The sequence below is a fragment of the Anabrus simplex genome, chromosome 1, assembly GCF_040414725.1.
Source record: "Anabrus simplex isolate iqAnaSimp1 chromosome 1, ASM4041472v1, whole genome shotgun sequence".
Classification (NCBI taxonomy): domain Eukaryota; kingdom Metazoa; phylum Arthropoda; class Insecta; order Orthoptera; family Tettigoniidae; genus Anabrus; species Anabrus simplex.
Genome location: NC_090265.1, coordinates 558777158 through 558921336, shown reverse-complemented (window position 1 = coordinate 558921336; position 144179 = coordinate 558777158). Strand labels below are relative to the sequence as shown.

The window sequence follows — 144179 nt, the reverse complement described above, 5'->3', positions numbered from 1 at the left end:
AGCGGTGGACCCGGGGATTAGGTTCTCTTTCCTAAACCCCGGGTTCACCCTCAGAGGTTTCTCTCGTCGAAGGAGAGTTTTGAATAAAAATAAAATAATAATTTTATTTCATTGGAAATAATGAAATATGTCTTATAATAAACATGGATTCTCTGATTCTAATCTATTGTAATTTAATTATACATGGCATTTCACTAAACTTTGGGGTAAGAAGAGGAAGATACGGTGCGTAGGAGTATAACTGATGGTAAGAGAAGTAGAGGGAGACCAATGCGATGATAGGTAGACTCAGTTTTTAATGATGCGAGGTATTGAGCAAAACGTGCCCTCACAGATAGTTGAAAATAAAGGATTGTGGAGGTGCTCACTTGATTCATATCGTCATGCAGAGTAAACGCTGAAAAGCATAACAGTCTGTAATGACGAAATATATATGTTCATGTTGGTAGGCCTGCATTGAGCACATGCTATACGTAGAATAAAGGGCACAAGAAGTTCTGATTTCGAAACATGATCTTTTTCTTTTCTTAGAAATTACGGTGCGGTACTCATTTCAAACCTTCGATTTAGTGTATTTTAATCATCCTGTACACTCACTAGACATGTTTCTTATAATTGTAATTTACCTTACAATTTAAGTTTGGACAAAACGAGAGCTAGATAAAAAGTCGTTGTTGTTGTTGCACATTGTAAAGCATGCATCTACTTCAAATGGTGCCCAAAGTAAAATAAACGCCATTGCGCTGTTATGGGCACTCATGCACATTGGTGTTGACTACTGAATGCATGATTCGAAGCAGTGTACCGCACATGCATACAGCTTTTAACCGAGAGATGATGGGCTCGAACCCTACCAACAGTAGTGAGAAAATCCATTTAACATGCATATTAGTAAACCCACATTTGAAATAGGTGAAAATATTTCATCTCAGGCAGACCTCATTGGCACAGTTAGTCATCCTTTTGTTCCCAAAATAGCAGGTTCGAGCCCGGCTGATGTTAGGGGTAGGTCTGTTGGAGACTGTTTAAATACAACAATTTGGTATCGTTGGCTCTCAGTACAAACTCTTTGGGAGGGACGTTGAACAAGTAACGGTAATGTGTATTTGAGCTGAACATAGTAGGTGACAGATCAGATTTTCGGGACTCAAATACAACGCGCCGTTGCCACGAGTTTAAACACTTCTTGCCCGAAACGCGTGGTCTGTGGGGTTGTGGGGATTAACAGTCGACTACTGCGATTCTGGAGTCATGGACTTGATCGTAGAGTCGTAGGTGGACGGAACAATATAAAGCATACTGTGTGCTCGTGTTTCGTACAGGACGCGAAATCGCAGGCGGGGGAGCCCCCAACCGACGATTTTATCCCACTAGAATTGCCTGGGGGAGGGTAGCAACGTTGTGGTGCAAAGTCCTCACATGCAGCCTATTTTTCATGTTTCATTCTGGCAAGTCCATCTGAAACCCTGGAATAACTTTCCATTGTTTATCATTCTTGGTATAACAACAGAATTCAAAGAAAACGATTTAAAATGTACTTTTTTCCTGGGGGAGGGGCTAATTTACCTAAAGGGGAATTAAATACCCTGTCCCCGCCAGGACTAATAGTTAACCACTATGATCCTTTTACCCCCACAATTTCTTTCTGATTTCGCACTCTGCGTGGGTGTATGTACTGTATATATGTATACCATATAGTGTGTGCTTGTGTCCGACTCATTGACTGAATGGTCAGCATTAAGGCCTTCGGTTCAGAGGGTCCTGGGTTCGATTAATCGCGTGTGATTAATTCTTCTGGCTCGGGGACTGCGTATTTGTGTTTGTCCCAACATTTTCATCTTCATAATTATTCAGACAACACCCTACACTACCAACCACCACAGAAACACGCAATAATGATTACACCCTCCATATTGGGTTGACGTCAGGAAGGGCATCCAGCCGTAAAACAGGCCACACTCACATGTAGGACACAGTTCGCACCCGCGACGCCACACATGTGGGAAAAGCGGTGGTAGTAGTAGTAATAGTAGTAGTAGTAGAAGAAGAAGAAGATACTGTGTGCTTGTGTTGGTTGCATTCGGGACGGACCTAGAGCTCGGAGTGTCAGTGCTCAACATGTGCTTTGTAACACGCGTTCTCTGCTTACTCAAATTCTTCTTTCTACCTAGCTACTAAAGTGATGTCCAAATATTCATTTCCACATGCCGTGGAAAAATCGAGTATTACTTAAATACTTACCATCATCTTCACTTCGTGGCATACATTTGAGTGTGTCGCTTGACAAACGAACTAGTCAAGGGACTCTTTTTCCTGGAGATAAGGTCTAGCCTCTGTGATGTAGTGGTTAGTGTGATTAGCTGCCACCCCGGAGGCCCGGATTCGATTCCCGGCTCTGCCACGAAATTTGAAAAGTGGTTCGAGGGATGGAACGGGGTCCACTCAGCCTCGGAAGGTCAACTGAGTAGAGGTGCGTTCGATTCCCACCTCAGCCATCCTTGAAGTGGTTTCCCACTTCTTCTCCAGGCAAATGCCGGGATCGTACCTAACTTAAGGCCACGGCCGCTTCCTTCCCTCTTCCTTGTCTATCCCTTCCAATCTTCCCTTCCCCCTGCAAGGCCCCTGACTGCATAGCAGGCGAGGCCGCCTGGGCGAGGTACTGGTCATCTTCCCAGTTGTATAACCATCTGAATATCCAGGACACTGCCCTTGAGGCGGTGGAGGTAGGATCCCTCGCTGAGTCCCCAAAACTTTCGCATCCTTTCTCTGGCAGTCTGTCTTCTTCTTCCGTGCACCCACGGTTAAGTTTTGGTTCGTCATGGAATCCCTGAAATTTGTCGATCACTGACCTAAACTTTGTTCGGTTTGAGATATCATCTGAATTTAGTCCCACCTCTTTGAGATCCTTTCTCACCTCCCTGAACCATTTGTTTGACTTTAGGTCTGCTGTCTAGTATTGTGAAAATCCTTCTCGTTAGTCTCTTCTCATCCATTCTAAATAAATGCCCATAGAATTTAAGTCTTCGCTTTCTCATGGACTCATTTAGCCTTTCATTGTCACGGTAAAGTTCTTCCCTCCACAATATTTGGACCCATTATTTTGCGAAGGATCTTTCTTTCGAATTTCTCAGCTTCTCTCAGTCCCGCTTTCCCTGTCATTTGGAGGCATTCACTAGCATACAGACATTCCGTTTTAATCACTGTATTATAGTGCCATAGTTTAGCTCATCTGGAGATGGTTTTCTTCTTGTATATAGGATATGTCCTACGAAAAGCCGCAGCCATCTTCTCCCGTCTGGTGTTGTTTGCTTCTCTTTCATTAGTTTTCAATTGCACTATTTCACCCAAGTAGCCTACTTAAAGCTATCAACTCTTTCTTTTTTACCGTGTTATGTCTTCAGGTACCGAGGGGCTATGATAATATAATAATAACCCTTATTTCTTAATCCGTTTACCCTCCAGGGTTGATCTTTCCCACATTCCCACATATTCGGCGAGGGATCCCGCCTCTACCGCCTCAAAGGCAGTGTCCCGGAGCGTGCGACTTGCGCTCTTGCGGGGATACAACTGGGGAGGCGGGCTCACCTGCTATGTTGAACAGGGGCCTTGTAAAGTGATGGGGAGATTGGAAGGGATAGACAAGGAAGAGGAAGGATCAGCCGTGGCCTAGTTAGGTACAACCGGGCGAGTTGGTTGTGCGGTTAGAGGCGCGTGGCTGTGAGCTTATATCCGGGAGATAGTGGGTTCGAATCCCACTGTCGGCAGCCCTGAAGATGGTTTTCAGTGGTTTCCCATTTTCACCCCAGGCAAATGCTGGGACTGTACCTTAATTAAGGCCACGGCCGCTTCCTTCCAGCTCCTAGGCTTTTCCTATCCCATCGTCGGTGCGACGTAAAGCCACTTGCAAAAAGTTAGGTACCATCCCGGCATTTGCCTGGAGGAGAAGTGGGAAACCACGAAAAACCACTTCGAGGATGGCTGAGGTGGGAATCGAAGCCCCTGTTCTCAGTTGACCTCCCGAGGCTGAGTGGACCCGGTTTCAGCCCTCGTACCACTTTTCAAATTTCGTGGCAGGGCTGGGGATCGAACCCAGGCCTCCAGAAGGGGGGTGGCAGCTAAACACACTAACCACTACACCACAGAGGCGGGCAATAATAATAATAATAATAATAATAATAATAATAATAATAATAATAATAATAATAATAATATGCCTAGCGAGTTGGCCGTGCGGTTAGGGTCACGTAGCTATGAGTTCGAATATCACCATCGGCAGTCGTGAAGATAGTTAAGCTGTTTTTCAATTCCACACCGGGCAAATGCAGGGCTGTACCTTGTTTATTTGCATTTCCAGTAACGAATGTGTAATTCTTAGGATAATTGTTAATTTCTTGCTTACTTTAGGATTTGAATTTTATAAGAAATAAAAATATTTTGCATTTATTTGTTTGAAACTATTCCGTAACTAATATTCGTTTCATGTTTTCCAACGAGCTAGAATAACATAGAGAGGCGGAAGCGCTGCCTGGGTGAACCTAATAGAACGAACGTCCGCCATGTTTCCTGTTGTCACACAAGCAAGGGGGCATGGCCTTTAAATGACGAAAAGTGTAGAATATGCGCATTTTAGAATCGCTGGGGGAGAATTAAAGACCGTTGTCGAAAGTTTGAAGCATGAAAGCGAATACCGCCACTTCATCATATTGCGGCACGAGGCCAACATCACGATCAGTTGATTGTAGGGTAGTTCGAAATCATCGCACAGTGACATACGAATAGGCCTCGAAATCGGAACAAGAGCGTTACCCTGCTTGGCTGTTGTGGTTAAGCGTAAATTAGAATAAAAACGATGGACATAAATATTTATGACAGGAAACCTTAAAATCATAGGGACCTACAATAGGTTACAACCTCATTCTGTTCATATTTTTAAAATTATTGCATCCTCATGAGTACTGTGTTCCTTTCTCAATCTGTTTACCCTCCCGGGTTGGTTTTTCCCACGGACTCAGTGACGGATCCTACCTCTACCACCTCAAGGACAGTGTTCTGGAGCGTGAGACATTGGGTCGGGGGATACAACTGTGAGGGAGGGCTGCACCTGCTATGCTGAACAGGGGCCTTGTGGGGCGGGGGGAGAAGGAAGCGGCCGTAGCCTTAAGTTAGGTACCATCCCGGCATTTGCCTGGAGGAGACGTGAGAAACCACGGAAAATCACTTCGAGGATGGCTGAGGTGGGAGTCGAACCCACTTCTACTCAGTTGACCTCCCCAGGCTGATAGAATCCCGTTACAGCCCTCGTGCCTCTTTTCAAATTTCGTGGCGGAGTTGGGAATCGAACCCGGGCTTCCAGGGGTGGCAGCTGCTCACGCTAACCAGTGCACCACAGAGGCGGCCCATGAATACTTTACCACAATAATCGTTCAGTGTAATTATTTATTATAATGTAGGGGAGATATCATGTTTCTCCCATTACCATATCATACTGGGATTACTAGCTGAAAGGTAAGCTTGAAAGTTGTCCATTGTGAAGTGTGGCATAGTTTTAAAAACCAAGGCAACATACATCTACAATAAAGTCTTGTAAAATGCTGTATTTATCATACTTGGTGTACGTTTGAACGAAGTGTTTTTTTGTGGTTACGTTTTCTTGGTGGTGGGCGCTCCGTTTCCTTTATTTGTAAATGTGAATGAAAATTAAATAGGGCTGGAAATGTACAGAGCATAAGCAACTGAATTGAGTGCGATACCATTTATCTCTTTTCACCCTCACAACGCATTGTTCGGTTAATTCCTTGTTCTTTAAACGAAATCTGAAGTAAAATTCGACAAATAATTACCGTGGCTATCCATACTTTCGCTAAGTAAACAATAAAATGGATTTAATTACAAACAGAAATTACAAAAAGGAACCTCGGCTATAATTCAGTAATACTTACTTAAAGTACGATATATCCTTGGTTTTATTACTCCGATTAGTACAACCATACGCTGAGCTTACGGCTGGCATTCTTGAAAGCGAGAATCTTTGTTTTCACTTCTTAAAACTTAGGGAGTTAAATTGGCATGCACGATCTCCCTGTCACCTCAACATATGCTCTCTTACATGATCCTTGACTCTCGCGCCAATTCGCTTTGTTTTGACAACCGTTAACATGGCTGCCCCTTATCAACTTGCTTCAAGCAGGGAGCGCTGATGTCAGGTATACAGCCCCTCTATGTTATTCTAGCTCGTTGATGTTTTCATAATATGCTCACTTTAGAATTGACATATTCTGCCCTCTTGTAGCGCTACTAGGAAGTTATTCCGGTTGCATACGTGAAGTTGAAGTGTCAGCAGTTCCCCTCTCTGACTGCCCAGCCTCTTTGGCCGAGCGGTTTAGGTGTTGGTTATACAAATGAGAGGAGAGAACTTCCAAGGTTCGAATCCCCTAGATTTCCGTGTTTGATATAGCGGTCACATATCTTTCATGGAAATCGCCGTTGTATAACCTTCTTTCATTGGCCTGTATGGATGACTGTATGAATGAGTGTGTGAAAAAATCTCTGGGCGGTGGACCCGGGGATTAGGTTCTCTTTCCTAAACCCCGGGTTCACCCTCAGAGGTTTCTCTCCTCGAAGAGAGTTTTGAACAAAAATATAATAATAATTTTATTTCATTGGAAATAATGAAATATATCTTTTAATTAACTTGACTCTTTGATTAAAATATAAATTACAATTATTCTTTCTTTCTTAATCCCTCCAGGGTTGGTTTTCCCCTCGGTCTCAGCGAGGGATCCCACCTCTTCCGCCTCAAGGGCAGTGTCCTGGAGCGTGAGACAACTGGGATACAACAGGGGAGGATGACCAGTACCTTGCCCAGGCGGCCTTACATGCTATGGTGGACAGGGGCCTTGTAAGGGGATGGGAAGATTGGAAGGGATAGACAAGTAAGAGTAAGGAAGCGGTCGTGACCTTACGTTAGGCACCTCCCGAGGCTGAGTGGACCCGGTTCCAGCCCTCGTACCACGTTGTATAACCTTCTTTCATTGGCCTGTATGGACGACTGTATGAATGAGTGTGTGAAAAAATCTCTGGGCGGTGGACCCGGGGATTAGGTTCTCTTTCCTAAACCCCGGGTTCACCCTCAGAGGTTTCTCTCGTCGAAGGAGAGTTTTGAACAAAAATATAATAATAATTTTATTTCATAATGAAATAACATGGATTATCTGATTTTAATTTATTGTAAAATGAGGAGGTACGGTGCGTAGGAGAATAATGGAGGGTAAGTGAAGTAGAGGGAGACCAATGAGACGATAGGTAGACTCAGTTTTTAATGATACGAGGTGTTGAGCAAAACGTGCCCTCACGTGGAGGCGCTCAGTTGATTCATATCGTCATGCAGAGTGAACGTTGAAAAGCATAACAGTCGAAATATATGTATATGTTCATGTTGGTAGGCCTGTATTTAGCACATGCTATACGAAGAATACATGGCACAAGAAGTCTTGAGTTCGAAACATGATCTTCTTTTTCTTTTCTTTGAGGCGTACGGTACTTATTTCAAACCTTCGAATTAGTGTATTTTAATCATCCTGTACAGTGTACACTCACTAGACATGTTTCTTATAATTTAAATTTTCCTTTCAATTTAAGTTTGGACAAAACGAGAGCTAGATAAAAAGTCGTTGTTGTTGTTGCACATTGTAAAGCATGCATCTATTTCAAATATTGCCCAAAGTAAAATAAACGCAATTGCGCTGTTATGGGCACGCATGCACATGCAGACAGCTTTTAACCGAGAGATGATGGGCTCGAACCCCACCATCAGTAGTGGAACAGCCATTTAACATGCATATTAGTAAACCCACATTTGAAACAGGCGGAAATCTTTCATCTCAGGCAGACCTCATTGGCGCAGTTAGTCATCCTTCTGTTCCCAAAATAGCAGGTTCGAGCCCGGCTGACGTTAGGGGTAGGCCTATTTGAGACTGTTTAAATACAACAATTCGGAATCGTTGGCTCCCTGTAGGCCTACGACCTCTTGGGAGGCAAAAATCTGGGAGGGACATTGAACAAATAACGGTAATGTGTATTTAAGCTGAACATAGTAAGTGACAGATCAGGTTTGCTGGACTCTCATAAAACGCGCCGTTGCCACGAGTTTAAACACTTCTTGCCCGAAACGCGTAGAATGTGGGGATTAACAGTTGATTACTGCAATTCTGGAGTCATGGACATGATCGTAGAGTCGTAGACACGGACGGAACAATATAAAGCATACTGTGTGCTCGTGTTTGGTTCAGGATGCGAAACCCCAGGGGCAGGGGGAGGGGGAATGTCCTCCCCCCCAACCGAGGATTTTATCACATTAAAATTGCCCGGGGGAGGGAGAAATTATTTGATTATAAAATAATGAGGAAAGTGTACAATACACATATTATTGAAGGTAATGTTTTTTTTACTGTGCATATTTTCATAAGAACATCAGCAATAATACACAAAATAACAAATAATAGGATGACTGTCAACAATAAAGCAACGTAGTGCTGGAAACTCCTTACATTCAGCCTATTTTTCATTTTTCACTCTGGCAAGTCCATTTGAAATTCGGTATAACAAAGAATTCAAAGAAAAATATTTAAAATGTACTTTTTATGTGGAGGAGGGGCTTACTTACAGGGGAATTAAATGGTGTCGTATGAGTTGCGCCGAGTAAAACTTGCGCCGTGGTCATTAATCATTCTAGGAACTAGAGGTCTTGTTTGGGAATTCCACAGGGAAGTTTCCTGTTTCAGAATGTGACAGTGTCCACTTCCTACTTACCCCTTATCAGGGTTTAGATAGCGTTTATGCTGGACAAAGCTGGCGTTCAAAATATTATTTCTGATTTCTTCATATTTATATCAGCATCACCGTTTGAAACAATTTCATTTGTCATTTATTAATCTTTTATACCCAGGGGAATGCGACAGGCCTCGCCAGGGCACAATTTCCTTTCTTTGGCAGTAGCTGTGGTTCATTGTTGAGCCCTATCACTTCATAAGGGCTGCATGTCGGAGAAACGTAGGGTGAGACAGCTTTTTCTGTTTTCACTGGTTATTCTTTATTCAACAAATTCGCTACATTTCATTTGCCATCCATTAATCTTTGTTCGCAAAACCACGTCAGATCTCGCATTCGGCAGTATTTTCTTCCTTTAGCGGTATTTCATTCTTCATTCATTCTATTCCTGACCCTGTCAGTTAGCTACAAATTGGCTGTGGATATTCTTCATAAGACTGAAAGATTGATTCCATATTTCCACACTTGGTTTGTAAATTAAGTCAAACTAGGTAGTCATACACATTTCACCCACTGATATACACTGACTGACAGAGCAAATGCAACACCAAGAAGGAGTGGTTCGAAAGGGATGAAAGTTGGGGAAAAAACAGAGACGACACGGACGAATAATTGATGTTTATTTCAAACCGATATGCAGGTTACACAGTGCGCACGGCATCGACTCAGTAGGATGTAGGACCACTGCGAGCGGCAATGCACGCAGAAACACGTCGAGGTACAGAGTCAATAAGAGTGCGGATGGTGTCCTGAGGGATGGTTCTCCATTCTCTGTCAACCATTTGCCACAGTTGGTCGTCCGTACGAGGCTGGGGCAGAGTTTGCAAACGGCGTCCAATGAGATCCCACACGTGTTCGATTGGTGAGAGATCCGGAGAGTACGCTGGCCACGGAAGCATCTGTACACCTCGTAGAGCCTGTTGGGAGATGCGGGCAGTGTGTGGGCGGGCATTATCCTGCTGAAACAGAGCACTGGGCAGCCCCTGAAGGTACGGGAGTGCCACCGGTCGCAGCACATGCTGCACGTAGCGGTGGGCATTTAACGTGCCTTGAATACGCACTAGAGGTGACGTGGAATCATACGCAATAGCGCCCCAAACCATGATGCCGCGTTGTCTAGCGGTAGGGCGCTCCACAGTTACTGCCGGATTTGACCTTTCTCCACGCCGACGCCACACTCGTCTGCGGTGACTATCACTGACAGAACAGAAGCGTGACTCATCGGAGAACACGACGTTCCGCCATTCCCTCATCCAAGTCGCTCTAGCCCGGCACCATGCCAGGCGTGCACGTCTATGCTGTGGAGTCAATGGTAGTCTTCTGAGCGGACGCCGGGAGTGCAGGCCTCCTTCAACCAATCGACGGGAAATTGTTCTGGTCGATATTGGAACAGCCAGGGTGTCTTGCACATGCTGAAGAATGGCGGTTGACGTGGCGTGCGGGGCTGCCACCGCTTGGCGGCGGATGCGCCGATCCTCGCGTGCTGACGTCACTCGGGCTGCGCCTGGACCCCTCGCACGTGCCACATGTCCCTGCGCCAACCATCTTCGCCACAGGCGCTGCACCGTGGACACATCCCTATGGGTATCGGCTGCGATTTGACGAAGCGACCAACCTGCCCTTCTCAGCCCGATCACCATACCCCTCGTAAAGTCGTCTGTCTGCTGGAAATGCCTCCGTTGACGGCGGCCTGGCATTCTTAGCTATACACGTGTCCTGTGGCACACGACAACACGTTCTACAATGACTGTCGGCTGAGAAATCACGGTACGAAGTGGGCCATTCGCCAACGCCGTGTCCCATTTATCGTTCGCTACGTGCGCAGCACAGCGGCGCATTTCACATCATGAGCATACCTCAGTGACGTCAGTCTACCCTGCAATTGGCATAAAGTTCTGACCACTCCTTCTTGGTGTTGCATTTGCTCTGTCAGTCAGTGTAAATACGATGCAGGTTTTCTAAATGTGCAAGAAACCTACAATGATAGAGTGAATACCGAGCTCCATAGCTGCAGTCGCTTAAGTGCGGCCAGTATCCAGTATTCGGGAGATAGTAGGTCTGAAACCCACTGTCGGCAGCCCTAAAAATGGTTTTCCGTGGTTTCCCATTTTCACACCAGGCAAATGCTGGGGCTGTACCTTAATTAAGGCCACGGCCGCTTCCTTCCCACATATCAATCAATCAATCAATCAATCAATCAATCAATCAATCAATCAATCAATCAATCAATCAATCAATCAATCAATCAATCAATCAATCAATCAATCAATACTGATCTGCATTTAGGGCAGTCGCCCAGGTGGCAGATTCCCTGTCTGTTGCTTTCCTAGCCTTTTCCTAAATGATTTCAAAGAAATTGGAAATTTATTGAACATCTCCCTTGGTAAGTTATTCCAATCCCTAACTCCCCTTCCTATAAATGAATATTTGCCCCAGTTTGTCCTCTTGAATTCCAACTTTATCTTCATGTTGTGATCTTTCCTACTTTTATTAACGCCATTCAAACTTATTCGTCTACTAATGTCATTCCACGCATCTCTCCGCTGACAGCTCGGAACATACCACTTAGTCGAGCAGCTCTTCTTCTTTCTCTCAATTCTTCCCAACCCAAACATTGCAACATTTTTGTAACGCTACTCTTTTGTCGGAAATCACCCAGAACAAATCGAGCTGCTTTTCTTTGGATTTTTTCCAGTTCTTGAATCAGGTAATCCTGGTGAGCGTCCCATACACTGGAACCATACTCTAGTTGGGGTCTTACCAGAGACGTATATGCATTCTCCTTTACATCCTTACTACAACCCCTAAACACCCTCATAACCATGTGCAGAGATCTGTACACTTTATTTACAATCCCATTTATGTGATTACCCCAATGAAGATCTTTCCTTATATTAACACCTAGATACTTACAATGATCCCCAAAAGGAACTTTCACTGAGAGGACTTTTCCTATTTGTGAAACTCACAACCTGACTTTTAACCCCATTTATCAACATACCATTGCCTGCTGTCCATCTCGCAACATTTTCGAGGTCACGTTGCAGTTGCTCACAATCTTGTAACTTATTTATCACTCTATAGAGAATAACATCATCCGCAAAAAGCCTTACCTCCGATTCCACTCCTTTACTCATATCATTTATATATATAAGAAAACATAAAGGTCCGATAATAGGGGAATTCTGCTCTTAATTATTACAGGGTCAGATAAAGTTTCACCAACCCTAATTCTCTGAGATCTATTTTCTAGAAATATAGCAACCCATTCAGTCACTCTTTTGTCTAGTCCAATTGCACTCCTTTTTGCCAGTAGTCTACCATGATCCACACTATCAAATGCTTTAGACAGGTCAATCGCGATACAGTCCATTTGACCTCCAGAATCCAAGATGTCTGCTATATCTTGCTGGAATCCTACAAGTTGAGCTTCAGTGGAATAACCTTTCCTAAAACCGAATTGCCTTCTATCGAACCAGTTGTTAATTTCACAAACATGTCTAATATAATCAGCAAGAATGCTTTCCCAAAGCTTACATACAATGCATGTCAAACATACTGGCCTGTAATTTTCAGCTTTATGTCTATCACCCTTTCCTTTATACACAGGGGCTACTATAGCAACTCTCCATTCATCTGGTATAGCTCCTCCGACCAAACAGTAATCAAATAAGTACTTCAGATATGGTACTATATCCCAACCCATTGTCTTTAGTAAATCCCCAGAAATCTGATCAATTCCAGCCGCTTTTCTAGTTTTCAACTTTTGTATCTTATTGTAAATGTCATTGTTATCATACGTAAATTTTATTACTTCTTTGGCCTTAGTCTCCTCCTCTATCTCGACATTATCCTTGTAACCAACAATCTTTACATACTGCTGACTGAATACTTCTGCCTTTTGAAGATCCTCACTTACACACTCCCCTTGTTCATTAATTATTCCTGGAATGTCCTTCTTGGAACCTGTTTCTGCCTTAAAATACCTATACATACCCTTCCATTTTTCACTAAAATACGTATGACTGCCAATTATGCTTGCCATCATGTTATCTTTAGATTCAATTTTCTAGTAAGTTCCTTCAATTTCTCCTTACTTCCACAGCCATTTCTAACTCTATTTCTTTCCAGTCTGCACCTCCTTCTTAGTCTCTTTATTTCTCTATTATAACAAGGTCTTTACCATTCCTTACCACCCTTAATGGTACAAACCTGTTTTCGCATTCCTCAACAATTTCTTTAAACCCATCCCAGAATCTGTTTACATTTTTATTTACAGTTTTCCAGGGTCATAATTACTTTTTAGAAACTGCCTCATGCCTGCTTTATCAGCCATATGGTACTGCCTAACAGTCCTACTTTTAAGACCTTCCTTTCTATCACATTTATTTTTAACTACCACAAAAACAGCTTCATGATCACTAATACCATCTGTTACTTCAGTTTCCCTATAGAGCTCATCTGGTTTTATCAGCACGACATCCAGGATATTTTTCCCTCTGGTTGGTTCCATCACTTTCTGAATCAGCTGTCCTTCCCATATTAACTTATTTGCCATTTGTTGGTCATGCTTCCTGTCGTTCGCATTTCCTTCCCAATTGACATCTGGCAAATTCAGATCTCCCGCTACAATCACATTTCTTTCCATGTCGTTTCCCACATAGCTGACTATCCTATCAAATAATTCCGAATCCGCGTCAGTGCTACCCTTTCCCGATCTCTACACTCCAAATATATCAAGTTGCCTATTATCTTTAGAAATGAGCCTTACACCTAGAATTTCATGTGTCTCATCTTTAACTTTTTCGTAGCTTACAAATTCTTCTTTCACCAGAATGAACACTCCCCCTCCCACCCTTCCTATCCTATCTCTACGATACACACTCCAGTGGCGTGAGAAAGTTTCTGCATCCATTATATCATTTCTCAGCCATGATTCAACTCCTATTACAATATCTGGTAAATATATATCTATTAAATTACTTAATTCTATTCCTTTCCTTACAATACTTCTACAGTTCAACACTAACAATTTTATGTCATCCCTACTTGATTTCCAGTTCCCTGTTCCCTTATCACCGCTCCCTAGGCCATCCCGTTTCCCTGAATGTACCTCCCTATTACCCTTCCAAACAAATTTCCTAACTTATACGTACCACTGCGGTTTAAATGAAGGCCATCTGAGCGCAGATCCCTATCTCCTACCCACCCATTAGGATCTAGAAATTTCACTCCCAGTGAGTAATATTTTTTATATATTAATTTCAAAATCTCAGTACTACAGATATTCACAGACATTCCTTGAACTTGAAAATAACCCCCTGCGGTGCAGTGCAGGTACTAGATGCTTAAGACAGCTGTCAAACCACTTCTACTCCCGGCGGGGAATCTCCACGGTGCAGATTTTACTCGGCGGAACTCATACAGAACCAATTAAATACCCCGTCCCCGCCGAGACAAGTAGCTACGCCCTATGAGCCTTCTCCCCCCACAATTTCTTTCTGATTTTGCAGCCTGCATGGCTGTATATATATATACAATGTAGTGTGTGCTTGTGTCCGACTCATTGGTTGAATGATCAGCATTGAGGCCTTCGGTTCAGATGGTCCCGGGTTCGATTAATCGCGTTTGATTAATTCTTCTGGCTCTGGGATTGGGTATTTGTGTTTGTCCCAACACTTTTGTCTTCATATTCAGACAACACACTACACTACCAACCACCACAGAAACACGCAATAGTAGCGATGGGCTTTCCGAATGAAAACTATCTAATTATTCGATAGTCGCAAACTACCGTTTGATTCGATTGTTTTCAACGACATTCGGTGTTTCTGTCTCTATCAGGGCCTCTCAGAGTGCATGCACTGTGCACGGTGCAAAAGACGACTTCACTTGGTTGACCAGAGTGCAGACCCTCCTACTCCTCGATTTGGAGCAATAGCGCTGTCTCTCTCTTTCCCCACGCCTGTCTTGCTCGCTCCGCATGTCTCCCTCTTCCTCACTTGCTCCGTAGTGCTCCAGATCTGAGCTGAGCTTAGCCGAGTAGCTCAGAGACGAAGCGTTAGTCCGACCCGAGCCGAATGGGACCGATGCACTGTGCAAAGGAACTCTGCACCTCAATATGCATGCATGAGATTTTGGGCGTTTGAGAGGCCCTGGTCTATATGATACTGAATTCTTCTGCTGTAGTTGCTTCCACCTCACTCAACGATAGCACGTAAGTCGAATGTTGCGGAAACAATAGGAACCAATGCAGTCGTATTACGGTCTAGGCGAGCAACTATCGCGTGCGTGTTTTAAACATTATCCAATAACGGTCCGTAACTATTATTCCCTCCATTACACGGGCAATCATCGACATTCCTGGTATTTACTCTGAATAGTTTTATACAATTGTCTCTTCATACTCCTTAAAAACTAAAGAGCAAACTGTCGGTACGTTTCTGATAAGTGAATTTTTTAAACAATACTGCAATGTCAATAATTAATCATGTAAATTCTCTTCCCATCCCAACCAATGAAATTAACCAATTCTTGGAGGTTTACTCTCAGTTGAGCATTGAACAGTATTGTGAATGCAAGTTGTGCCGATATTTAAATTAAACTGTGTGTGGTGTCTTAGGTATATCGGGTAGATCATATACTCTAATATGAACAGGAAACATAGATCAGCAGTTTGGCAACATTTTAGCAAAACCTCAGAATTGTCTACAAAATGCTTAATTTGCAGAAATGAATTTAAGTGCTCGAACGTGCATCAAATTTAAGGGATCGCTTTAAACGAAAGCATTTCATTGCTTTTCAGCAATCTGATAATGTTGATAGTATTGATGTATTAAATACAGGTAATCCTCCTGAACTTCTCAGTGAAAAAATATCTCAGTGTGACCAACAACCATCAACTACTATTTCACTTCCATCTGTGATCATCCTTGAACATCTTGAAGGAATCCTAACTTCGAAACAAGGTTCACTTCAGCTTACACTCCAAAAGAGCTTCAAATTTGGTGAATTAACCCCTGAAAAAATGAAAGGACTCAATTCACTGGTGGCTGAAATGGTGATTGAAGATTTACAACCTCTCTATTGTTGAAAACAAAGGATTTGTTAAACTAATTCATGCACTTGAACCACGTTACACATTGCCCAGCAGATATCACCTGGCCGGAACAGTATTACCAGAACTATACGAAACATGCAAGGCAGCTATCCAAAGAAATCTGCACTTAATTAACATCATATGTATTGATCACAACAGATATCTGGACCTCTTTAAACACAACATCTTTTGTAACTGTCACTGCCCACTATTTCAACAGTGAACATATTTTACTGGCAAGAACCTTTGAAACAATTGAACTTGAGACAAATCATACAGCTGTATACCTTGCAAGAAGAGTTCTGGAAGAACAAGTTTTAGCTGTTGTTACCGACAGTGGAGCAAACATAAAAGCTGCAGTGAGCAATCTTGGTATTCCTCGCCTGGTTGTACAGAATGCAGTGACGAACACACACAATTTTTGACAACATTTTCAAAGTATGCAGAGCACTGGTAACCCATTTCAAATCGAGTGTTACTGCATCAGACAAACTACAAGGGATTCAAGCACAAATGGGAGTCGCACAGTATAAACTGAAGAAAGATGTTGTAACATATATTACATGCTGGAGAGGTTGCTTCAAGTGAAAGAATCTCTTTGAGCTGCTTTAACATCTCTACCTAATAGTACATTAGCAGTGGTCAACCACTGAAGACTGTGTGGCTGTATTAAAGCCAGTGGAACATCTGAGAAAGGAATTTTCTGCAGAAAAATACCCAACAATTTCAAAGGTAATTCCATTAGTCATAGAAATCCAAGTAACTTTGATGAACAAAGAGCCACAAAGTACATTGAGAACCATATTGCAGAACAACCTTCTACAATAAATCAATAGAAGATCAGGACAAGTTGAGAAGATGGACATCCCAGCATCTGCAACCTTACTGGATCATAAATTTAAGGAGGCAGGATTTGGAAATGAAGCAAATACCGAGCTGTCTCAAAAACATCTGATTAGTGAGCTGTCAACACTTTGTGAGAGACAGATTACATTAGAAGAACAAATTGTCTGTCCTGCCACTATCAGCACTAATGACAATATTGGTTCTTCCTAGAGATAAGCTAGCACGCTAAAAATGCAGAATGAATCAAACTAACAATGCAACCATCATGCTGCGACAGTACATTGACCAGCCATTTGTGGACATGAAAAGCAGTCTAGCAGAATTCTGGAAGAAACACAAATCTCCAGGCAAATGCTGGGATGGTACCTAATTCAAGGCCACGGCCGCTTCCTTCCCTCTTCCTTATTTATCCCTTCCAATCTCCCCATCTCCCCGAAAGGCCCCTGTTCATCGTAGTAGGTGAGGCCGCCTGGGCGAGGTACTGGTCATCCTCCCTAGTTGTATCCCCCAACCCAGAGTCTAAATCTCCAGGACACTGCCCTTGAGGCGGTAGAGGTGGGATCCCTCGCTAATTTCCGAGGGAAAAACCAACCCTGGAGGGTAAACAGATTACGAACGAACGAACGAACGAACGAATAATAATAATAATAATAATAATAATAATAATAATAATACCGAGTGAATTGGCCGTGGCGGTTAGGGTCGCGTAGCTATGATTTCGAATATCACAGTCGGCAGCACTGAAGATGCTTAAGATGTTTGTTACTGTAGGAGTTAAATTTCATAAGAAATAAAAATACAGTGAATGCAAAGTTTTCTATGTATTCTGTACATTTTATGCATTCTTTATGTTTGAAACTGTGTCGTAACTGATATTCATTTATGCTCACTTTAGAATTGACGTATTCTGCCCTCTTGCAGCGCTACTAGGAAGTTACAGCGGTTGCATACGTGAAGTCGAAGTGTCAGCATTTCCCCTTCTCTGACTGCCTAGCCGCTTTGGCCGAGCGGCTTAGGTGTTGGTTATACAAACGAGAGGAGAGAACTTCCAAGGTTCGAATCCCCTAGATTTCCGTGTTTGATATAGCGGCCACGTATCTTTCATGGAAATCGCCGTTGTATAACCTTCTTTCATTGGCCTGTATGGATGACTGTATGGATGAGTGTGTGAAAAAATCTCTGGGCGGTGGACCCGGGGAATAGGTTCTCTTTCCTAAACCCCGGGTTCACCCTCAGAGGTTTCTCTCCTCGATGAGAGTTTTGAACAAAAATATAATAATAATAATTTTATTTCATTGGAAATAACGAAATATATCTTTTAATTAACATGACTCTCTGATTGTAATTTATATATATATATTTTTTTTTTTGCTAGGGGCTTTACGTCGCGCCGACACAGATAGGTCTTATGGCGACGATGGGACAGGAAAGGGCTAGGAATGTGAAGGAAGCGGCCGTGGCCTTAATTAAGGTACAGCCCCAGCATTTGCCTGGTGTGAAAATGGGAAACCACGGAAAACCATTTTCAGGGCTGCCGATAGTGGGATTCGAACCTACTATCTCCCGGATGCAAGCTCACAACCGCGCGCCTCTACGCGCACGGCCAACTCGCCCGGTGAATTGTCCTGGAGCGTGAGACAACTGGAATGTAACTGGGGAGGATAACCAGTACCTTGCCCAGGCGGCCTTACCTGCTATGGTGGACAGGGGCCTTGTAAGGGGATGGGAAGATTGGAAGGGATAGACAAGTAAGAGTAAGGAAGCGGTCGTGGCCTTAAGTTAGGTACCATCCTGGCATTGGCCTAGAGGAGAAGTGGGAAAACACTTCCAGGATCGCTGAGGTGGGAATCGAACCCACCTCTACTCAGTTGACCTCCCGAGGCTGAGTGGACCCCGTTCCATCCCTCATACCACTTTCCAAATTTAGTGGCAGAGCCGGGAATCGAACCCGGACCTCCGGGGGGTGGCAGCTAATCACACTAACCACTACACCACAGAGGCGGACCTGATAATAATAATAATAATAATAATAATAATAATAATAATAATAATAATAATGTCCGCCTCTGTGGTGTAGTGGTTAGTGTGATTAGCTGCCACCCCCGGAGGCCAGGGTTTTCGATGCCCGGCTCTGCCACGAAATTTGGAAAGTGGTACGAGGACTGGAACAGGGTCCACTCAGCCTCGGGAGGTCAACTGACAGTAGAGGCGCGTTCGATTCCCACCTCACCGAGCTCGATAGCTGCAGTCGCTTAAGTGCGGCCAGTATCCAGTATTCGGGAGACAGTAGGTTCGAACCCTACTGTCGGCAACCCTGAAGATGGTTTTCCGTGGTTTCCCATTTTCACACCAGGCAAATGCTGGGGCTGTACCTTAATTAAGGCCGCGGCCGCTTCCTTCACACTCCTAGCCCTTTGCTGTCCTATCGTCGCCGTAAGACCTATCTGTGTCAGTGCGACGTAAAGCAACTAGCAAAAAAGAAAAAAATCCCACCTCAGCCATCCTGGAAGTGGTTTTCCGTGGTTTCCCCTTCTCCTCCAGGCAATTGCCGGGATGGTCCCTAATTCAAGGCCACGGCCGCTTCCTTCCCTCTTCCTTATTTATCCCTTCCAATCTCCCCACCCCCCGAAAGGCCCCTGGGCGAGGTACTGGTCATCCTCCCCAGTTGTATCCCCCGACCCAGAGTCTCCAGGACACTGCCCTTGAGGCGGTAGAGGTGGGATCCCTCGCTAATTCCGAGGGAAAACCTACCCTGGAGGGTAAACAGATTACGAACGAACGAATAATAATAATAATAATAATAATAATAATAATAATAATAATAATAATAATAATAATAATAATAATAATAATAATAATAATAATGCCGAGTGAATTGGCCGTGGCGGTAGGGTCGCGTAGCTATGATTTCGAATATCACCGTCGGCAGCACTGAAGATGCTTCAGATGTTTGTTACTTTAGGAGTTAAATTTCATAAGAAATAAAAATACAGTGGATGCAAAGTTTTCTATGTATTCTGTACATTTTATGCATTCTTTATGTTTGAAACTGTGTCGTAACTGATATTCATTTATGCTCACTTTAGAATTGACATATTCTGCCCTCTTGTAGCGCTACTAGGAAGTTACAGCGGTTGCATACGTGAAGTCGAAGTGTCAGCATTTCCCCTTCTCTGACTGCCTAGCCGCTTTGGCCGAGCGGCTTAGGTGTTGGTTATACATACGAGAGGAGAGAACTTCCAAGGTTCGAATCCCCTAGATTTCCGTGTTTGATATAGCGGCCACATATCTTTCATGGAAATCGCCGTTGTATAACCTTCTTTCATTGGCCTGTATGGATGACTGTATGGATGAGTGTGTGAAAAAATCTCTGGGCGGTGGACCCGGGGAATAGGTTCTCTTTCCTAAACCCCGGGTTCACCCTCAGAGGTTTCTCTCCTCGAAGAGAGTTTTGAACAAAAATATAATAATTTTATTTCATTGGAAATAACGAAATATATCTTTTAATGAACATGACTCTCTGATTGTAATTTATATTTTAATAATTCTTTCTTTCTTAATCTGGTTACCCTCCAGGGTTGGTTTTTCCCTCGGTCTCAGCGAGGGATCCCACCTCTTCCGCCTCAAGGGCAGTGTCCTGGAGCGTGAGACAACTGGGATACAACTGGGGAGGATGACCAGTACCTTGCCCAGGCGGCCTTACCTGCTATGGTGGACAGGGACCTTGTAAGGTGATTGGAAGATTGGAAGGGATAGACAAGTAAGAGTAAGGAAGCGGTCGTGACCTTACGTTAGGCACCTCCCGAGGCTGAGGTGACCCGGTTCCAGCCCTCGTACCACGTTTCAAATTTCGTGTCAAAGCCGGGGATCGAATCCGGGCCTCCGGGGATGTCAGGTAATCACACTAAGATGCTTAAGATGTTTGTTTGCCATAAGACCTATCTGTGTCGGTGCGACGTAAAGCCCCTAGCAAAAAAAAAAAAAAAGTTTGTTACTTTAGGAGTTAAATTTCATAAGAAATAAAAATACAGTGAATGCAAAGGTCCACAGAGGTGGACTCTTTTAATCATACACGGCAATGTAGGGTGGTGTTGGTGACTATAGTTTTAAGAGGAAGTACAACTAGGCAACCATCCTCTATATAACACTAATCAGAGAGAAAAATGGAAGGGATGCGACACTTCGAAAAATGAAGGCATCGGCCCTCGGTAACCTAATAGCGTCGGAGTCGGAAAAGAACAAGAGTTGACCAAGAGAGGTCAGGTAGGATAGAAAAAGTGAGGAGCCTGGCACAAGTAAGTGGAAGCAATAGCAGGACTCAGCTAAGGGCCTCGTGGTCGCCAACCCACGCTCCAATGTTCAGAGACCCTGGAGCAGAAGTGCAGAAGAATGGAAAACCATTCTCAGGACAGCCGATGGTGGAGACCAGTCCCTCCGTCTCCCGAATACAGAGGCGCAGAGCCACGGTAGAGTAGTGACCACGCCTCCTTTGCTCGGTTGGTCGGTCGGAGTGCATAGCTGTCGGACTATGGACAAGACAAAGTTCCATACCGTATATATAATCATTTTTTTGTTGTTTCCAGTTTTCTCGCTGGCCACTGAACGTTACGCATTCTACAAGCGCTTCTGATTAATTGTGCACAGGTAGTAGGGAATAAGAGGACCTCACCGGGCGAGTTGGCCGTGCGCGTAGTGTTCGCGGCTGTGAGCTTGCATCCGGGAGATAATAGGTTCGAATCCCACTATCGGCAGCCCTAAAGATGGTTTTCCGTGGTTTACCATTTTCACACCAGGCAAATGCTGGGGCTGTACCTTAATTAAGGCCACGGCTGCTTCCTTCCAACTCCTAGGACTTTCTTATCCCATCGTCGCCATAAGACCTATCTGTGTCGGTGCGACGTAAAGCCCCTAGCAAAAAAAAAATAATAATAAGAGGACCTCAATGATGAAGGAAACGAAAAAAAAGCCCTAATCAGGTCTACCGGGGATGGGATAGAGGGGGAGTGCCTCGCAGCCATCTCCTCAATTTTCAAGTGCGATTGCGAGAAAACTCTGCTGTCACGGTAGGTATTGTTGTTTGAGACATCAATCCATAAATGGGTTTGATGCACCATATCCTGTGCTGATATTTTCATTTCTGCATCTACTGTGATTTGTTTATCATATTCATGCATTGGTCTACCGTAGCAATCTACACTTCTGTCAAAAAGTAACTGACTAAATCCTGGGTGGGTGTCTTAATATATCGTAACAGCACCTGTCCGCCTCTGTGGTTTAGTGGTTAGTGTGATTAGCTGCCACCCCCGGAGGACCGGGTTCGATTGCCGGCTCTGCCACGAAATTTGAAAAGTGGTACGAGGGCTGGAACGGGGTCCACTCAGCCTCGGGAAGTCAACTGAGTAGAGGGTGTTTCGATTCCCTCCTCAGCCATCCTCGAAGTGGTTTTCCGTGGTTTCCCACTTCTCCTCCAGGTAAATGTCGGGATGGTACCTAACTTAAGGCTACGGCCTCTTCCCATCCCCCGACAAGGCCCCATTTCAGCATAGCAGGTGAGACCGCCTGTGCGAGGTACTGGTCATTCTCCCGAGTTTCATTCCCCGACCCACAGTCTCACGCTCCAGGACACTACCCTTGAGGCGGTAGAGGTGGGTTTCCTCGCTGTGTCTGAGGGAAAAAAACAACCCTGGAGGGTAAACAGATTAAGAAAGAAAGAACAGTACCTTCCAAAGAAGTGATTATTTCAGTGTGTTACAGCATGGCGAGTTACGGTTGCAAGCTTTGTATTGGGATACAGGTGGGTTCGAATCCCCCATCGGCCATCCAGAATGGTTTTCCATTTCAACTCTAGGCAAATGTCGAGATAGTATCCTTCTCTTCTCCGGGTTACATTTCGCCAAATCGGGCTCCTTTCACTAACTCCATTGAGTATGTCTTCATTCGCGGTCCGATGTAGACTGCCTATCTAATTTATTATTATCTGAAGTCAGCGAATTTCTTTTCTTGCTTGCGGTGGTATGATTTTTATGCCCTGCTCAAATACGTCAGCTTCGTGTCAGTAGATTTACTGGCACGTAAAATAAATCTTGCGGGACGAAATTCTGGCACCTCGGCATCTCAGCGAACCGTCGAAGTAGTGAGTGGGACGTAAAAACAATAACATTAATAATACGATGTCCGCCTCTCTGGAGGCCCGGGTTCGATTCCCAGTTCTGCCACGAAATTTGAAAAGTGGTACGAGAGCTGGAACGGGGTCCACTCAGCCTCGGGAGGTCAACTGAGTAGAGGTGGGTTCGATTCCCACCTCAGCCATCCTGGAAGTGGTTTTCCGTGGTTTCCCACTTCTCCTCTAGGCAAATGCCGGGATGGTACCTAACTTAAGGTCACGGCCGCTTCCTTCCCTCTTCCTTGTATATCCCTTCCAATCTTCCCATCCCCCACCGAGGCCCCTGTTCAGTATAGCAGGTGAGGCCGCCTGGGCGAGGTACTGATCATTCTCCCCAGTTGTATCCCCCGATCCGATGTCTGAAGCTCCAGGACACTGCCCTTGAGGCGGTAGAGGTGGGATCCCTCGCTAAGTCCGAGGGAAAAGCCAACCCTGGACAATAAACAGATTAAGAAAGAAAGAATACGGTACTGAAAATACTTGGGCGAAGCGGCACTGTTGTTTTATTTTTTTATTATGGTGTGGCGAGCAGCGGGCATGTCAGTTGACAGAGTACATCACGTCACACCACAGGTTACCGACAGAACAAGATGTAGTTATAGAGAAAAATTTGGGAGTGCTACAAATACGGAAATAATAGGACGAAATTAGAATAGAATGTGTGTTGATCGTTAGGGGGCTAGAGATGTTAGACCGAAAGGAACCGAATCTCTGCTTCACCAAGGCCTGACTGACGGACGAATTGATTAATCATAGATTTACTGCGTTATTGCACCTAGCGACAGTCTGGATGACATAGCACCGGATTGAAACAGTAGTTCTTGGTATGGCCGAGCGCAGTCATATTTTGAACATGTAAAATATTCCCGTTTGTGTAGAGATTAGGGATTGTAAAGAAGATGTCACAAGGATATCAGTAACTAAATTTGACCTATCGAAGAACACATCATTCAACCTCCTTGTAGAAAATCCCGGAGTCAAATCTTTCCAAGGACATAAAAACAAGTTCAGTTTGGTTGTCCTCATAATGTCATTTGCTTGAAGTATTGTACTTCCTGATGCTGTATCATATTGAGATGTGATGTAAGTGACGGCACACCACTAAAATATCCCAGAGAGAATCAGTCATTCTTCCAAATGTCTTTCGGGATATTCTAGTGAAAATCCACAGCCTGTTTCCAGTCATTCTACCAGGTCAGGAATGGAATTAATGAAGCCCCCACCTAGCGGCGAGGACGGGAATTGTGCCGGCTGCCGAAGCCTGTCGCACTCCTCTGACATATGTAATGAAATGATATTGAAGAGTGTTGCTGGAATGAAAGATGCCAGGGAAAACCGGAGCACCCGGAGAAAAACCTGTCCCTCCTCCGCTTTGTCCAGCACAAGTCTCACATGGAGTGGCCGGGATTTGAACCACGGAATGCTCACGCAGCGGTGAGAGGCCGGCGCGCTGCCAACTGAGCCATGTAGGCTCTGGATATTCTAGTCGTTTAGTAAATTGAACAAGAGTCAATGAAGATATGTATAGAATGAGACTGTGACAAATATTATTGGGTGATTGCTTTGGCAGTACTGTAGTGCGCTCGTCTGTGCTCAAATCTGGGTGGTTGGCTGAATCGTATAACGTCGAAGTATGACGTAAGCAACGGCTGAATACACGATCTACATCTAGTACAGTACTAATATTTCGTCCGTTGACTGCAGATGGCTGATGGATGTCATGTTTCTACCGTTGTGTTATTCGACCCGAAGAATCATGAAATGTAAGTAAAAGTACTCCATTGCTGTAAGAGATGCAAGCAAGATAGTTAATGGTAGCCTATATAATGTTACTAGGAATTTGTAATAATGAAATAGATATTGCTTAGTAAATGATGAAAATAATAATTTAAAAAGAAGATATTCAATTCTGAAAGGGATTAAAGGATTTGTTTGCTGGTGCAGAATTCACGCAATCATTGTTGATAATTTGTTATAGATTCGAAACGGAAAGGGAATAGCGTTTAATGGGGTTGTGAAACGGGATGAGATGAACCCAGGGAAGACTGTGTATGGAATACTTTTGTCATTAATTATCACGAAGTAATTAGCACGTGAATGTTGGGCGTTGTTGGAGTCAAGCCCATGTCCGAGTACCGGTAATGGAAAGTGATAAGTTGTAGGTGAGGAAATAAGCAATAAGTGAGCTTGGTATAGGTGGCGGAATCGAGATGTAATATTGATACGGCATTCAAAAGAAGGTGTTTCGACATTTTTGGAGGATAGGGTAAGTAGGAAATTTGTATGAATGTGAAAGTTATTTGTAAAAATAAAATTTGTGCTGATTATAAGTTATTCAAAAAGTTTGAATGACTACTTCTTAGGAGAAGTGCATTTCGAAATCTAGGGGAGCGAATTAGGATAGACAGCAATGACCCCTAGGTGATGCATGTTATATAGAACACTGTTCATCTACTAATGCGGGAAAAGTGGGAAGAAATTGTTTATTAGAAGGAATAGTGTAGACTTTGTAAAACTCGTAATGCTGCCATTTAATTTAGCACGTGATTTCAATTAACCATTTCCTTTAATAAGAACAATTTACGAAAATTATTTACGGGGCAGTGGTAATTTGTCCTCATGCGATGTAGATCTTATGAAATGCGATTGGTTATTACGTCATAAGTTGGTATAATGTGGAAGGAACTGTAGGGGCACATGATCTTTGTGTACGGGGATCTGCTTCTCCATCTCGGCCATACCTAGGGTAGTTTATAGTTTGCCGAGGTCCCATTTCACTCTCTACTCTTCACCCTCTGCTGGAAGTCCGGAACTTGGGCAGCTCCTGGTAAGAGAGAACTTTTAAGACAACCTGTATACAAAGCCGGTATACCATGCATTCCTTATACATTTTTAAGAGAATGGCTGAAGTAGTCAAACATATATAGCTCTTGAGGTCTCTGCCTTCCAGGTCGTGGAAGTTGAAATGTTCACTATTCCAGCATCCGACCGCCTCTGCATTTCTACTTCTTTAGGCTCTTCGTTGGGTTGCTGTGGATTGGGGGGCTATAGTTTGAGAACGTGCGAAGGAAACAATTTCAGTAACTTTCTACGACCATGTGTGAGAACTCTTGCCATAATTTTTTAAATAGGCTTTTTGTAGGCGAGTGTAAAAAAAAAAAAAAAAAGCTTGGGATCTCGCTTTACATATTTCGACAATTTCACGCTAGTTTCATTTAAGGCCAATTTTAAAGTTGGAAATCGTAACTTTACCATTGATAAACTGATTATAGTCATGTGTACGCTCTCACTCATGCAATCTCAACTTTGTTACATTTCGCGTCAATAATGAGCTGAAGTAGGCGATCGATTCCTGAAGGAAGTAAATTAGTCTTATAATAATAATCATAAAAATATCACCTATCTGTTTTTATATATATTGTGATATCGTTGGCAATGTGGATAAGTGGTTCGTAGGCCTACCGTACTTAATTATAATACATATCGTACCGGTACTGTAGATTACTTTGCGAGCAAGATAAGCGAAACATTGATAAAAACCCTCCAACTGGAGGTAAATTGGCCAGATGTAACAAACCATATTGTGTGAATTAGTTTTATATTTTAACAAATCCTATTTGAGGAGTCGTACGACTAGTCCGGTGTAGTATTAGATTTAACTACAGATGGTGTGGTTTCCGCATTTTGAGTGCATGGTACCGTAATGAAGTTCACATAAAAATATACGCACGTTTAAAGAAAACTAGGAATAAGTATACATCGGATTGACATGGTTAAACTTGCATATCCGTAATGAAATAAAGTAGAATAATTTACTGTTTCACATTTTTTGACCGCTTAAAAAAATAATTCATTGTTCCTTTGGATGACGTGTGATCGCGCTGAAAGCATGGACCTAGCACGATAGAAGTGTCTATGCTATATTACTTGATTTGAAGTTTGAATGTAGTTTCTGGTGACCAGGGGCGTAACAAATGATATGGGCCTGCCTTCCAAAATAAAAATTCGGGCCCCGTTGAGTAAAACGTAAAAGCTATGAATAACTTAATATAAATTTAATTACAGGAGGTATCAGCAAATACAGTTAAGACAATACGCGGTACTCAGCGAAATATTGAGGGATAGCTATTAGAGCTCTCTCTAGTGGATTGACCTGAGAACTACTGATTCTGTCATAAGAGCACGTGTATTTGTGTGTGAAGTTTTTGGTGTTATTTATGCGTTGAGATAGTTGAATAGTAGCGTGCCATTCCTCGATATGTCCTCTCAACATGAGGGGAAAGGTATGTGCTGTGTTTGGCTGCAGTTACTATTAAGTAGAGAAGAATGCGTGATCTTTCTTCAGTTTCCCTCGTGACAAGAAAATGTAAGTAATATTGTGTTTGCACATATATTCTTCCAGTGACAAAGAGATTTTTATAGTAACGGTACTTCATAATCTTCTGACCAGCTCGACCCATATTTTAACCGGCTTAAAATATAATACGCATATTTTATTATATAGTGCAGCAGTTAACCTTCAATACCTGTGTTGTAGGTGTGATCTGTGGGTTTGATTTAATTCAGGAAAATACATATGCGTATGAGTGTGGCTGGTTGTGTTCCAAGTTACCCCATTTGGAATGTCGTAATGCGTTGTCAAGCACTGAAGAAAATATGAGTGATTTAAGAAATGTACATATTTTGTTGAAACAATGTGATGCAAATTTGCTTTACCCTAATGTAATGGCATTATGGCAAGTATTGCTTATAGGGAAAGTTTGAATGTTTTTGAGGCTAAATTTATAGATTTTCTTTCTGTTAGTAGGCTTCAAGTTGAAAGAAAAATTGTCCATCCCTTCAATGTAAATCCATTCAATCGTTGTAAGGAATGTGCCGATATTTTTTTTTTTTGACAAGTGTTGTAATATGATACAATGCTTTTAAATGAGTAAAATGAAAAATGTAGCCATGAACGTTCAGGCAGGAATTCTAAAGCTAAAAAAAGTAATGCATAAATGAAAGATCAAGCCCTTTCACAGCAGTCCATTCACATCGTGATTATATGTCTAATTTCAGTCTTTAAATAACCTGTTAAATAATTCTTCATTCATTTATCCAGAATTGCTTTAGCAACTTTGAAGGTAGTATCTTAGTAACACTTTCTTTCTAGACGTAATTTATTTATCCATTTTCGTATATACATTTCCATTGATATTTGAATTTAGCGCGAATTTTCAGGTCTTGCCACTAGGAGCGCCACTTGCGACTTGTCTCCCATTTTAACAAGGCTAAATCCGGAAGTGTCGCGTATTGTCTCTACTGTATTTGGTATCAGTAATGCAGTATATTGTGAAGTTACATAAACAAGAGTTTATTCGTTGTTAGATTTTTAAAAAATGTTTAATTGGTTTTATTTGACAGCATCTGAGTATTGATGGGTAAGCTGCTGAACTGCCAACCGTACACCACTTACATGTTCGTAGTCTACTTTAGTTCCATTTTTCAGTAACTACAGAACTATACTCTGTAACCAATACCAAAGTCTCTATTACAATCATTTATTAAATTAAAACATGGAAAAATATACCAACAAAATTAAATACACTGTTAAGAATATATATATTTACAATTTACTTTACATCACACCGACACAGATCTTGATGGAAGGCTGAGGACTGGGAAGGAAGCGACCATTGCTTTACACCATTGCCTGGTGTGAAAACAGGAAACCACAGAAAACATCTTCAGGGCTGCCGACAGTGGGGTTTGAACCTACTATCTCCTAAATGCAAACTGACAGTGCACACCCTTTACTGTACAGCATACTTGTTTAGCAAATAGTTTGAGAATTATCAAATGATAAAACTAATAAGCATATCATTAACTTCTGCAAAGAGAGCTCATTTGAAACTGAGTTGACTGATTCTTGCAACTTCTTACTGGCATTATAGAGTGTTATCGAATAATGTGTAAGAATGTTCTGCAATATTTGTGCATATAATACAATCATTTTATTTGCACTACACATCAAGAAAGTATCATTTTTAACTAGTATATATTTTGGTATCAATTTTCATGGCTGTAATTCTTTTTGAATAATTTGGTGCAGGTCTTTTCTGAAGTGTGTCGCATTTGTTGACAGCAGCTGTGCTGTGTTACTCAATACAATAAACTGCTGCTGGTTGCAATGAAATGGCAATTGCTTTACGTACTAATTGTAATTTAAAAAAAAAAAAGAAAAACCCACCACCTGCTGATTCTACAGTCTCATTTCTGTGCAGGCTGACCTTTTTTCATTTTTTCGCAAGGACTTTGCGGGCCCCTTAAAGACCCAGGCCTTAATGTTATGCCCCTGCTGGTGACAGTGTAGCTTAGGGAGTAATTTCAATATGGTAATCTTCAATTGCATCCTGGTGAAGATCATAAGGAAATGAATGGCAATATTACACCAGGAGCAGGACTGAAACTAGGGTATAAGAAAGAACTTTAGTCTCATGCCTAGCCTTTGCCAATGACCTCACCATACTAACAGTATAGAGGAGGCTATCCACCAGCTGCAGAGCCTTCATATTGTAGCGGCTAGGGCTAGCTTGAACATCGGGAAAACCAAATTCATGACCAATATCAAGGAAGCCCCTTCCACAATACCACCAAGAAGACACCACCATCAGAAAGGTGCTTGCGGTCCAAGTACCTAGGAGAGTGGATCTCTGCAAACCAGAGTGAGAACCTAGCCATAGACACCAGGTGTGCCAAATTTGAGAGGGCCCATCACTCCTGCAAAGGAGTACACATCAGAGTACCTCTCCAAGAACCTCAAACTCAGGCATTATACAGTAACATGGTAGTAAAACAATCTGTTCTCTATGCCTCTGAGTGTCTTGTGATGACCAGGAGAGGCCCTCTCAGGAAACTAGAGGTCAAAGAAAGGAAGATCCTGAGAAGAACACTGGGAACTCATACGAGAAGTGGGAGGCACCTGGGCACCTAATTTTCATGAACCCCTGCAGACTTACCAACAGGATCTTTACTGTGGGAGGCAGAGAGGAGACATCCAGGAACAAGTAGATCTTTGGTCAAGTCATATGCGGAACAACTGGAGATCCCGTATAGGTCCATACGTGTCCGCCGACAGTTTCTGCAAGCTATCCAGAGGGAAATTTTTCCAATGTCATGAGTAGGAAAAACACAAACCAGCAGATCTATGTGAACGGAGGAAGAAAGGTGGCTCACAGCCAGAAAATGAAGGAATACTGGAAGAAGAGGAAAGAGAAGGAGCAAATGACTAGAAGATACGAGCCCAATGGCCATCAGTAGGCCCAGATGACAAACAACAATAATTATATAGGCCTAGATTGTAGTCTACAGAAATTTGAACATCGAAGGTCAATAGAAGATGGGGAAAAATTGTGCCGGGGGCAGTTTCTACGAAAATTTTAGGAAGCCATTTGGATTGGCACCAGGAGTAGTTACTAACATGCCGAGTTTAATGATGTGATTTACATATACACTATCATTATTTGTGCTGTAGGTTTATGAATCTGTGGTACTTCAAGACTTTGAATGACTGAAAAGAGTTCATGTTATGCATTTTATTTGTATCAGAGTTCATAATCTAGTTCTTCTTGCAAAAAATGAGCAATTATAGGCAGTTGCTGTTGACATAATGTTGCATATAGGTCTCATAAATATATTTGTCATGATCCTTCAAGGTTCTCATCAGCTCTCCTATTTGTTAATAGAATTCCTCTACCTCCTCTTGCAAATCAGTCGTTGGTATGTATGGTCGACCTGGCTTAAATTGGTGTCTTTGGCATGTCAGTGTGTTTAGTATATTTTTTAAATTATGGATAAGTAAATACTGTTAGAAGATACCTTTGTATTAATACAATTTAAAAAATATTGTAAATTTTGATTAGGTTATCTCCTTAGGACTGGAACATGGACTACTAGTATAAATTTTAAATTTACCTTGACACATTTCTTGCAGGTAGTATGCTTGGACTTACTTTGCAATGGATCTTGCCAAGGGGCCTTCATCCACAGTGGTATCTACTTGATGGAAGCCTATGGAGTGTCATTATGCAGGATAAAGTTAGGAAGAACAGGTAACTGTAACAACTCGAAGTGTCTCAAACATTTGCCTATACTCTCACTCTAGGTACTTTTCTTTTCTTTTTTTTTGTAGGAGGAAAATCTTAGCAATGAGATCTGGAATAAGGTGATAACAACAGTGCTTGTGGGTGCTACATCACATTCAAACTTCAAAGGAATTTTAAGTGTTTCTGGTGAGTAAATAGGAAAGCACATGGCATAGATGTTATCGTTGTAGTTTACAGTACTGGTTGAACGTTTGCTATACAGTATGTTTGTTCTTCAGTGGTGTTCAGCTTTTTTTTTATTTTTTAGAATGCCAGGTGTTAGTAGTTTGATAGGTTATGCTGTCAAGTACAGAATAAAAAAATTACTTCCTTGTGGCAAGTCCAGGTACTGGATGTAAAATATGGATCAGCAAGGAGTGCGGATGTGCTGAGTGGAGCGCGAAGCAATGGGCACCACGTTGACACAATACAGGATAGCGACTGGTAGCTGGAACTGTGAAAAGGGAAGTAGAAAGGAGACAAGAATGGAGCTGAAGGGTGATAAAAACGGGATGGTGGCCACTCTACTGGTGGCGGCGGTGGTGATAGTGCTGTTGATAATGGGAAGAGTGGAAGTTAATCCTGGTCCAGGTCCAGTGGGTTCCATTGGATGGGAAGAGTTCGAAGTGATAAGAGAGATGATAAAGAGAGGCTTGTCAGACGGAGCAAATAAGAGAAATTTTTCGAGAGTTATCCAAGGAGTTTATGGACCTAAAGTTGAGTATTAAGGAAGATGTGAAGAAGATATTAGAAGAGGAGGGGTGTAATACAGATGTTGGATCTGTTGAAACAGAAGGTAAGAAGTTTGGAGTGTGACCTGAGAGAAACAAAGAGATTAGTAGAGAGGGGTGAGCAAGAATATTTTCATATATGGTGTGCAAGAAGAGGGAAAAGAGACTAAAGTGGAACTAGTGTATGAGGTCGTGGAAGTGGTTCAGAATAGGATGATCAACTTTAGTGAAGTTGATATAGACGATGTGCACCGTGTGGGGAAAGTTAAGGGAAGGAGGTCCATCAGAGTGACATTATCTACATTGTTGGCTGACATTGTGATAAGGAATTTGAGCAATTTAAAAGGGGGGTGGGCCGGCTAAAGAAATGTGATGAGGAACATCAAGAGCAGCAGAAGGAGACCTTGATGGCAGAGGGAGAAGCGACGAAGGGCACGAGAAGTGGCAGTGATGATAATAGAGGAGAGTGTTATTACGGAAGTGAGCGAAGTCCACATCATATCAGGTGCAGGAAGTTGAGAACTGCTGAACAGCAGTGCCAGCAACCAGATGGTCGGGAATGCAGAGACCTTGAAGAGCCAGCACAATGCAGAGGTGGATGAAGCAAGTAATATGTGACGAGTGGTGCTGAGTGAAGTGAAAGGGGTGAATGAAGGTAATAGGAGACAGGGTAATGATTCATCCTCGCCAAGTAAAAGGAACACGGAAAGTAAAATGGAGAGGAGACAGGTGCTAAATAAGGAAAGATGATTAAATTTGAAAGATTTATGGGGAAGGAAAAAAATCTGTAGGTACAGAGGAAGGGAAAGAGGAGGAGGGGAAGGAAGGAAAGGAAGAGGAGAGAGATGGAGAAGACTGGCAAGGAAGAGTGACAAGGAGTAGGGGTGGAAGTGGAGAAGCACAGAAGCAGAGAGGGGGAGGGAATAAATAACTAGATATGATAGGGTTGTGGAATATTGAGGGGTTGATGGGGAAGCTAGGGAACAAAGAAATTGAGAAATTAGTAAAGGAGTTTGATATCATTGCCCTAGTGGAGACTTGGTTAGGGAAAGGGGTAGAAATTGAATGGGATGGGTATAGAGTAGTCAACGTGATAAGGAAAACAATGGGGAAGATGGGAAGAAACCCTGGTGGGATAAGTTGTAATAAAAAATGAGATAGTGGGGAGGGTAGAGAGGATACAGAATGAGGTAGAAGGGGTAGTGTGGTTTAGAGTTAAAATGGGAAGTGACGCGAAGGAGGCAATTTGTCTGGCTGTATTATATAATCATCCTAAGGATTCAGTTTATGCAAATTGTTTTTTGAAGAACTGATTGAAGAAATAAACAAAATTAAAGGCCTGTATATGGAAGATGGAATGATATTAATGGGGTACTGGAATGCAAGAGTGAGTAATAGGGTACCAGATTATGGGGGGGGGGGGGTGATACCGAAGTGAGAGGGTATAGAACTAGTAAAGACAAAGGTATAAATAGTTATGGAGTAAGGTTGTTAATTATGTGCTATAGAAAAATTATATACCTATTTTAAACAGATGGATGAAGGGAGACAGTAAGGGGGAAATGACATACATCACATTGAAGGGAGTGTAGTAGATACAGGAGTAAGTACGGAAACAGCATTAAGTAAATAAGTTTTGAGGTGGCAGAATGTGGGACAACAGAACACATGCCCATTAAGATAAAACTAAGAGATGATGGTGAAGAGAGGAGAGGGGTAGGAAAAAGGGTGAGGTATAAGGAGGGATGGAAGTATATCTGGAATGATACAAGTAAGAAATTGAGATTAGAGTTAAAAGAAAGGGGAGATAGTATAAGGGTAGAAATTGAAAGGACGCTGGAAGGAGATGTGGATACAGTTTTAAAAATTATAGAACTCCCAGTATGGAAGGTGGGAGAGAAAGTGAAGAGAAGAGAGAGACAAAAACAGTCATGGGGTGGTTTGATGAAGACTGTAAGAGGAAACGAGAGGTTGTAATGACAGCTATAGCAGAGTTTAAGGGAGGGAAACAAGAAAAAAGGGAGGAATATTGCAAATTAAGAAGAGATAAGAAGTTACTGAATGATAAAGAGAATGCTGGAAAGAGGCGGAAGCTGAAAGAGTAAACGGATATTGCAAGGAGAAAAGATTTGAGAGGATTTGGGAAACTATAAATAAGATAGAGAACTAGGCCTACGGGGAAGGGAACAAATATAGGGGGGAAACGAGTGGGTAGGATATTTTAGAGGACTTTTGGGTGGGAGGTGAGACTGGCATGGGGAAATGGGCAAGACTTATATGGAAGAGAATTACAAGCTGGAGTACAGATACTAGATGAGGAGATAACAAGACAGGAAGTAATTAGGGTGTTAAGTAAAGCAAGAACTAATGCAGAGGGGTGGGGTGAATGGTATTACAAACAGGGTATGGAAGGAAGTAGGGGAAAATGAACTGATGTTAAAGGTGATTGTTAAAAAATTTAACAAGATATGGGAAACGGCAAAATTTCCTAGCGAGTGGAGAAAAGGTGTATTATGTCCAATATGTAATAAAGGGAGTCAAAGTGATCCTAATAATTACAGAGTAATAACACTCTTTTGACTCGTTGTCAAAGGTATATACAGGAATTCTAGCCAACAGGATTAAAAATTGGGCAGAGAAGTATGGAAGGATATCGGAGTATCAAAATGGGTTTAGAAAAGAGAAACACGGTGGATAATGTGTGGATTTTGGATACCTTAATTACGAAGTATGTGAAGATAGCAGGGATGAGATGATATGTAGCAGCAATAGATTCAGAGAAAGCCTTTGATGCAGTGAATAGGGAGGCGTTATTTACTAGATTAAGGGATATTGGGTTTTCGAAGAAAATGAGGATGACAATAGAAGGAATATATGAGAAAGTAATGGTGATGATAAAATTACAGGGGTTGGGGAGTAAGTGTATAGAGTTGAAGAGGGGTGTGAGACAAGGTCTGTCACCGATATTATTTTCACTGTTTATAAATAATATATTAGACAGACATGGAGGAGAGAAATGGCAGTGTCCTTGGATAGGGAAGCGGGAGACACTGGGCCTGCTATTTGCAGACGATTTATTGATCTTGGCACTAACAGCAAGTGGATTGCAAAGAGTGTTAGAAGAGGTTCTGGAACATACTAGAAGATGGGCACTTAGAGTAAATGTACGGAAGATGCAGATAATGGTATGTAGGGAAAGAAAAGCAAGGAAAAATTTTTTGGATGGTAGAGCAGGAAGAAGTCAGACCAGGAAAAAAAATTGAGCATTTAGGTGTAATAATTAGTAGTAATGGATCTTGGAAGGATCAGGGCAGAAGGGCCAAATTTAAGGGGAGGAGAACACTTGCAGCAGTGGGGGGTGTTAGAAAATAAATTCCTGGATATAAAGTATAAAATTCAGAGAATGGTGTTCCAATCACTGGTTAAAGGAAAAATGCTATATGGGGTAGAAGTTTTTGGATTGGAGGAGGGTAGGAAGGAACTAAACCAAGTGGTGGCGAAATTTATTAAGATTATGATGGGGGTTCCAGACTGTACTGCAAATGTGGGGACTAGATTAGTATGTAAAGAATCGATAGACATTACAATAGCTAAGAGGGTGATGAAGTATTGGATGAGACTGGAAGAAGGGGAGGAGATTTAATACAAGAGGCGTATAGGTTCCAGAAAAGTATGGAGAATGAAGGGTACTGGGTGAGTAAGTGTAAAACTAAATTACAAAATGTAGGGTTAGGATATCTAGGGTGTGCGGATGGGGAGAGGAAAGAATGGGTATGGAAAAGGGTAAAAGGGAGAGTGACAGATATAGAAAGACAGAGTTTAATAATGGAATGTAGGGATAGAGACTCACTATCAGTACTAAAATTGGTCGAAACAACGAACCCGAGAACCGAATTTGAGGGCAGAAGGGGTAAAAGGGGTTTATACTGGTGGATAATGGGAGTTACGAAAAACAGGGATGGGTAGGTCGAGAAAATAAGGATAGATGTATTTTATGTGGGGAGGGATGGTCGGACCTGCATATATTTAACCAGTGTAGTGAGTTAGGGGAGATTAAAAAGAAAGTGTTGAATAAGAAAGAGATAGAAAAAGTAGGAAAGGGTTAAAGATATCATGGCTGTGCAGAGAGTGGGAAAGAGGAACAAATATATCAAAATATTTAAATGTGGTTAGAGCGAGATTTTTAAATAAATTAAGGGAATAACAGGTAGAATGGTGTTTCAGAGAAATGGGAAGTAAGATATAGACGAAACTGTTCGATTATATATAATGTAAATATAATAAGAGATCTGTATATACTGGAAAAGAATGTATTATAAAAAGAAAATTGTAGATATTGGTAGAAGATTGGATTAAGAGACGAATAGGGGTGAATAAGATGTTGTCGAATGTGTTATGTTACAGTTAATGTAGTGGCAATAAGAAGAGATTGTAGATATTGGTATTAAGAAAAGAGTTGGTAATAGCTAGATAGGGATGAGGGTGAGTTGATAAATGTTATATTATAGATAATCTAGACACAATAAGAAGCAGCCTGTAAATATTGGTAAAAGATTATATCAAGAGATGAGTAGGTAATTGCTAGATAAGTGAGAGGTAGGAAAAACTTGTTATAAAGAAATTAGATAGGTGAAAGTAAGTTGAGAGAGGACCTGTAAAGAGATACGGTATAATAATTGAGTTGGTAATGTAAAGAAATGTGCAATTAGTGAGTGGTTTTTAGACTAAGAGACATAAATAAGATGGAAGAACTGTGAGAAATAAGGAAACTGTTGAATTGTTGGCAAGTTCAGTGTTAAGTGTTTAAATACACTTAAGAAAATGGAAATCGCAACACCATGAAGGCATTAGTCGTTTGTGTTGATTTTCAAGATGTGGAACGATGACATGTAGGTATGTAAACGATTAAAGTTTCAGACCCATTGGATTGTTGCTACAGGTCTCTCCACGTGATTGGTCGCAGAGGAATCAACTCCAGTATATGGACTCTGGTGTAGCGTAGTTGACTTGCAGTCTGTGCAGTGAAGTGATCCCCATCAAACATGCCTCAATGACAGAGAAGGGCACGCTATCAACAACTGTCGCCGTTTGAGAGGGCTCGGATAATTGGGCTGTGTGAGGCTGGATTATCGCTAAGGACTGTCGCAGCACGTGTTGGCCGACAGGCATCTACGGTACATCGTGTATGGCAGCAGTGGTCAAATGAAGGTACCCACACTCGTAGACCTGGCACAGGCCCAGCGCGACAGACAACTGTGAGAGAGGATCGCCGCATCATTTGGATGGCCCGGATGGAACCCCATGGAACAGCAGCGCAAATTCGAGCAGCTGTGGCACCCCACGTTACACAATAAACAGTTCATAATCACCTGCGTGCAGCTGGCGTACGAGCCCCGTGTCCCTGCAGAAGGTGTTCCATTGATCCCACAACAGCGACGTGTAAGGCTGGCCTGGTGTCGAGAAAGATCGTGGGTCGACGAATGGCATAGGGTCATCTTTAGTGATGAATCGCGCTTCTGTCTTGCCTGCAGTGATCGCCGGAATTGTGCGCACCGACGTACCGGGGAGAGGGGCCACCCAGATCTTATTGTCAAGAGGCACACAGGGCCAACACCAAGCATTATGGTCTGGGGAGCTATTGGCTTGATTGTGAAATCACAATTAGTGCTTGTTGAGGGCACTATGACTGCTCGACAGTACGTTGATAGGGTACTCAATCCAGTGGTTGTCCCTATGATGGCGAACATTGCCAATGGGATGTTTCAGCAGGACAATGCCTGGGTTCACAATGCACGCATCTCCAGAGAAGCTCTCCATGACATCACAACCTTAGAATGGCCCGCCAGATCCCCGGACCTCAGTCATGTTGAGCATGTGTGGGACATGATGGGTTGACAACTGGCCAACCGTCCTCAGCCACCCACAACTCTGGAACAACTGACCTGTGCAGTGCAGCAAGCATGGGCCACAATTCCTCAGGAAGCGATCCAGGCCTTAGTGACTCCATGCCTTGACGAATTCATCAGTATTGCAGCTCGTGGTGGGCACATCCTGTATTGATTGTTGCCCAAACTTGCGGTCGGAGGGACCTGAAAGTGTAATCATCGAAGCACAACTGAACACTCGTCTTGCATGTTCAATTGCAGCAATGTAGCACCTCTCCTTCTGGGTGTTGCAATTTCCATTTTCTTCAGTGTATTAACTCTAGGACATAGTGGAAGAAAATGATTAAGCAGTGTGTTTAATGCAGAGGATAAGTTACAAATAAGGTAGATGAAGGAGGGTGTAAGTAAGAGAGATTGAAAGATATTGGACAGGGAGTGGGAGGTAGAAGAGGTGGAAGGGTGGGGTGGGACTGACCCATCCCAGGGTGAAAAAAATAAGCATGTCCGCACGTGGTGGAACAGGAGTCAAAGATGGGTGCAGGCAATGTTTAAGAAGGCGACACGGATTCAGCAGGCGGGACAGTAGATAAGAACGAGATGGGTCGCATTTTGGACTGGTTTCTGCCTCGTGATTCGCCACGCAAAGAATGGGAGGGAAGCACATTGCCAACTAGGTGTAGGTGGGGGTAGACATCTGATGCTCGGGGTGTGGCTGGCAATGGTATCACGGGCTAGACGGGCTATTTCCTTACCAGGGCAATACTGCGACCAGCCAGTTTTTCTGTTTATTAGTTGTAGCTAGTTGAATAAATAGTTAGCACTTTAAGAGTTGATGTAGGGGGTGCCCTAACATGCGGCTAGGAGATCCGCGCATGTTAGAGGCAGCTCAGTAGATTTAGTGAAGGGTGGTGCCGTGCATAGTGTCTGGTATTCCGCCTGTGCCGGGTGCCACTAAATTAGGGTATGTAGTTTTAAGAGAGAGATATAGTAGAATTTTTTTTTTTTTTGTTTCGCTCTGTCTTTATTGCCTGTAAACCAATGGTGTATACTATGGTGGGGAATAAAGAGATGTTCTATTCTATTCAAATACAGTACTAAAGTAGACATTTTTTTAAACGTTGTCATTATTCGTCGAACATAACACAATACTTCCCCCAGAGTGCGGAATGTTCATTGTTGACCGCTATTTTTTTCAGGTACTAATGTTAGTCTTCATACTGTGAGGAAGGGAAAAGGAAGAGAGGGAGATAAAGGCACTGGAAGAAGGGAAGAGATTGGCTGTCAGCAGAACCATATGGTGATTCTTTGTTGATGTGTTATGATCCAAGAGGGACATCAGGAAAGCAAAAGTAAGTCAAATGCTAGTCTTAAACATGTTACGTTAGTGGTCAAACACAAATTAGTTAACTGTTTTTGTAGATGTGTATTGGATACAACTTGAAAGTTATTCTCTGTGTTTATTAGGGAAAAAATCTGACAGATATGTTTACTTATATTACACTACATATGGTGAGTATGTATGTGCATACATCAAATATCTGTCCTGATTTTAATGCTTTAATTTGCTCATTATCAAATTATTGCACAAAAAAGTGGAGCCTTAAATTGCATCTAATGGTCATATAACAGCAGGAATAAACCCAACCATTTAGTAGAGAAGGTGCATCACAGACAATAGATATATCTAAGATCGAGGTTAAATGGTGGTGGTGATGGTCGTTGAAGATGAAGTAGAACTTTGCAATCATCCTCTGTTAACAATCGCACATGCTCAGGGAAAACACACCACCAGAGGCAGAGAGGCTGCCTAGACAGTAAGGGAAATTCAATTTGAGGGGATAAAGGAAAAGGAATGAAGAAACCTTTGAGGGAAGTCAGGAGAAACCTTGTTAATCTGCCTTTATACAGACCAGTCCAGTGTGGGTAACCCTGAGGTAGCACAGCCTGTGGGATCAACAAGCATGTAAGACCCCACCTCACTGATTTCAATGTCTTGATGTCCATAAAGAGACCTAAGGTTAAAAGAGAGAAAGCTTATATGAATGTTCATTGGTTTACTCTCTCCATACCACTGAAGTGGTTATCCCATGTTTTAATTCTCTGCACTTAAGAGTAGGGTGTTTTCCACTAAAGAAATACAGTAGATCTATGTTGGTTCCTTGCTTTATATGTATTGAAATCCCTTTGGAAGTGTCATTTCAGTAAATAAATACCTTGCATTTTGCAAGAGCTTTAGAGCAATTGAAACACCCTTCTTTCTCGTTTGCAAATGATTCACATAAGTTGAGAGGAAATTGTAATTTCTAGAAGTGACTGTGGGTATAATTGGCCATAGAAGAAAGTATTTAACATTACATTAGCAAACCTTCAAATTTCCACTGGCATTGGTGCAATAAAATGTAGACATTTATGTTAATTTTTGGAGGAGTAAGAGGCATATCAACAACTAGTATGCAGTTCACTAACATAACTTGGCTGTAAAGTGCAGGGTCTCTTTAATCATCCCAGTATGGCGGCTTGGTGCCCACGATCATTAGGGCATCAAGTCTTTGTCTGGCAACGTTGTTGGTTAGTCCCGTTGGTGGAAAACAATTTTAATATTGGAATGTTAGCCAGCAGAGTAGATGTCCTGGTGTACAATTTGTAATCACTAGATAGTGTGTCTGGGTCCAATTCCAGGCCTCTTCACAGTCTTGATATGCACTGGGGGGGAAGGATGATGCTGTGATGGGAAAGTTAAGCCTTGAGCAGACCCCTGTGTATTATTAAACAAGAATAGGCTATGTGCAGACACCAGGTTTCCTACCTCATCACACACACCCAGACATGCAGGTTGTTAACCATGTCTCTAAAACCAGAAGACTTTCTTATTGTGTAATAAGTGAACTGCTCATCAACAGAAGGGCTGGAGCTGTTGTCTTGCAGATTTATTCCATTTTCACTTTTCTCTCTCTCCTTTTTCTCCTAGGCTTGATTGAAAATCCACAGCCTGTTTCCAGTCATTTGACCGGTTCAGGAATGGAATGAAGCCCCCTTATAGCAGCGAGGATGGGAATTGTACTGGCTGCCAAAGCCTGTTGCACTCCTCTGGGGCAATGGTTAATGAATGATTAATGAAATAAAATGATATTGGAGAGTGTTCTGGAATGAAGGATGATAGGATAAATTGCAGTACACGGAGAAAAACGTGTTCTGCCTCTACTTTGTCCAGTATAAATCTCGCATGCAGTGACTGGGATTTGAACCACGGAACCCAGTGGTGAGAGGCTAGCACACTGCCGCCTGAGCCATGGAGGCTCCAGTCCTAGTCTTGATTATTGCCACAAAAGCTGTCTGTGTGATAGGTAAATAACAAGGAGTATTTAAAAAAAAAAAAAAAAACTGCCTAGTCTTGTTGATAACTCTATGCAAGTAGTTCATTCTGATCTTGTTATTGTGCTGTTATACTTCTTTGTTCTGGTCCTGGTCCTAGTCTCTGAGGTGTACAGTGGAGTATTTAAAGTCCAATCTTAGCATCCTCGGAAGTTACTGTGTCCACAGTCTGCTGGAGGAAGTAAATTTTTACATCTACCTTCTATTTGATGGTGATTTCTTCCTTGACCCAATCTTCATTACTTTGCTGTTGGATCTGAAACCACACCTGGGCTTTCCTACACACCATGCGAGTAGCTGTGTGGTACATTTGTAACATTAGAAAAGTATAATTTATTAGTCATAAAAATTGGGTGGAAATGATGTGAATAACAAATGTAATGTTCAACAATACGTAGTTGTAACAGATTTGTTACAGCCCTAGAAAATAAATTAATGCAGAACAGCCTGCAATTTAAAGTGGTGGTGCTTACTGTTCCTAAGACGAAGTAAAAGTAGGTAACCACCCTATATATAACACTAATCAGAGGGAAATGATGGAAGGGATCATACAATTCAAAAAATGAAGAGCTGGGCTGTGTGGCTGAGACTGTAGAGGCGCTGGCCTTCTGACTCCAACTTGGCATGTTCGATCCTCGCTCAGTCCAGTGGTATTTGAAGGTGCTCAAATTCGTCAGCCTTATGTTGATAGATTTACTGCCACACAAAAGAACTTCTGTGGGACTAAATTCTGGCACCTCGGCATCTCCTAAAACCATAAAAGTAGTTAGCGTGACGTAAAGCAAATAACATTATTAAAAATGAAGTCAGCCAGAGAAAGACAAGGGCCATTAAGTGTGTGGAAATGAAGGGCTCCCTAGGCCTCGGGAACTAAATACTGTCGGTCGTAAAAGAACAAGAGTTGACCAAGGGAGGTTGGATGGGATAGATGAATTTGAGGAGCCTGGCACAAGTCAGTGGAAGCAATGCCAGGACTCAGCTAAGGGCCCTGTGGTCGTCAAACAACACTCCCAAATCGAGAGCCCCTGGGGCCCCTTTTAGTTGCCTCTTTTGACAGGCAGGGGATACTGTGGGGCATAATTTTTCTTGGAAGAGATTCTTAGAGTTGTGTTCTGTGCAATGGTTAGGCTTACAGTATTTCAGGTGAATGTTTGACGTGGAAGACTGGATCTGATTTTTACACAATTTCATTATTGAAAACGGCTACTGAGAGAATTAGCTTGCGTTCGGGAGATTCTCGAGTCAAACTCCACTGTTGGCAGCCCCGAAGAAAATTTTCTGTGGTTTCTCATTTTCACACCACGCAAATGCTGGGGCTGTACCTTAAGGCCAAGGCTGCTTCCTTTATACTCCTAGCCCTTTTCTATCCCATCGTCACCGTAAGACCTATCTATTTTGGTGCGACGTTAAGCATTTTAATTTTAAAAAATACTTTGTACGCAGCAGTAATCCTATCTATTGGAGGTGATTGGCAACAGAAGACAAAGCACATCACAACAAACAATGGTCAATATAATTTTATTGTTGATCAATTTTGAGCTTTCTGTATTGTAGGCTTTCACGTTTAGTTTTCTCTCGACTCTGTTATATTAGGGTTTCTTCTAAAATTATTTATAGCATAGACTGTAGTTCCTTAATCTGACTTAACATACCGATTTTCATTAAATTCTGTTTACCCATTTTCTCGTGACTCGGCGCTGATATGGACTTAAGCAATAAAAATCCAAATTCATGAATATCTCTGATCGTAGCTGGTATGATAACAATGTATAAGACCTAAATGATAATAAATTTAATACTATATAACTTTGGTATATAGTATTTATTGATATGACCACTAATAACATAAGTATTTGAGAATTACATTTTAGGCCTTCCACTAACCTACTATTTCACTCAGCGTGAATACTATTATTTTTGTCCGACATTATAGCAAGTTATTCCTCGACTTTAATGAAAATTGGTATGCAAATTCTCATCAGCAGTTTTCTAGTGATGCGTGTACACACAGACAGAATTTACGGAAAATTAAAAAGTGCACTTCCTTGTCATTGTGGACATGACTAATACAGAAACCATCCTTTTTAAATTCTGAGCAATGTACATACAAAACTCTTAATTATATATAAATAAAATATGTAGGTAGATTATATTAGACATGTTTGCAAAATTAATAACTGGTTCGATAGAAGTTCCGGGTTTAGGAAAGGTTATTCCACTGGAGCTCAACTTGTAGGATTCCAGGAAGATATAGCAGATAGCTAGGACCTAGGAGGATGTTTTTATTCCTTTCTTGAAGGGAAGGGGTGGGCCACCTAGAGGGTATGCCCTCTCTCTGGCCAGGAGAAGTGACGAGTTGTGGGGATTTGATGGAGATAGGAGATGGGTAAAGAAGATATTATTAAGGAGATGTGAAGATGTGGCCTCTTGGCTAAGGGTGTAGTTTGTTCTGTGCTTTTTTTGAGATGTCGTTATGGATATATATATATATATATGATTACATATACAGTGCAAGTACAAATTGTGGGTTCTATGTGTAGGTTAGAAAAGAGTTCCAGGATAGGGTTGCAATGTTAGAAAGTGGAGGGTTGCTGTGATATTGGAGATGGAGGTGGTTAGAAGGTCTAGTATCGGGAGGGGTGGTAGGATGAAGCTAGTTTGGGGAGCGGGTGAACAAGCGGCTTGTGGGGGGGGGGACAGATGAAGGGGCTGGCCGGGAGCGAAGGTGGAAATTGTTGGGAGGTGAGAGCACGGTAGGGGGTGGAGAGTGAGAATGCTAAACTCTATAGTGCTGTCTGCAGGTGCGGGCACCAGTGCTAATCAGGTGTTGAACATCTGCGGTGGGAAGTTGTAGCCATACCATGTACGTGGGGCCATTGGCGTTGTGGATTCGAGATGCGCGGCGGGCGGGGATGCCTGCTGCTTGGAGTTCCCGTAGGATGTCCCTTTCTGAGATGGAAGGTTTGATGCCGTGGAGAACACAGCTCGACAGTGCGTGATACGATGGTGGAGGCTGCTGAGGCGATGATAGTGTAGCTGTGGCTGTGTCTTCTTGTGAGGCTGATAGTGGCGATGGCCGTACTGCGATGGTTGAATCCATGGGGTTGGCAGGGAGTTGCTGGGGACTATGTTGTGTGGAATTCAAAGAAGTGATGGATGATGATATTATAGGCGAAGGGTGGCTAGTCGTGGTAGTAATGGCGGGAATAAGGGAAGGAGTATAAGCCGAAGTGGTGATGGTGGTGGTAGTAGTTGTGGAGAAAATGGGGGGGGGGGCTGGGGCTGCTGGGTTATTTGGGGTTGATGTTCGTTGATGGTGGGAATAGTAGAAGGGTTTTCGCAGATCTGCTCTAGGATGTACGCAGGAGTAGGCACCACTTTGTAGAGTCTGCTGTTGATGGTCGCACCGCTGGCTTGGAGGCATGCTGTTTCATCTTCACTGCGTAGGTATGTCAGAATCTGCGTTGATGGTAAGGAAATGGAGCGATCCGGGAGCCTGAAAACATCATGGACTAGGACGCCGGCATTGCGAAGTTCGGTGAGAATGTCGTTTTCAGAAAGTGCGGTTTGCACACCTGTAATGAGGCAGGAATACATGTCGTTGGGGAGGCGACTTCCAACTAGGCGTCTGCCTGTATATGCTTTATTGGGATCGAGTGGGTTGCAATTAAAGATGAGGGCAACCCAGCCGAAAAAAGTTTGAAGCATGTATTTCGTGCAACTTCGGAGTTTGGAGAGGGGGATTCAGGAGGTCGAGTGGATTGTATTGCTATTGACCTGTCCAAGGCATTTGACAGAGTGGATCATGGGAGACTACTGGAAGAAATGAGTGCAACTGGACTAGACTAAAGTGACTGAATGCGTGGATATATTTCTAGAAAAATAGCTGATGTACCCATGCTTTGCTATGGAATTCTACAGTGTATACAGTATTCTAGGTTAGGTGTATACACGTTGTAACATTCATATACATTGCATAGTTCTTAACATTACCCTAGAAACACAACTAAATCACCCAATGTTGTTTTTTTGTGTGAAGACTGGGTTAGGGAATTTTCATTGTAATGGTAGGCCCTCTTGCCTACCATCAGTAACAATGAAGTTACGGAATTTTCTGGCACTCTCACTTTCCACCTGCCTTTTTACATCTTCAGAAAGACTGCCTTAGTGGTTTTCCCAACTGAAATCAACATAGCAATGCCATCATATGAAATACTCAAATTAAAAACCACACATTTTCTCACTTTTAACAAACAGTAGTACACTCCCGATCTAACAGTCCAAAGATCCAGAGCTAGAATGACTAGGCCGCAGACAGTCGTGAACACACTTTTATTTTAGGCGGGGAGGGGGGCGAAGAGTGGAGAGTCCCAGGGCAAAAACTATGCCCTTTGCTCTCTGTTTCCTAGGAGTAACCGATGAGTTGGAAAATCTCAATTCACTACACTGGTAAGGGAAAATCTGACATGGAGGTGAATTTTGCCTCCAAGCCAGAGGAGAAACCCCCTCTTGGCTGCTAATTCGGAAAAAATTAGTGCAGAATTTAATAAAAGTGAATAGGAAATAGTTTTCTTAAGAAACGGCTCATATCAGGGTTGAATTTTGAGTTTTTTAGTGAATTGTAGTGCTGAAATTGTAATTGTAGACCATGTCATAAGTGTGGCTCCATGGATAAATGGTTAGCGCGCTGGCCTTTGATCACAGGGGTCCGTGGTTTGATTCCCGGTAGGCTTGGGAATTTTAACCATCATTGGTTAATTTTCTTGGGTAGGGGCTGGTTGTAGGTGTCGTCTTCGTCATTTCATCCTCATCGGGACGCGCAGATCGCCTCCGGGTGTCAAATCACAAGACCTGCATCTGGTGAGCTGAACATGTCCTCGGACACTTCCGGCACTGAAAGCCATACGCCATTTTATTTCATTAATCGGTTAATTGTGCACACGGATCAATCCAATCAGCATGTCAGAGTAGGGAGCGAATAGCTGGAATACTATGTGTTACGTACCAGCAGTATCAGAAAATGTATGAACCAGAGGAATGGTATGCTAGAGAAGAAAGTTACCTAACTCTCCTGCTATTTCCTGCCAATATTCAGGCAGGCTGTTATACTTGGCAAGCAACAGTAATCCCATGTATCGGAGATGAGTGGCAGCATAAGAGACGAACATCATAACAAATAAGTCAACATAATGTTATTGTTGATCAGTTTGATGAGCTTTCGATACTGTAGGCCTTGATAAACGTAACCATGATAGGTTAATATGATTGTTTGATCCGTATTGACTAGTTTGAATGTAGTACAGAAATATTTAAAATAGTTATATTGGAATTAGCCTTGTCAATACACTTATTAATGAAGGAAAATAATTTATTCAACCGATTATGTTTCAGGAATTCAACCACTCCCTTCATCAATGGTCAGATCTGACCATTTCATCATTTCATCCTCATCATGACGCACAGATTGCCTACGGGTGTCAAATGAAAAGATCTGCATCTAGTGAGCCGAATAGCTGGTAAGAATTACATTTTAGGCGCCTTCCCTTAAACTACCATTTCATCCAGGGTGAACAAAATTGTTTACAGCTTAGACTGTAGTTTCTTATTCCCTGACTCTATATACGGTACCAATTTTCATTAAATTCTTTACCCATTTTTCTCGTGGCTCGGCGTACATATGGGCTTAACAACAAAAATACAAATTCAAGCACATCTCTGTTATCATTGACGGTATGGTAAAAATGTATGACATAATGCTATATAACTTTCATTATGCAGTATTTATTGATAGGATCACTAATAACAAATATTTGAGAAGTAAATTTTAGGCCTTCCCCTAAACTACCATTTCACTCAGCGTAAATAAAATGATTTATAGCCTAGATGGTAGTGACTCACTCCCAGACTTTCACATACCAAATTTCATTAAATTATCTTCAGCTGTTTTCTAGTGATGTGTATGTACAGACAGAAATTACAGAAAAATAAAAAGCGAATGTCCTTGTTACTGTGGACATGACCGATACAGAAATACCATTATTTTAAAATTCCGAGTAATGTAAGACAAAATTCTTTTATTTATATATATATAAAAAAAACTTGGAGAATTAGAGTAAACAAAGCTTTGTCTGACCCTGTAATAAGAGGGGAATTCCTCGATGCAGTATTATTGAAGCTTTTCCTTTTCTTCTTCTTCTTCTTCTTCTTTTATGACCACATAGGATCACTTTAGTCAGTCCGTCGTTCAGGTCTCTTTGAAGGGATTGTTCGGGCTTTGCGGTCCTCCCAGTACTTCTTCAGACGCTCCGATCTTCGTGCCCTTTCCTCAGTTGAAAATGTGCGTGTTGTTGGTTTGTTTTGTGTAAGGGTAAAGCGGAGGTTTGTATTCTTGAGTTTTGTATTTAATTTTATCTTATTTTTGGTGTCTTCTGTTGTAAGGCCTATTTCCTTCAGATCCTCTCTTACTTCTCTGATCCATTTACATCCTGTTGTGGTATTTTTTGAGACGAGATTGTGTTGTACTAGTTGTTTCAGAAGTCTCGAGTCCTGCATCCTCATGATATGTCCAAAGAATCCCAGTCTCCTCTTACGCATAGTATCTGTAATGGGTTCTAGCTCTTTGTACACGACTTTGTTAGGTATTAACCGCCACTGTCCATCTTTCTGATATTTTTTGTTGATACAGGTTCTTCCAATCCTCCTTTCAATTTTCTGAAGTCTGTCAGTCTTTGATTGTTTATTCAGGTAAAAGAGTGTTTCTGCTGCATATGTAGCTTCCGGTTTTATAACTGTGTTGTAGTGTTTTATTTTTGTATTTATTGATAGACATTTCTTTTTGTAGATATCCCATGTTAATTTTTGTGCTTTAGCTAATCTATTTGTTCTTACTTGGATTGAGATTTTTTCATTTAAGTTATGTGTTATTACTTCTCCAAGATATTTAAACTGAGTTACTATTTTGATTTTATTACCATTTATGGTGACTTCTTTTAGCTGTGTTGGTTTTTGGGGCATAATTTCTGTTTTTTCAAATGATATTTTGAGGCCAATTTTATTTGCAATGTTTTGAAGTTCTGATATCTGGGTTTTTGCTTCTTTTATGTCCACTGCTAGTAATGCTAAATCGTCAGCAAAACCCAGGCAATTTGTTTTGATTTTTCGGCCAATCTTTATTTTGGGGGGACATTTTCTAAACCATTCCCTCATTACCATTTCTAGAGCACAGTTAAATAATAGTGGTGAGAGCCCATCTCCCTGCCGTAGTCCAGTTTTAATTTCAAATGTCTCTGATGTTTCCCCCCTAAACTTCACTTTTGACTTCGTATTGGTGAGAGTCAATTTTATCATGTTTATTAATTTGGGGTGTAGTCCAAGGTGTCTTAAAATTTTAAACAGAGATTCTCTATGGATGCAATCATAAGCTTTCTTGAAATCTACAAATGTTATCACCATATCTCTGTTTCTTCTCCTGTTATAGTCCATTATCAACTTAAGACTCATGATCTGATCAGGACAGCTCCTCCAGGGTCTGAAACCTCCTTGATATTCTCCTAGTTCTTTCTCAAGTTGTAAACTTATCCTATTAAGGATGATTATTGAAAATATTTTGTATGTTATGTCTAGGAGAGAGATTCCCCTGTAGTTATTAGGGTCGGTTTTGTCCCCTTTTTTGTGCAGAGGATGAATGAGGGCTGTTGTCCAGTGTTCTGGTAGTTCTTCTTTAATCCAGATAGAGACAAGTTGTTGATGGAGGGCAACTTTTGCTGAGTTTCCTGCATATTTCCAGATTTCCGCAAAGGTCTGATCTTCTCCTGGCGCTTTGTAGTTTTTTAATTTATTCAGAGCTTTTCCTTTTATATATAAATGAGTAAAGAAATGGAATCAGAGATAGGCTTTTTGTGGATATTATTCTGTACAGAATAAGAAGTTGCAAGATTGTGGGCAACTGCGAAATAACCTCGATAATGTTGTGGGATGGACGGTAGACAATGGTATGTATGATAAATGGGGTTAAGCGATGTGAGTTTCACAAAATAATAGAAAAGATCCTCTTGGTTTTAATTACTACATTGATGGGGTGAAAGTTCCCTTTGGGGATTATTGTAAGTACCTAGGTGTTAACATAAGGAAAGATGTTCATTGGGGTAATCACATAAATGGGATTGTAAATAAAGGGTGCAGAGCTCTGCTCATGGTTATGAGGGTGTTTAGGGGTTGTAGTGAAGATGTAAAGATGTAAGACCCCCAACTAGAGTATGGTTCCAGTGTATGGGACCCTCACAAGGATTTCTTGATTCAAGAACTGGAAGAAATCCGAAGAAAAGCAGCTCAATTTCTTCTGGGTGAAATCCGACAAAACAGTAGTTACAAAAATGTTGCGAAGTTTGGACTGGGATCACTCGAGAGAAAGCAGATGAGCTGCTTGACTAAGTGCTATGTATAAGAAATAACAAAGGTATTTTTACTGTGTCACCTGTTCAATATAACCCACTGTTCTGTGGTTACATTTACAAATGGCTAGATAGATTAATGGTACATGTTTTGTGATTTCTAAAGAGCATCTTCAGCCTTTAGTCAAACTTAAAATGCTAAACTTAAATATTAAATAAAAATGTAAAACAAGAAAGTAGACAATTAACGTTGTAAAGCTAAAACTAGAATACAAAGTCATTTGAAATGTGAACAACACTAAATTAAAACATCTGATAAAATAGATTAAAATCGTAAGTCTAAAACTCTATCTTCATCTTTCTATAACGTGTGGTACTTGAAAATAATCATGTAATTCCAATATAGTCACCAAAGATCTTGCCCATAGTTAAAATTTGTGTCCAAACTGAATAAAAATGATCATTTGTACAAAATATGATTTTGTGTGAGCCGTGAAATATGTATTCAGTGCGCCGTAAATAATAATGGGTGAGAATGGAGAGTTTGTAATTAAAATAAGACATTAGCTGGAATTGCTGCTAAAAATATCTATAAAGTGAAATGTAGATAATGACGTAGTTACATTGGACATAAGGCCCTTGTGGTAGAGCGTATTTGATAGTTGAATGGAACATGCTTCTAGTGTTATATCTATGCGGCAGAGGGGGTAGGTGGAACTTTATGCGTCAGAGCTGTTAAAGGAGGGGAGCCACTCTTGATTTTCCGGAGTGGGTCTGACGTTCTGAGACCTGAAGGGAGTCCCTTAACCTATAGAAGTGAATATACGAGGGGACTTGCCTTTAATTGTTCTAACCAGATTCAACAGATCAGGTGTCAATTCATGAAATGAGCTTTTTACGTCTGTCGAAGTGAACTGGTGTCCTGTCTCCCTCATATGTATGTTCATTGCTGAGTATTTATTATGCTTCTCGACGTTGAAATGCTCCTTATATCTTGTTAAAAAAAAAAAAAAAAAAAAAAAAAAAAAGCTCCTTCAGGTCTGTCCGACATATGAAAATCTGCATTGTGAGCATGTTGGTCTGTACACTCCAGATCCTGTATATCGGTTATTGCTATGATTGACTATTATGATTAGAAAATAAGGTCTGGTTTGTGTTAGTTGTTCGAAAAGGTAAATCAGAATTATGTTTTTTAAATAAATTTGCGATCTGGTGGATAGCTGAGTTAATATAAGTGCAAGTGGCATAATTTGTTTTTTAAATTTTGTCTGGCATTAGATTTGTGGGCATCCTATTCTTAATTTTATTAATTAGTCAATTGACCATTTCAACGTTAAGTCTTGCAAGATCTCTTATGTAGTTTAATTCAATTGAAATTCACTGAGGAAGACCAGACTAATTGTTCACTAAACTTTTTGGATATAACACGTGTATGAATAATGCCTTCGAATTCCAAATCTATAGAAAACCTCCACGATCATTAGTAACCATAAATAGCTCATCCTGTTTCACATAAACATGTGTCCTTCTATAGTTTAATCTATAGAGCCCTTAAAATTTCCTATGTCCCCTAAAAACTCAAAAACTGAATTGAACTACATAGAATTTCCATATCTTAAGTTCCCAAGGAGGAAATTAGATATTTTTCCACCAATAGAGCATGTCAAAAAACAGATCAGATGTAAGGCTTTTCAGGCGTTTGCTCTATTAACCAGCGTTTCATCTTGGAGTTTCCATTATGGAGTTTTATCTCCCGTAAGCAGTTATCAGACTGTGCCTTTTATATAGGCTTCTGATAAGTTCACCTGCATACACCCCAGCGTCAGTGGGTAGGGTCTGACACATCCCACTCTGAGTCTAGTGTCAGACCCAAGACGAAACACTGGTTAATAGAGCAAACGCCTGAAAAGCCTTACATCTGATCTGTTTTTTTTTACATATCTCGCAAGACTTAATGGATTTAAGGTTGAAATGGTGAATTAACTAATTAATAAAATTAAGAACAGGGATGTCCACAAATCTAGTGCCAGACAAAATTTAAAAAACTAATTATGCCACTTGCACTTATAATAACCCAGGTATCCACTAACAAAAAGAAGATGGAATTTTATTCAATCTAAGGCAACAAGGCTGAGATGGTTCCAGGAATGCGAAAAAGATCTGAGGCAGATTGATATTTCAGACCAAGAAATTCATGACAGGAATGCGTTCAGAAGATTGGTGAACAAGTATCAAGGTTTCCAAATGGCATCAACTTCCAGAAGACGGAAAGGACCTCTGAAGAGTATAAACAGGCACTCGTTGCTGGGCTCAGGAGATACTGGCAGAAGTCAAAGCCAGAACAAGAACAAGACCTAGACACTGAAATGACGTTGGTTGTTACCACACAGTTCATAGAGGCTCAACTCAATGTATAATAAAAAAATTTAAAAAAACAGGTATCCACCAGATTGCAAACGTATTTAAGGAACATAATTGCAATTTAACTTTTCAAACAGCTAATACATACTAGACCTTGTTTTTTAATCATAGTAAAGTCAATCATAGCAATAACCGATATACGAGATCTGGAGTGTACAGATTGACATGCTGACAAAGCAGATTTTCATATATCGGACAGACTGGAAGGAGCTTTTTTACAAGATATATGGAGTATTTCAACGTGGAGAAGCATAATAAATACTCAGCAATGAGAATACATATGAGGGAGACAGGACACCGGTTCACTTTGTTAGAGAAGGACTTAATGATTAAGAACATGAGAAAAGGTGAACTCTTAAATGAACTAAAAAGTTTATATATTTTCATGGATTTATAACAAAGATAAGAATCTTAATGTCATGGACGTAAAAAGCTAATTTCATGGATTGACACCAGATTTGTTAAATATGGTCAGAACAAGTAAAGATAAGTCCCCTCGTATATTCACTTCTATAGGTTTAAAGACTCCCTCTAGCTCTCCAAACGTCAGACACACTCTGGCCAATCAGAGTGGCTCCCCTCCTTTCACAGCTCTGATGCATAAAGCTCCACCTATCCCCCCTCTATGTTTCACACTGACTCTGCCACATAGATATAACACTAGAAGCAGGACCAACAGACAAGCTAACACTGCTATAGGCCCTTACGGGAGGACATGTACATCTAGGCATACATTGAACAGTTCTAGTCCAGTAAAAATGGACGACCTTTCAAGTTTTCCAGGAGTTTAAAATTTCTTTCAGTTATGTTAAATTCAGCTATCAAATATTATTTACGAAGGGCCTTACGTCCAATGTAACTAAGTCATCTACATTTCACATTTTGGATATTTTTAACAGCAATTCCAGCTAATGTCTTATTTTAATGACAAGCTCTCCATTCTCATCCATTATTTACGACGCACCGAATATGGATTTCACAACTCACACAAAATCATATTTTGTACAGATGATTGATACTTAAAAATAAACATCATAGAAAGATGAATATCGAGTTTGAGCTTCAGAAGTATAGTTTTAGACTGACATTGATTTTTAATATATTTTATCACATGTTTTAGTGTTGTCCATATTTCAAATGACTTTGTATTCTAGTTTTAGCTTGACAATGTTAATTGACTACCTTCTTGTTTCACATTTTTATTTAATACTAGCTGATGTACCCATGCTTCGCTACGGGATTCTGAGAAAGACTGCCTTTGTGCTTTTTGTAACTACAGTTAACTTAGGCCATTACAAAAACGTCAGTAGGAATGTAGGGATTGAAAGCAATGTTATCATATAAAATACTCGCTGAAATGAAAAAAACCCCACATATTTTCTCACTTTTAACAAACAGTATTATGATACCGGTATAAATGGTCAGTTATTGGACATTATAAATTTTCCACCTAACATCTATATCATCTGATGGCCAAGCAGGCAACAATTTTTGGTAATGGGACAAAGTCTGTCATAGTGCATTGGCACTGCCAGTGGCTCCAAATAGTCTACGCAGTGGCCTGCACGGTATGAACTAGCCATGTGTCTTGGTGGGTGTGCTAAGTACCAACTTAACACATGGTGGAGAAATGCTGGCAACCAGGAATGAGTTAGCTGGAAAATTTATGATGTCCAATAACGGACCATTTATATTGGTATTATAAATTTACTCATTCGGGACAAATATTTCATGTTTCCTATGGGAATCAACATCTATATCAGTACTATGATGCCGATCTAACAGTCCAAAGTTCCAGTGCTGGAATGAACAGGCCGCAGACAGCTGTGAACACTCCTCTGTCATTGTTCTGTTAAATATACACACTGCGCATTCCAATCAGTGCCTCAGGGTAGGGATTGAATAGCTTGAATAGTATAATGAACCATTTTGTTATGTACCTGTCGTATCAGAAAATTTATGAACCAGAGGAATGGCACGCTTAAGAAGAACAGAGTTATCTAACTCCCCAGCTACTACCCGCCAATATTAAAGCAGCCTGTTATACTCAGTACGACCGGGCGAGTTGGCCGTGCGATTAGGGGCGCGCATCTGTTTCCATATCAGCGCCAAGTCGTGAGAAAATGGGTAAACAGAATTTACATAATGATTTTCATTAAAGTCGAGGAATAAAGAACTACAGTCTACGCTATAAATGATGTAAGATGCCCTTATATATAACAGAGTCAAAAGAAAACAATGTGAAGGCCTACAATACAGAAAGCTCATAACAATGAACAATAACATTACATTAATCATTGTTGATGTGCTTTGTGTCTTGTTGGCAGTCATGTCTGATAGATGGGATTACTGCTGTATACCGAGTATTTTTTTTTTAAATTTGCTTTAGGTCGCACCGACACAGATAGGTCTTATGGCGACGATGGAACAGGAAAGGGCTAGGAGTGCGAAGGAAGCGGCTGTGGCCTTAATGAAGTTACAGCCCCAGCATTTGCCTGGTGTGAAAATGGGAAACCACGCAAACCACTTTCAGGGCTGCCGACAGTGGGGTTCGAACCTACTATGTCCCGAATGCTGGATACTGACCGCACTTAAGCGACTGCAGCTATTGAGCTCGGCGAGTTCCATTGTTGATAGGATAATTAAAGTAGATGATTATCTGAACGAGAGATATGTGTTATGATTTGATTATGATAATTAAATACAGCAGTAAAATGACTGCTCCGGCGGTAGTAGGTATACCTGTTACTAACGGCCCATTCATTGATGTGAAAATTGTATTTAATATGGATTTTCGTGACCATTAATCAGGAAAAGTCACTGCAGTTCAAATATCGTACAATAAAAACTGTAGTGGAAAATGTGTAGTGGTTATTTTGACTGCTCCAGCAGTTCTAGTGTTAGCTGTTCCCTCATTGATTTCAGCTTCTTATAAAATGTCCAATACTCTTTCAAATCTGTGAAAAATGTGCACATTGAAGTTTTTTGTCCTCAGGTGTTATTAAAGGGGATGAAGTGGAGGCAGAGCCATCTACAGTTAAAGCCAGAAGGTATGCTTGGCAACGCTGTATCTAGCGGGGGGCGTGTCCGATTTGGAACAACTTCGCCCGTATGATGATTGTGATAGATGCACACTCTTCGTAAAATGGTGCTAAGGAACATACATTTTACACAAATAAAAAACAAAACACGAGTGTTGACAGCTGTCTCCGCTTAGTGTTTTCATCCTCACTGCTGACATAAGTCGTGTTCTTAATCTGCTTTTAGCACTTATTCAACACAACATTGTAAAATGAAGACAATAAACAATCTATCGTACCATTATTGTCACGCCCACAATAAAGGCGTTCAAACCAGAACTGTTGATTGTCATTTCTTGGTAAAGCACCTCAGGATAGAAAAAACAGAACTTCTTTATAATTTCACAACCCAGATGGTCTTTGTATACCACTGTTCTGCAGACACACATGCAATACAATGTGATGTCACCTCTTTCATTAGTCTGCAGGAGACATAAACAAGTGTCACAGCTTATCCTTGACATTGTCCTTGTTGTATACCCAGAAATGTACCGCATATTGCCCCTGACATCTCAAACTGCTCACCAAAAAATTCACATGATAAATGTGAGCTAACTTGTTTATTATTCCCATATGGATGAAATCAAGACATTTCTAATTGGCTATAGCCAAACCTCACTTTTCCATACCATTGCCTGCCACCACCGCAACTCTAGAACACCCTTAATTGTAATTTTCATCTCACTTTCTAGGACTTCAGGTGCAGTAACATTGTAGTCACTACCAATAAGCTATACTAAACCTTCTTTCTACGTCATCACTTTGAAAGTTTCTTCACAGTTAAAAACAAAACTTTCTGAGTAGGGCCTAACCCTTTTTTTGTCCTTTTAGTGCAAATAACTATTTTACGGTTTTTGGAGACTCCAAGGTGCCGGAATTTAGACCCTCAGGAGTTCTTTTGCGTGGCAGTAAATCTACCAACACGAGGCTAACGTATTTGAACACCTTCAAATACTACAGCACTGAGGTAGCGTTGGGGTCAGAAGCCCAGGGCCTCAACCGTCTGAGGCACTTAAAATGCAAAGTTTGAATTGTTCCCTTAAACATATGAGGCAAGACAAAGAGTGAGCTTTCACTGTTTACCTCACTATACTCTGAGACTGTGAAGCATTTTAATAGATTTATTTGTACACGTTTAACACTAACACTTCAAGAAGTGGTTCCTATATAATTTAATAAATATTAATTTAGTTGAGACCACTTTGATATCTTACCATTTGCTAAACATGTCATTTCTTCTACCAACACCTGATAACATATACAGTGACATTCATATCTTGGTGAATTTTCAGTGAATGGGTTACATTTGGCATATTATCAAGCCATACAATACAAGCTATTCAGCTCTGGTTAGCCTTCACGTTATTTCGATAACAGGCTCTACATATGCTTATTCTATCACTTATCTTGTTATATATAGGTACTCAAACATATTCGCTAAAAAGTAAACAAAACACGAGATGAAGTTCACTAGACATCAACTTACACGGATAGATCCCGCGCTTTCACCTTGGCCTCCACTGGACGTTGCCAAACTTATATGACTCCGGCTTGTAACTGTAGTTGGCTATGAGTGGAGGTGATTTGTTGAATTTGAAAAAGAAAAAAGTTTGGCATAGTAGAAAGTAAGATTATTAACAGGGATCAGTGTAGATGCAGTAGTTTTCACTTCAGCATCTACACTAACTTGAAAATGAAAGAAAGTAAATTTCTGTGTATATTGTTTGCTTAAAACATGGTGACATGATGTATAGTGAATAGAGTAGTGAGTCAGTAACTTAGATCCTGATGCACTACATACATATTTTATTAGTACATTTAGACTGAAGGTATTCAGCTGGAAGCTTGTTCAAACTGGCCTAGCGTAAATGCAGGCAGCTTACGTAGAATGCATACATCACGGTAAAGCAAGAGAGCCAATACACTTGGCAGCAAAGTGAAATAGTGTCATTAGTTTGTGACTGCAAACTTATCCACTACTCAGCAAAGTATTCATTTGGGTACGGGTTTACAATGTTTTAAAAATGAAAAAAAATTTAATCACAAGAAACCAAACTATTTCAACATATTCTGGTTTGATATATACTGCACTCAATATAAAAAGTTTTTTCTTCAATTTATACATTCAAATAAAATTGACACACCATGACTGCTGTTACAATTTACAAAGATATAGGGTTTAAGCGTACAAGCAATGATTTAAAATTCCTTGGATGGGAATGATAGTATTTCTATTAGGGAACAAATTCATTTAGCAAAACTTACTATATTTACATAGTTCAATGTGTTTACTGCATGATTTTGCACAGTGTTAAGTGTTATGTGACATTTCCTGTTTTCTGAAAATAGAATTAACAATACTCTGTAGCTAGATATACAGTATGCCTTCAAATAAATAACTTAATTGATGTTATTTCCATTAAGCCTGCTTGGATTGTTGATGGGTTTTAATTACATAATTTAAACCAAAGCCACAACTTATCCACCTTGATTTCATATTATATCAAAAATGTTTCTGAAGCACCTCTTAAAATATAATATTGAAAATTGTCATTCATTATGTACTGTAAAGAAATAATTGGAGTTGTTGACTTATCTTAATTGTATCCTGTCAAAATACATAAATTAAAATGACTTGGATTTCTGCCTTCATTTCACACTTGATCATTGCAGTAATGCCCCAGTGTGTCTGGGAGAGTTTCGCTCAACCTTCACGGCCTGTGATGTAACCATGTCACAGTGTCTGAATGGCATACGCTAATTGCTTCCTCGTGTGCTTGCAGAACAAAATACCCAGCGTGAGCACCTCTGGTTTAGATCTTAAACTGACAGTAGCACAAAGTATGACAGTTCCCTAGTTGTTAATACTTACACATATGAGAATCACACAAGATGAATGCATTAGTGACCAATGGCCTTTTTGAAATAAGAAATCTGATATTCCTGTGCTTAACTGTCTATGCAGTTACTTGGCATTACTGATGTTGCTCCCCTCTATTTCACTGGTCTCAATGAAGACTTTTCAGTATCCTGATTTCCAAATCTGGATGTCCTATTACAACCACTACTTATGTGAGAAGTTTACATTCTCATTATTCTGGTATAGACTGAAGTTTCTACAAGAAACTAAATCTGTTCACAAAATTGGTTTGGATATAAGATTAGATTGTAAATGTTGTAGGTACAGTGCTTCCAAACAATCCCATGCATTTACCCTCCACAATGGGCATTTAAATGTCAGATGCTATCAACATGAAGGAATGTGGTTGTGCTTAAGTGAACAATCTATTACTGTGGTTCCTGTTTTATGATTGAGGATAAATGTGGCATACCATTCCCTAGACATGCATCTGAGCCTCTGAAATGAAGGTATTGATATATCAGGAAAAAGACCAGGAACAGGTGACTAAGGGAGGTTGGATAGAGATGATAGTATGGCCTTTTCTACTATGCACCGGTATTTCAATTTGAAGCCATCTGATCTGCTACATCATTGAGTGTAATCTTAGAGCCTAAACAGGTGATCCGAGACTTTTGTAGTGCTATACCATAAAGCCTTGAGTGGATAGCTAGCACATTAAGAGCCTAATATTATTAGTATTTAGGTTTTTTTTTTCTTTCTTCAATGCCATAAATACGTACCCTAGGCTTTCTAGGTGGCAGGGCTAACTCGAATCTCTTGCATCTCCGTGGTTGACTTCAATTTTGTCAGGTCACAAGAGATCTTTTACATGCTGACATTCTTGTATAAAAGGGGTTTATTGATTGGCTTATTTGCCTTCATACTGTAACGGTTGGGCACTGTTAATTGCCATCCTCTGTGGCTTGGGTTTGATTCCCGTAATGGCAGGAGAGCTGGTATGTGGTTAAAACAGTACTTGCAGCTCACCTCCATTGGGAGTGTGCCTGAAAAGAGCTACACCATCTTGGGATGAGGACAAGAGTTCACTGTTATTGACTGACTAGAAAATGAAAGTAATTCACCAGCAATAAGTTATTGCTCAGAGATTGTATAACATGGATTCTTTTGTCTTTCAGATGTGAATCTACTTCTGCCTGCTATCTTGGGGTTGATACTCTTGCCACTGATCCATGGAGAGAGGTGGTCAAACACCCGGAACAAGTAGAAGTGATGTGAAACTTTGAGCCAAGATCATTACTGGCGACCCACGCTTTGAAGTCCAGGGCAGCATGTCGTACATTTCCCTTTCGTTAGATTCTTATGATTGTGATCCACTGTATAGGTAATAAAGATGGTTTTCAATATAGGAAAAAAAAAAAAAAATGTATGTATGGCTATTAGGAACAGAAGGAATGCATATTTATTATGGACATGTCTGTCTGGGTGTATTACTGGATTTCTAGATAGTATGCTAGGCACAAAGTGGGTTTGGAAAAATTGTTAAAGCTGGACTTTTGAAAGGTTGCCTTAACTGTTCGTTTATTGAAAAAACAAAAGTTTCAAACTTAATATATGATCTTCTGGAACTTCCAAGATTGTACAACAAGAGATCTTTATTTATATTGCTGCTTTCCATTTCATTTTCATTTCGTTTACAAACTGCACCGTCCCCTTGAGGCCTGAAGGGAGGGGTGTAACTTGTTATATACTGTATGATGTAAGAGATATATGTGTTGGTTGAATTTTGTTTCTATAACTGTTCCTTGCCTATTTCTGCTCATCATCTGTAATAAATACTTCTAACCTTCTTACTTGTTTTATTGTGTATTCCTGACTCATTCGTTCTATTAGTGTATTCAACTAAAACAACTCACCTGCACTGGTTTGTCCGACTTATTAAGAAAATTCTTCTTCATACTGTTATTACATTATGTAAAAAATAATATTACACATTGGTTCCCATTGCAGTGTAGAGTTTTAATATTTACATATTTTTGCATTTCCTCTGTATATGTACAAAAATTAAATTCAAAGGACTTTCATTGACTTATTAATCACGTTCAAGCATCCCAGATACAGATGAAGTTGTATCTCCTGCACTCTTCAATCTGAAACACAGAACAGAAAGCACATTAATAATTAACCTACTTTAGTTTCCTAAAACTGACGAGAAATTTCTGTACTTTCGGGTCTGCCTCCTACACTACAACGTGCATGAAAGATATGTGTGAGAGTAATGGTATGTAGTCTTAATAATTTCTACAGTCACGTTACTGTACGGGCATACAACCCGTGGAGTGTGACCTTCTTTTACTAAGCTACATTCCAGATAATACATAATCTCAATTCAAATTGTAGTATGTTTGTGGGCTGGTGTAAGTTAAACTTTAAGGATAGTAAAATAATGGTATCAGCGTGAACTATTATATAACTTACTGTTGGCATTAAGTATTACTCACTTACTATGAAATCTTCTGCGGCCTCCTAGGACTAGAAAATGTATGATGATTTTCCATTAATATAGGTACATGAGACCGTAATGTAAGTTAGCGTGTGCCACTTACGGCGACGATGGAACGGGAAGGAAGCAGCCGTAGACTTCATTAACGTACAGCCCCAGCATTTGCCTGCTGTGAAAATGGGAAACCATGGAAAACTATTTTGTGGTTTGTCTTACTGTGTGTGAATTGTTCACATTGTTTTCTACTTAATTTTGCGCCACTGCCCCCAATGGGATGATATTATGTATGTCCCACGTTCTAGTTTTATACAATTTCAACGATCAGTAGATCCGCCCCACTATCGGCAGCCTTGCATATGATTTTCACACTAGCCAAGTGCCGAGGTTGTGCTTTAATTGTCGCCATAATATGTATCTGTATAAGTGCGACATAAAACAACAAAGTGTCTACTCACTTCGTAACGGTGTGTACAGAGATGAATTATAACCACCGCAAAGCCCGTAGGGAAGTCTTCAATAACTTGTATTACTTGCAACGCGAAGGGCCTGCCGCTCCATCTCCCGGTGTTGTATTTGGTTCTAATTTGTTGCAACCTGCTACGGCAACACCTTCATTTCCCTCTACCCCTATCTGCTTTGGGAGCGAGAGTACTGTGCTTCTGTAACAAATGGCATACAACCTACAGGTTTCCGGGAGTATATGGTCAACCTGCAAAACAATGCCAGGGGTGAAGTCTAGTACACAGTTGAGTCTTTAATAATACGTAGGAAAATTTAAAAATATTTCACTACTGGTGAAACAACATCACCTATGTCATACAATTATGTGTGCAAATTAGTATTCTTAAATGACTTTAGAACTTGTTTGGAATTAACCATAGTGCACCTGCTCCACATGTGTATTTGCCAACAAGTACCAATAAAATGGATTACCTTCTTCAGATTTAGGCGTATAAGAACTATCTAAGGAAATTCCTCTTGGTAAAATACATAATCTGAGGAGTTTCTTAGCAGAATTTTACTTTTGCACCTCCCGGCGAATTCACATTATGGAAAACTTATCTTATAAATAATTTGATGTTGAGCATTCACTAAACTATTGATTCAAGTGGAAAAAAAAAAGTATGAAGTGTTCAAGGGTAGTGGAACTTCTCCTGAATCTACGGTACAACTACTTCGGGAATCACTTGAGGCAATGCCTGCACTAAAAAATACGATTGAAAAAAAACATGTGACCGGGTCAGGGATGTACTGAATGACTCATATATATGCTATTATTACGATCGGATCGCCACTCCCAAAGTAATATATTAATAAATGAGAATGCAGAGTGTTGCTGGAATGAAAGATGACAGGGAAAACCTGTCCAGTACAAATCTCACATGGGATGACAAAGATTTGAGCCACGGAGGCAATAGGAATACGATTAAACTGAATTCATCACGATATTTGTATATCTGCTGTTGTTATTGTGCTAAAAGTACGATAGTTTCTATTTAATGTCTGCTTCACCGATCATCCACTACTTGTTCTGACAAGGACAAGGCATGTAACTTTATTATTACCGCCCGCATCCCTCTCTCTGCAAGGTCTAGGACCCATTGAGGCATGCCTGTTCAACTGTGTAGAAATTCCTAGCTCGAAGGCGACAATGAAATGCGTATTGTTAATTGGTGCATTAATGGCAATTCAGGAATGAAACTAACCAGTTCTATTCCTGACTTTCTCTTGTCTACAACGAGACGAACATCATCTCCCTGTGACTAGGGTTTAAGTAATGACAGATGCAGGCCCCTTCAAAAACTTTACAAGTCTTTCTGGACTTATGAAGAGAGGTGTGAGGTCTAAATTCAAACATGTAAGACTATGCCTAATTTAGACATTGAGTATTTTAATGGTAAAGTACCTAGAGAATTCACATTTTCTTGGTGTAAATATTATTCGTGGTCAGAAGGAATGGACTTTAAATGTGATAATCATTATACAGAACGTTCTTAGAAAAACGGAGAAGCATCCCAATTGAAATAAATATATTTAGGATGAAGGGAACTTCCCTTTACTGAGGCACTGCGGGGTTGAATGTTCTTTATCTCAAGGTGCACGAATTCTAGCAGTTAAACATAACGAAACCGCAGGACTACGTCAGATTGTTGTTGAGAAACGTCATGGTGTGTCTTTGCTTGGGATTTCAGGTCGTTTTGAAGGGGAAGATTCAATCAATGGGAGTAGTTACCTAAAGTTGTTGGATTCTCTTTCAAAGCAGAAATAGTACGTTCGGGGTCATCTCAAGTCACATCGGGCTTTAGAAGACACATCGAGTGAAATACAGAATGAACGGATTCAGCCTGTAACTACCATAATCCAGGAGACGATCAAAGCAATAATATATTTCTTGTGATTTAATTGGTGTTCAGGCAGTTGAGACTTTAGACATCTCAAGTCGATGTAATATTAAAGTTCTGCTCGAGATAGGATCCCACATAAAGATTCATGATGTTTCGATTGGTAAGGCTGTATTGGGCTTATTAGAATTAATTGTCAATATGCTCCACAAGTGAGGGGTAATTGATAAGATCGTATGTCAAACATAGGACACCAATATAAATGGTCCGTTATTGGATATTGTTAGTTTGCCAGCATTTCATCCACACACTCTGTGAGGATGTGGGCCACGGTGAAGTCGACACCACAAGAACACACTGGGGAGGGGTCTTCCCTCTTTAGGAGATAAGAGTGCATAGATCATAAATGACCTATCCTCAGCCTGCACAATACCTTAGTCTCTCTCCATGAAGGTCGGAAAGAAGACCACCACACATAGTTGTATTCTGAATTGATATTAGCTTCTTGGGAGTTTGGATAGCTAGCCAGGCCAGGATGCTTCGGTATAGCTGAGGACAAATATCTTTAGCAGGTACATTGACTGGTCTTGGATGTAGAAGTGCATCTTCATCCGCAATCCCAACGTGGCTTGGAAGCCATGCGAAGGTGATTCTGGTGCCAGCACCACTTAACCTGGCTAGAAGGTCATTAATTTGCTGTACTAGTGGGTGTTGCGAGAAACAGGCTTCAATAGAGTGCAGAGAGCTTAATGAATCGGTACACGTAAGAAAGTGACTTCTAAGATGGTGTAAAGCTCAGTAGTATACATGCTACATACACCAGGAAGCAAGATCTTCGCGCTCATATCATCGGTGACGAAAGAGCAAATAACATTATCTCCCATTTTAGGAGCATCCATGAAGATATGTCTCGCGGCTGGATATTGGTGAAGAAAGTCCTGCAAATACCTTTGATAAATGGAGGAATCCGTGTTCACCTTGGGTCCATGGAGTAAATCTAGACATATATCCAGCCGCAGAACTAACCATGGAGGTACCTTGCTAAGAGTTTGTTCAAGACAACCACCGATATCGATATTCAAATCACGACACAGGCTATCAATTCAAAACCCAACCGGCCGTGTAGCATTCCGCCAGTTTTGGTTCCTCTGATGGTTTTCGGTACTAAACATGCAATGATACCTTGGATGTAGCAGTGTACGTGACGAGTAACTGCTGCCTCCTTGTCCGTGAAGGTAGAACTCCCGCTTCGGAGCCTAACTCCACTGTGGTGAATACTGTCCAAAAGGCTGAGCCATAAGCCATGCTTCCATAGTCAATTCTGGAGCGGACTACTGCCGTGTAAAATCGTACCAGCACCGCACCGTCAGTCCTCCACGAAGTGCCGCTGAGAAACTTGAGCATGTTAAGTCTTTTCATGCAGGCAACCTTCAACTGACGGATGTGGGGCTGCCACGTTAGTCTTGTATTAAAATGGAGCCCCAGGAATCTGCAGGTGTTTACCATTGGTAAGACATTGTTTTGCAAGCTGAGCTCTGGTTCAGGATCCACAAGCCAGCATCGATAGAAGTGTACTACTGAGGTTTTCACCGCTGAAAATCGAAAAACACTTTGCAGGGCCCAGCTATCAACTCGGTTAATAGCTTGCCGGAGCTGTAATGTACACCTAAGTCGTCTACATACAGTGGTGGAATGACTGCAAGCCCAGCAGCAGCAACTATATGCCGTTGATGGTGATTGCGAACAGCGTGACACTCAGTACAGATCCCTGAGGTACTTCATTTTCCTGAACGTAATATTGAGAGAAAGCATTCCCTAAATGGATTTGAAAGAGACAGGGGGACATGGGGTTCTCAATAAACGTTGACAAATTTCCCCGAAATCCCCACTGGTGTAGAGTGAAGAGAATTCTATCTTGCTCGTTACCTTTCTCAAGGTCAAAAAACACGGCAACTATGTGTTCCTTCTGGAGAAAGGCCTCCTGAATAGCACTCTCCAGTTTGACCAGATGATCAGTGGCAAACCGATGAGAGCGGAAACCACACTGGTAGTTAGACAAGAGACCTTCCTTTTCCATGGCTCACACAAGATGCTGGTTAACCATCCTTTCAAATAGCTAACAAAAGCCATTTGTAAGGCATAATGGCCTATAACTATCCAGGAGTTTTGGATCTTTACCTGGCTTGGGAATTGGTATCACAATTCCCTCGCACCATTGAGATGGAAACACTCCCTCACTCCATATTCTGTTGAATAAGGTGAGGATATCTTCGAGACATCTGTCACTCAAATGCTTACGCATTTGATCATGGATTTTGTCCAGTCCAGGAGCCATGTCTCTGCATAGCGCAAGTGCACTCCACAACTCCAAGGATGTGAAGCACTAGAGGGGAAAGAGAGAAGGTGTCCCTCTGCTTCGCCATTAATTGGTAGAAATACAGGGTCGTCTGCAATTACTGAACGAATTGCAACAATATCTCCATTAATGGAGATTCCAGGGATCAAGGGCACATTCTGTACTCCGACAATATGGCGGAGTTTTGTCCAAACTTGTGATGACAAAGTATGCTCTCATGGAAGACACATACTTTTCCCATGTAACTTTCTTGAATAAAAAAACGGGCCTTCGTGTGCAGACGCTTAAATGTGACATGATTGGCCATCATAGGATTGCGATAGTAGTGTTTAAAAGCCCATCAGTGATCACTTATGGCTGCTGCAATTCTGTTCATCCACCATGGGACTATTTTCCAGAGATGAATACCGGACGAAGAAGGAATGGTTTCCTCTGCAGCAGCCAAAATTTCAGTAGTAATGGAAGAAACGAGGTTGTCAACAGACTCCAGCACATCATCGGACATCACTGCATGTTCGGAAAATTCTGGCCGATTTGCCCGCCGAAGCAACCAGCGCTTGGGTACTTCAGACTGTCTTTGATAAAGATAGAATAATCACGAAGTGGTCGTGTACTGTGATCGAACAGGTGAACGCCCGCAACACACTTTGAGGTTTTCTGTTTTCCTGTGCTAAGGGGAGGATGTTCTAGCGATTGATAAACCTGTTCGATCTTTGTGTGCTTAATACAGGGGAACTGACACATGGTACATTTTCACACCTGGATGTCACTTTGTGCAGCCGTGCGCTAGTTCCCCTGCTACAGTGGCAGGTACACGACCACTTCCTGATTATTCTATCTTTATCAAAGACAGTGATAACTATTGCAGTTCCATCAGTGATCACGTCTTCTCTGCAACGGAGATGGAGAATTTTGGAGGAGTCATTGATTTATACTTCTTCCGTGCCTCTGGATAAGAAAGTTAGAGTCTTAATCTCCTGTTTAAATGTACGGCATTCCTTCGATCGAGGGGGCATGCTCCACAGTGCAGTTAACACACACTAGTGGTGGTGTGCACTCCACACCGGCATACACCAATTTTCCATATGCCCTGCATATTGCTGATCCCTGGCAGCGTGGTGAGGTGCGGCCAAACCGCTGGCAGTTGTAGCACCTTATAGGAGAAGGAAAATATGGCCAAACAGTAAGTGTGTACATGGATACCTTAATATGTTTGGGCAGTTTCTCAAGATCGAAAGTTGAAGGCCCCCGTGTCGTAGAGGTTGTCACCGACACACCTCTACGAGCAAGGCTCTGGATAAGGTCATCATCGGAGGCCTTAATCAAGCCCCTATGAAAGATAACTCCTTTGCAGGAGTTAAGGGACTTGTGGCTCTCAATCTTAACTGGCACTGGCCTGAACATTGTGGCTTCCAATAACTTTTTACTCTGCACAAGCGTACTAGTCTTAATGAGTACGCTACCATCCCGCAATTGCCTCATTTCATCTACTTCACCAATAAGACCTTCAACAGCATTGCTTATCAAGAATGGGTTCTCTTGAAAAAGTTCTGTCCATCGATTCTGTTCGCAACCAGAAATCGTGGCAGGCGCTCTTCAGAAACTTCCTTACTAGACAGGTCAACACGATTCAAACGTTTATGTTTCCTAACTGAACAATTAAAGGACGAAGTTTTAAGGCCTGCAGCCTTTGATGAATCAAAACCAAATTAAAAAACCATGCATAGTTCCATGAGTACCCGGTATATAAAAGGTCGACCTTCAGCAGAGCCCTGACGTACCGAAGGCAAGGCTACACACTCCAGAGGGCGTCCAGTATCTGGATGGGGGTTGCTAAGAACTACTCTCCCAGTAGCCATTCATCACCTCGCCATGACCTTAAACTTGTGATTGGGGTGAGTTGCTAAGATCTACTCACCCAGTAGCCATTCATCACCTTGCCACGACCCGAAACTTGTGATTGGGGGAAAATAAAACCTCCATACTAACCTATTCTAACCGAGGCAGAGAGGGTGGCTAGACAGGGAGAGGAATGAAATTTTATGAAGGTGAGAATAGAAGGGTAGAAATAGTTATGAAGAATAAAGAGCACAGACACCTCTCAGGCAACTTGGGAGACACCTTGTTAGTCTGGATCTACACCGAGGCCAATCCAGCATGGGTTAGCCTGAGCTGGCACAGCCCTCGGGATCAACAAACACACAAGCCCCCACACCGACGTCAAGGTCTTGGTGTCCCTAGAGGGGAGAGGTTCATTTCAATGAATAAACTCTCCAAATAACTATAAATAGAATCAAAGCGATCTTGAAATTCTGGAGGACCTGGCGAGTGCTTGCATGCTCAATTCTCCAAACATTTAGAGCACTAATTACCTCTGTTTCTTGCATGCTTAATTTCACAAGTGCAAGTGATAGTAGGAAGTGAGTGGATTTGATTCCATTAACATTCGGCTGTAAAAACCTTGTTTGAGTTCTTCAATTTTTTGTCTCAAGTTAGAGACTAGTGCAACTTACTTAATAGAAGTGTCTCGTGTCTGATTCCATCGACATTCAACACGAAATATCAGCATTTCTTTAATCCCTTCATGGGAACAGTGAAAATCTATTATAAATTACACCTCCTTACTTGTCCACCCTACAAGTCCAGGGGACTTATACATGTGCTTGCTCCATTATTCCACATGAGCAAACCCTACAACTTGAACTCTGAGACTTTCCGGAACATCTGGAACTTCAAGGCCGTCCAGAGTAGCCCTCAAGGTATTGGTACGTGGTTCCATGGTGAGGACGGGAGGAATAGCGGTTCGACGCGGGACATCGCCAGCGGCAGGTTGAAAGCACATCGTGCCTAACTGATCTCCAACTGTACTGAGGTGATACAATTTTGACTTTCTTTAATAAATCAGCAGTTAAAATAGACACTAACTTAATTCGAAGTAAAACCCTCTCACTCTCTGTACCCGGTCCTATTTGATATGAACATTATAATAAGAATAATAGTTAACACCACCTTTCCAATACTTATCTTTCCTTATATTTAGGATATAAACATTACAAGAGGCGTTGTAAGATGGGACATGTTTCATTTAACTGTCGTAAGAATCATCAGCCGAAATAAATCTTAGCCCAAAGTTAGGTCAGGGTCCCGAACCTAGTGTCCTTAAAATATATGGCACCCTAAGAATCAACATTTACATTTAGAAAAAAAAAAAGCTTAAAACTACTGTGAAAAAAAACCATAATGTTACAACATGGCTAAGAAAAAAAACCCAACACAATCATGTTCACATAGAGGTTAAAAACAGAAAGTACAATACAGAGCTGGTAGTGAAATAATTAAATCATTAGGATATCATTGCTACCAGTCAGTCAATCAGAATGTTCAAATATAGAAGAGTGAAAAATATATAAGAGTGTTCTTCATGGCTAAGTGAAAAGAAAACATGTAATCGTGTTGCAAGAGGTTAAAAACATAAGGTACAACACAGATCTGGCAGTGTAATAATCAAACTCATTGCTACCAGTCAGTTAATAAGAACGTTCATACATAACAAAAAGTGATGATTATATTCTTTTGAATGAAGAAATAATAAAATCTCAATCCTGAATGGATATGTGAGTTGGGCAAGAGAAATCACATATTGCAGCTGACATGGAGTAGTAACACTTCAAACAGGATTGATCAAGCCTGAAGCCGCTTATAAGTTAGAGGCCAATATCCACTTCATCTGAAACAATGGTTAAAACCGAATAACAGGTGTCTTCATTTTTACTGGGAGTTCAAGACCAAAACATTCTGATTGACTGACTGGTAGCAATGATATCCTAATGATTTTAATTATTTCACTACCAGCTCTGTATTGTACTTTCTGTTTTTAACCTCTATGTCAACACAATTGTGTTGTTTTTTCTCCATGTTGTAACATTATGTATTTTTCACATTAGTTTTAAGTTTATTTGATTTTCTAAATGTAAATGTTGATTCTTAGCATGCCATATATTTTAAGGACACTAGGTTCAAGGCCCTGACCTAATTTTAGGCTAAGATTTATTTTGGCTGATGATGCTTACGACAGTTAAGCGAAACATGTTCCATCTTACAACGCCTGTTGTAATGTTTCTATCCTAAATATAAGGAAAGATAAGTATTGGAAAGGTGGTGTTAACTATTAATCTTATTTTAATGTTCATAATCTGATGTCCAATACGGTCTACAATGAGTTTTATTACCTATTTAATTTAATATACCGTGCACGCCTTGCGTTCATTTCATGCTCTAGCTATAAAGTACGGGCATTTCCTGGTACAGTATAAAATATTTTTAGGTTTTTAGCACATAAAAGTAAATATCTTCAGTATTTTTAGCACATAAAAATCCGCTCACTAATGATCACAATATGACATGTTCTTGTTAGTTACAAAAGACGTATCTAAATAGAACCTAATAACACATCTACAGAAAAGATTGTCTTAAGGATTTAAAATCTCATTTTCATGTACTTGACGCAGCCTAAATGCTGAAAACTTAATCTGAAGTACTATGTGATAGTGAAAACTGAATATTCAACTAGAATACCCTACAGCAGGCAACTATAATATTCTACAGTTGTGTTCACAATAGTGGCAAACCTGTAGATAAGACACCTAGCCAAGAGAACATAAATGCCAAGGCCAACATAGCTCACAGGATACAGTACTGGTCATGAAAGCCAAACACTGTATGTTTGGGTATACCACTTGGTGTCTAGATGGCCCATTTTGCTATGTACATAAGCATCTCTTTGTCATGTGCTGTAAGAACTTGGCAACTTAAACACTGAAATCTGTGCAACAATTATATTAAAATCTCTCTTTCCGCCACTTTTCCCACACCTGTGGGGTCGCGGGTGCGAACTGTGTCGCACATGTGGATTTCGCCCGGTTTTACGGCTGATGCCCTCCCTGACGCCCACTCTATATGGAGGGATGTAATCACTATTGCATGTTTCTGTGGTGGTTGGTAGTGTAGTGTGTTGTGTGAATATGAAGAGGAAAGTGTTGGGACAAACACAAACACCCAGTCCTCGGGTCAGGAGAATTAATCAGAAGCGATTAAAATCCCCGACCCAGCCGGGAATCGAAGCCGGGACCCTCTGAACTGAAGGCCTCAATGCTGATTATTCAGCCATTGAGTCGAACAACAATTACATTAAAATGATGTTTGGATATTCAGCAAGAGAACTTAGGGGTGGGTGGGTGGATGGGCTGGTGGGTCACTCACTCACTCACTCACTCACTCACTCACTCTTTCTCTCTCTCGACTGGCTTTGTAGATACCTTTAATTATTCTCATATATGTATTTTAATGACAAAAAATTACCTTGGAAATTGCATATTTGTCACTGGAACCTCCCAGGTTGGCAGAGAAACAGCAAGATATCACTGATTGATCTCTAAACCCTGAGAAGAGTAGAAAATATTAAGATAACTCAGGCATTAAAGAAGTTACCAAAAAAAAAAAAAAAAAAAAAAAAAAAAAAAATTAAACATAATACAGTACTGAACTTATTTTCCAGAAATATTCTGTTTGAAATAACTCCATGTACATGGGATTTCTTCTCTGACTAACATGGCATTCTATTAAATAACTGGTGTGAAACCTCACCATGCAATGTATTTATAGAGGGACAGAAGAAAATATGCTATACTCTACACTGGTACAACACAAATTTCATGTACAGATTTTAATTATCTCTGGATGGGGTGAATTCAATTGTTGTTTCAGTAGCTTAATATGAGGGCATCAAGGCATCAACGAATTACAAAAATGTGCTACAGCTAGGACTTTGCCATTCACTATGATGCTCATATAACCTTGCACGCACGCACGCACACACAAAAAAAAACTCCACATTAAGAAGGTTAATGTGGGGGTCTTTCAGTCTCTTATAGACAAATGTCTAGCTCTTTAAGCCAAGAGAGTGCCTCAGGGGTCACTCGAATGTCCTCGATGGAACCAGCAAAAGCTCAGAATGTGCAGGATGGCTTGCACTTCAGCACCACAGTCACAAGCTGGAGAGTATTTTCAGCCCCACTGATGCAGAGCAGAAGCACTTCTTCCAACTCCCCAGAGTATCCTATTGAGTGTGGTCCAGGTGGAGTGAGGAAGGTTGAACCCAGGCAACTTTGCAGTTGGATCCCTCATGTTGACAATGCCATGAGGGTGTGATTGAGACCATTCGTGTTTCCATATTTCATCAGGCTGGAAATGTGAATTAACTAATTCCTTTGTCGTCTTTCAGGCAGGTTTCCGTGACTTGAGTCTCACTATGGCATTTTCATCTGTATCCTGATGTATTGGGAGGTAATTGTTCTTCACTATCCTGGTCCACAGTCTAACAAGGGCGCTTTACCGTCTGAATGTTGCTCAGTAATGGCAACCATTGAATAGGAGTAGAGCGCAATGTACCAGATATAATTCTCATTGTGTGGTGCAGTTGGACATCAACCAGACTAGTGTGGGAGCTATTGAACCATACAGAGGAGCAATATTCAGCTGATGAATACACTATTGCTAGAGCAGTTGTTCACAGTGTACATGCATCTGCGCCCCATGAAGTACCAGCTAGTCTACCCAGCAAGTTGTTACGGCTTTTAAGCATAGCAGCCAGTTTCTCAAGATGGCATCAATAGTTTAAGGACCTGTCTAAAGTTACACCCAAATATTTTGGGTTGATATTACACTGCAGTGTGTGGTTTCTGAACCTGATTATAGGTTGATAGTTTGCCAGCCTGTTATTTAGGTGGAATGTAGCTACCTCTGTCTTTAGTGGACTAGGTTTCAGCACCATTTTTTGAAATAATCACCCATCTTGTCAAGGTCTTGGGATAGAATGTCTTCTGCCTCATTGAAGTCTGTTCTTTGTTTGGTGAGGTTGATATCATCTGCATAGATGAACTTGCAAGATACGGTTTCTGGGAGATCCTGGATGTATAAGTTGAAGAGAATGGGAGACAAGACTGAACCCTGTGTTAAGCCATTATTAGGTTTATGGAATCTGCTACGGGCATGTTCTGTATGAATTTGGAAAAATCTGTTACTAAGCATATTTTTTATCAGGGTGAAATTTTTTGCTACTGTCTTTACGTCACACCGACACAGATAGGTCTTATGGCGACAATGGGATAGAAAACACCTAGGAGTGGGAAGGAAGCGGCAATAGCCCTAATTAAGGTACAGCCCCAGCATTTGCCTGGCATGAAAATGGAAAACCATGGAAAACCATCTTCAGGGCTGCCGACAGTGGGATTCGAACACACTATCTCCCGGATGCAAGCTCACAGCCGTACGCCCTTAACTGCATGGCCCACTCACCCAGTAGGTGAAACTTTTAAACAATGGTATAGCCCTGATAAGTTTCAGAAGACCTTCTTTCCAAATGGAGTCATAAGCAGCTGTGAAATCAAGGAACACAGATACATTTTTCATTTTCCTCTCAAATCCTACTTCAAGAAAGGAAGTCAAAACGAGAACCTGATCACTGCAGTCTCGACCATGTCAGAAACCAGCTTGCTCAAGTGGAATAAGGTGTTCAATTGCAGGAGATATTCTATTGAGGATCAGTCTTTCTAGAAGCTTATATGTAACAGAGCTATGGGTCTATAGCTCTGAGGTGATTTTGGATCCTTGCCTGGTTTCAAGATAGCAATAACTAGCTGATGTACCTGTGTTGCTACGGAAGTCTACATTGTATACAGAATTCTAGGTTAGGTAGTGTACACGTTGTGAGCAAGATTGTATTAAATTGCATAGCTCTTAATGTTACCGTAGAAATGCGACAGAGAAGTCGCCAAGCGTCTTTTCTCATACAAAGACCGGATTAGGGAATTTTCATTGTAATGGTAGGCCCACTTGCCTAACATCAGTCACAATCAGGTTGGGGAGTTTTCATTATAATGGCAGACACTCACTCTCCACCTGCCTTTTCTCAACTGAAATGAACATAGCTCATTACAATGCCGTCAGTACAAATGGCGCGATTAAAAGCAATGCTTTCATATGAAATAATCAAATGAAAAACCACACATTTTTTCACTTTTAACGAACAGTACTACGCTACAAGTAACTATTCTCATTTTGGTTCCGTATTGAAGTTGACGTATGTCTCAAGTATTATTACAATATTATAAGTCCACCTGTTCAATACAATACAAGACATTGTGTATAACAGTGAAGAGGAAGAAGATTTTCTTAAGAAACAGCTCTTGTCACGGTTGAATTTTGAGTTATTTAGTGAACTGGGGTGCTATAATTTGGAATAGACTTAAATTGTAATTCTAATCCAGGTAATACTACTACTAATCAGTAAGCCACGGCCTTAAGTGTGCACACTGCTCATTCCAAACAGCGCGTCAAAGTAGGGATCGAATAGCTGGAGTACTATGATGTATCAGTCTGTTACATACCAGCAGTATCAGAAAATGTATGAACCAGAGGAATGGCTTGCTAAAGAAGAAAGTTTTCTAACTCCCCAGCTGTTTCCCGCCAATATTCAGTCAGACTGTTATACTCGGTACGCATCAGTAATCCCATCTATCAGAGTTGAGTGGCAGTATAAGAGACAAAGAACATCACAACAAACAATGGTCAATGTAATGTTATTGTTGATCAATGTTATGAGCTTTCAGTATTGTAGGCCTTCACATTTATTTTTCTTCCAACACTGAAATACCACTCTTATCATAGTCGGTACGGTAAAACTGAATAAAACATAAATGATCAGAAATTGCATTCTCTATAACTTTTGTTATGTAGAACTTTTCGATAGGACCAATAACATACGTATTTAAAAATTAAATTTTAGGTGCCTTCCCCTAAACTACCTTTTCATCCACGGTGAATAACATTGTTTATAGCTTAGACTGTAGTTTCTCATTCCCCCGCTCTATATAACATTTTTCATTAAATTCTGTTAACCCATTTTCTTGTGGCTCGACTTTGATATGGACTTGGCAACAAAAATACAAATTCATGAATCTCTCTGTTATCACAGCTGGTAGGGTAAATATGTATAAGACATAAATGATCGGAAGTTTAATTCTATATAACTATTTATCAATAGGACCACTAATAATACAAATATTTTAGAATTAAATTATAGGCCTTCCCCTAAACTACCATTTCACTCCGTGTGAATAAAATAATTTATAGCTTAGATTGTAGTGGCTCATCCCCCGACTTTACATACCGATTTTCATTAAATTCTCTTCAGCTGTTTTCTCGTGATGCTTGTACATACATACATACATACATACATACAGACAGACAGACAGACAGACAGACAGACAGACAGACAGAAATTATGGAAAAGAAAAAAGTGCATTTCCTTCTTACTGTGGACATGGCCAATACAGAAATACCATTCTTTTCAAATTCTGAGCAATGTACAGAAAAAAAACTCTTATATTATATAGATTTTAGCCGTTTTGAATAGAACATCACTGAAGAAAGAAGCAAGCCAACGTTTGGTTGCTGGACCACAGTTCCTTATAAGTTCAGGGTATATGCCATCAAGTCCTGCAGCGTTACCATTTCTGAGTGTGTCCAAACCTTTCTGTACCTCTTCTGAAGAAAATGGACTTGTATACAGGTTATTTCGCTGGGTGTCTTGTTTCCTCTGCATTAGTTCCCATTTAACCTGCTTGGTGAATTTCTTAAACCCTGAAATCCGCCATGTTGAAACGAGGTGATTAGCTATGGTTTCTACGTTAATTGAGGAGTGATTTCTTGATGGTGTGGAAGTTGGATCGAGCTTGCGGATGAGAGACCATGCTTTTCTGCTGTAATGTGTGATTTTCATTATCCTTGTGTATTTGGTATGTGCAAGGTGGTGTCTGTCTGTCTACATTGATATGGTGTTTATACAAATATGGAGGAGTGCAATTAATAATAATGTTATTGGTTTTGTGTGTCCAATTCCTCAACTGAATGGTCAGCATTAAGGCCTTCGGTTCAGAAGGTCCTGGGTTTGATTCCCAGCCAGGTCGGGGATTTTGATCCCGTCTGATTAATTCTTCTGACTCGAAGAATGGGTGTTTGTGTTTGTCCCAACACTCTCTTCATACTCAGACAACACACCACACTACCAACCATCACAGAAACATGCAATAGTGAATATATCCCTCCACATAAGAGGGCATCCAGCCATAAAACGGGCCAAATCCATATGTGTGTGTGTGTCACTGCTCACACCCGCAACGCCACAGGTGTGGCAAAAAGCGGTAGAAGAAGAAGAAGTTACTGGTTTTACGTACCACTAACAACTTTTACGGTTTTTGGAGATGCCGAGATACCAGAATTTTGTCCTGCAGGACTTCTTCAACATGCCAGTAAATCTACTGACATGAGGCTGGCATATCTAAACATCTTCTAATACCACTGGACTGAGCCAGGAGTGTAATTTATTAATTAATGGTAATGCTAAAAGCATACCTATTTTGAAATATGGAAAAATGGGCAGGAGCTAATTAGGCTATAGTCAGATTTTCTGCTTTATGGTCTCAAGGCACTATATACATCGCCATTCTTCCATACCACTGTCGAGAGTCGCCTAAACACAAGCAAAACTAAGAGTATACCTGAGTGAAAATCAAATTCATTATTTAGAAATTATCATCAAAATTATCCGTACTGCCACTCAGTTCCCAACCACCAACACTCTAATTTCACAGATATCCGCGAATAAATCCATGGATATTTGCATCTGTGCAGGGCTCTAGTCATGAATCATGCAGAAGCAGTGTCCCAGTTACATGAACTACAAGTCTGTTTCAAACGGCAGGCCAAAATAATACAGGTCCATATTTTGATGCTGAAAAGGATGCGTGATATGTGGCTCACGAGCAGCACTCCACACTGAGGCAGCACAAGCTTATGAGTTACTTTTCCAGGAAGTAAACTTCACTCTACTGTGTTTGTTAAATGTGATAATTAGGGACCTGTGCTTCTGGCATTTGCAATAAAATTGACTTTTCAAAAATATCCTCAATGCTTACGAAATAGCTTCTAGTATCTGCACATTTTAATAATTCAAAAGGTAGCCTGCCTGGTGGCCATGATCGTTAAGGCACTGAAGTCGAAACGGTCTGACACCGTGCTTAGTCGGTTCGAGTTCTGCTTGTCGAAAAAAATCACAATTAGAATGTTAGCCAGCAGGGTAAGAGATGTGGTGGTGTACAATTTATAATCACTAGATTGCATGCCAAAGGCCTGGATTAAATTCCAAATCTCTCTGCAGTGCTCATGTGGAGTGAGGGCATATGACGCTGTTGGTGGTGATTCGTCCATCAGACGGAGACGTTAAGACTTGCGTAGACCCCTTGGTGTTATTCGACAGGAGTAGGCTATATGCCAGCACCGGGTTTCATCCTCTCCCTTCCTACTATAATACATCATGTCATTCATATCTAATGGCTCTGATGAGGTTGACATCGGGAAGTGCATCAAGTCAAAAAAAAAAAAACCTGCCACGACAGATTCATCTCACCTTATACCTGACCCTGTAGAGAAACGGGGCAAGGGTTGGACAAACAAATAATTCAAAATGTAGCTGTACTGTTTTGTAAAATAAATGAAATGGGATTGCTAACATGAATAAGTCTAAATTATTAATTTTATTTCAATAATAGTGTGAAATCACAATGTTTGGACTTCTTTTTTATTTTATTCCTTCCCCACCACTACACCTTTAGTAATTACATTTTTATGAAGAAGACTATACCTGTCTTTGTCATCACACCTTCTTATCTCAGCCCACTTCCTTCAGCTATACATTATTCTGAGCCTATGAAGCAAACTTCTAGGTCACAGCAGCAGTTGGTAAGTAGATTTGTTTTCTTTTGTGCAGTATTTGGTTAAAATCATTATATTAGTTATGACAAAAAGCAAACCAAACTCCATGGCGAAACAGCCTGGAAGGGCCTTTGCCTACCAAGTAACCACTTCTCATCCCATAGGCTTGCAGATTATGAGGCGGCATGTGATCGGCACGACATATTCACCGTCGTTCTTCTTGGCTTTCTAGACTGGGGCCACTATCTCACCGTCAGATACCTCCTCAATCGTAATCAAGTAAGTAAGAGGACCTCGAACGAGCCGTCAGATTCAGATAAATACCCCTGACCTGGCTGGGAATTGAACCCCGGGCCTCCGGCTAAGAGGCAGACATGCTATCCCTACACCACGGGGCTGGCTAGTTATGACAAAGGTAAGTGTTAATGCAAAAAACAACACCGATCGACTTTTAAATGACGGATTGTGTGACAGAGCTGTTCAGTCAGTTTGGCATCCATATATAGATAGATAGATAGATAGATAGATAAATGTCTTTATTGGCGTAGTTAAGGCCATTAGGCCTTCTCTTACACTAAACCACACTATATCAATGTTGACTGTGAACATTTCTTTTTTTTTCCAATTTAGGAGTCTTCAGCGACTAGTATTGAAATACAAAAGATTATGTAACCACAATAGCAATGTCTTCCTTTGACAAGGAGTTACACAAAATTACGTATTTTACTCTGTGCCAATTACAGTACGAGTTGACATGATAAAAGTGCCTTTCTTTAAATAACACTAATTTATTTTAAATGCAGGTCCAAAGTGCAGTAACATGTTGCCAGAGGTCTCCCACACGTGCACAGAAACCTGGTGTGAAGTCAGCACAGCTGTAGCACCAAATAGGTCTGACTCCACAAAACGAGACAGTTGAAGGAACAGGACAAGACAATGTGAGTCAATCAGCAAGTGTTACAATGCACTGTGGTGGTGTTATTTATTACAACATGGCCCAGAGACAACATCTGGATGACTCCACACGGGGAAGAATCATCGGGAAACTGGAAGAAGGACGAAGTGTGACAAGTGTAGCCCAGGAGTTTGGTATTGCTCACAGCACTGTTTCAAGTGCATGGAGAGCATTCCGAACCAGAGGCATTGCTGCCTGAAGGAGAGGAGGAGGGTCAACCACAGTCAACTACAGCAGCAGATGACCGCTACATTATGCAATAGGCAAGAAGAGACTCACATCAAACTGCGGGTGCAATTGCAACCACATTTAACACGATTGCAAGGCACTCAATCTCACGCTCCACAATGGCATGGTGACTGCATGGGGGTGGTCTGTTTGTCTAACGACCATTATGTTGTGTTCTGTTGACACCCGCACATCGGCGGCATTGTTTGTGATGGTGTCAAGAGCATCATGTCGGGACCAACGAGGAGTGGGGTCGTGTGCTCTTCTCAGATGAGAGCAGATCCAGTCTGAGTAGTGATTCTAGATGTACCCTCATCTGGCGAGAGGTGGGAACACATAATACACCCATGAACATTCTCAAACATGATCATTTTGATGGTCCAAGTTTTATGGTGTGGTGAGCCACAGTATTGCATGGGCGTACCAACCTCCAAATCTTTGAACGGGGTACACTCACCAGTCAACATTATTGTGACAGTGTACTCCTTCCCCACGTGCGTCTTTTCAGGGGTGCATTTGGTCCCAACTTCATTTTTATGGATGACAAGGCATGACAGCATCGAACAGCACAGGTGTTGGAGCTCTTAGAACAAGAGGATATTCGCTCAATGGACTGTCCTGCCCATCCCCCACAAATTAAATCCCATTGAGCACGTGTGGGACGTTGCACAGACATATTGCAGCACGTCCACATGCACCAACAACCATCCAGCAGTTGTCAACCGTGCTGGTGGAGGAATGGAATGCCCTACCACAAGAACTCATTAACAATCTTGTGGCCAGCATGGGAACACATTGCAGAGCATGCATCGCTGTCTGTGGTGATCATACACCCTTTTAAGAACCACGTCCCTCCTTTTGGGATGCCCAAGGGACCATCATGAGTCGGAGTGACTTGTAATTTATTGTCTCTGTATAAAAGTGTCTTTTCTGTTCGGCTCATCACATATTCCTTTCAGTTGCCTACTGTACCATATTGTAGCAATTCTTCCTATGTATGGTTCAAGTTTCACTGAGCTACATAACACAATATGTAAAAGTTACTTTCATCCTTAAGTTTTGCACAGCAGTGTATCATGTGTATTTTTATCAATATAAAGGAAATTTTCTGTATGTATTGAAACCGTATGCAACCGCTTGTGGTTTACACCATCCGTGCCTAAAATACGTATTGGTGTTTGTGGGAACTGGTTCGATGAGAAATGTGGGCGGTCATATGGGCTGGCCTTGCGCGTTGATCAGCGGTGACGTACGAGGTGTTATGCGACAAGCTCTAAGTTGAGAGAAGTCTCTGGTGAGTTCTATCTTGTCTTAGGTTATAAACTTAATGGTTCTGATCCGTATTGAATTGTAAGTACAATATAATTATTAAATTAATGTAGTAATGGTCCACCTTTCAATACTATAATATGTAATATTCTAAATTACATTAATTAGGGACTAGTTTCGGATGGGGCTGGCCATCTTCAGCCTTAATGTAAAACATCTAATAACTAAACAAATGTACATGCACACAATTGACATAAAACAAATGAAACAAATATATACAAATTGACATTAAACACTGGGATGGAATTATGAGTACATTTGAAAATTAACTAGGTTCTAACCTTGAGTATGCTCATCATTGAGACTATTTCAAGTATTAATTTATATACACAGAACTGTTCGTTCTAATACTGCTGATCATTAATATTTCAATAGTAAATGGGAACTGGTAAATGTTGATCCCGTTGTTCATCACCAAATCTATTTGAGTGGTGTTAGCCATATGCAATCAATCGGACACCGCTGTAAATAACCACTAGCTGACGGGGAACTGTTAGATGTTGTTTCATCCTCAATCAAAATAATAAAATGAGATGCTCTCCTGGTGCTTGTTAAATCATGCTGAAATGTTGTTGGACATTGTTAGGACGGCACATGAAGATGTGGTTAACACAGATACATTGTGTCTGGTGTAAAATTTGCAATTCATTGCGGTGCCCATGAAGTTAACCAGATAAATACGATAAAATTAAATTAATGAATTGAATGAGAGAATGTGTTAGAGTTAGATGGCATAGGTTATATGAGACTTACCTCTCAATACAGCATGAGGTGTGTGGCCTAAATTGTTGTGTGTGCTTCAGACTAACTGTTGTGAGATTCAAATGAAAAGAGGGGTGAGGGGTGGGGAAGGGGGTGGGGAGAGTGAGGGGGGGGGGGGATTAAGGCAGGGCTGAAGGATGTGCGGAAAAAGGATGGCTGTTGAGGAAAGGTGCTGTGAATATTATGAAAAACTGAATTATGACTTGTTGGTTTGACATTACTGAAATTAGGAATTAGAAGGTCAAAAAGGATATTTGGCTTTTCTGAAATTTTATTTAGATTATGATTTCGGTTGAAATACTGATCTAAATGTATGAAGTAGCTTTCGGTAATGTTAAGGAGGGGTCATTTGTTGTTCACAGACATAAAACAAGATATGGAAATTCTCAAAATCATCTACCACTTCTCCAGCAACCTCTTGCTATGCATAGTCACTGTCTATATCACTACCGAAAATATTGCTTCCTGATACATCACTTCCACTACTGTCATCTATCAAACCAATAATCTCAGCGCCTGTAAGAGAATGAGACAGCCCAGCCATTCCTCTGCGACTGAGTAGCCGTCAGTCTGCGAAGCAAAAAAATATCTGCACAGTATCTGCTTTCGGTGCTTACCCTTCATAAATGGCAAGAATTTTTAAGTTCAAGATATAGTTCACAAAATATTCTCGAGACAGCAGGAAAGGATGTGATGCCTTTTAAAGCAAATAACTTGAAACTAAATAGAGCGCATCTCATGTTCTATCCCTTATCAATATGATTCAAAAACAACAGATATCGATCAATTTGATATTAGTTCTAATTATGAAACAGAGATGGGATGAAAGTAAGTAACTTCTCGATTCACAAGGTGAAAACAAATCTCGCCTGCACCGGCTGTTTGTGGTACATCGAACCTGCTGAACGAGTAGAGTCCCATGGACATGATATGTACGTCTACTGGCCTGAATGGTTAATTAAGTCTTTCATTCCTATTCACCAATGAATTGTGATGTGTTTGCATCAACTTCTGTAATATCTAATACACTCAACTCTCGATTAACTGGGATAATGTAGGGTTAAGGCTTCCCAGGTAAGTAAAATCGAAGTTAAACCGCCTACTGGGAGGATTGAGTAACTCAATAGTTGCTGTTGCCGATCCCAAGCCTGGGGAAAGGAGGAGGGTTGGCTCAATGCCGTAAAATGTCAGCCAGAGAACATCTTGAGGCAACCTCTACGGTTCACAACCATAGTTATAACTCGAAGCTTGCTCCATCCAAGGCTATGCCTTTGATAAGAATGGACGGAAATCTTTTAGGAAAATTTCCACCGCCTGGTACTAGCCAGGGAAGATTGCATTGAAAGAAGAGTCAGATGAGTCGGAACATCTGGAAATACCCAAGACAAACGAACGACTAAGCTTAAGATTAAAATTGAAACAATAAACTATTTAGCAACATATAACATCAACTCTCTGGCACAGGTGGGAAAATTAAAAATCCTAACTAATGAACTAGACAAACAAGGGATTCTTATAGCAGGACTACAAGAGATGAGGAATTCAGACCAGGAACCCATGGAATTCCAAGGATATAGAGTGTACAAAGGCATCCCTGGAGAAAGAGTGATGAGGAATTGTCCACAATTTGGTACAGGATTCATAGTCTTGAAATTAATTCATTCGATAATAGATTTTCTGGCACAATCCCCAAGACTCACGATGCTAACAATAAAGGCATCGAATAAAATCTACACAATAATTAATGTCCATGCTCCTACAAATGATAAAAACAACAGGAGAAAAACCAGAAAAGAGGTGGATGAATTCTGGGACCTCCTGGATCAAACAGTAACAAATATAAATAAAAATCATACAAAATTTTAATAGGCCACTTCAATGCACAATTAGGTAAAGATAAGAGATACAGGGACATAATAGGAAAATGGCCAGCTCAAAAACAGACCAATAAAAATGGCATAAGACTGATAGACTTTTGTAGAAACCATAATATATCAAAATCTACACATTTTATGAGAAAAACCTAATAAACTTAAGACATGGAAACACCGAGATTGGATAAAAGGAGACTGGCAATTAGATCATGTTTGTATGGAAAAGAATTATCATAAAGAAATCTAAAAAGTTAAAGTACTTAGAGGAATAGACATAGGGTCTGACCACTAAATGGTGAAAATCAAAATTAAATTCACACCAGTAAAGAAACCAAAATTAAAAATGTAAATTCAGAAAAGTTTATGATCCCCATAAACTAATAAACAATGAACAGTATAAAGAACTAACTCAAGACAATTATAAAACAGATAAATTAGAAGAGATCATCCTGAAACTAAAAGACATAGCTGAGAAAATATAACCTTGCCAATTCCAAGGAAAAAGCATCAATGGTGGAATGAGGTATTCGATAAAGCATTTGAAAGTAGACATCAGGCATCAAAGTCAGAAAACAGAGACATCGTATGAAGAATTTACCAAGCAAAGAAATCTAACCATCAGAAATATTAGAAGACAACATCAAAAATGCATTATTCAACAAATAGAAATAGATCACAAAAAGACCAATTCTAGGGATTACTATAAAATATTTAGTAAAGAACTTCAAAACTATGAACCGCCAACACTTGTGCTAAAAGATAAGAACGGAGTGATGGCACATAATAATAAAGATAATACACAAATTCTAGTAGACACATTCAATAAATGATTGAATTGTCAAGAACCAAAAGAACTACTTCATATAAACATGGACATGCCCATTAAAACTCCACCAAAAAATACCGATCCACCCAGCTTCGATGAAGTTAATCAAGTCATTAAAGAACTGAAAAATTATAAAGCTTGTAGGGAAGACCAAACATTTGTAGAGTTGTGGAAAAATGCAGCGGAATCAATGAGAGAATCACTTCACCAATGCTTGGTTAAAATTTGGAATGATGAAAAATTACCGGACGATTGGACAACTGCAGTGATCCACGCTTTACACAAAAAAGGAGACAGAACAAATCCTGATAACTATAGAGGAATATCACTCTTGGATTGTACTTATAAAATATTCTTGAGAATAATTTACAATCGGTGCAAATGTCAACTGGAAAAAGAATAAGGGGAGTACCATGGTGTAGTTGTCCAGATCAAATCATGACACTAAAATTATTAATGGACATCTACAAAAGAAGATAAAAACAAATTATTATCACTTTTGTAGAATTTCAGAAAGCTTATGACTGCATTCACCGACCTTCAGTATTAAAAATATTACGAAACTTTGGATTACATCCTAAATTAGTTAAATGATAAGCTTAACGTTAACAAACACTAAATTAAAGGTGAAGTTTAGAGGAGAATTATCCAAAGCATTCACAATCAAAACAGCACTAAGACAAGGTGATGTACTATCACCACTTTTGTTTAATTGTACTCTGGAATACTTGATGAGAGAATGGTATAAAGAGAATAACAAAAATATAAAAATTGGATACACTAAAGATGAAATTAGCCTAAATTGCTTAGAATCTGCAGACGATCTGGCACTACTAACTAATAAGCTTAATGAAGCTCAGAATCAAATCACAAGTCTCCAAACTATTGCTGGAAAAATAGGATTAACAATTTCATTTGAAAAACTGAATAATGGCAATAGATCCCCTTTTAATAAGCAGTGTTCTGATATGTGAGAAAGAAATAGAAATTGTAAAACAATTTAAATACCTTGGAGAAACTATAACATACAATTTAAATGAAAAAATTTCTTGGACAGAGAGAATGAATAAATTATCCAGAGCCCAAAAAGTAACCAGAAATACATACAACAAGAAATGTTTGTCAATAAATACAAAATTGAAACACTGAAGTCCAACCTGAAATAACTTATGGAAGTGAAACATTATTTAAACTGAAGCATACGAATAACATAGACAAAATTTTAAAAATAGAAAGAAGAATAGTAAGAACATGCATTAATAAGAAGTACCAAAAAGAAGGAGAGTGGCGTATCATCCCAAATGCAGCAGTATATCAGGAAATAGAACCTATAACAGATTTCATAAGCAAGAAGAGAATATCATTCTTCGGTCATCTGTTGAGAACACCTCACAACAGGTTAATATGCAGAATTTTGGAAAAGATTTGGAAAGAAAAACAACAACCTGTCTGGATAAAAGAAATAAAAGAAGACATGAAAGATTTAGACATAACACTGGAGGATTTAAAGAATAAATCAAAGTAAATAAATTGAAGAATAGTAACATTAGATTTCTACCAAAATGTGATAACAGAGAAACAACTAACAGGGTATTTTCAGAAGAAGAATGACAACAAAGATCAGATAGAATGAAGAAATACAGGAAGAACAGAAAAGAAAAAAAACCATAAAACATCATAGAAGACTGGACAGAAATTGACTACAGTGGTCCAATGCGGCCATAAAAGCACAATAAATAAAAAAAAAAATAGAAGTGGCGTACTGAAAGTACAGTTAAAATGATAATAAATGATACTACTGTATTGTTTTCTAAATTAACTTATCCAGTAAGTTGCAGTAAAAGTAGCACTTAGCACAATTAATAAATGGAAAAATAAACAGCACTTTTCGTTGAAACTAATAAGCCACAGACATTATGGATGCCATGTCGCTGATTAAAGCGTGTAAACCATCCAGATAGCGCATCAAAATCACCCTCCATCTCAAGAGTTTCGAAGAAAAACTTTGCTTTAGTCATACTGATTGGTCCCGATACTGGAGTCCCTTGAGGTCGCTGCTGAGAAAACCACTCCAACATGCGTTGGTCAAGCTCCTCAAACGTTGATTTTCTCATAGTTTTTCGGTTTGTCATACCATTGTTTGCATCAGATGAAAAACCAAATGATAGAAGTTTGTCTTTGTTGCATAAAATATCCCACATGGTATAATCACCGTTATATTGGACACACACCTGTTGAACGGTAGAACCTCATTCTATATTTTGTACAATAATATCCAACTTCTGTTGAATCATCAAAACGACATGCTTCCATCTGGTTGTCACTGTTTACGAACTGAACTGCCCTGAGTAAAAACAAGACAATGCCTAAGAGTGGGGCGGTGTAGAGTAGAGCAGGTGAACACGGCCGGTGTCACACCAGCTACAAATAACTTCAAGTTCGCGCCATCCCTGCTACTATTACGACTCGGCAATATCATCCCGACCCTTTGTAATTCTGTGTTATTGTAACTCCTAACACTCGTGCATTTTTAGTGTTTTTGATATCAAGGTTAAGCCGCAACGTGGTTGATCCGATTACGGTAAATCGAGAGTTGAGTATAAATTGAATCTACATGCTAATTATTTTATTTTTTATTATTATAATTTTCCTTGGGCTAGTGTTCTGAAGACTTGTATATATTTTCTTCTGTTGAAATGCAGTCATCATAGTAGTTCTTTTATTAGTTGTCTTTATAGGAATGATATGCTTAGGATTAATGCAGTTGATTAACATTAGATTAGATCCCGTAATGCCTAGTAGTGGTGATACAGTGATAGGATCCATTCGGTCATTTGAAGGGGATAATGACCATTATGGATTTAGGAGGGTTTTTTTATGAATAATGTGTAACGAAACTGAATTTAAGTTTGAGTAACTATAAATGACTCCAATTCTGGTTCAGGTGTTTGAATTCCTGATTATGTAAAACAAAATCAAAGTAATTAAACTGAATTAAATTAAATAATGATTGCAGTCCAGGTATAAATGATTACAGTTTAGATTCAGAGATGTTTGAGATATTTTGGATCAGATATCAATGATTTTTTAGTTCTAATGATAAAGTACAAATGATCATTTCCATTATCATCTAATTTTTTTTTGCTGGACAGGGTTGTCTATTACGAATAAATAGTCATTTTTAAATTTTATTTCATTTTCTCATTTCCATTATATTCTCTATGCACCTGATCCTGATCCCCTGAGACTGAGAGTCTCATTACGCATACAGTATGTATGTATGTTGTGTTTCTTTGAATTTCCCCATATTCTCTGATTAATCTGGATTTTTGTTATCCCAGACTGGCTCCTGCCCCAATAGATCTGACTTAACAAGGACAACAGGGTCCCTACTGCTTCTCTGCCTTGTAAGTATGTTTTTAATTACCATTGTATCAAAGTGATTTCTATATCATTCTACAAAAATAGCATTACAGGCTTTCTGTCAAGAATAAGAATTTGAGATTGCTTTCCTTATTTCAATGATACATGATAACAACATCGTAGCTTGCCACCCTCAATAACCTCCTCCATCTCTCTCTCAATGTACGCTCGACATCACGGGAGTATTGAAACCAACTTCCGCAGTGTGTCCAATGTTTTCTGCTAGCAACCATTCTGTGTGGCCCTAGATATTTATTTCTTTGACTGTACTACATCTATTCATAAGGAAGTGAAAGGAGCAAGGAAGAGAGAGAGAGAGAGAGAGAGAGAGAGAGAGAGAGAGAGAGAGAGTGTGCATGTTTTTTTTTTTCTTTACATCTTCTGTTATTGGATGGTAATGTATTTGAAGATGCTCAAGTACAACAGCTCATGTTAACAAATTTTACCTATGTATAAAATAACTCCTGCAGAAATACATATTACCATCATTATTTAGTGTCAGGTTTTTCAATCAATCAATCAATCAATCAATCAATCAATCAATCAATCAATCAATCAATCAATCAATCAATCAATCAATCAATCAATCAATCAATTAATCAACTATCAATCAACACTGATTCTAAAATGATTTCAAAGTAATTGGAAATCAATCAAACATCTCCCACAATGAACTATTTGAATTCTGATTTCTCTTCCTATAACAAGTATTTGCCCCCATTTGTCCTTTTGAATGCCAACTTTATCTACATATTATCTTTTCTACTTAAAAATAAAAAAATGCTGAAGCTTGTGTATGAACTCAAATCAGTTTTCAAAGCAAGAAGAATTTGTTGCACAATTTCCAAATAAATTAAAATTTTGTTCAAATTCTTCAATTTCACTAAAATGTAAAATTGTAAATCTTTAGCCTTCTATTAACATGAGATACTTTGAAGCAGTATCCAAACAGCAACCACATGACTTGTTTTGAAAATCTCACATATATTGACTGGGATTCAAACTGCAGCCACCTTGGTGAGATTCTAGGAAACATGTTACTAAGCTATATTTCATAATAGCATTCAAATAGCTCTGCTAAATTAACTGGTGAGGTGTGACAGATCAGTGTCTTCTACTAGGCTGAGTGGCTTAGATGGCAGAGTGCTGGCTTTGCGAGTCCACTTTGGTGGGTTCGATAAAGGTTCAGTCCAATGGTTTGAAGATGCTATAGTACATCAGCTTGTGCTGATAGATTTTGCCTGTAGATTAAAGATCTCCTGTAGGAGAAAATACCAGCACCTCAGCATCTCCAAAAACTGTAAAGTAATTAGTAGGATGTAAAACCAATTACATTATTATTCTCAGCATCTTCATCACTGAAGTCTTACCATGGCAGCTGCAGTTTGAATACCAATGTATGAGGGATGTATAATAAGTCAAAACTCTGTGGGGTCATATTCCATATGAAGCTAGAGATCCTGTGGCTATAGTCACAATAACAGCAGTCATGTAAAACAATTGCTAGATTAACTGGTAGCAACCAATGATAAAGCATGGTATGTAAACAGTACCCTCCTGAAAGACGGGATACTGAAGTAATGGGTTATACGAAACAATGTTGGCATATACCCCTGGGAAATGCGAGTTACGTGCAGTTTGACAAACATTCTGAACATCCATATAACACCACTCGTAAGTATGAGTTAAAGAATCATTATCTTCATGGACAATAATGAAATGAAATGTCGTATGGCTTTTAGTGCCGGGATATCCCAGGACAGGTTCGGCTCGCCACGTGCAGGTCTTTCTATTTGACACCTGTAGGTGACCTGCACATCGTGATGAAGATGAAATGATGATGAAGACAACACATACACCCAGCCCCCGCGCCATTCGAATTAACCAATTAAGGTTAAAATCCCCGTCCCGGCCGGGAATCGAACCCGGGACTCTCTGAACCGAAGGCCAGTACGCTGACCGTTCAGCCAACGAGTCGGACATGGACAATAATAACACACATTTACAGAAATGATTCTGTTTCCATGTCTTAACATCTCCTTGTCCTGTACTAAACATACTCGACAAAACCAAAACATTGAAATCTTCAATTTGATGGGTAACGTCATGAATGCTAATTATGGTTTCAATGCCTACCTGGTGGCCGTCATAGATAAGGCATCAAATCTATACACTATGACACTGTGGGGGGGGGGGGGTTCGAGTCCCATCAGTGGGAAAATGTGTCACCATCACAATGTTGGATGGTAGGGTATGTGGACTGAGTGCGAAAAGTCTACATTCAATTTCAAACCTTTCCACAATGTCCATATGAAGTGAAGGAAAATGATGCTCCTGATAGTAGTTTGTCCATCGGATGGGGAGATTAAGCCTTGAGCAGATCCCTCGGTGTTATTCAGCAGAAGTAGGCCATGTGCCAACACCAAGTTTCACTCTCTCCGTCTCCCTACCTCATTATCACCATCCCACAACCAAGCACGCACATTACCCATTGGCGTTAAATTGAAAGGCCTGCACCAGGAGAGCTGACAGTGGTGTTTACTGGGATCAAGACGTGGGCTACCACTAGACTTAGGTTACCCCATTTCGATGGTTGGTTTAGTGAACGTCAAGCCTTAAGCGTTTTGAGCTCCAGCCAATAGCCAATGGAGTAGCCTGCTGTGTTCTCAAGGCTGCTTCACAAGCTACTGCCCTGGCCTCTGGTAGTGCCGATGCTCAACCCCTGATCAGTGGAGATGGTAGCCTAAGGTTTAGCAAATTAAAGTCCGGCTTTGTGGATAAATGGACAGAATGCTTGCCTTTGGTCCGATGGCTCCGGTTGAATTTTCAGAATCAACCCCCTCATACTGTTAATTCCCCTGGCTGGGCATTTATGCCATTTTTGCCATTCATTTTATCCTCATTAGGTCACCACCAAGCCTATAAAAATCCCATGCACCATTCTTATTATCATCTATATATATAAAATAGCTTGTCCTGACTGACTGACTGACTGACTGACTGATTCATCATCGCTGAGCCAAAACTACTGGACATAAAGAAATGAAATTTTGGGCATAGATTCATATTAAGATGTAGGTGCTCACTAAGAGAGGATTTTTGGATATTCCTTCGCTAAGGGGGTGAAAAGGGGGTTGAAATTTTAAAATGAGTGTATCTATATCTCAAAACTTTTAAAGTTTACAGATGTAAAAATTGGTATTTAGAATCATTAAAAATAAAGAAGGCGTATTTTTTGGTTTTTGGAAAATCCCAATAGGAAGGGTGGAAAGGGGTGAAAAATGGGTTGAATGCCTTTAATGAGGATACTTATATCTCAGAAACTAAAGATATTACAGACCTGAAAATTGGTACTTTTGATCTCTTTTAAAAATAAAGAAACACGTATTTTTATGTTTTAGGAAAATCCAATTAATAGGAGGGTGAAAAGGGGGGTGACTTTTTAAAATGAGTGCATCTATATCTCAAAACTTTTAAAGTTTACAGATGTAAAAATTGGTATTTAGAATCATTAAAAATAAAGAAGGCGTATTTTTTGGTTTTTGGAAAATCCCAATAGGAAGGGTGGAAAGGGGTGAAAAATGGGTTGAATGCCTTTAATGAGGATACTTATATCTCAGAAACTAAAGATATTACAGACCTGAAAATTGGTACTTTTGATCTCTTTTAAAAATAAAGAAACATGTATTTTTTTGTTTTTGGAAAATCCAATTAATTGAAGGGTGAAAAGGGGGTGAATTTTTAAAATGAGTGCATCTATATCACAAAACTTTTAAAGTTTATAGATGTAAAAATTGGTATTTACAATGTCATTTAAAAATAAAGAAACACATATTTTTTTGTTTTAGGAAAATCCCAACAGGAGGGCTGAAAAGGGGTGAAAATGGATTGAATCCCTTTAATGAGGATACTTATATCTCAGAAACTTAAGATATTACAGACCTGAAAATTGGTGTTTGGGATCTCCTTTAAAAATAAAGAAACACGTATTATTTGTTTTTGGAAAATCCAATTAATGGCGGGGTGTGTGTGTGTGTGTGTGTGTGAAAAGGGGGGTGAATTTTTAATTTTTTGCTATTTGCTTTACGTCGCACCGACACAGATAGGTCTTATGGCGACGATGGGACAGGAAAGGGCTAGGAGTGGGAAGGAAGCGGCCGTGGCCTTAATTAAGGTACAGCCCCAGCATTTGCCTGGTGTGAAAATGGGAAACCACGGAAAACCATTTTCAGGGCTGCCGACAGTGGGGTTCGAACCTACTATCTCCCGAATACTGGATACTGGCCGCACTTAAGCGACTGCAGCTATCGAGCTCGGTGTGAATTTTTAAAATGAGTGTGTCTACATCTTAAAACTTTAAAAGTTTACAGATGTAAAGATTGGTATTTAGAATCTCCTTTAAAAATACAGGAACACGTATTTTTTTGTTTTCTGTAAATCCCAATAGAAGGGGTGTAAAAGGGTGAATAACAGGTTGAATGCCTTTAATGAGGATACATAATTCTCAGAAACTAAAGATATTACAGAACTGAAAATTTGTATATGAGATCTCCTTTAAAAATAGAGAAATGCATATTTTTTTTGTTTTTTGAAAATCCAATTAATTACGATTAAACAGGAGTGACAATTTGGGGTGAATTTTTTGAAAGACTATATCTACAGAATATCTGAAAAATGTAAAATGACGTAAAAAGTGGGTATTTGGAATCTCCTGTAAATGCAAAGAAACATAGGTGATTTGTTTTTGGAAACTCCACTTAAGGGGAACTAAAAATGAGAATTCTACAGTAAGTTATATCTCAAAAGACTTAACATGTTACAGAAGTGAAAAATGGTATTTTTTATCTCTATTAAAAGTAAAGGAACGTGTATTTTTAGTTTTCGGAAATACCACTTGGATGGAGGGGTGTGTGTGTAAAAGTGACTGAAAATGGTGTTGAATTCTTTTAATAAGGAGTGAAAAAGAATTGAATTCCTTTCATGAGGACACATAAATCAAAAACTGAAGAAGTTAGAGTCGTGATAATTGTTATTTAGAAGATCCTTTACTATTAAAGAAACAAGTATTTGATGCCGTTAAATTCACTTGGGGGGGAGTGTGAAAGGAAGTGGAAAAAGTGAATTAAGATAATAGACGTGAACATTGGTGTTTGGAATCTCCTTTAATCATAAAGAAACCCGCCTTCTTTTAATTTTTTTTTTTGGAGGGGGGGTTAAATAAAATTAACTGCGGTGGAGTGTAAAGGGAGGTGAGGCCAATTGATTTTACTGTTCATAATGTACTTATAAGGAGCCTCCATTGCTCAGACGGCAACGCGCTAGCCTCTCACAGCTGGGTTCCATAGTTCAAATCCAGGTCAATCCATGTGACATTCGTGCTGGACAAAATGGAGGTGGAACAGGTTTTTCTCCGGATACTCCGGTTTTCCCTGTCATCATTCATTCCAGCAACACTGTCCAATATTTCATTTCATTTGTCATTCATGGATCATTGCCCCAGAAGAGTGCTTCGGCAGCCGGCACAATTCCTATTGTCGCCACTAGATGGGGCTTTATTCATTCCATTCCTGACCCTGTTGAATGACTGGAAACAGGCTGTAGATTTTCGATGTACTTATTCTGATCATAAACCGATCATTTTTAATCTTTCCTGGGTTCGTTTTCAACAGCAATATTTCCTTCGGAGAACGTTCTTAGATTACAGTAGACTCTCCTGGCATATAAATAAAAATTTAAACACATTTGAAATAAACGATAGGAATGAGATTGACCGTCAAATTATTTACCTCTATAATAAGGTCAATAATGCACGGAAGTATGTCATTCGTACCGCCAGAAATCCCACACTTGCCTACGCGCGCAATGTTGCTGGTCACATTGTCACAATGACAATGGCAGCAGATGTAATTTACCGCCAAGTAGTGGTCTTGCATCTTGCTGTGGGGTCCAGAACATCTGTAATAATAATAATAATAATAATAATAATAATAATAATAATAATAATAATGCTCTGGACCATCGTCAAATTGTGCAGACCGCGCTGGAAACGGGTCCTGGCCTGGTAATGACTACGAATACAGTCCAGTCACGGGTTCAGTACCGCCAAGGCACCCAAGACGACACCACGCCGAATCTCCTTCAGAATTTGATCCATACTAAAATTGCTTATAGGAAAAGATGGCAAAGATTTAGGGACCCAACTCACCGGGTGGAATACCTGGACCTAGCATGGGAAGTACGAAATCGAATGCTGGAAAGAATGATTGAAAAATGTGAGGAACTTTGCCGTAATCTCTCAGAAAACGAGTCAGATCGCGAAATTTGGCGGATTCTCTCAGAAAACTAATCAGATCGCGAATTTCGGAGGATTATTTATAAAACGTTAAGCATTCAATTATAAATTTCAGTTTAATACCGTAGCAAAGCACGGGTATCTTGCTAGTTATTAAATAAAAATGCTGAATTTTACAGCAGTCATACCCATTGTTCACTGGTTAATTAGCTTCCTCGAGAGATCAGTGGTGGTGTCCAATCCATGATCACGGGTTTGATTCCAACCAACAAAAGAAAACTCTAAACCTGAAAGAATGCTTTTTTTTTCCTTTTTTTTTTTTTTTTTTTTTCGCTATTTGCTTTACGTCGCACCGACACAGATATATCTTATGGACATGATGGGATAGGAAAGGCCTAGGAATTGGAAGGAAGTGGCCGTGGCCTTAATTAAGGTACAGCCCCGGCATTTGCCTGGTGTGAAAATGGGAAACCACGTAAAACCATCTTCAGGGCTGCTGACAGTGGGGCTCGAACCCACTATCTCCCGATTACTGGATACTGGCTGCACTTAAGCGACTGCAGCTATCGAGCTCGGTAGACTGCATTTCATTTTAGCAGATCTATCAATAAAAAGAAACCTATATTACTCCTATAACAGCAGCCCTGCACTGTCTTCCTTCAAGGATGTAGAAGTAAATGGTAGTTAAATACCAGCACTCTGTTATCTATATAATTAAGTCAGAAGTATGTGAGGAAGTGTATACAGTGAGTAGCGCATGGTTGATAGCAGTGGTGATCTGACGGACCGAAGCCTAGCACGCCTATATCCCCGGATTCTGCTCCTGTACGATATACAACAGTAAGCCACGCGAGGCGAGTCAAGGGGAGAGGGACGAAAGTATGGGCTGCAATCCCTCTCCCCAATGCCTTGCTCTCAGAAATACATGCAACGTTTTTTCTCAGTGCTTTCAAGTTTTGTAAATGGAACAATGTGTCAGATGCTTACATTATAATGTGCTTTATACTTCCATCATTCTCAATTGAGATTTGGGCTTCAATGATAGCCTTGGTAGCCCTCAGTATATGCCACTGTGAGCTGAACATGTCCTTGAACCCTCCCAGCACTAAAAGCCATACAATAAATAAAATAGAATTAAGAATCTGTTTTTATTATTACTGTACTTTATGTGATTATGGGTCAAGAGCTCAAATTTTAATCAAGACTATTCAGCAGCTGCAACAATCACATTATAAAACTGTTTGTATATTTCATACGAGAACACTCGCTCCTTCTCTCTCCATTGGCTGCTTTGTATTTTTAATTATTATTTATTTCAATGAGAAAAATTACCTCCTTATTTCAATATTTCTGACTGGAGCCTCCAAGGTTGCTGTAGAAATGGTAAGGATGTGCTGAAGATGATTTTGTCCATCGATCACTAAACCCTGAGAAGAGTAGAAAATATTCACATAACTAAGGGACCATATGAGGCTGAGAAAAACAAACATTCTTGAAAAATCTGGCTAGAACCTATAAATTTCCAATCCTTCCAAAAGTTGGTATACATTATTTTCATGGTCTAATCAAATTATCACCATTAAACATTGATCTGCATTTAAGGCAGTTGCCGAGGTGGCAAATTCCCTATCAGTTGTTTAAATAGTATTTTCTTAAATAATTTTAAACGAGTCAGAAATTCACTGGTAAATTATTCCAATACCTATCTTCACTTTCTATAAAATAATATTTTCCCCAATTTCTCCTCTTTAATTACAACTTTATTATTATTATTATCTCTCCTGATTTTTAAAACTCCACTCAAGCTTATTCATCTACAAATGTCATTCCATACCATTTCTCCAATGACAGCTTGGAATATACTGCTTAGTCAAAAGCTCATCTCATTATCCCTCTTTCCAGCCCAAAGTTTGCAACACTACTCTTTTGTCAAAAATCACCCACAACAAACCGTGCCGTTTTTCTTTGGATTTTTCCAGTTCTCGAATCAAGTAACCATGTTGAGGGTCCCATACACTGGAACCATACTCTGTGGTCTTACAAGTGACTTATATGCTCTCTCCTTTACATCATTACTGCAACCACTAATAACCCTCATATCCATATGAACAGATCTGTAATCTTTATTTACAATCTAGTTTATGTGATGAACCCAATGAAGATCTTCCCGTATAATAACACCTAGGTATACTAGGTATGAACAGTGATCCCCATTAGGTACTTTCACACCATGAACACAGCAATTAAAATTAGAGGGCTTTTCCTCTTGGTAGAACACACAAACTGACTTTTCATCCCATTTACTATTGTTACTATTGTAGTAATGGATGAGCTAATGACAAAAGTGGCCAGGAAAATTGGGGAAGGAAAAATGAAAGTGATGTTACAGATGATTTGTTAGTCTGGGGAGAAAAGGAAGAGGATATCCAGGGACAGTTAGATGCATGGGAAGAGGAGGTGAAAAAACATGGAATGAAATTTAATGCCAAAAAGAGCAAGATAGTGATCACAACTAGAAAGGAGGAGAGACCTATGAGAGGGATAATGCTTGGAGGGGAACAGCTTAAGAAGGTAGAGAGTTTCAAGTACCTGGGAAATATCAGAGAGGAAAGTGGAAGAAATGATAAGGAAATAATTGAGCATGGAAGACGAGCAGGAGCATTCCTGAAAAGTATTAGAAGCCTGGTTTGGAGCAAGGATGTCCCTCAGAGAAGCAAAAGAGTGATATACAGGACGTGCAGGACGTAGTATGTACCTATTCTTATGTATGTGGCAGAAACTTGGGTAATGAGGCAGAGAGCCAAAACTAGAATACAGACAAGTGAAATGAAATTTCTTTGAAGCAGGATAGGAGTGACAAGAATGGATAAGATGAGAAACGAGAAGGATAGAGATATAGTAAACGAAGAGCCACTACAGAACAGGATAGAAGCATTTAGACTTAGATGGTATGGACACGTGAAAAGAATGACAGAGGAAAGGATACCGAGGAGGATGTATGAAATGGAGATAACAGGAAAACGACAGAGGGAAAGACCAAGAGACAGGTGGATAAAAGGAGTGGAAGGTTCTGTACAGACAAGAGGAGAGGACTGGGCAAGAGTGATGAGGAAGAAGTGGTGGGAAGGCAAGAGGAGATGGAGAGGCTAATGTTCCAAGCAGACTTGGCCAACAGCTGGAAACTGCATATGATGATGATGATGATGATGTGACAGTGGGGCAGATAAATAAACACAAAAACTGGTAGCATTAAACTTCCAAAATTTACTAACAACAAATAGCTACTTACACAACTACCAACAGGCACACCGGAATCACAATTTACACTCACAGTACAGAACATACAATTATACACTTTGCGCCCTCTCTTACTGTTCTCGATGTTTAATCGTACTAGTTCATACTGAGTCTTCCTTCACTCACATTTACAGTTACTTACGCTGCCATTATCACAGTCCTAAGTTCCAAGTCCGTGCACGACAGTCTCACAGCTCGGTAAGACATATGCTGTCTGTACTTACAGTAGAACTTTGTTCACTGTACCATGCGGATACCCAGTGATCTCTTCCATGCTGCACCAAAACATGACGTTCACTCGCAGCAGCCGACCCAAGAGACACTACTTCACAGCGACAGACACACAGAAGGAACCCTCAGTTCCAAGGGCAGCACACTTCACAGACTGCTTCCTAACTCAGGCTTTAAACATCCAGCAGCAGCACTAACTACATTCGCTCACTATCGGCACTAACCCAAAGCTCAATTCACACCCTGGACAGGACTGAACTCTCCACTACAACTGTCTTGTACAGCCACAGCCCTTCGAGAGACTTTGGACACTAGAAGCCCGTGGAAACCCTGGAAACAGACGACTCTCAGTTCCCAATTCTCGTTTCTGCACCACTCGAGGTATTCAGCTAAGTAGCGGCCAACGACAGTAAGGCAGCAGGGTCTGACCAATGCATTTCGGGTCTCTCCCATCAGATTGGTTGTACAGCAAGTAGCAAACATGCTCTTTTCCTTTTTTGCTATTGGCTTTACATCGCACCGACACAGACAGGTATTATGGCGACAATTGGACAGGAAAGACCTAGGAGTGAGAAGGAAGCGGCCGTGAGGTACAGCCCCAGCATTTACCTGGTGTGAAAATGGGAAACCACGGAAAACTATCTTCAGGGCTGCCGACAGTGGGGTTCAATCCACTATCTTCTCCCAGATGCAAGCTCACAGCTGCGCAACCCTAACCGCAGGCCAACTCACCCGGTAACGAACATGTGCTAGTGTACTTTATGTCCCTAATTCCATGGAAAGTATTGTGCGAACTTTGCTTATCTGTTACCACGTTTAATAGAGAGAGCTACAAGAATAATTCTTATCTGTTCAGACTACATATCATGTGACACCAAGAAATCTCATGTCTCCAAATCTATAGACACTGATCAAGTTGTGTGGGCAGGAGACCCACTATTCTGGTTATTATACGGTATTTTTCTGTTTTTGAGTGATTTTAAATGGAGATTTCCTTTCAATTTCTATGTTCTTCTTTGAGAATAAAATTAGTCAAACCCATCTTGTTACTTTCTCATTCACAACTGTATACTTTGAGTCCTGTTTTGCATCTATTTGTTAGAATACCTGTTGTGTTAGACCCACTGAAGAACCAAAGGCGGACCTTGGTGCTGAGCAGCTGGATGAAGATGCAGGGAGGCAGTAAGGTACATACAGTACATAGAAGAGACACAAAGAACAGTCATTACGGAAGCAGAGTCAGGCCCATATAGGGCCCTACGACCAAAAACTTAAAGCTTCCAAACAAACATATCAATGGAAATCTGGGAAGAACATACCAAGAAAATAACCTGTGCAAAAGAATCAAGACCTAAAACCAGCCCCCAGAAGACATAGATATGACAGAATCCATCACAGAAAGAGAGATCTTAAAGGCTAGGTATGCACAAAATGAATATATCAGATCTCCTGACCCCAGGACTGAACATCTGAAGCAAACTACAGAAGAACTATTACCAGTATGGATGGCACTATTAAACAGATGCTTAGAACTTGGCCAAATACCAAGTGAATGGAAGAAATCAACAATTAAGCTACTTTATAAGTGAAAGGGGAGTACTGATGGCCCAAACTCATACCGGAAAATTGCACTGGAATCGGTTGCCCTGAAGCTATTAACAGGGATACTGACATCCAGGATAAATGTAATTATAGACCCGCTGCTGCCAGAAGAGCAATGTGGCTTTCGTAAACAAGGATCAACACTCATGGTGGCAGAGAATCTACTACAACATGTAACAATGGCACTGGAGAAACCGCATGGCAAACTTTATGTAGTCTTTGTTGATTACTCAAAAGCTTTTGATTTAATCAACAGAACCATACTTATAAAAAAGTTAGAAATGCTAACAGGTAGAACAAGAACAATGAACTTCATAACGAATCTATTAGCAGAAAATTACATACAAGTCTACAATGAAGTTGGGAATTCAAGCTGGATAATGCAAATGAATGGAGTACTTCAAGGTAATCCCCTGAGCAGCCTATTTAATGTGCTCACATATGATGTGGGTGACAGAATCCAAGAAACGATGATGATGATGATGCTTGTTGTTTAAAGGGGCCTAACATTGAGGTCATCGACCCCTAATGGTACGAAATGGCAACAAAAAGTTCAAAATCATCCACTGACCCAAATAAGAAAATGTCAGGAAGAATGAATGGATGGACATGACCCCAAAAAAACAAACAAAAAAAAAAAAAAACAGTGGATCCAACTCAAAAAAGAACATAAATAATAGTATTACTGACCAAGGGACCACTTATAAAGTATAATCCTGAATCGAGGATGCTTGATGTCTAAAGGGGTCCAAAATCCAGGTCTAAGGCCCCTCAGAATGGTACAGGTCACGAGTAAAGTAGAACCATGGTATCTGTCGTGTTGGGGTACTAATCATAAGTAGCAAAGACCCACGGTGTTCCACACAAGATAGTACTACTCACAAGTATTGTACTTCGTACAGGTAACGCAGACCTATGGTGTTTCTCACACAATGGCGCCACTCATAGCCAACGCAAACCGATGAGGTTCCTAACATAGGTGTACTAGTCACGGGTGCCGGTATTCCCGTGGTGTTCCTCACATAGTTAGTACTAATCACAGGCAACACAGATCCATGGTGCCGCTCATATTACAACTCACAGGCAACGCCCAGACCCACAGTGTTGCTCACATGGGTACGACGCACGGGTACTGGAAACCCACAGGAGAATCTACTCTTTGCTGCTACTAATCACAAACCCATTTCGTACCTAATATAGTGGTACTACTCGGAAGTACAAGCAACCCATGGTGTTCCCCGCGTGATGGTACGAATCAAAAGTAGTTTCATGGTTCTAATTCAATCATCCCTTGGTCGCCCCTTTTAGTCACCTCTCACGACAGGCAGAGGATACCATGGGCGTATTATTCGGCTGCGTCCCCCACCCACAGGGGGTAAAGAGAGAGAAAAAGAAGAAGAAAGGAGGGATCCGTCACTTTGAAAGATGAAGTAACGGACGAAGAAAGGCAACGACCACGAAGGGCGTGAAAATGAAAGACTCCCTAGGTCTCGAATGCTCTAATACCGTCGGGGTCGAAAATGAACAAGAGTTGACCAAGGGAGGTCGGACAGAACAGACGAAAGTGAGGAGCCTGGCACAAGTAAGTGGAAGCAATGCCAAGACTCGGCTAAGGGCCCCGTGGTCGCCAATCCACACTCCCAAGTTGAGAGCCCCTTGGGCCCCTTTTAGTCGCCTCTTAAGACAGGCAGGGGATACCGCGGTGTATTCTACATGTGCGTCCCCCACCCGCAGGGGGTAATCCAAGAAACAACATAGGCTAAATTATACATACATGCAGATGATATGGCAATTGCTTCAGAGCAGATAAATGACTTGCAAAAGGCAGTAGACATATTAAGTGACTGGGCCCAGAAAAATGAAGTTACAATCAATGAGGGAAAGACAGTAATGATAACTTTTTGAAACAGTGGTAGGCCAGCAGGTTCAGACCAAGTGACCTCCAACAGCAAGGAACTGAAAACTGTCAATAATTCCAAATACCTTGCCTTTACCCTACAGTTTACAGGAAGAAGCTTTAGACTACATATAAGATCAAAAACAGCTGTCACCATAAAAGCCATAAACGACATTAGACATATCAATCTCATATTGTTTGGAACAGCAAGGACACTTTTTCAAATGAAGGTACTACCCATTCTGACATATGGACTTGAGCTAATATGGAAATTTCTTAACTACAAGCAATTGGAAGAGAGAGGAAAGACAAAAGCCAGATTTCTCAAAAGACCCCTCAGTGTATCGCAGACAACCAAATCCAGGCTGGTATACGAGCTTGTGAGAGAAATGCTCCAAATAGAGGATCTACTGATAACTCTACTACTACTGACTATGGAAAGTTACAAGCTGCTCCAAGATCTACAGAATAAAAAGCAGGACATACTGATGGAATTCTACTCAGCAAATAAATAACAATAAATACTCTCTTCATCAGCAACCATACAAACTCATTTCAACTGTCAAAGTCTAATTTAAAACTGAGCTTTTTTATAATTACATTATCATATTATTGTTCTCAAAACATGTATGATGAATAAATAAGGTTCATTAACAGAAAGTGTATTGGCAGGCTGGATTTAACCCGACTATTATTTTAAATAGTTTTTAATGACTTCAGCTGTTGGTTGTCAGTCTGCATGAATCACAACTTCAATCTCTTGACCTTCTGAGGCATTCCACAATGCCACTTTAAAATCTCATATATAAGGAATGACGTGCTAGGAATAAAGACGCTTGAACCCAGGAAGAACTGGATGACCGAAGAAATACTAAATCTCATTCAGGAAAGAAACAAAGAACACCAGAAAAATACTCCAGAAGGAATGATAAACTATAAGAAACTAAAAAACTTAGTTACACAGAAGTGCCAAGGATGGACGGACAAGCATAGAACATGATATGAAAATCGGAAATGTTGACAGAGCATACAATCAAGTAAAAAGAACACAATTGAAGGCTAAAATGAAATCCAGTGTAATAAAAGATACGGAAGGAAGTCTGTTAATAGAAGATGAGGAGGTAATGAGATGGAAAGAGTATTTGGAGGATCTATATAATGGAGAAGAAATTGACAATGTAGATGAGTACATCATAAAACAAGACCAGGTTTCACAAGATGAACTAGGTCCTCCCATCGTGAGAAGTGAATTCGAAACAGCACTGCAACAGCTGAAAAAGAAAAAGGCTCCTGGACCAGACAAACTGCCTGCTGAACTGTGGAAAAAACTCTGGAAAAAGGATGAAGGATGAACTCTTCAAAATCACCAGGTACTGCTATGAAAACGGAGATATGCCAGCGGATTTTGTAGAAAGCAAAGCAGTACTTCTGCACAAAAAAGGAGATTCAACAGAATGCTCCAATTACAGAATACTAAGTCTTGTTTCACATGCAGCAAAAATATTCACATGCATATTAAAAAACAGAATCAAAATGAAAATTGAGCAGAATCTAGATGATGATCACTTTGGGTTCAGAAAAGGAGTAGGAACAAGAGAAGCTATTATAGCACTTAAAACCATCTTGGAGAGAAGACTAGAGCTTAACAGAAATACATATATAGCTTTTGTAGACCTGGAAAAAGCTTTTGACAATGTTCAGTGGAAAAGACTGTTCAAAATTATGAAGGACATTCATTTGGACTGGAAAGACAGAAAAGCAATACTTAATCTCTACATCAATCAAAGAATAAACATTGAAAGTAATGATAAAGTATGCAAGGTGAGGATCAGGAAAGGAGTAAGACAGGGGTGTTCCTTATCACCATTTCTATTTAATCTGTACATTGAAGAAGCCATGAAAAATTTTTAATCAAAAACACCTGGCATTAAAATAAATGGAACAGCTGTACACTCTATTAGATTTGCCGACGATATTGCACTTCTGGCTGACAATGAGAAGAACATGCAGATCATGCTCAACAAATTAACATCCATCTTAAAAGATTTCCAACTTAACATTAATGTAAATAAAACTAATGTTATGGTTGTAAGCAAATCTAAAATGAAGTCAGAGGCACAGCTCAGAATTGAAAATATTTTAATAAAACAGGTGCACAAGTTCTGCTACTTAGGATCAGTTATTACCGATGACAACAGATGCACTGTGGAAATAAAAAGAAAAATTTCCCTGTGTAAAAAAGCCTTTGAGGAGAAGAAGCAGCTCTTAACTAAAAAATCCTTAAATACTGAACAAAAGAAATTGTTTATCAAAACGTTCATTTGGAGTGTGCTGCTATATGGCTGTGAAGGATGGATTCTCTTGAAGGAGGACGTGAAACGACTAATAGAGGCAGTGGAAATGTGGCTATGGAGGAAGATGACAAGAACTAGCTGGATTGAGAAGAAAACTAATGAAGCAGAGTTTAGAGAAATGAACACCCAGAGACATTTAACCTCTTAACATGAAAGCCCGAGTATACTCGGGAATGTCGCCCATTGATCGGTACCTAATTTAAAAGCCCGAATATACTCGTTTCTTTTTGTTTCTCAATATTTCCGCCAAATATTTATGAATTTATTACTTCAGGGTCCTACTTTTGCAAACAGATGTCTCTGACTCAACCGTAGTGGATGTCGGTGACTCAGGCAGTTAGTTTTTGCGGCTTTCCCACCCGATGTAGCATTGTTGTTGATTCTTGTTTTCGGGCATTTCACACAGCCACAAACATATGAACAGTATTGAGTGTCATGTTGTATTACTTGCCATCTGTTTAGTGCTGAGTTATTTATTTTAGAACCCGTAAAAAATATAACGAGTATACTCAGGATTTTAAAACAAGAACTTTTCGGTGGCTTATATTTCATTGTTAAGTTCTAAAAATATATTTTCATTGTTACCACTGTCATTAGTTTTCAATAAATAGCCCATTTTAACAACAGAAAAATTAGGTAAAAAAAGATCACAATTTTGTAAATAATTGGTATGTTAAGAGGTTAATAACAACGATTAAAAGGAGAAAAGCGCCAGTTTTCGGTCACATTCTCCGGCATAATTACTTCATAAAGAACTTGTTCGAAGGCTACTTAGGATCAGTTATTACCGATGACAACAGATGCACTGTGGACATAAAAAGAAGAATTTCCCTGTGTAATTTATGAGGAGAAGAAGCAGCTCTTAACTAAAAAATCCTTAAATACTGAACAAAAGAAATTGTTTATCAAAACGTTCATTTGGAGTGTGCTGCTATATGGCTGTGAAGGATGGACTCTCTTGAAGGAGGACGTGAAACGACTAGAGGCAGTGGAAATGTGGCTATGGAGGAAGATGACAAGAACTAGCTGAATTGAGAAGAAAACTAATGAAGTAGTGTTCAGAGAAATGAACACCCAGAGACATTTAATAACAACGATAGAAAGGAGAAAAGCGTCAGTTTTCGGTCACATTCTCCGGCATAATGACTTCATAAAGAACTTGTTCGAAGGCAAGGTGATGGGAAAGAAAGGCAGAGGGAAACCACAGAAGAAGATCATTGAAGAGGTAGTTGAGATGATGGGATGCCAAGGTTATGGAGAGATGAAAAGGATCGCAGAGAGAAGAGATCAATGGTTGCAGTGACAAGGCAAAGCCTTTAGATAATGATGATGACGAAGGAGTGTGATTACACATAAGCTGTTGAAATTGTAAAATTAACCAAGGCTTCATAACAAGGAAGATATTGGATTGCATTTCCAACTCTTTTTCATCATTTCCAAAAATATATATTTGTAAAAATGAGATTTTTCTTGTGATGAAGGTAACAAACTTCCTAGTCTGTGGTAAACTTAACCTTGAACTTTAGAAGTTGGTATGAAATTTCTCTCATGTACCTCCTTACTTCCAAAGGGCATCATTTGAAAACATCCATTATACTTCCTAATGTTCCTCAAAAAATGCTGACTCAGGATGATCGTTAGTAAGAAGGTTGTGTAGAGGATCAGGAGGCTCTGAAATAGGAGGGAGATGTACCTTTCCATTCCTACAACACAGAATGGGGCTCTCTTATTTCCATTTTTTGCATAAAACCACTTGCAATTGACTTTCTAGCCAATAACAACAACAACCATGTCATTACTGTAATCTGTACTGCAGTCATACTTGAATACCGATACAGATATTGTTTTCCATGGGATCGTTAGTTTATTTTCATTGTATCTCCTAGCAACTTTTGACTTCACGTCCTTTCTTCGTGTATTTTCCAACAGCCTCCCTAGTCCCTATCATCAGGTTTCCTTTCGGTAATTTTTTTTTACAGACTCCCTATGTTTTTTAACTTAATGGTATTAATGTGTCCAGCACGGTGCTTGTTCCCTCTTTGGTTTTCATTGGACAATGGAACTTTTGAAATACATCAATATTTTAATGTGTCTTTCCAATTTTAATAATATCTATTTTGTATTCTGATATATTAATGTTAATTTATTATAGCTGATGATGTCCCTTAGGGGACGAAACATATACTAAATATAATAAATTATATATTGTATTGAACAGGCAGACCACTTGGTTATAATATTTAAGTTTATCTTAAATATTCACTATTTGATTTTAGTCACTATAAGCCAGGGTTGGCGATAGTGGGTGATTGTTGATGAGGAGGGACATATTGAGGTATGATTGGCTCAAAATGTGATGACATCATGGGACTAGAGCATTTAAAACGTAATATAGTCTTTCTCTCAACAGGCTCTTCAGGCTGTATTATCACATTCCCTTCCCCATACACCATCAGACAGTAAGAGTATATTTCACCAGCAGCCACAGTTTCACAGTGGGTGGCATATGAGATGGGAAGGGACATGTAAACCTGACACTCAACCATGGTTCTATACATGTTTCCACATGGCATCATAGTAAACCCTTGAAACAACCATTTCCAGTTGTTACAAAATGTGCTATACGACACTAATCTGCACCAAGACGCCAACGAGTCAGTGCCGTACATTAAGTAAGACAAGGAATAAAAAATAGGACCGTCTCCCTTCATAGGTACAACACGATGAGGTACTTAGAAACAGGAACTACTATATATAGGAGCTGTAGGTAAACAGGAAGAAGATGTGTATGACAAATAAAATTTACTTCAATGAGCTGTATGAAGCAGTATAAAGCTGTATGATAGAAAGCAGAAGCATGCCTGATCATTCTGCTGTAAATGAGACACCTGCACACAGAAGCTCGTCTGTGCTGTCTACGTATAGAAGATAGATATGTCAAAGACAAAGGAAATACTAGGTAGAGTCAGCTATGAGTAACAGGAGCTCTAGAAATGCTTGGTAGAACAACTGTACCTTTGAGACCAAAATGAATCTGAAAAGGTGGAAAATATTAAAAATAAAAGACAGAAGACAGATATATATATTAGAAAAAAGATGTGTACGACGAATTAAAGTTAATTCAATGAACAGTATAAAGCTGTTTGATAGAACACAGAAGCACGCCTGATCATATTGCTTTACGTGAAATGAGAGAAGTGACAGCGAGTACTGCGAACATTATCCTGCACTTTCTGCACGTCTTATGCAATCTTTTTTTTTTTTTTGCTAGGGGCTTTACGTCACACCGACACAGATAGGTCTTATGGCGACGATGCTTATGCAATCTGCCCAAGCGGAAGTTGTAATGCTGGCCTTTTTCGTGAGTCTGTCAACATGTGCTCTCCAGCACATCGCCTGAGAGTGGTGGCAGTTTGATGACAATATCTCGAAACCGGATGGTACTAGGGCCTTAAAATGTAGTTTTCAGTCCCACAGGGACTTACCGAGATTTGTTCCTCGTGCCATTAAGACTTACAATTTGTCTCGTCCTTGTACAACAAATTCGATTTTCATCTATATCAGCCTATGTTATTGGGCAAAGGATCTAAATCTAGGACAGAAGCTGAATTTTTAAAAATCCCTTTTAGTGCATGTTCAAAATTTCAGCTCGTTTGGATTTGGAGATCTTGTGATCAGTGAGTGGTATATGACTTTTATATAATACAGATTATTTTGAGTATTGGTATGATGACAATAGTTAACATAAAACATTATTAACTATAATTTATTGTATTACTAATTTACTAGCAAGCATGGAATATTTTATTATTTTTCTGATTCTATAAAGATGTATTAACTTAGTATAGGTTTTATTTTCTTAAGAACAGTTACCCTAAACATGACAAAACAAATATATTTTATAAGTCATGCAGTATTTCATAAGAATTCCAAAAATTCTAAAGCAATGTAGTTTTTGTAATTTCAGTATTTTTCCACTGAGTGATTTACCACATGACTCCTTCACAGCATCACAGTATATTTGACATTTTCTGAGTGCAATAGTCAAGAATAGGTTGGAAGAACTTGGAAAGTATCAGATTAGTTAACTGAGCATGATCACAGTCAGGACATTTAAATATTTCATTAAATTTTGGTGCTGCAAATGAGAAGAATGTTTCTAAGATATTTTTTCCGCATAGTTAATTGCATCTAAACATAAGGAATTTCCTCGCGGGAAAAACAAATGTTCTTGATAGATACCGTAAGTTCCCCGATCTTGATGCTTAATAAACACAGTAAAGAGCTGTCACCAGCATAAAAAGATACGTGTTCCAAGCAGGATGTACATGTGATCTGGATGTCAATAGTTTTGCTGGTGGACTTGCTCTTGGAGCTGGACTCTTTACGACTGGATGCCCTAACCACATCAGAGGAGTTAATGAGATAACATGAATGACGTGATATATGATAGCAGGAAGGGGAAAGGTAAAGCCCGCTGTTGACATAACCTACTACTGTCGAACAGCCCCAATGATTCTGCTCAAGGATTAGCGTCTCCATCCGACGGACAAACTACGAACAGCGTCATATGCCCTCACTCCATAAACACGGCAGAGAGGTTCACAATTGAATCCAGTATTTTTTCATTAGAAATTATATACCACCACCTCTCCTACCCTGCCACCCAACGTTCTAATAGTAAAAATATTTTCGACTAACAGGGCTCGAATCAATGCTTTAACGATCACAGCCACCAAACAGGGCATGAACTTCAGACATATTCCACAGTTTATGTAAGAATACATTTTCATGTACTACAATTACAGTATTCATGCCACCAAGAGTATTTTATGTAATATTACAAGAAGACTGTTTATGTATATCTAAGTATTACAATCACATAGTGTTAGTTTGGTTGGAGAAAGCAATTTAAGGCTTAAATTATGTTGTTGTTTTTTACAACTGGCTTTAAATCACACCGACGATGATGGGATAGGAAATGGCTAGGAATGGGAAGGAAGCAGCCATGGCCTTAATTAAGGTACACCCCCAGCATTTGCCTGGTGTGAAAATAGGAAACTACAGAAAGTCAACTTCAGGTTCACTATCTCCTGAATGTAAGCTCACAGCTGTGCACCCCTAAACACATGGCCAACTCCCTCGGTCCTAAAATGATGTCATCTTCTTGGTGTCATGGCGGAAATTTACCTGTAATGTAATTTATTCTAAATAAAGAAACTATAACAGTATTATATTTGAATATGAGAGCAGTAAATTGCACTAAACATGGTTAGGAAAGAGAACAATCACATAAAACAGATGCTTATCGAAAGCAGTTACTTGATGTGTAGCAGGCATGTTGATATAAAACTGTGATAAATGTCCTACGGCTGTAGAAAACTTTCTAACTATTTTGTTTGTTGCTGACACATGAATACCACTGTGGTTCCCAAAGTTAATGAGAAAAATGCCTGCAGCATAAAATATTAAAGTACCATAACCAGAATCGTTGTTTCTGGCAAAACAACATTATTTTGTGCAGTTGGTGTTTTAATGACATCCCTTATTTGAAGCAAGACAATGCTTGCTGTTCACTTATGAATTCTAAATCTATCAAAAAAACTCTGTTTCATCCCATTTTCCAAAATGATAAACCCTTTTTGGAATGGGTCTTTGTAACCTATCCCTATTTAACAAAAAACTTCCATGAATTCTTCCATTTTCTAATGCTAATAATACATTCAAATTTTAGTAAATTTAGTATTTAGGTAAACAGTGCAATACTGGTAGTCAAAATTAACCTTTTTACTAGGAAAACCACAGATACATTAATATCATGTCAAGAAGGTTTCATAAAAATAGTTTGATCCAACAATACAGAAGGTTTAATTTTGAACTAGGTTTAAATTTGACACAAAGTTTAAACCAATTTAGGAAAAATGGTAATTTAAACTCAGGCTTAAAACTAGATTAAAATAAATCTAGTTTAAACTCATTTCGAGAAAATAGCCCTTAAAGTTCCCATACATACCTTCATTTTTTTTCATTAAAATTCATATGATTGTAATTTATCCTTGGCCGACTTCTTTGCCAGATTCAATTTCCTAGTAAGTTCCTTCAATTTCTCCTCACTTCCACCATTCCTTACTGTATTTCTCTCCAACCTTTACTTCCTTCTTATTCTCTATTTCTGCATTATAATATACCAGTAGTGGGTCCTGACCATTCATTACCACCTTTAAAGGTACATACCTGTTTAAACATTCCTCAACAATAGCTTTAAACCCATCCCACAGACTGTTTAAATTTTCATTTACCATCTTCCACCAATCGTAATTACTTTTTTTAAACTCCCTCATGCCTGTCTTATCAATCAATGATGGTACTGCCTAGCATCCTACTTTTACAACCTTCCTTTCTATCATATTTATTTTTAACTACCACCTATCACTTCAGTTTCACTAAACAGCTCATCTCATTTCACAAGCATTATGTCTAGAATATTCTTCCCTGTAGATGGTCCTTTCACTTTCTTGTTCAGCTGTCCTTCCCAGATTAACTTACAAGGGTATTTACCATTTGTTGCTCCAGTTTTCTATCATTTGCAGAACCTTCCCAATTGACTTTTGTAAATAGAGATCACCTGCTACATCACATTTGTTTCCCACATAGCTGATTATCTACTCAAATAATTCAACATCAGCATCAGTGCCACTCTTCCCAGCTCTGTACACACCAAAAACATCAAGTTGCATATTATCTTTACAGATGAGCCTTACAGCTAGAATATCATGTTTCTCATCCGTAACTTTTTTGTAGCTTACAAATTCTTCTCTCCCCAGTATGAATACTCCCCCCCTCCAACCATTCCTATCCTGTTGCTACAATAAAAACTCCAGTCCTGTGAGAAAATTTCAACATCCATAACATCACTTCTTAGCCATGACTCAACTCCTATTACAATATGTGGTAAATATATATCTACTAGCAAATGTACCCGTGCTTCGCTATGGTATTCTACAATGTATACGGATATCGAAGTAAATTCCTGTACATGAAGTGAATAAAAAAAATTTAATTGCACATCTCTTGGCGTTATCCGAGAAAAAGCATAGGGAGGTCCGCAGAAGTTGTTTCCAATGTGAAGTGCGAGTTGCAGAGTTGTGATGATAACGAAAGGTCCACTTGTCTGCCGCAATTCACTATGCGTAACGTCAGTCACATTTTGATGGGTAAATTTGTTTATAATCGGGAGCACCTATACCTAATGATAACGAGAATCAGGTAAAAGAGTTTTAAAAAAATGCATGCTCCCTTGCCTTCTGCTAGTCAAATCAAGAAGGGAATTATGCATTATAGTGGTACACAGGCGCTGGAGAACTACCCCATTCCTATTGCTAGTTAAAGTCGATGTGGGGAGTACTGATTACAACAGCAGACGCCCTCCTGCTGAGAGTCACTATTGATTTGTAAAGTATTAATTACAATGTAAGACACACCCCTTTCTAGATCGCTACAAATCGACTTAAATTAATAAATGTAGATCGACATACGGAAGTATATGCATGTTCACCTTCATTTACAGAATAACTGCTGCTAAACGGTGCATTCATATTGAAAAATGGATTGTATAAAAAGACGACTCTGGCCTCATTTAGCTATCTAAATGACTGGCCCTATGATATTTCCTCGTATCTCATCTATTTAAAGGCAAGATTATTTTAGAATCGTTGAATAGGGTGAAATTTGTGTAAGGTTTTCACACAGTGAATTACTTTTCAGATACTTATGCAACAGCTTCAAACATAGAATTTGGCTGGGTGGGCCAATATTCATGTAGAATTTGATGATCCCATCTTTCCTATAAGTGACTCAAACCATCAATTATACATGTACAAAGTGCAAAATTTAGGTAAATCCAGAAATAGAGCCAAGTTTAACATAAGGGATAGAGATACGACAAAAAGTCATAGGACCAAAGTTGTAGATCACTCCAAATTGAACTGAGATTGTGCCATCCGTTTTGTGATACGACTTACCGTTTAGCCACCAAATACCTTGAAAAGAAGGTCTGCACCATCATTAAAACTGTCTCCATATTTCGATATTTTTTGGGGGTAAAAAAATTAATTTTTTAAACATCTCGTCAAATTTCCATCGGTTACAGGCAAAAAGCTATAATTTTGCCAAATTTCTATTTTCTAACTCGTCTGGGAGATTGTGTTGTCATCTTGATATGGGGGAGAGGGTTAAAAATTAGGACTTTCAGGAAACTTTTAAGCCCATGAAACCTATAGGTTATCGTTCAGGATAAATATCACCGACTGTGTTCTTATGCAGATTTGAAACTCCCAACGTGTCCCTCTCAGAGAATTTTGAGAATTTTAGATTTTTCTAGGAATCCTGAAGTCATCAGGTTGTTTGGTACCAAGTTTTAAGTTTCTAGGATGTCTAGAATGGTCTCATTAATTCACGTCTGTTTTCATTTTTATGCCTTAATTTATATTTATGTATAGTACAGAATATATAGATCGCGCCAAACTGACTTCTATTTATTAGTATGGATTATATATTTCACCCGCTTCCGAAGTGGTTCTAGGGGTGTCTTACTCCCACAGTATGTTTTCGAGGTAGTAAGTCATACTTGAAAGTCATTCCGGAACATACACACGTCTATTACCTTGGGCATTCTTGACCATTTATTTTTTCACCCTTTCTCACCCTCTATGCCAAAGGGGAGCATTTTTGAAGATGGACTTTAAAAATCTGGAATGTTACTATTCATCTCAGCGACCAGGAAAACTATGGATTAGGCAGTATATTCGATTATTATTATTATTATATCTCACTCCCCTTCCCCCTAAAGGGGGTTAAACTTTGAGTTTAAAAAATCAGGAGTGTTACTATTCATCTCAGCGACCCCGAAAACTATGGCTTTGACACTATTTTAGATTATTTTTAAATCTGAATCCCCCTCACCCCCCCACCAGAAAGGGGGATGAACTTGGACTTGTAAAATATCCGGGGTCTCACCATTCATCTCAGTGACCCTGACAACTATGGATTCGACACTATTTTCGATTATTTTTATATATCATTCTCCCATCTCCCCCACTACAATGGGGGCTAAAAATGGACTTTAAAAAATTCCAGAGTGTCACTATTCATCTCAGCGACCCCGAAGATTACGTATTCGACAGTATTTTCTATTATTTCTATATATCACTCCCCCATGCCCCCCCAACGAAGAGGGCTGAACTTGGGCATTAAAAAATTCCGGAGTGTTGCTATTCATTTCAGCGAGCCCGAAAAGTATTGATTCGACATTACTTTCGATGCTATATATGTCTCGCCCTGCAGCCCCTAAGCGCTCGTGGGGTGTCCTACCCCCACGTGGTTTGTCTCCTGATACTAAAAATCCGAAGCGTACAATTAACCTCGGCAACCCCGAAAACTATATATTCGACACTATTTTCGATTAATTTTATATATCACTCCACCCTTCCCCCCACCTAAAAGGGGGATGAACTTATGAAAGATCCGGAGTCTCACTATTCATCTCAGCGACCCCGACAACTATGGATTCGACATTTTCGATTATTTTCATATATCACTATCTCATCGCCCCCTACTACGAAGGGGGCTGAACTTGGACTTAAAAAAATTCCGGAGCGTGAATATTCATCTCAGCGACTTCACACTACTTCAACACTACTTTTGATGATTTTTGTATCTGAGCCCCCTTGCCCCCCTGCCCCTAATGTTTCCTGGGGTGTATTACCCCCACGTGGTTTGTCTCCTGATACTAAAATTCCGGAGTGTCACTATTCATCCCAGCGACCCCGAAAAGTATGGATTCGACACTATTTTCGTTAATTTGTATATCTGACACCCTCACCCCCCCTCCCGCCCCTAAGGGTTCCTGTGCTGTCTTACCCCCACATGGTTTATCTCCTAATACTAAAAATCCGAAGTGTACAATTCACCTCGACGACCCCAAAAACTATGTATTCGACACTATTTTCGTTTATTTTTATATATACTCCCCCTCACCCCCCGAAGGGGGCTGAACATGGACTTTTAAAAGCCCGGAGTGTCACTATTCATCCCAGCGACCCCAAAAAGTATGGATTCAGCACTATTTTCGTTAATTTTTATATCTGACCCCCTTGCCCCCCCCTCCTAAGGTTTCCTGGGCTGTCTTACCCCCATATGGTTTATCTCCTGATACTAAAAATCCGAAGTGTACAATTCACCTCGGCGACCCCGAAAACTATGTATTCGACACTATTTTCGTTTATTTCTATATATCACTCCCCCCTCACTCCCCAAAGGGGGCTGAACTTGGACTTTAAAAAACCTGGAGTGTCACTATTCATCTCAGCGACCCCGAAAAGTATGGATTCGACACTATTTTCGTTAATTTGTATATCTCACCCCTTGGCCCCCCCCGCTCCTAAGGTTTCCTGGGCTATCTTATCCCCACGTCAGTTGTCTCCTGATACTAAAAATCCAGAGTGTATAAATCACCTCGACGACCCCGAAAACTATGTATTCGACACTATTTCCCCCCACCCAAATGGGAGCAGAAATTTTTAAAAAATCGGGAGTGTCACTACTATGGATTCGACACTATTTTCGATTTTTTTACCTGAACCCCCTAACCCCCACCCCTAAGGGGGCTAGTGGTGGCTTACCCCCACAGTGCTCGTCTTCAGATATCAAATAATATGTGTTCAAAATTTGATTGAAATTGCTCAAGTGGTTTAGGAGGAGATGTGTCATTTACACACATACATCCATCATCAGTCCCCCCTCGCCCCCCACCCAAATGGGAGCAGAAATTTGACTTTTAAAAAATCGGGAGTGTCACTACTCACCTCAGCGACCCCAAAAACTACGGATTCGACACTATTTTCGATTATTTTTTTAACTGACCCCCCTAACCCCCCACTCCTAAGGGGGTTAGAGGTGGCTTACCCCCACAGTGCTCGTCTCTGGATAGCAAATAATAAGTGTTCAAAATTTGATTGAAATTGCTCTAGTGGTTTAGGAGGAGATGTGTCATTTACATACATACATACATACATACATACATACATACATACATACATTTTTATAGTAAGATTAATTAATTATTATTATGGTGCGAGAATGGTCCCTTTCGGAACACACGAAGCTTTATTTATGATTTTGTTTGCGGAGGATCCAGGATGCTTTCATCTGTTGACTAAAGATCCTCTTCCTTTCTTCTGCTTGGTACCTGCTCTTTTTCATACTTCATTCATTACTTATTTTTATATTTCTTTACAATAATTCAATTGTTTAACATTAACATTTTAATATTATCCTTACTTGTCTCCTGCAGCTCCCCCATGCTACAATAACCAGATTCTGCATATCCCCAACTATGTTGATACTTATACCTGTTTGCCTTACATTTTTGGAACCAATGTGTTAAACTACTACTTTCTCCTTACCCTCCCATTCTACTTTCATCAACCCAATTCTTGGATAACACTCTACCCTGGTTACCTTTCCTCCACACACTTCACCCCCTCCCCCCCCCCAAATGCCTAACAATGGAACACCAATGACCAGAACCTCAAACTCATCCATCTCAATCAATCAATCAATCAATCAATCAATCAATCAATCAATCAATCAATCAATCAATCAATCAATCAATCAATCAATCAATCAATCAATCAATCAATCAATCAACAGGAGGCAGATTCCCTATCTGTTGTTTTCCTAGCCTTTTCCTAAATGATTTCAAAGAAATTGGAAATTCATTGAACATCTCCCTTGGTAAGTTATTCCAATCCCTAACTCCCCTTCTTATAAATGAATATTTGCCCCGTTTGTCCTCTTGAATTCCAACTTTATCTTCATATTGTGATCTTTCCTACTTATATAAACGCCACTCAAACTTATTCGTCTACTAATGTCATTCCACACCATCTCTCCGCTGACATCTCGGAACATACCACTTATGATACAATTCCTTTAGTTTTGCCAACTGCCACCTTTTCAATACAATAAAAATATGTTACAAACTTACATATTTATTATGATGTTTACATGGTACATGTTTCGCTCCTTTTCATGAGCATCATCAGCCAAACTATCATTAATCTAAGATTGTGTAAGATGATAAAACAATTCTTTGGTTCAAAATTACTCTTATAAAACTCATTGACAATCTTATAATATTTTAAAAGTCACACTACAATAAAATTATGTCTTAAGTTAACACTGTTTGTCTAAAATCTTCTTCAGTCTAAACATTTTATCACCAAAACTTATCCGGTGAACATCTTTTAAAATTGTTTAAAATGAGTTGGGGTCTTACCAGAGACTTATATGCACTCTCCTTTACATCCTTACTACAACCCCTAAACACCCTCATAACTATGTGCAGGCATCTGTACCCTTTATTTACAATCCCATTTATATGATTACCCCAATGAAGATCTTTCCTTATATTAACACCTAGATACTTACAATGATCCCCAAAAGGAACGTTCACCCCATCAACGCAGTAATTAAAACTGAGAGGACTTTTCCTATTTGTGAAACTCACCACCTGACTTTTAACCCTGTTTATCAACATACCAATGCCTGCTGTCCATCTCACAACATTTTCGAGGTCACGTTGCAGTTGCTCACAATCTTGTAACTTATTTATCACTCTATAGAGAATAACATCATCCACAAAAAGCCTTACCTCTGATTCCACTCCTTTATTTATATAATTCATATATATAAGAAAACATAAAGGTCCGCTAATACTGCCTTGAGGAATTCCCCTCTTAATTAGTACAGGGTCAGATAAAGCTTCACCTACTCTAATTCTCTGAGATCTATTTTCTAGAAATATAGCAACCCATTCAGTCACTCTTTTGTCTAGTCCAATTGCACTCATTTTTGCCAGTATTCTCCCATGATCCATCCTATCAAATGCTTTAGACAGGTCAATCGCGATAGAGTCCATTTGACCTCCTGAATCCAAGATATCTGCTATATCTTGCTGGAATCCTAAGAGTTGAGCTTCAGTGGAATAACCTTTCCTAAAACCGAACTGCCTTCTATCGAACCAGTTATTAATTTTACAAACATGTCTAATATAATCAGAAAGAATGCCTTCCCAAAGCTTACATACAATGCATGTCAAACTTACTGGCCTGTAATTTTCAGCTTTATGTCTATCACCCTTTCCTTTATACACAGGGGCTACTATAGCAACTCTCCATTCATCTGGTATAGCTCCTCTGACCAAACAATAATCAAATAAGTACTTCAGATATGGTATTATATCCCAACCCATTCTCTTTAGTATATTCCCAGAAATCTTATCAATTCCAGCTGCTTTTCTATTTTTCAACTTTTGTATCTTATTGTAAATGTCATTATTATCATATGTTACCACCTGTTCATTCTCATTTTTCCTGAAAGCTGAGAAAGGTACTTTCTCATCCCTTTTCTCCTTCCCATGATCCTGTTCCACCTCCTTTTTACTATCCTCTACTCTTTTTGATTTCTTCCTCCTCTGCAACACTTCCCTGTTCCCCACATTGCCTCTGCTGTTCTACCGGCAGTGACTCATAGTGATATCTCACTGATACCTGTCTCGAATTCAGCCCTTGAATAGACCCCTTGGTCCTCAATTTGCTTCCCCATAAAACATTAGCCCACCTGACTTCTACAATTTCCCCCTTCATTCCCATTGATCTTGCATACCTACCATATCCTCTATATTGTTTGAGGAAGACCTACCTTCATTTCTGTCCTCTGGGAGAATCTTAATTATCTTCCTCACACTCTCCAAATGTTTGCTTGTACTCCTTAATGGCTACTCACAACAACAGTCCCTATACATGCTTTCCATAGCCATTCTTTACTTCTTTCTTTTGGAAAATTGAAAAATTAAACAAAAATATAATATTGTATTCTATACATTAAAAAATCAAAGGAAAGAAATACTGTCTAGGCTACTACAAAGAATCATACGACAATAACATAAGCAATATACTAGCTAATAAAATTACACTACATTAGGCATATAATAATAATATTATTATATTCTACTATGCACAAACAGAAATTAAAAAATTACTGAATAATGAAAGTATTATAAATGACTTACACAAGAGTAAAGCAAGCATTACCTAATAAAATAACTACCTACAATTTTAAACTGCACTGAAGAGTATCTAAATTTCAACAGCATCTCTCAAATATCTACCTTATCAACTGCCGATGTTAGGTTCTGTACCTACCATGGCTGAAATGGACAACAGGGAATCCAAACTTGATTCCGGAGAGGGAAGTTGAGAAACGGCTACCACATACAAGGAAGGCAGCAAACACGTAGATTATTATAATAATTTCTTTCTACGACTTGTGATGGTAATAAAAACAGCCCTTAAATCCTGAAAAACAAAAACAAAAAAAAAACACCATGATACATGAATGGATTTATTAATTTTTACTCAAACGTATGCCAATATGCCAATTAACTATGTAGGACTAGGAGTGGAAAGGAAGTGGTCGTGGCCTACATTGGCATACTTTGCACCGACACAGATAGGTCTTATGACGACGATGGGACAGGTAAAAACTAGGAGTGGAAAGAAAGTGGCCCTAGCCTTCATTAGCATACTTCGCAGCGACACAGATAGGTCTTATGACGACGATGGGACAGGAAAGGTCTAGGAATAGAAAGGAAGTGGCTGTGGCCTACATTGGCATACTTCGCACTGACACAGATAGGTCTCATGATGACGATGGGATAGGAAAGGAGTAGGAGTGGAAAGGAAGTGGTGGCTGTGGCCTACATTAAGGTACAGAAACTGAATATAAAGTGCAGCAATACACACCCACTATATAAAGACCATTAAAAATCCTGTTAGGGAAATACCGTATATTCTCTTGAACTTTTTAAAAACAAAATTTACAATGCTATCGTATTATTTATGCCAAGAAATTATCGCCTTCATTACAGGTGTAACAGATCTTAAAGTACTAGGTACTATATATGGAATACCGTGTCTAATACCTATGTAAAACTGCGTAAGTAACATTTCTCTAAAATAAACTGTCTTTATAAGTATTCTACCACCAAAACTACCAGTATTTAAACAAAAAAAGGAATATTATTTTCTACTTCGGGGGTCCTTAGATACCCGATTTGGATGTTAGAATCACAGAAAACTAATGTATTACAATACCTGCAGAAGGAAAGAAGAGAGACCCTTCCTCAATGCTTGCTAGGAACCTACCAGCCCACCCCAAGAAGTATTTTTCTCATATAGAAGAAGAAGAATTAAGAAAGAGACTGTGTAAAACTGATATTTCCAACCATTTTCTATATGTTACTATTGGCAGTGTTCTCCCTAGGACCTTTTTAATGAGCGCACCACCCTTTCATTTTTATGGACCGCTAATGTAACCTAAATATGTGCTGTTACATAATGCTCCAAATTAAAATATAAATATTGTAAAACTGTTTACTTAAATGATAAATCTTATTTATTGTCACCATAATTGCTTCAATTACATTGGAGTTTAAAGATTATTTTTTTTTTTTTGCTAGGGGCTTTACGTCGCACCGACACAGATAGGTCTTATGGCGACGATGGGATAGGAAAGGCCTAGGAGATGGAAGGAAGCGGCCGTAGCCTTAATTAAGGTACAGCCTCAGCATTTGCCTGGTGTGAAAATGGGAAACCAAGGAAAACCATTTTCAGGGCTGCCGATAGTGGGATTCGAACCTACTATCTCCCAGATGCAAGCTCACAGCCGCGCGCCTCTATGCACACGACCAACTTTAAAGATTTAGCTTGACTATCAAATAGTGTCGTGCAAGCAGTGTCTGGATTAGCATGGAATCGCATATAAGCACTATTCCATATGACGTCACAAACCCCCATGGCACTCCACAGCAACTGAATGGTAAGCCCCGATGTTACATGATCTTCAATTTGTCTTATGTCGCACCGACACAGATAGGTCTTATGACGACAGGGACAGGAAAGGATTAGGAGTGGAAAGGAAGTGGCCATGCCCTACATTAAGGTACAGCCCCAGCATTTGCCTGATGTGAAAATGGGACACTAAAGAAAACCACCTCATCGCTGCTGACAGTGGGGTTCAAACCCACTATCTCTCGAATACAAGCTCACAGCTACCTGACGCTAACCCCATGGCCAACTTGTTTGGTGTGTTATATGATTATGAATAAGCAGAAGAACACTTAGCCTAAGTTTAAAACACTCTTTAGTGATTTATTTATTTATCGTATGATGAAAGGAGGAATATCAGCTATTTACAAAATGTGCACAAGAATACACACATATACACACTCTCAAGTTCATAAAAATACTCACAATACTATGTCCAGATTGTTAATCCACTCAACGGCTTCTTGTGTTAGGTTGTGGAGATCTTTCATTGAGCCTCTGAACACTCTGAGGGGACATTCGAGCACTATATGATCCATGGTTTGCTGTTCTTCACCGCAGTCGCAATGAGGAGAGGACTTCCATCCCCACTTGTTCAGTATTGCTCCGCATCTTCTCTGGCCAGTCCTTATCCTATTCCGTATACACCACTGTCGTCGAGGTGAATGAAAGCCTGCGGGCTGCTCCCAAGCAGTTTCAATTAAGCAATGATGTGACAGGGAGTTTTGGCTCTGCCACTGATTGTCCCATGCATCTAGTATGTTGAAGTGATTGTCTTGCAGATTAATTGCTGTTCGCCACGATGGTTGTCTTTAATCGCTGCGGTGATAATACTGGACAATCTGAATGTATTGGTAACAGTAGATTGTTTTCAATTTTCTTCCATGTGTTCAGCAATGACTGAGATCTTAGGGGTGGGGATGGAATGTTACTTAGAACCAATAGCCAGTGCGTGTTAGTAGACAGAATTCATCCTGTAATGAGGCGCATTGCTTGATTGAGTTGCGTGACAATTATTTTAGTTTAACCATGTATCACCAGTATTGTGGACCTAAGGACTGATGCATTGGCACCCCAGATGGTCCCTGTTGATTTCTGTAATATGTTGTTCTGGGTTTTAATTCTAGCTGTTACATTCTTGAGATGCATTTCATATGTCAGTGATCTGCCCAGGGTCAGCCCTAGGTATTTAGGGTTACTGCAGTATTGGAGAATCTCATCTCTGAAACTGACTGTAGGGTTGTAATTTGCATGTTTGTTCCACATATCGAAAGTTGATACAACAGTCCTTTGAGGATTCGGTCGAAGAGAATTATGTTCTAAGTATTCATCCAATATCTTCAGATCTGATGTTAATGTTGCTTCAGCTTCGGAGAAGCTTTGATCCTGGACTATCAAGGCAATATCACCAGCGTAATAAATTTTTTGGACTTGGTATTTGGAAGATTGTATATGTACAAATTAAAAAGGAGTGGAGTCAGCACAGATCCCTGTGGGAACCCATTATTTATTTTGTGCATCCTACTTGTGGAGTTTTCTGGAAAATACTTGGAAATGCGTATTGCTCAGCATATTGCCTATTAGAGTGGTGCGTTTCTGACGAGGGATGACACTAATGAATTTGAGCAGCAGTTTGTCATGCCAAATGGTATCATACGCAGCAGTTTGATCTAAGAAGACACCCATGCTTATCAACTTCTTCTCAAAGCCATTTTCGATATGAGTTGTTACTGCTAGCACCTGTTCCTCACATCCTCTTCCTGGTCTAAATCTAGCTTGTTCTATAGGGACAACCTTGTTGATGGCTGAGGAAATTCTATTGTGAATCAGTCTCTCTAGCAGCTTGAATGTGACACTAAGGAGTGCAATGGGGCAGTAGCTTTGAACTTTTGAAGGGTCTTTGCTTTAGTATAGCAATGATCTTGGTTTTCTTGAATAGTGGAGGCAGATAACCTGTTTCTACAATGTTGGAAAAGATGATGTTCACCCACCTGACAGTAGCCGGACCACACTGTAACAGAAATTCAGGGTAAATGCGATCAACACTTGCTGCCTTTCCAGGTCTCATGCACTTCATAGCTTTTATAGTCTCTTCTAGTTGAAATGGGATGGAGAACTCAGATGATTGTGGAGCTGACCTTTTATTATTATTCAATTGATGTCTGACTTCTCTTATATGTTTTTCCTTTCTTGATTTGGAGGTAGTGATTGTGTGTTTGGCAATATCATCCAAGTTTATGTTACATTTTTGCCTGATAGTATTTTTGCTGTATCCAGTTTCCAGATTAAGGACCAGGCCTTTCTGCTGGGGTGAGTATGGTCCAAGGATTCTACGGTTTCTTGCCATTTATTTTGTCTGTTTTCCTTTAGTGATTGTAGAAGGTCAAATGAAGTTGCAGGATCACTATTGCCTTCATATTCCTTCAGAAGCTTTTCTCTGTCTTCATTCCAGTCATGGATGTACTCTTTGCAGTAACCTCTTGGTATGCATCGTTTTGCTACACCTTTTAGTATACCAATAAATCTGCTGCAGTTGTTGAAAGTGGGTTTTATCCATTTTATATTAAAGAAAACCAATTTCAGCATAAAAATAGTTGAATTTTGTAAATAATGTTCACCTGTAATATTGTATTGTATTTCATCCAACTGATCATACAGTGATAAGGGACACGTCAATAATCATATTTACAGTAACACAGAGTCCAGCTCCATGGCTAAATGGTTAGCGTGCTGGCCTTTGGTCACAGGGGTGCAAGGTTCGATTCCCAGCAGGGTCGGGAATTTTAACCATAATTGGTCAATTCCTCTGGTACGGGGACTGGGTGTATGTGTCGTCTTCATCGTCATTTCATCCTCATCATGATGTGCAGGTCGCCTACGGGAGTCAAATAAAAAGACCTGCACCAGGCCTCTGCAGAGGAAAAAAATAGAGAAGTACCCAATCTAGTAAAGAAGCACAAATATACAAAATACTGATATACAGTATATGTTAATTTTCTAGAGCTAAGTAGGCCTATACGTATTCGTCAATAGAATGAAATGAATGGTTACAAACAAATTTGAATAATTCTGTCTTAAATTCTGTTAAAGCACTGAGTGGAATAAATTGAAAGTTTATCATTTTCTAAACAGTTTACATGTTTCTTTTTTACACAGCATTCCCTACCCAATTACTTATTCCTGCAGCAAAACTGTAGAGTCCGCCCCGCAATGGTAGTAATATGGGGCACCGCTATGTGGCGCACGCAAAGTGACGGTCCTTTGTTTAATACTTAGGTTTCTACTAGGAGCGCTGAGGTAAGTAGAGGTGAGTAGAATAGCACTGCTGTCAAGTTCTGGCTGTTGGCTTGATACGGCTTTTTTTTTTCTTCCCATACGGACAGTATGCGCAGCGGCAATAGAAAAGAGCCTCTCTATGGGAGTGTGGCCCCAAACAGGCCACTGCTCTCATGACAGATATTGGCCTAGATATGCAAAAATATATTAAAGCTAACAAATGACAATTATTTCTTGCCCTAAGGAGGAATCGAGAAAGTGTAAGGTTACTGTCTGACACCATGACACTTTCAAACTTCGCAGGCCTCTTTAGTCTTTCTTCTTTTGTAATGGTTGGTAATGTCGGCCAATGCACGTGATCCTTGGCAGAAGCAAAGTATAATGGTGCCCGGACAATTACTTTAGATTATAAAGGTAAATATACTTCAAGTGGCGGGTGGATTTGGACCCTGGCAGGTGTAATGAACAAATCTCTCCTCCAGAATAACTTTTCGGTAAGAATAGCAGCACTGAAACTGACATATTATGTTTCTACCAATCCTGCCACCAGGCATGTGCTCTGCAAGGCTCCCACCTACGTCGAAAATAAGACAACCACCCATTTTCAAAATGTCATGGCGTGCGCCCGAACCTCAGTTTTTGACTCATTTCAGCTGGACTCCGAGCAATGCTATAAACAATCTAGTCGAATGGTCTTGTCACTAGCTGGACCTAAACTATCCACACAAATTGCCTTTTCCAGACCATATCCTAACCTATCTAGACCAATGACGTTGTCCATACCAATATTATGTAGCTATAACCATCTTTCGCGTTAAACAGTAGCTCTGTATAAATGCCGATATTGGCAAGCTAGTGAACTCGTTGTAGCCACCGTCTCAGCCAGAGCCATGTTGCATGTATAACCTATACTTCACGAATTCGGTACCGGTAGGTACGGAAATTTTGCAACTATTGTGTGTTATTCATAATTTCATTCATTATGATAATCTATGAGCGCTACTCAGTTAATAACGTGTACATAGTTCGGTTATTCCACTGTACATAACAAGGTTATTAACAGAATCATTTAGTCTCTTTTTTTTTTTTTTTTTTTTTTTTTTACATCTTTACAGAGACATGTTTTGATATCTTATCATAGACTTGTCGGCGCATACCATATTTATGCCGAAATTCCTCTTTTCAGCCCAAGCAGCACTTCTTGGCATTTTGAACAAAATTACGATACACAACACTTTATTTTTTTTTTTAAGTTCAAAAACGTCTTCTTCTTCTCATCTTCTCCTCCATCAGGGTGTGGGTTCTTGTATTGTCTTGATAAATTGATGGGCTTGGCGCAATAGCGGTGTACCCAGTCACAGATCTGATAATAAAACACAAAGTATGGAGGACGCGGAAACGCAAGGGCTAAAAATTAAAAATTAAAAAGAAGGTAAGGAATTAAACTACTAATCTACAATAAATCTACAATAAAATTAACATTGTATCATAACGTAGCAATTCAGTAAATGTTCAAAACACAATAATCATTATAATAATCATTATAATAATTATAATAATTTTTTGCCTGTATTCAATGTGCTAGTTGTTTTAAGATCTTCGCAAATTGGCTGATGATGACACTTAAAATGTGTTGAAACCGGTCCCATTAAACAGGTTGTAACTACTTTTTACCATCTTATTACGGAGTATTGAAAGGTGGATCCTAACCTATAATATTGTACATCTTATTTCTCTATTCAATACGGAACAATAATGAAGTTTTTAACTTTAAATACTAATCTACAACACACAGGAGTAACACAAGGATACAAGGCGCAAAGCTTCACACCAGATGTACTGTAATTATACTTGGCGACTTGCTACCACCCGCACATGACCGAGTCCACATATAGGGAAGTGACAAAGGGACAGCAAGTAAAGGAAAGTGTTGGTTTCAGAAAGGGAATTCGATAAAGCAACGACCGTAGTGGGCGTGGAATTGAGTATCCAACATGACAATTGGGTGGGTAACGCGAATTGTTTCCGGAAAAACGGCTGTAACCATTTACGCCTACTAACTTCGAGCAACGGACACCGAAACAAAATATGATTAATTGTACCAACCGAAGTACGACATTTACAGAGGTTAGAATCAACCATCTTCATACGAAATAATTGATCAGGCGTGCACATATGATTTAGCCGCAAATGGATAATATTAGTAATGTGACGTCTAGTATAATAATGTTTAGTAAACCACGGAGAGCGTGGGACGGTCGGAAGGATCGTAAACAAACTCCGTCCTGTACGACACAAGGGATGACTCCACTCACCCTGCCATAACTGTCTTACCTTCTCTCGACAACCGCTCCAATAATCAGTGAAGGGTAATGCCAAATGGTACGCAACACCCTGGCCTTGAGCTGCCGCCTGAGCTGAGGCATCCGCCTGTTCATTACCTGCAATACTTGAATGGCCCGGAACCCAAAGTAAGCCAATCCTTTTACCTAGTTGGTGTAGATCGAAATAGATTTTACGAAGATTTTGAATATACCAATTGGACCGGAAACTGGGATTATGTAAGGGAATCTGATGCAATGTAGGCACTATCGAGATGCGAATACTTGATATATAGTAAGGCTTGATGGATGGCAAAAGCCTCCGCCGTAATAATAGTTGTCTCCGATGGAAGTGAAAATTGTTTGGAAATGAGTAACTCGGGTGAGAAAAAGGCCGCCCCCACGCCTGGAGGGGTGTGAGTTTTGGACCCGTCAGTAAAGAATATTGGTGAAAGAGAATGAACATCCTGGGACAAAGCTAGACGGACATATTTCCTAGCACCGTGTGTCCGGGCCGGGCCAATGGGTTGAGAACCACCTAAGGCTGGTAAAATCAGAGCAGGGACATAATAATTTGTTTGATAGGGAAGAATATAATTAGTTGTTGACGGGGTACGAATAATAGAAGTGCGAAGGGAATTAAAGTAATAATATGTCGAGACAAGTGCTGGGTAACGCTGTACAGGTGTACCTTTATCTTGATAGTAACGTACTAGTGATGATAATTTAGGGAGGATTGGGCGTGAGTTGAGAGAGAGGGTCCTTAATAGAAACTTGCAGGCAAGCAATTTTCTCCTCAGATTTAATGGGAATTTCGCAGCCTCGACCAATGTTGCATTGTTGGAGGACGATTGCAAAGCACCACTACAAAAGTTTAATAAATTGAACTTGAAGCGAATCCAATTGAGCTAGCTCCTGCTTGGCCGCCGTGTCAGTGAACCCCGAGCCATATTCCAAGGTTAAACGAATAATATTTCGATATAACAGGACCATAGTACTGGGATGCGATCCCCAAGATCTCTGTCGTAGGGCAAAAAATAGTTTTTTGGAAGAGACTTCCCCACAAGATGTTTAACGTGAGAGTGCCATAATAATTTCCTGTCGAGGTAAGTACCGAGATATTTACTCGACTGGACGATCGGGATCGAAAATCCTTGAAATCGTATAGGCGGGTGATCAGTACGCTGGCACCAAGAGAAAAGAACCGCTCGACATTTATCGTAAGCCACTTCTAAGTGATGATCGTGAAGCTAAGTAGCAAAATCAGAAAGCGTCGTATGTAACGACTTGTAAATAGCTTCAAGGGATGGGAGACTAAGATATATCACTAGATCATCGGCGAATTGTATCATGTGAGCGCTGCGGGTTATAATTTTCTCGAGGGATATCGAATGAAGTGTAAACAAAATAGGACTGAGAAGGTCTCCTTGAGGGAGGCCCGTTGCCGTCATACGTGCCTGAATATGAGGAAAATGTTTTAACTGAAATGTTCTGTGCGTCAACATGTTCAAGAGCAGATTATCGAAAAGGGGCGGGAAGTTATAATGGAGCAATTTTTGGAATAGCACTTGAGGTCAACATTATCATAAGCCCCACGTAGATAAAAATAAGATAGCCAATGAGGGGACAGCGTGCGAGGTTGATGTCAGTTACCAAGAGGTTAATTTCATCAGTGGCAGAGTGACCCGTGAGAAAGGCAATTTGATATTTGGGTAGCAACTTATAAAAGTCTAGAGACAATTGTAGTCGTTTAAGAAGAATTTTTTGGAAAATCTTTAGCATGCATCGTCCCAGGTACTTGCCCCTATAACTGTCGGGAAGTGGAGCGTTTTTCCCTGGTTTCTGCAGGGGGACCAATAAAAGTCGTTCCAAGTGGAAGGGACTTGAGCCGACTCGAGGCACTGATTGAATATCTGCAGTAATTTCTGGCGAGCCAAAGGGGGTAGGTGCTTTAGTACTTAATACGAGATATCATCCCTTGCCAGATTTAATTCTGTGTTATCAACTGGGCTAATGAGCGAAGAAAATTTATTGGAGCTAGGAGGAAGAGCGAAACTACAATGTGGGGCTACAAAATCCGGAGTAAGTTGTTGAAAGAAGCTTAAAATACCTCAATGTTGAAGTGTACAGTAGCTGGAGTACTAATAAGATGGTTGGATAGGCCGGGAACTGCTCGCCAAATATGTTTGGACGATGGCTGCCTATTTAGAGAGGAAATGAAGGCTTTCCAAGCCGCGCGGCGTTTGTCGTTAAATACCTTTTTAGTTTGGGCAACCAGTACTTTATAGCGTAAGTATACTTGGGACGTTCCAAAACGGCGAAAGGAGCGAAGTGCTGCCTTCCGTTTTGCTATTAAAGCCGCACACTCAGTATCCCACCAGCGAGCATGATGAATAGTTTTGGGTCGGAAATGTGACTGTCCCGGATGGTATAGATCTAAATATTCTGTGAGAGTTGATGTGAAGGCATCATAGAACATCTGTTGACCTTCAAATGCAGATAACTTTTGAGACAAAAACTGTTGAAATTGGAGTGTATTGAAGGGGAACATGCGCCTACTCACTTTAAGCGGGGGATAGCGGCTAGTTTACTGTCCGCGAACCCAATAAAAATGGGGAAATGATCACTCGAATTAGTGTACTTGACTACCTCCCATTCGATTCTGTGTGCCAGATCGCTAGTACAGATTGTTAAATCGACAGCACTCTTATTTGCAAGAGGAGACGTCACTCGAGTAGGTGAGCCGTCATTCAAAATGTGTAAATGATTTAAGGCCGCTATATTAGCTATTTTGTTCCCTTTTGGACAGGAGACCTCGCATCCCCAGCTCTGATGGTGCCCGTTAAGTACGCCTCCGAGGATAAAGGGGTGCGGAAGTTGCGAGAAAAAATACGCCCAATTCGGTGGACAATAGACTGAAATAAAATGTATGTTATCCACTACAATGGCGACCACCTGTGTATCCGGTATTCTATAATGCAAAGGTGTCGAATAGAACTGTAGGTGGTTAGCTACCAAAATACAAGCCCCATCGTAACCGTAGTTGTCGTGGCGAATACAAGTATAGTTTGGTATGTGAAATTGTTTGGCTGGAACCAACCAAGTTTCACTAATCAAAATTACATGAGGATGATATGAATCAATCATTAAAAATAGTTCGTGTCTCTTATGTACGACACTACGTGCGTTCCACTGGTGAATTATCATGAGGGAAGACAGAGAGTGCTAATGAATTGAGCAGAACCAGTACTTCCTCTTGCATAGTTAGGAGTAGTTTGGACCATTTTGTAACGTACTCCTGCCATAATCCTTCGATCTACGTTCTACAAGCTTCTCGAAACATCGTCGCATCTACGTCTCCATATACTCTGCAATATCTGCATTTCTACTGGACTATATGCTTTCTACTGTTATTATTATCTATGTATGGTTTAATCATATTTGGTGCTCACCCGTCTCTTCTTTCCCGTGTCTCACTACATACTGACTGCCATTCTGTGTTTACACTCTACGGTCTACGTCATCTGCTACGTCACCCAAAACTTCTCGAAGTTACTGGGCTTCCTTTCTTGGCGTATATAAAATGCACTACCGTGCTCGTCTCACCAGCCTGTCATCGAATTGTATACAGAGAGAGAGAGAGAGAGAGAGAGAGAGAGAGAGAGAGAGTGTGTGTGTGTGTGTGTGTGTGTGTGTGTGTGTGTGTGTGCGTGTGTGTGTGTGTGTGTGTAGGGGCCACTGTCCTTGTGCGGCTTGCTGTATTCAAGTGCAAGTCTTTTCCGTCCACCTGGAAACATCGTATCGTCGGGACACTAGGTGAGCAAACACTTCGCTTCTAATTTTGCAAGAACTAAATTCGCCCTTTCAGGCACTTGTCTGTTTATTCATTCTGCTTATTGAAGGCCTTATTTTGTGCCTAATCTGTTTCGATGTTCTATGGACTTAAAATTTCCACGACATAAAATGAAGATGAAAATCTAAAATTTGGACTAAGAGTGACCACCGTCGACATGATATGTTCAAACCTTTTAAATAACACAGTAGCCGGTGAAAGAACTCTCCCTAAGTATTGCGCAGTCGGATTCCTGTTTTTCTTTCATCCTTGTTATTTTTCATCTTCCTTCTTTCCCTCCCGTCCCTCCTTTGCTTGCATTATTAGAGTTTTGTAAAACAGCATGGAGGTGTTCCTTTTTTTAAATCGTGGCCAATAATTATGGCTGTCATGCTAAAATGTTGCTTTATGAAAAGTTTATCCTTGTTATCCTAAAAAGGAATGTTATGAGTCTACGGTATGTGTAGATCGTTCTAAAGTTTGTGAGAAGATTTTGGGTAGCAGTTTCTTCCTTTGTTTTGATTGTTCGAACTCTGTGGTCTTTAATGAAAGTGGGAAAACGCATTACTGGACTTCATCTATGTTATCTCTTGGACTTTTTTCAAATCCCACGATAATCTGTGTATGTAATTACAAAGTCAATTGTCTAATATATTTCATTATCCGAATTGTCGAATGATGGTCCTTTTCTCATTTCTGGTACCTACCACGGAAAACTCTCCTATCCCCCCCCCCCCCCCAGTGTTTCTTCCTATCACTCTGCTCGTTACTGTTCGTTTTACGCAGAATCTTGGCTTCATCAACCTTGTTAGGAACATTGGTGACATATTCTAGCCTTTGCTTTGGAATCATCTTGTTTTTCAAACAGCGCCGATGCAAATATACTACGCCAAAATAATATATGTTGCACAATGCGTTACAATTTAGAATCGTTTTCCGCTGCCCTAGCATAAGCAGATATTTAATCCGAATTAGCTGTAATTGTGGCAGTTATCGGGGTCGAGTCCCGGACTCGTTCTTGGGACGAATGATCAGTAGAATCAACCCGCCTGGGAGGAACCTGTATGCTCTTCCCAGAGACAGAAGACATGGGAGGTATTGCACTCGTGGAAGAGGAAGGCATGTGTAGGATAGCACGATGGCCCTGTACATCGCAACCTGGTGTACGATCATGTCGAGGTGGAGGCGATGTAACAACCGCCGTGAATTTTCTTTTCCGGGGAGGCTGTGGTTGAAGAACTGGAGAAGTTCGCGGGAGAGGAGGAAATTGTTGGAGGGGCAAGAGTTGGCCGAATCGATTTTCGACTGGTGTGAAAAAGGACTCAGAGATAAAGTAGGGACTTCCATAGCCTGCTTTCTCTTCAATTCTTGTTGGCGTTGGTGTTCGGGGCAGTGAAAGGACCCCACTGAATGTTCCCCAGAACAGTTTATACATCGTCTACGAGAATCAGTACATTCTTGGGTTTCATGATTGAGGGCGCAATGAGCACATCTAGGGTTTTTGGCTCTGCGATTTTTCCTTGTATGGCCATAGCGCTGACATTTTCGACAAATAGTAGGTTGAAATACAAAAGGTTCAATAGGGGTTCGAACCCTATAAATCGAAATGAAGGAAGGTAGCGTCTGGTCACGAAAAGTTAACTTAATGGTACCTGTTGGAATATATGTGACCTTTCCGTCCAGCGTGGGGCGTCTGTTCATCCGCTTAGCTCCTACTATCGGTACGGACGTTTCTGCGAAATTGCAGATTTCATCTTCGGTCAAATCCCTATCTACCCCTCGGATCACGCCAACCTTAAAGAGAGACGCCGAGGGAATAAAAGCTTTTAGATGCTTTTCCTTTAAAATAGGGTTAGTTAGGAACTGATTGGCCTGGGGTCGGGTCTGAAACTCAATTTGTATTCGGTGTCTACCTCTACGAGAAATTAGGGAAACATCCACAAACTTCCGGTCATAATTTTTTTTCCAAGAGACATTGGATGTATATTACCTAGTTTTCTGCTGTTGTCAGCCAAAAAGTAGAAATTTATGGCTCTGTGTGCACAACAGTTTGTATGCCTGTTAGAGAGCAGGAGTTCATTCGCCTCTCGGAAGGTGTTTCGTATAATATTCATGTAGAAGCTGTAATTTTGGAATTAATGGTGACCGGGCCAAAGCAAATTTCTTTAGAAGGTATTTACATGCTAGAGTCTTTCTTCGAATCCTCAAAGGATATTCACGTGTTTCCACAAGTAAGGTATTCGTGGGAATAGTTTTTAATGCACCTATTCATATACGAAGCGCTTTGTAGTGTATGGTATTGAGATGCGCTGCTATGGAAGGTGCGGCCATATCTATAAAAATGCACAATAATCTAATACAGAGTGAATCGTAGCACGATAAAGCGTTAAAGCTACTAATGGGTCTGCTCCCCAACTTCTACGCGTGACTGTTATAATGATTTGGATTTACCCGTCCGTTTCTTTTGCCGAATTGCATTAATATGATGTTTCCACTAGAGCTTATAATCAAATATGATACAAAGGTATGTGTGTTGAAGTGAGAACGGAACTAGAAATACATCAAGTATTAAGGGGGAGTTGTCATACGACCTCTTATGCGTAAACAGCATTGCTGTGCATTTAGGAATCGATATAGTTAGACCATGGGTATCCAACCACCTAATTACGTCACGCATTACACCAGCTAAGATCCTCCTGAACTCAGGGATGCTCTCATGGGATATATATTGCAAAATCATCAGCGTAAGATATAACTCTAGCGTATGGTGAAATTATCCGTTCTAATTCACGCATATAAAAAGCAAATAGAATACCGTTTGGAACGTCCCCCTGTGGTAAGCCGGTCGAAGTCTGTCAACCCGCAAGTGGAGTATGTGGTGATTTAACGATAAGAGTGCGATATGTAAGTAATTGATATAAAAGTAATATGAACTTATACGGAAATCCATCTGATCCAAATTTTTTCCATAGTAAATGTAAGAGGACGGAATCATATCTAAAAATAGAGCAATTGTGCTATGTTTGCGATATCGAGCTAACAAAAACGTAAACGATGAAAATATGAAGGGGGTCTTATGTACACCTTCATTTAAGGAAAGCGTGTTGTGATGTGGGTATGATGTGATAATATTCCATAATCCAGACCAAACGGTTTAATAGTATTTTTAGGAATGTTTTTCTTACATATGAACCCAACAGGATTCCCCTATAATGCGCCGGGTATGTTGGCGTTTTCCAGTTTTAAGTATTGGTATAAGATGAAAGATGTTCCATTCTGTGGGGATATGTCCAGCAGCTAAGATATTATTAAAATATTCGAGTATTATCTTACGAGTTGAAGATGGCAACAATTCAAGCATAGTATCGGTTATTGAATCTGGGCCGGGAGAAGAACTTTTCGAAGATACAAGTGTTTGAGTTGATTAATGAAGTTGAGTAGGTTGTAATAAAGTAGAATATAAAGTAGGCTGGGAAACAGTCTGAGGAAAAGGGAAGGGAACGGTGTAATCTGGAGTACGAGAAGTGAGAAAGGGGTAAGAATCTCTCGCTGAAGGGGTGAATGTGGGCGTTAATGGGCAGAACGCGTAAGAGTTCTAATTGCATTCCACAAACAGGCAGTGGATATTTGGGAAGTCAAAGATGATATGAAATACTTGTTTCATTCTTGCAATATGACGCTTTAAACATAAATAATGTTGTAACGTCATATCATTTCGGTAAGTCTGAAATAAAAGTTTTCGTTTTAATACCAATTTGTGGCACTCACTATCCCACCAGCATACTGATAGGGTCGTAAATACGTGGAAACACGAGGTTTGTAAGGATGAAATATATCAGTGTAGGTATTAATAGTAGTATGAAGTGTACTATACGTGAGAAGAGTTTTCCTGAAGGTTACTAAGTTGATTGTGTATAAATGTGCAGTATGTTTGCTTATCGAAAGTGTGAAATGATCGGGCATTGCTACGGATTTGAGTTGCTCTCTGCGTTAAGCATGGTTTTCCAATACCATGTGTGATAAATATAGGATAATGATGACTAGAATACGTTACAAGTGATAAACTTTAACAGCTTCATTTCAAGTAATACTAATCCCGCATTGACTATAATCAATTAGTAAATATTCAAGGTAAATATTATAACTAAGAGGTCCGCCTATTCAATACAATATATCATTTATTATATTTAATACATGTTTCGTCCCCTAAGGGACATCATCAGCTATAATAAATTAACATCAATATATCATATCTATCATATGACTTACAATTTTAACCAAAATTTCTAAGATCTCATTTTAAATGTCGTAACCATACACCAATATTTTAATAATATCTATTTTGTATTTCTGATATATTAATGCTAATTTATTATAGGTGATGATGTCCCTTATGGGACGAAACATGTACTAAATATAATAAATTATATATTGTATTGAATAGGCGGACCACTTCGTTATAATATTTTAACTTGAATATTTACTAATTGACTAGAATATGTGTCTGATAGTGTTTACCATGTGATTATGGGAGCCATGTGGGACCTACAAAGAGTTAAATGTACAGCACTAGATGGTGCGCCAGGGGGATATTCTCGTGGGAGACCCATCATTTAATAATGTGAAATCATATTGCTGAAACTCAGATAGGAGATTAAGTCCCTTTAGTGTATCGTGTTGACTTCCCCATAACGTATGGTGGCAATTAAAGTCTCTGAAGTTAATGACGTGATCTAAAACATCAAATTAAAAAAAGTTGCCCATTGATTTGCAGTAACGTAAATATCAGGAGAGTAGTATACATTAATGAAACGAATATTATTGTGCGTAACACCCATGGTGAAAATATAAGGAAGTTGGTGAGTGTTAGGTAAAATATGATAATGGGTAGCGTGTAATGGATTTTGTTGAATAAAAATCGCTATACCAGCACTACCTGGTCCATCTTGTCATTCAAGATTGAAACCCGGTAAAAGAAATGTGGAAGAGCTAGAAAAATATGTTTCGAGTGTTCGTGGATTAATATTTGTAACTCATGTTTTTAGGAACTATGCTTCTTGCATTCCACTGCAAAATGCGAATCATACAATGCCATCATATTAGTTATTTGATCCCTTAAATAATATATAGCAAGTGAGAGTCGCCCCTCTCCTCCGACACTTTGTAATAGGAGTACTATGATTTTTAGAATTTCTTGTTAAAGTTGATTTTTCTGATGCAGAATGGTTGCCTGTTGTGATTCTGAAGTGGTGATAATCATAGAAGGGGGAGAGGTAGAAGAAGAGGGGTCATTTGGTGGGATAGATAGAGTAGCCCTTGTGAGGGTGTGAGGGGGTCCGTTCATTGCGTAAAATTGCCATATATCCCTCCGTATTAAGCCCGGGGGTTGGAGTGGGCCGTGGAGATTGCATTACCACTTGGGTAAATTTTCTTTTTCTAGGATTTTCCAGAGGAAGGGGTGTAGAGGGGTCATTTCGTGGAAGGGATGCTGTTGTGGACCGTAAATTCGCAGCGCAACTTTCCCTTTAGCCTCTTCAAACGAAACGTAGTCCGTACTCATCACTTTTTATTTCTTGCTGGTATTTATGCTCTGGACATCCGTTGGATGCGGTTAAATGACTACCCTTACAGTACGCACATTTTTGAAACTGTTCGGTACATTGATTGGTAGGATGTGCAAGTGAATATTTTCTGCATCTGACAAATAGAGCTTTGCACTGTTTTTCTGTGTGACTATACCGTTGGTATTTTCGACATAATATGGGTGCGAAACAGTGGCGAAGCTATTAGTTAATTAATGGGTAGGCAGGAAATCTTACACAAAACATTTGTGTAGAGTAGTTCTAAATGTCGAGTTTTTTGGTTGCAAAATGGTCGGTCACACGGTCCTTCAGTACTTAATCACTCATCAATTCCTTCACAAGCATTTTCTCGATAGAAATGGTACTAAGACTACTGAGTTTTTCATTGTTCATTGAATTAGGCAAGTATGTTTTTATCCTCTTCAGAGTGCTCATACTCCTTTCAGAGGAAGCCGTGGCCGTGGTCACAGGAAATGTTAATATTAAACGAATCAATTTTGACACTTCCACATACCTACATTTTCGAGATCATTGAGGACAATATAATGTATAAGTTTTTGAGGGGACTTTTTTTTCTATATCGGAATAAATGTTAATCAATTAATTTTCCAATATTTGCCTAAAAAGGGAAAATATTCATAAGACTGTTAAGTTTAATAGCAGGGAAGCTCTCTTTGTAAACTATGAACTGAGTTGGATCCAACAACTCAATAAGCTGGATGCTTTCAAATTCGCCAAACCGTACTTTCATTTGCATAATTAAGGTGTAAAGAACTTCATATGTTAACATTTTGAGCGTTTGGAGTGTCCTGTCATCTACATTTATTTCGTTATTTATTTTGCGACATTTTACAACGCAAGAGGATACTGTATTTTCTGATCGTATGTCCTTGAGGATACCAGTGGTTTTTATAATTTCAATATTGCGAAGAGTTACATCTGATGTGCTTTTATGTTGCAGTAGAGCAAAGTGATGGTCTGTATAAATAAAAAATTTTCTATAGAGACAGAGCAAATACATGAATTTGGCCTTCTTGAGTATAGCAAGCAACCCAACAGCTGAATTGTACGACTCACTGTCCCAACACTCATAATTCTGTGCAATGTCTTCAAAAGTCTGTCTTAGATCATCATAGTGTGAAAATATTGTGTGGATTGTTCTCGAATGAAAGCTCCAACGGGTAGTGCATGTTTGTGGAAGACTGAATCATTTGTATTCCAGAAGATGATCTCTTTTTGAGGATCTACTAAAAATGAATAAAACGCTGTCAGATTATGAATGAAGAGCCTGACTGATTTTATTGTTTTGGAGCAATGGAGAAGAACGAGGTTTAACTTGTGAGCATAACAGTGTAGAAATATTGCCCTTGGACAAACTTGCTAAACGTAATGCTCAACACCCCCATGTGTTCCTGCCATTGTGGAGCCCCCGTCATATGTTTTACATACGACTTTATCAATTACTCCCCACTTTCGCAGAAAATCGACAAGTAATTCTGATAAGTCTGATGCAGTCTTATCAATCGAAACATCATAAAAGCCTATGAATCTTTCTGTGGGACCCTGTTTTGAGCAGAACCTGAATATTACACTAACTTGAGATCTGTTTGCCCAGCTAAGGTCTCATCAGCCAGAATACCAATGAAATCACAAGAATCTAACTCTGCTTTGGTTGTCTCCTGAATTATCGCAGTTACAGGCTCAATTAATTCATTCTGTATTTCGCTTGATGTGCCTTTAAAGCCTGATGTGGACTGGACATGATCTCGAATGTACTGTTCCTGTTTTGAAAGAAGATCTAACAACTCTAGGTAATTGCCCCTGCTGGTCGAGCCTTCCCCTTCAAAATTACCTCGAAATCCAATCCCCCCTCAAAAAAAACACGCAATTTCAACAAGTCTCTCAACAACAAGACAATTTTATTTCACGACTTCGTTATGTTTAACGGCTTGAAATTTTGCACCTTCAGATAAAGATTGTTCTATCCTCCCGCACCCCAGTAAACGGAATCTCTCTTCATTCTGAATATGTTTATTTGAATTTTGGTGCTTCTCTGCTTTTCTGAGAAAGTTTTTTGTAACAATTACCCCATATAAAGTCCATTCCTTTTCACCACCAAACAAAGCGCACGTATAACAAAAAAGCTTCTTGTTTTCGGAACAGGCTGTTAACCACGAATATCGTGTATACCAAGAAAATTGAAATTTTCTCGCTACTTTACCGTCCGAATATTTAATATCCATATTATGCATTCATCTTTTGGTTTTGGATTCGCAGTTCTCTTCGTAAGTCCAAGATGAGAACGGCTTACGTTTTAAAGAGTTCAAAAGACTCGTTAAGTTCCCGAAGGGGCCTACTTCACATATTATTTCAACGCGATTTTCAAACGGTTGATGTCAGTCTCGTTTTACACAACTAACAGTTCATGTCTAAATTGTCAAAAATAAAGCCAATGATGCACGGATTGCCAACTAATTCAAAAGAAAAACAGACACTTAACAGTAGGGTACCAGTACTTCATTGCCACCTTCGGGCTGGGATTTACTACGCTCTCAAATAGCATAGGAGGCTTGCCTCTCTTGGGTCTAGACATTGCGGAGAGCGGAGTGCGGGCGGTAAACTTATCTTTCCTCCACCACCCCGCGCCAGTCCCAAGCTGACTGAATGGAAACAAAACAAAAAGTCCTGGGTGAGACAAGTTACAGAATGCCTCCCTGTCAGAACAAGTAGTCTGCTGTCGTCATCCAGCAGGGCGATCAGCGAAGCACATCTGCTGTCATCATGTAGCACATATCAAAGAGAGATTATTGTTGATTTAACACAGTAACACAGCAGATAAGTTAGTTAGGATATTTATGTTAAATCCTATTTCTTAGGGCAGGCATTGCCTCAAATGACTCCAAGTAGTTTCGCCACTGGTGCGAAAATGAACTGTAAAACTTGTAAATATACGCCAAAAAGAGATATGTATTGTGGCAAAGCCTGGGTTCGGAAAATAATTTTAACAGACCTTTGCAGGCAGATTCTCAATATGCTCATTATTGACTACCCGTCTATTGAGTCTTTGTACTGACTTACTGGGAACGGTAGATTGTATGTATTTGAGTATTTCATCTTTCGTGATGTTTTTATCAACGTCTCGGATCAGGCCAACACTTAGTACATTTGAGGACGGATATATGCTTTTAACTTTAATGTGTCGAGAATGGAATGGCAAAAAAATCATTAGATTGCAACGCAGTTGTAAATGTCACTTGCAAACGATTCCTCCCCTTTCGGGTAATGGATTTCCCATTAAAAGCATTTTCCTGAAAATATCGCCGAATTGCCAAGGGTGTAACTGTCTAAGATGCCGGTTATTTTTGTATTCTACGAACACGTTAAATAGGCCATAAAAGTGTGAAAAGTGTTTAATATGGTACCATTTTGAGTGTATATGTAGTGCTGGTTTTGCTAAAAATGAAGATACTTGGACCTGTGTTAGCTGTGGCTAGAGAAATTTGAATAGCGGTAACAAACCTAGGCCTACAACGGACAACGAATCGCTGGCGTCTCATTTCTTAGAGGATGGAGGTAATGATAATGTACTTGTAATTCTCTCTTTATTGCAACAGGATTTACAAGCATTAAAAGCGGAGAATGAGATTTTAAAGGAGAAGGTACGTTTACTGGAATCGAAAGTACCGGTACCAGTAAACACTCAGAACACAGGTGGCTCTGTGAATTCTAGCGCGTGGTGTCAAGTTGCTTCATATTCTAGGAGGAAAAATGTACACTAAATAAGGACAATTTTGTAATTGACACCAAAAATAGATTTTCAGCCCAGAGGGAAGTAAGTGATACGCAAGGTATCCGTACGGGAAGAAGTCAAACGTATAGCGCAAAATCCGTTACGAGAAGCGGGAAAGTTAGGCCTAAAATCCCACACAGTGCACCGGCGAAAGTGTCGAACATTCTTATATTTGGTGATAGCCAGGCGAGGGGAATTGCGGAGAAAATGAACAATAAAGATATTGCAGCATCGGCTGTCGTCTATCCTGGGGCCCCAATGAAGAAGGTATTGGAAAACGCGGAGCAGGCGGCAAGAAATCTCGGAAGTCGTGATGCAGTAGTGATCATCGGCAGGACGAACGACGTAGCTCACAACGACGCTAAGAATGTCATTTCTGAACTTAAATGTACACTAGGTAAGCTGGCTCACACTAACATCTTTGTAGTGAACGTGCCCCGCAGGCATGATTTGATTAGAGACTCGTGTGTGAACATTGAAGTGGACAAAGTTAATACAGATATGGTTAAAATTTGTAAACATTTTCGTAATACACAGGTAACTGATAGCAGAAGTTTCGAGAGACACTGTTACACAAAGCATGGCCTTCATCTAAACAATTCAGGTAAACGAAAGATAGCAAATATTGTTCTAAATTTTATTAATCATAAGATATGTACTGTAAAAAAGCCACTCCCTTGAGTTATAATACTGACCAGGAAAACTAGTAGAAAAAGCCAGCTGTACTTCAAGCTGGCTCAGTCAACTAGAAAATGAAACTCAGGAAAGTATAAGGAATTTCAAGTTACCCAATTGCAACAGTCAAGTTTTAGGGAGGAACGGGGTCTGAGATTGCTCTTGGTAAACTGTCAGAGTGTAGTAAATAAACAATTAAAATTCGGTACATTGATGGAATCTTATGAGACTGATGTCGTGATAGGAGTGGAATCGTGGTTGAGAGAAGGGGTGGGTAATAGAGAAGTATTTCCAGAAGGGTACACAGTCTATCGTAGAGACCGAGAAAATAAAAAGGGAGGGGGTGTTTATTCTGGTGAAGGAAACTTATTGTTCACATGAATGGTTTACCGATGAAAGGGATGAAATATTAGGGATAAAATTAATTTGTGATAATATGAAGGAGGTGGGAATTATAGGAACATACAGGCCTGGAAAAGAGGAAAGAGACATGGAAATCTTTGAGAAAATAATAGATTATACACATAAAAACAATAATACTGATGTGGTAATAATTGGGAGAGATCTAAACTTGCCGGAAGTTGAATGGAATGGAGCTGCAAGTGAAGAAACTGGCAAATAAGTTAATTTGGGAGGGAGGATTTACACAAGTAGTACAAGAACCAGCTCGTCTCAATAACTTACTAGATGTATTCTTGGTTAAACCATGGGAAATTCTTGATAAAACTGAGGTAATTGAAGGAATAGGTGACCATAAGGCTGTAATAATGGACGAGTAAAGCCGGATACGAGTTCACAGATCAACAAGTTCCTGGAATGAGCACCGGAAATCTTACGGAGGAATATGCAGGTTGTATACCTTCCTTGGAAGCTGATTTGGCGAAACTGGCAATCCCGAAGGTGAAGGCGAAATTACTCACTGAGGAAAGCAGAAGGAAACTTCAGAAAAATGGAGGAAAGGCTTACGACACTGGAAAACGTGAGGAAGATGAAGCTCAAGCCACGGTTGTTAAACAGAAACGATATATCAAGAAAGAAAATGTGGGACTGGTACCAAAAAGGCTTAATAAGAGGGCCACACAAGACAAGAAATTGTACAGAAAAACTAAAGTTGATGAATTTGGGACTTACCTTAAATCACAATTCAGTTGTTGGATAAGTGAAGGAAGTAATGTGGATACACTTTGGGCTAAATTCAAAGGAATCATTTGGGAAGGAGAGAAGAGATTTGTACCTGTTAAGAAGGGTAAAATGACTTCAGACCCTGTTTATTATACAAGGGAAATAAGAAAATTAAAAAGAAAATGTAGAATAGTAAACAGGAAAATCAAAGAAGGTAGGGAGAGTAGAGAAAGTAGAAAACAGCTAACGAGGGAACTGAATAGAGTGAAAAAGGAAGCAAAAGAGAATTATATGAATGGAATTCTTCAAGAGCATAATGACCACAAAGGAAAATGGAAAAAGCTGTATTCATATATCAGGAATCAAAAAGGAAAAGGAATCCAAATTTCTACAATGGTGCGGGAAGGGGGTGAACACTATTTAACAGATACTGAGAAAGCAAACCTCTTTAGTAGGGAATTCAGAGATTCAGTAAATGATTGTCAGGAGTTGGAAACCGAAACAGAAGTTAGAGAGGGAGAGATACAGAGGGAAACAAGAAGCTTCTCATTCACAAATGAAGATATTTTCAGAGAAATCCAACTGCTTCAGCAAAGAAAAGCAGCTAGAAGTGATCAAATTACTGGGGAGGTGTTAAAGGCAATGGGGTGGTACATAGTGCATTATTTAAAATTTCTCTTTGACTATGTCATAAATAATAGTGTAATACCAAAAGAATGGAAGGAATCTATAATAATACCAATTTATAAAGGAAACGGTGATAAAAGGAAACCAGAGAACTACAGACCAATCAGCCTGACCAGTATAGTTTGTAAAATACTGGAGAGTTTAATATCAAAGTACACCAGAGGGATATGTGATGATAAAAATTGGTTCATGAGGAGCCAGTATGGATTTAGAAAGAAATTTTCTTGTGAGGCACAACTGGTGTGATTTCACCAGGACATATCAGACCAATTGGATTCAGGATGCCAGTTAGATTGCAAAGCCATAGATTTTTCCAAAGCCTTTGATAGAGTGGAACATGGAATATTGTTAAAGAAATTGGAAGGAATAAGATTGGACGTAAGGGTTACACGTTGGGTAAATATATTTCTAAATTCAAGGGTTCAGAAAGTCAAAGTAGGAAATAACGTATCGCAGGAAGAGAAAGTTTGGAAGGGAATTACACAGGGTAGTATAAACGGTCCGTTACTTTTCTTAATATACGTAAATGATTTAGGGAATAATATAACATCAAAAATGAGATTGTATGCAGATGACATAATTGTTTATAGGGAAATAAATACCATTGAGGATTGTTCAGAATTACAAAGGGACCTTGAGAGTGGAGACGGGTCTTAGCAGTATCAAACATCGTTCTATTCTGCCTCTCTGCTAACCTTTTTTTTGTGGAGTGTACGGTACAGACCTGCTATGAGTATTACCCCATTTTTTGCAATTGTGCTTGAATCCGCTACATGTATATTCTGTACTGTTGTTAGATTGTACTACATTAATTCCTACACCATTTAACTTTTCTTCCTCTGCCTGATACCTACGAAACACCTCCAACATTTCTTCCTTAGTTTTCATACACACACAGACACATTATATCTGGAGTATTCATCAGTCATACTTACAACATATTAAGCTTTCCCAAGTGATGATGGATTATTTTTTCCAACAACCTCAGTGTGCACAATATCAAGTGGTTTTTCTCCCTTACGCTCACAAGGCTTAGGTACTCCCTTGTTACTTTGTTCCCCTGAATGCATACAGAACAAGTATTAATATCATTACTTCTTTTCATTTCCAACACAGGCAATTTGAACAAAGCTTCAGAATGTACATGTCCATATATCTCATGCCACAACATAATCTGTCCAACACATTTAAATGCTACATTGTTATTACAATCTTGATCTATCATTTGGTCACAATCACTCACAGTTACAATACCATTTCTTCCCTCTATCTCTACTACATATACATCACTCCTCCTGTTTGCAATAAACAATGTTTCATCTCCATTCTTTTCTACAACCACTGCTTTCTCTCTTGAAAATCCTACTTTGAAACCTTTGCTGGTTAACTTGCCAACGGATATTAAATTGTCACCCAAGTTTGGCACATACAACACATCTGTAAATGTACTTGTCCATCCTGTTGACATGTTTACTTTCACCTTACCTATACCTCTAATATCCAGCTGACTGTTATCTCCTATTTCTACACTCCCAGTCACATTTGTTGACATGTCTATAAACATCTCCTCTGTTGGGCACATATGATGGGATGGACATGAATCGAACAGCCAATCTCTAATTTTCTGAGTTCCTACAGAAACTATCATGCTCATTGCTTTATCTACTACATGTAGAATTTCCGTGCTTACCACTTTTCCACTCGCATTCACTGATTTACTCTCCTGTGATGATTCGTCACTTTTTATTGTTTGACATACTTTAGAGTAATGTCTCAACGCAATTGAAGCACTTTTGGGTATTGCGACAATATTTAGATACATGTAGCTGTTTACCACAATTGTAGCAACTATACTGTTTTCCTCGCCCCACGTTTTCTTTCTTGATATATCGTTTCTGTTTAACAACCGTGGCTTGAGCTTCATCTTCCTCACGTTTTCCAGTGTCGTAAGCCTTTCCTCCATTTTTCTGAAGTTTCCTTCTGCTTTCCTCAGTGAGTAATTTCGCCTTCACCTTCGGGATTGCCAGTTTCGCCAAATCAGCTTCCAAGGAAGGTATACAACCTGCATATTCCTCCGTAAGATTTCCGGTGCTCATTCCAGGAACTTGTTGATCTGTGAACTCGTATCCGGCTTTACTCGTTCTCCTCCATAGTTGATTCATTTTTGCGAAGTATTCTTGTATAGTCTTGTCCTTGGGCTTCACAAAATGAGTTAGGTGTTTCAAGGTCATAGCACCATTCACTAGCCCTCCGTCATTGCACAACTCGTCCAGTTTCTCCCGTGCCTTTTTCGCGGATTCAATATCTGATATTTCACTTTCGAAATTTTCTCCCACATATTTGAAAATAACCGCTAACACAATCACATTGTTTCGTGCTCGTCGTCTCGTTTCTGTCTGAGGCAATTGACAACCTGGCGTATCCTCATACCCTATTACTGATTTCCACACATCTTTCGACAACAGCTCTTGTTTCACCTTCAATGTCCACGAAAAATAGTTCTACACTGTAAGCTTAGCCACATTCCTATTCAGTGATTCTTCACCGGTCCACGAGGTCGCCATTTTTTCCGTCAATAATGTCACAACTTGCTTTGTCCATTAATTGTCGTTAGGTACTCCATTTCAACTTATGTTGCCCGGAATATACTGCGTCGCTCTGGAGCTCTGGGCCCATAACCTGTTGATTTATCTTCGTTTCTGCTCATAACACCGGTTTAGGTAAGCAAATTATACGATAAAAACACCAGCTTCATCACACACATCTTTTCATTACGAGCTGCTCTTCACAACTGCTAAACACACACACCCAGCAGTTCAAAGAATAAAGCAAATCAAGATTAACCACTCGACTCAATTTACCTGAGTTACCAATACATGCGGTAACCTTAATATTGTATTCTTATAACGAATACAAGATATATATATATATATACATGACATCTTATTTTTATTTTTATAGAAAATCACAACATTCCATCATTTTGACTACCGTACTTTTTTAAAACTATAAATAAATCTAACTATTACTTAAACCTCTTTGTGAAAAGAGGACAGTGTATAATATAAGAGTAATGTATATGTCAGTAGCCTGTAGGTAGCACCACTTCCCTTTGGTGTGATGCTCTTCTCTCTGGCGCTACAAGATGCCCTCTGTATGTTCCCTGGCAGCAATGTTTTTTGTGGTACCTCTAGACATAATGGACGAAGATGTTATGTTTACTTTAGTGTTAGTGGCAGCTTAATCCTGCACCAATGTATTAAATACCTATACAGCATATATTGATTGTTCACATGACAATGATAATATAGTTAGTCAAGTTTACCGTTGTTTATATTATCCCTTCTTGCATCCTGTGAGAGAACCAGCCTCATAGCAATACAGTCCACTTCACAATACTAAAATAATTATTTTCATGTTTATTCATGGCCATCACGGGTCGGATGGCTAGAAGGTGTACTTTAAAATAAATGGATTGCGCAGACACTGGATCCAGCACCATTGCGAGTTCATTAGCATAATCAACAATTGGTAAGCTCAGTTCATATACTTCCTTTCATTTGTCAAATCCTTGCACACAATGGATCCCGATATTAGAAAGTCATTAATAAAGAAGCGTGGGATCGCGAAATCGAAGGTAACCAATATAAAGAAATATACCGATTCTCTAACTGGTCATATTGATAAATTCAGTGTTAAGGTTAGACTTGATGCTTTACAACAAGCGTGGCAGGAATATACTGTCGTGCAAGATCAACTAGAAGTAGAAGATGACGACTCCCAACAACATGAAAGGGATAGGGAACAATTCTCAGAGGTGTACTATGATCTGCAGGCTCATATGGCGAGATTAATCGAAGATCAAGGGGGCAGTAATTTTCCACCAAGTTTACATTCTGTGGGCTCACACAGGGCTAATGTAAAACTGCCGCCTGTAAAGGTGCCTGTGTTTAATAACAATATTATTGACTTCAGACATTTGATGACACATTCAATTCCTTGGTACTCAATAATGACACTATAGATAAGATAACAATATTATTGACTTCAGACATTTTTATGACACATTCAATTCCTTGGTAATCAATAATCAATAATGACACTATAGATAAGATTCAGAAATATTATTACTTACTGTCAGCAGTATCAGGTGAAGCAGATAAGTTAATTGAGAACTTGCCGGTCACTGCTGACAATTTCGATATTGCCTGGAATCCACGCTTAGTAGCCAGTACACATATAAAGGCATTGTTATCTCCACCAGCAACAAATAAGGATTGCCCATATTCCCTACGCATTTTATTAAGCCATTGTAAGGGTCATTTAAATGCTATTGAAGCACTAAAATTGTCAACTCCACTACATGAGCTAATCATTTCTCAGCTGTATTTAGATAAGGTTGATGCCAATACTAGGAGGGACTGGGAACTCATGTTATCAGCAAAACAATCTCCATCACTCGACGAATTTCTACATTTCTTAGAGAAAAGGTGTCATGCCTTAGAATTAATTAAATCTAACATGCCTAGCATTATCCAACAAGAGATAACAAAAACTAAATTAAACAGAGATACTAAACACAGCTACGTTTCAACTAACAATGCATGTGTAGCCTGTAAGCTCTCTCATCCTATCTATAAATGTGGAAGATTTAGGGACATTAGTGTTCAAGAAAGGTTAGACATTGTTAAGGAACATCAACTGTGTTTTAATTGCTTGCCTAGTGGGCACAATGCAATTTTTTTATTTATTATTTTTTTGCTAGGGGCTTTACGTCGCACCGACACAGATAGGTCTTATGGCGACGATGGGATAGGAAAGGCCTAGGAGTTTGAAGGAAGCGGCCGTGGCCTTAATTAAGGTACAGCCCCAGCATTTGCCTGGTGTGAAAATGGGAAACAACGGAAAACCATTTTCAGGGCTGCCGATAGTGGGATTCGAACCTACTATCTCCCGGATGCAAGTTCACAGCCGCGCGCCTCTACACGCACGGCCAACTCGCCCGGTAAACACAATGCTATTAATTGTCCATCAGGTAATGTGTGCCGTCA

At 39.9% G+C, this 144179-nt stretch overlaps 2 long non-coding RNA genes across 3 annotated transcripts; one reads left to right on the top strand and one right to left on the bottom strand.

Annotated features, from left to right (window-relative positions):
- The first annotated feature begins 24565 nt into the window (after window positions 1-24565).
- On the top strand, window positions 24566-59561 carry LOC136869594 (uncharacterized). Of its 2 annotated transcripts, XR_011018015.1 has the most exons (5): window positions 24566-24697; window positions 30907-31024; window positions 31105-31204; window positions 46437-46561; window positions 58975-59561. It is a non-coding gene; the product is annotated as an uncharacterized lncRNA (long non-coding RNA). The 2 variants fall into 2 exon arrangements; XR_011018014.1 differs by lacking the exons at window positions 46437-46561; window positions 58975-59561 and adding an exon at window positions 38870-39009.
- A 10794-nt stretch (window positions 59562-70355) lies between these two features.
- On the bottom strand, window positions 70356-122394 carry LOC136869583 (uncharacterized). The gene is made up of 4 exons (XR_010859753.2): window positions 122277-122394; window positions 116161-116313; window positions 93848-93942; window positions 70356-70435 (listed from the first exon to the last, which is right to left on the bottom strand). It is a non-coding gene; the product is annotated as an uncharacterized lncRNA (long non-coding RNA).
- Between the last annotated feature and the right edge of the window lie 21785 nt (window positions 122395-144179).